We start from the raw sequence: 144,179 nt of genomic DNA on the forward strand, positions 1-144,179 counted from the left end.
GAACGAAGGGGAATATTTGCCTAGAGTATAAACAGTGGATCTCGCTGAGGCAAACTTTCATTCTTCGTGAGGAAATCGACTGAACAACATCGTTGCTGGGCGAGCTGGACGGCGAGGGATCGAATGCCTTTCTCAAGGCAATGGGGGTGGAGGAGCAATATTATGGACAAAGTAAAGTTTTCCAAGGGCCTTTTTGAAGGTTAGAGTTCATTCGTACTGAAGAAGTTTAAGGTCTCAAGCAAGGAAGGAAGGCAAACTTTCAGTATCGTTCTGTATTCAGAGCAATGAATATCGCTTGTTCTTCCTTGTTTTGCGACATCACATGTCTTCGTTTCGGATTGCGCTGTGGACGCGACCAAATTACTCACTCGCTGATGTCTCTGGCATTGCAGTTATTGCATTAACCTTCCGCTAGGGTATTGGTATCTCTGCTGAGACAAATATTCAGCCTTCTTCCAAGCAGTTAACATTGTTTGTTTTTGTCATCAATGCATTGAACTGACGCTATGGTGAAGCAGGTGTTAAGGTTGTGCACCAAAAAATTATTTGGCGAATACCAAGTTGTTCAATAAGTTATTAATGCTGCTTTCAACTAGGATTGCATTTGCGCGAATCTTGATCATAATGAAGCAGCGCTACTTTTTTCGAGGTTGTTGAGATTAACAGATAGAGTTTATTTCGTTTATTTAGTCACCAAGAAAGTAAATGACGTTCTGAAATGTTGTATGTGATTTGGTTTCGCTTGCCAGTAGCAAAACTTTCTCCACTAAGGATGACAGCTGCGCTTATCTCGAGCATGTATTTTTTTGCGAGCACAAGAATGAATCATCAAACAATTATCGTCAAATGATTGTACAATAAAAAACATATTTCAGGGCGACCAAACTGGTAGAATAGTTATTTCAAAATTTTCGTTGTATTACAAAATAATATCCGCAATTATAAACAAGCGACTTGAAATAAACTACAGCGTAGTTCTACGTCAACAATGCGGTCGTGCCTAGAACACAACTTCTTTTTTTGTCGTTTCCTCGAGACGTCGCATTTTGCGATGCCGCGCCGCGAAAATACATTTTCGCGTCGACTATTCGCAGTTCCCGAAGCTGCTTTCCCATGATGAAATCCATAATTTCGTGGGAAAAGAACTAGGTCTCACGCGAGAAAATGTTCCCCAGCTTCAGCCAAGCAGACGGCTTGGATGTACATTCGTGAAAGTCAACCTCCAACTAGCCGAGAAGATAGTGGAGTAACACGACAACAAGCACAAGTTCGTATTCGACGTAAAGTCATACAAGCTAAGAATTACGACGGAGGACGGTGCGGTAGAAGTCGAATTGCTTGATCTACCAGAAAGTGTCACCAATAAACAAGTGTTCCATGTGTGCAAAACAAAAAACTGTTGGTACAGAAGCTCGCTGCAGACCTGTCGTATGCAAGCGTGACGAAGAGTAAACCATCTCAACCACAACAGACAAAACCATCAAACCAACGTAAACTGTCATCAGTTTCCTCAACACGGATAACGAAGGACCCGCGTGTAGACGGATCAAGCGATATGTCGGGTCAAAAATAAAATCTCCTTTGAGTAAGTGAGACACAAGATACATGTTCACAACCACAACAGAATAACACGATACCACACCTCCTCCCCCCCCCCGCTGCCCCTGCGACAACGATCAATTCCACAACACACGCTGTAGTACAACTCTCGCCAATCACGATCTCGAACGCCATCACATCGCATCGCAGACCCGATGGCAACGAAACGGATTGCTTGCAAACATCTCAATCCTCGAACACTCCACGCCTGCGTAGACAACCGCCGGAGAAAACATCAGTATCAGCAATCACGAACACGTCAGAATCTCCGACGAAGAAATATTATAAAAATGGAGAACGTAAGCTATAATATTGCAACGATAAACATCAACACCATCACCAACCAAACCAAGTTAAACGCCCTTCGCACATTTGTTCGCTCAATGGAGTTGGATATTGTGTTTCTACAGGAGGCTGAAAACGAACAGCTCGTCTTGCCCGGCTATAACGTTGTCTGCAATGTCGACCATGCGAGCAGAGGAACGACAATTGCTCTGAAAGATCACATCAAATTCTCACACGTAGAGAAGAGCCTGGACGGCAGACTACTCGCACTCCGTGTGCACAACACTACATTTTGTAATGTGTATGCTCCATCTGGTTCTGTTCTTCGGGCAGAAAGAGAACGCTTTTTCAACAACAATACCATCGCTTATTACCTTCGTCACCATACCGACCATACTATCTTAGGTGGCGATTTCTACTGTGTTATCCGACAATGCGATGCGACTGGACAAAACTCGAGTCCAGCTCTCAAAGCCACCGTTCAACAGCTACATCTGCATGATGTGTGGCAGCAGCTTCGCCCATGAGAGATGGAGTACACATATATCACACACAACTCGTCGTCCAGGCTCGATAGGCTCTACGTAAGCGATGGTCTCCGAGAACAGCTGAGATCAAGAGCTGCTCATGTATGCTGTTTCTCGGATCACAAAGCAGTCACTGCGAGAATTTGCCTTCATCTCCTTGACAAAGCGCATGGTCGTGGCTTTTGGTCCCTCCGTCCCCATCTTTTGACTACAGAGAATATAAACGAGTTCCAAATTCGGTGGCAGTATTGGACTCGCCAACGGTGGAATTATGCATCATGGATGGAATGGTGGCTGTTGTGCGCTAAGCCTAAAATAAAGTCATTTTCCGATGGAAGTCCAAAATAGCCTTCGACCACTTTCATCGAGGACAACAACGTCTGTTGATCTTGTTTCGCCTTGATCGTTGGGTTGAAATAAATGGCTTACTCTCAGATACACAATATGGGTTCCGCAGGGGCAAGGGGACGAATGATTTCCTTGCGTTGCTTTCTTCCGAAATTCAAATGGCTTGCGCCGAAGAAAAAAACAAATGGCATCAGTTTTCTTAAACATAAAGGGGGCCTTTGATTCTGTTTCAATTTCCAAGATTCCAGAACATTTATTTTCTTGGTGAGCCGACGAGAGCCTAGCTTGATGATTCCCATGATTCTCCACACAATTGTGTAGCTCAAAACATTAAGGCAATGGCGTCAGTTTGATGCAATGATTGCAATGCCAGATACATCAGCGAGTGAGTAATTTGGTCGCGTTCACAGCTCAGCCCGAAACGAAGGTATGTGATGGCGCAACATAAGGAAGAACAAGCGATGTTCATTGCTTCGTATCTAGAACGATACTGAAAGTTTACCTTCTTCTTTTTTGTTGAATTGAAGAGACTTTAAACTTTTTCAGTTCTTTCGTCTCTAGTCTTCAAAAAGACCCTTGGAAAACTCTACTCCTTCCTCATATTACTCCTTCACCCCCATTGCCTTGAGAAAGGCACTCGATCCCTCGCCATTCAGCTCGCCCAGCAACGGTGTTGTTCAGTCGGTGTCTTCACGAAGAATGAAAGTTTGCCACAGCGATCCACTGCTTTTACTCTAGGCAAATATTCATCTTCGATCTTCTTCTTTTCCTTTGCTTACAGAGACTTTAAATCTTACGATTTCTCCTTCATTGCTCGTTATTGACGGCACGGATAGAAACGCTCACAAATCAGCAGTACAAATGTATGGGAAAATGGAAACGCTTATAGTTTTCACGAGTTTTAACCAATTATACACCAGAGGATTGTAATGTATAGCATATCAAACAAAGCTTAGGGAATTTCCGATTCGTTTGGTATGTAAATCGCCAAAATCCATTCGCGGCAAAAATATTTTTTTTTGTACTAAATTTATTTTCAAATGGCTCAGCAACATTAAGTAACAATGAGCCGTGTTTATGAATAGGGAAAAGCCTCTTTGAGTAGAACAATGCCAATGTTCTTTCTCAAAAAGGCATAAAAACCCTATTATCTTTTCGAAAAATGTTACAATATGGACAAACATCATGACAAAATTCACAATAAGATAATATTATAGGCTTCTTGTTTAAGCTTCTTGTTGCAGAGATGACCATCTCCTAGGAACTAGTTATCTCCTTGGGACTAGGGAAGGGATGAAAATCTGCTCACTTTTCGAATTCTGAAGAAAAAAGTTGAAATAGAGAAAAGGAAACGCTAATAAAAAAAACAAAACAATGAAGGAAAACTAAACATATATATTCATATTCGAAAGTGTATGGATTTGAGAAAATCATAAATTAAAGAGATAGCATCGATATTACGAGTAGCCAGAACGTCGCGAATCGGAAAATTAGGTGGCATTCCCTTATTGCGAAAATTTTCTATTAAAGATAACCTGTCATTTTGATACTGAGAACAAAACCACACAATATGATCAATATCCTGATATCCTATACCACACACGCATAGGTTACTATCACTGATGTTAATTCGAAAAAGATGTGCATTCGAAGAATAATGGTTAGACATGAGTCTGCACACTACCCGTATAAAATCACGAGAAAAATTATATCCTTTAAACCAAGGTTTGAGAGAAACCCTAGGAATGATAGAATATAGCCATCGGCCTTTATCACTACTATTCCAACTTGACTGCCAAGATACAAGTGCCCGTTCACGAGGAAAATGAAGATATTCATCGAAAGTAATAGGCCAATAGAATAAGTCTCCTTCCATAGTGCCCTTCTTAGCAAGAAAATCTGCTTTCTCATTTCCAGGTATCGAACAATGAGACGGAATCCATACGAAAGTGATATTAAATGAACTAGTAATCAGAGCACTTAAAAGTTGATGGATTTCAGATAAGAAATACGACGTATATCTAGTTCTCACTGAACGGAGTACCTCTAAAGAGCTGAGACTATCAGAAAAAATGAAAAAGTGATCTGGGGCCAAGGTCTGAATATGGGGTAAGGCCATGTATATTGCAGCCAATTCTGCAACAAACACCGAACAGGGTAAACTAAGCCTACGAAAAGTGAAGAAGTTGATATTGAATATACCAAAGCCTGTGGATCCATTAAGACTAGATCCATCAGTAAAAAAAGTTTTGGTTGGGTCAATATGTTTATACCTTGACAGGAATATCGCAGGTATAACTAAATGGCGGAGATCATCTGAAATATTATGCACATAATCCTTCATTGACAGGTCAATAGTAATAGAGGAATTGAACAAAATTGAAGGAATGATCTGGAAACCAGATAAAGCAGATGGACTTTCCAAAGTCATAAATTCATGATATAGAGACATTCGCCTAGATCGAAAGCCTGAGTTCAACATTTTTTCAAAGTTTGCTATCACCTTCGGATTAAGTGTTTCACACCGTATTAAAAAACGGAATGATAACTCGAAAAAACGTACGGAAAGAGGAAGTATGCCAGCTAGAATTTCTAGGCTCATTGTATGTGTTGACTGCATACAACCTAGAGCAATACGCAAACAGCGATATTGAATCCTTTCCAGATGCAAAATATGGGAACAGGCAGCGGACCTGAAGCAAAAACTACCATACTCCATAACAGATAAAATGGTTGTTTTATACAACCTAATCAAATCCTCAGGATGAGCTCCCCACCAAGTTCCTGTTATGGATCGAAGAAAATTTATTCTTTTCTGACATTTTTGTTTCAAGTAGCCTATGTGTTTACCCCATGTTCCTTTGGAGACAACACCTAAATACTTGAATGACATCGAGTGACGAATAGGTCTATCCAAAAGTTTAAGCTGTATTTGTGCAGGATGATGTTTTCATGAGAATACAACCATCTCTGTCTTCTCAGTAGAAAATTCAATACCCAATCTACAGGCCCAATCAACCAAATTGTCAAGAGAATCTTGCAAAGGATTATGAAGATCGGTGTTGTCTTTGCCTATTACCGATACAACACAATCATCTGCAAACTGTCTCAAAGTACAATTTCCCGATAAACAAACATCAATATCATTTACATAGAAGTTGTAAAGAATTGGACTAAGACATGAGCCTTGAGGAAGACCCATGTAGCTAATGCGTAAAACTGACGAAGAACCATGAGAAAAACTCATATGTTTTTCACGCATTAGGTTAAACAGAAAACTATTTAATTTCTGGGAAAACCCATTCAGACGAAGTTTTTGAAAAAGGACTTCAATGGAAACAGAATCGAACGCACCTTTGATATCTAGGAACACTGATGCCATTTGTTGCTTACTACACAAGGCAAAGTCAACCTCTGATGAAAGAAGCGCAAGACAATCATTGGTTCCATTGCCTCTACGAAACCCGAACTGCGATGGCGAGAGAAGATTATTAGATTCAACCCAGCTGTCTAAACGATGGAGAATCATTTTTTCTAGTAATTTGCGAATGCAAGATAGCATTGCAATTGGTCTATAAGAATTATAATCAGACGCAGGTTTACCAGGTTTCAGAATAGCTATAACTTTAATTTGTCGCCACTCATGCGGAACAATATTCTGCTCAAGGAAAGCATTGAACAGTTTCAACAAACGTCTCTTCGCATTATCAGGTAGATTTTTCAACAAATTAAATTTGATCCTATCTGACCCTGGAGCCGTGTTATTGCAAGAAAGAAGGGCAAGAGAAAATTCAGTCATACTGAACGGAGGCTCAACATCATCAGATGTCTCTAAGAAGGGAGAAGGTGCGGGGGCAGAGTCTGGACATATCTTCTTGGCAAAGTCAAAAATCCACCTTTCTGAATATTCAACTTCTTCATTTGAATGAGATGAATTTCTCATTTGTCTGGCAACTCTCCAAAGAGTGCTCAAGGAAGTCTCTCGTGAAAGCCCATTTACAAAATGACGCCAATAGCCTCTCTTTTTAGCTTTAATGAAGCTTTTGAATTTACGCTCCAGATAAATGTAGTTATCATAACGTTCACGGGTGCCCAATTTTCGCCAATCCTTAAACGCATTCGATTTATCTTTATAGAGATTCGTACATTCTTGGTCCCACCATAGATTAGGAGGACGTCTACGAAACGAATTACCAGGAAAGCGCTTCGTCTGAGCATCAATAGCACTGTCAAGAATTAAACCAGTTAGAAAATTATATTCTTCCAGCGGGGGTAACTCATGAACTAATGCCACCGATTCTGAAATAATTGAAGATCATAAATCAAATTGGCCCTTCGATCATCAAAAGACTCACCCCATCCAATTCCATGAGAGTTGAAATCTCCCAAAATAAGATTAGGTTGCGGTAAAAGTTCAACTATATTCACAAGATTTCTATAATTAAGCATAGTTCTTGGAGGAATATAAATAGAAGCAATGCATAAATCTTTACCCTTGATACGTACCTGACACGGTAGAATTTCAATTCCTGAGACTAAAGGCAGGGGAATCCTGTAAAATGGGTAGCATTTTCTAATACCTATGAGAACTCCTCCATAGCAATCATCGCGGTCTAAACGGATAATATTAAAATCATGGATGTTTAACACATTGTCCGAACGAAGCCATGTTTCAGAAAGAGTAAACGCATCACAATTCAAAAAATGGAGCATTTGCTTGAAAGAATCAGGTTTAGGAAGAATACTTCTACAATTCCACTGCAAAATAGAGGATTTACCTGAATCATCCAATAAATTAGACATCGAAATTAATGAACGAGAGGAGGGGCCACTTTGAAGTCATTTGTTTAGCTATCTGGCTGATAGAAGGAAGCCAAGCAAAAATGATACCTTTCATTGAATCTGATATTCCGAAAAAATCAAGAATCCATTGAACAATTGATGAAAAGGAAATACCTACTGAAAAAGATGAGGGATCAGGAACCGATTGAGAAGTAAATTGAGAATGGCTTGACAATTCAGGGAAATGAACGTCATAATTTGAAGATCTCCAACCAGGAGGGTTATTCTTGGGTAGAGCAGAATAATTTGAAGATTCTGGCTTGTTAGAGATCAATCCTCTTTTTTTAGATGGCTTAGAGGAAGAAGCAATTTTCCTCTTCCTGACTCTTCCTGTGATTACTGGATCAAATTGAGAATCCGAATCATCATCCTCTGATAAAACAGAGAAAGGATTTTTTGAAGCCTCGGGTACCTGAGGTGAAGCTGCCTTGAGCATATCAGCGAAGGATCGATTAGAACGATCCTTAAGTGATTGCTTGAGTTTCATCGAACGTAATTTGTATTTCGGACAATCCTTAATTGTATGAGGAACATCTCCACAAAAGATACATTTATCAGCATCTTTGTTACAAGTGACTTCGTCATGGTCGTCACCACATTTTGAGCATTTCGTTTTATTACAACAGTAGGTTTTAGTGTGACCTAACTGATTGCAATTTAGGCAAGTCATTATTTTAGGGGTATATAACCGAACTGGAAGACGAAGTTTGTCGATAAGCACATAATTTGGAAGTGCTGTGCCTTCGAAGGAAATTCTAAAAGAGCCAGATGGATAATACTTTTTTTCTGTACCCTCAGATATCAAAGAGTTCAGAGATCTCACCTCCAAAACTTTAATATGTGGAATATTTGCATTGTGAAAGATACTCTTAGCTTTTACAAAATCTTGAAGTTGAAGAGATTTTTCCGTAACTACACCATCGATTTCAACAATGTGAGCCGGAATATAAACTCTATATTCATTAGTGAACAAAGAGTTTTTCACTATCGCGTTAGCATCTTTGTAATTTGAGAGCACAACACGAAGTTTATCTTTATTGACTTTCGTCATTTCTAAGACACCTGAGTAGTTAGACGTCAGGTCTTTGCAAATTTGAGATACTCTTAGAGGTTTCCCTTTGGGACGGAAGAATACCACCCAACGGTTTTTCGATGATGCCGGTGCGTTCTGGTATTGTCTAATACGTGGAAGTTGAGCCGAATTAGGCAGAGATTGTGTCGAAGAGCGGAGAACAGAGTCACTATTTGGTACAGACGAAGAGTTTGACTGCGATTGTTTTTGTTTTTTTCCTGGAGAAACCGTAAAACCATCTGGAGGAGGGTCTGAGACCCTCATTTCAGCATCGGAGGGTTCATTACCCTCCATTTTTCAAAAAAAAAAGTCGTAAAAATGAGAGAGAAGATTTTTTAGAACACGCAAATATGAAATGATAAAATTAAAAAAAAAAAAAAATAAATAAATAAATAAAATGAAATATGTGTATGTATATGTATATGTATACGTATGCGTGAAAGAAAAATAAAACGAAAACTTTTTTTTTTATTAATTCGTTTATTTTTACAGGCTCAGTTACTTAAGTTTAAAGGAGCCGAATTCTTAAATATAATTTTAAAACTATATATATATAAACAATTTTCTTACATCTATGGTTAGTAAGGTGGAAAACCGATTACTCGCGGTGTACTCGAGTTTAGAAGGGTGACATATTTTTAGGAGAAGGGATATAAGGAAATTGTAACAATGTTGATGAACACTCAATTCTTAAATCTATTCGTATATCTATAGTTTTTTTACATTTCAACTTATTCTACTATTCATAGCAAGGGGACGAATTACCCACAAAGGAAGGAAAGGATGTAGGGACAATCACACACGAAGATCTATAGCTTTAAGAAAAACATATATATGGGACATGTAATCAAGGTCTAACCGAGCCAACACATCTCTCACCGGCACATTGGGCTGTCTTCCTCGGGCCCGAAGGGAGTTTTCTAAATTCGATCTGGCGACCAGATACACCTCGCACGACCAAACAACGTGCTCGATGTCGTGATAACCTTGGCCACAAACGCAGAGATTGCTGCTGGCAAGATTGAAACGGAAGAGTAGTGCATCTAACGAACAGTGATTGGACATGAGTCGGGAGAAGGTGCGAATAAAGTCCCGACTCAAGTCCAGACTTTTGAACCACGGTTTGAGGCTAACCTTAGGGATAATCGAGTGAAACCACCGGCCCAATTCATCTTCATTCCACTTGCGTTGCCAGTTAGCGATGGTATTTTTGCGAACTAAAGAATAAAATTCATTGAAGGCGATTTGACGCTGATATATATCGCCTTCAATTGCACCTACCTTTGCCAATGAGTCAGCCCTCTCATTACCCGGAATTGAGCAATGTGAAGGGACCCAGACAAAGGTAATGACATAACAGCGTCTGGATAAACGTCATCAAAATTTGTCGTATTCTCTCAAGGAAGTACGGCGAGTGCTTTTCCGGCCTCACTGAACGGATAGCTTCGACAGAGCTAAGACTATCCGTTACAATGTAATAGTGTTCAACAGGTCGTGAGGCGACGCTGTCCAGTGCCCAGTATATCGCTGCCAATTCAGCAATATATACCGAGCAAGGATTCTGAAGACTGTGTGAGGTGCTAAAAAATACACTCCAAATCCTGTGGACTCATTCATAGAGGACCCATCAGTAAAGTACATATTATCACAATTGATACGCCCATACTTTGCATTGAAGATCGTAGGAACGAACCCCAATCTAAGATAATCTGGATTTTCTCCTTCATGAACAGATCGAAATGTACAGAGGAATTGATGTAGTCAGGAAAACAAACACGGTTGGGAATATACGAAGAAGGAACAACCTGCATAGAGGTGAATTCATGATATGAACTCATGAATCCAGAGTGAAAATTTAGCTCGATAAGCTGCTCAAAATTTCCGATCACCAATGGGTTCATAACCTTACACCGGATGAGGAACCGAAGAGATAATAAATTGAAGCGATCTTTTAGTGGGAGTAGGCCTGCCAAAACCTCGAGACTCATGGTATGCGTTGAGGGCATACATCCCAACGCGATACGGAGACAAAGATACTGAATTCGCTCGAGTTTAATGAGGTGTGTTTTGGCAGCTGATTGAAAACAGAAACTGCCATACTCCATCACTGAGAGAATAGTTGTTCGATACAACATTATAAGATCTTCTGGGTGGGCTCCCCACCAGGTGCCGGTAATTGTACGGAGAAAGTTTATTCTTTGTTGGCATTTTTTACTCAGATACCTAATATGGGCCCCCCAAGTACATTTGGAGTCGAACCAGACCCCAAGATACTTGAATGACATAGCATGAGTGATCGGTTTACCCAAAAGTTGAAGCTTTGGTTTTGCTGGTCTATGCTTCCTAGAAAAAACCACCATCTCTGTATTCTCCGTGGAGAATTCGATCCCTAGCCCAATGGCCCAGGTTGAAAAATTGTTCAAAGTATCTTGTAAGGGTCCTTGCAGGTCGGATTCGTTTGATCCTACGACAGACACCACTCCATCATCTGCAAGTTGTCTTAGGCTGCAATTTTGTGTAAGGCAATTGTCGATGTCGCTTACATAGAAGTTGTACAAAAGGGGGCTTAAACATGAGCCCTGGGGGAGGCCCATGTAAGAGACCCGACTTACTGCCGAATCTCCGTGAGAAAAGTTCAAATGTTTCTCACAAAGCAAGTTATATAACATATTATTCAATAGAGGCGGCAGACCCCGAGAGTGTAATTTGTCTGACAAAACCTCTATTGAAACAGAATGAAAGGCCCCCTTTATGTCCAAGAATACTGAAGCCATTTGTTTTTTTTCGGCGTAAGCCATTTGAATTTCTGAAGAAAGCAACGCAAGACAATCATTCGTTCCCTTGCCCCTGCGGAACCCATATTGTGTATCTGAGAGTAGGCCATTCGTTTCAACCCATCGATCAAGGCGAAATAAGATCATTTTCTCCAACAATTTCCGTATACAAGACAGCATTGCTATTGGGCGGTACGAATTGAAGTCGGACGCGGGTTTTCCGGGTTTTTGAATAGCTCGTCTGGAACAATATTATGTTCCAGAAACCGATTGAATAAATTCAACAAGCGATGTTTCGCTACATCAGGGAGGTTTTTCAACAAGTTGAACTTAATTCGATCCGATCCCGGAGCAGAATTGTTACATGAAAGGAGAGGAAAGGAGAGCAAGAGAGAATTCTACCATCGAAAACTCAGAATCAAGATCGCACCTATCTTGTGGTATATCTCGAACAATTTTTTGCACGGGAGCGGAATCGGGACAAACCTTTCGTGCAAAATTAAAAATCCATCGATGTGAATAATTCTTTCATTCGTTGAAGAGTAATTTCTCATGTTTCGAGCCACTTTCCATAATTTTTTCATTGACGTTTCTCGTGACAAACCTCCCACGAAATTTCGCCAATAAGCACGTTTTTTCCCTTTGATCAAGTTTATAAATTGATTTTCAAGGTCTACGTCTGAAAATTTTCAGGGGTTCCACGTTTTCGAAAAGCTTTAAATGCATTCGATTTTTCTACATAAAGCTTGGAACATATGCTATCCCACCATAGATTGGGAGGCCTTCGACGAATAGTGGAACCTGGGATGGGTTTCGTTTGAGCGCGAACCGCGCTGTCATAGATCAAACGAGAAAGGAAGTTATACTCCTCCAATGGAGGTAAACCATCTCTGGAATTGATGGCTAGAGCAATCGCGTCCGCATATTTTTTCCAGTCAATGTGTCTTGTGAGGTCATATGCCATGTTTATAGATTCAGAAGAATTCGACCCAATGGTGATGGAAATTTTGATTGGCAAGTGATCACTACCGTTGGGGTCCTGGATTACATTCCACTTGCAATCTAACGATAGTGAATTCGTGCAAAGCGAGAGGTCAAGAGCACTTGGGTTAGCAGGAGGTTTAGGTACACGTGTTGTTTCCCCAGTGTTCAAAACGGTCATATTGAAGTTGTTACAAAGGTCATATATCAACAATGAACGATTGTCGTCGTACTGTTCCCCCCAGGCAGTTCCGTGAGAGTTGAAGTCTCCCAAGATCAATCGTGGCTCAGGAAGAAGTGAGCACATGTCATCAAGTTGTTTGCGGCTAACCGCAGCTCTCGGAGGCCAATACAAGCTGACAATACAGAGGTCTTTGCCTCTGATGTTTGCATGACAAGCAACAGCTTCGATCCCTCCAATAGGTGGAAGGTCAATTCGAAAAAATGAGTGGCACTTATTGATCCCCAATAGCACCCCTCCGTATCTGTCATCACGGTCCAAGCGTATAATATTAAAATCGTGGAAAGAGATATCATCTCGCGAAGAAAGCCAAGTTTCGGACAGAGCAAAAACATCACAATTGAAGTTATGAATTAAAAATTTGAATGTATCCAATTTAGGGATAAGACCACGACAATTCCACTGAAAAACAGTGATATCTCCGACCTCTCTATCTAAATTAGACATCAAGAGAGATAATCATTGCAAGGAGGGGCCATGTTTGCATCAATTGCTGTAAAATTGTCTTTAATACTGGAAGCATTGAGATGACAAGGGTTCTGATGGAGTCGGAAACATTGAAACACTTGAAGATTTGATCCAAAAGGTCAGACAACTTTATAAATCCCGATTGGGAAGTTGAGCTGGACGGAAAAACAGGGACAGTTGGGGTTTTTGATGTCCCCTCGAGTGCTGGGTCGTTCGAAGGTGAACTATTCCCACGGAAGCCAGGAGGAACCTGATTTTGCTTGTCCGCTGCACTCGATTTTTTAGGCAAGCTAGCTGGGGGTATCACCGGGGGGACTTGTTCTTGAACTTTGGGAGTGGTCACATTTTTGCGCCGGGGATTCCCTTTGAAAATGAACGGTGTGCCCCCGCTAGCTGTGTCCGCTTCCATTTCATCAACTGGCAACGTGGAAAAGGTATTGTGTGTTGAGATTGGTTGTTGTTGTTGTTGGGCCAGTGGAGAAGAGCCCTTTAAAATTTCCGCAAAAGTGCGTTTCGAGTGTTCCTTTAAAGAGCGCTTCTGTTTCTCCCAGCGACTCTTGTAAGTTTCACAAGCTGAGAGCGCGTGTGGGGATCCTCCGCAATATGGACACTTATGCTCAGTCGCACTGCAGGATTTCCCCTCATGTTGCTCCCCGCAAGTGGCACAGCGCTCCTTGTTGGCACAATAATCTGAAGTGTGACCAACTGACTTGCATTTGTTGCAAGTCATGGGCTTTGGCACGAAGAGTCGCACAGGTAGTCTCAATTTGTCCACCATGACGTAGTCAGGGAGGGCGGCACCAGCAAAGGTGACTCGAAACGAGTCTGACGGCGTAAATTTAGTTTGGTCCCCATCATGGGAGAGTTTCCCGAGTTGGCGACAGTCCAAGATCTTTACTTCCATTGAGGGAAGCTTCTTGAACTTGCCTTTTCCTTCTTTTTTTATTTGTTCGCTCGTCAGACCCGTTTCAGTTATCACCCCCTCAATTTCTACGTTATGGGAGGGTATAAATGTTCTATATTCGAGAGTGAAGTGTTGGTCAGCAACAATCTCGTTTGCGTGTTTCCGTTCATTCACGACAACCCGCAATTTGTTCGGTCTAACCCTGCGAATTTCAGATACAGAAGAGTATCTGGCCAGATCTTTCATGATCTGAATCACGTTAAGGCTTTTTCCTTTTGGTTTTGGCCGGAGGAAAACAACCCAAGGGCCAGTTCCAGGTGCATCTTCTGGATAAACTCTGACACGTGGAGCGGAGACAACAGAGGGAGAAGACGAGGACGAGGACGAGGATTGGGTTGGATCGGAAACATCAGAAGGGGAAAGCGAAATCGATGATGGGAGAGGGGGAGTGGAAGTAACAGTGGGTTCAGAAGGGAGGCTTGCTATTTTCTTAGAGGGGGGTTTGGAAGGATGAGCAGATTCGTCCCCAGAAGAATTATCTTCTTTTTGAGGGACTCGTTTATGTTTTTTCCCAGATCTTGTATGGGATTCATTATCGGAGATCTCCATCTCTGGAGATTCTCCACTATTCTCCATTTTACAAAAATTTGTGTCTTATTTTTAATCTATTATTGATTTTAACAATAATCTCAAAAAAAAATAACAAAACAAACAAAAAAAATTATGATGATAATGTTAAGCAATGAACATATGAGTTGAATAATAATATTAATATTAAATATGTGTACCTTAATATAAAAGTTGTTCCGATACTGCGCTCTACTGTCCTAACCAGGGAGAGACAGAGGCTACGCGCTATGGATCAACACAATAGCGCAAGAATAGCTCACACGGTCACGCGATGATAATTCCCGTTAACGACAGCCACACGATGGCGATCCCGTTATGCCGATGTTCGACAGCCGCCAAGGGCTGCAAGCTGCAAGAGCGCTGCTTCCTTTGTTCCACTTCACAAAAGGTCAATTCGAAAGCGGACAGCAATGACCTTCACTCGTACACTATACCAATAGCACAATAGTAAAAGTGGCAACGCACAATACCGACACTGAACTTTCATCGTCAAGAGTTGGATAGCGAATGGAAACGAAAACTTATTTTAAATGTATCTAGATGAATGTCAGAAAACTTCTAAAATCCTTGAAGCGGGTCCAATGGAAGCTTCACACTCCAAAAAACACTTGAAAAATAATTCCGACTTCAAGAAAAATCCTTTCTTTTCAGTATATCGTCCCGGCTTCTTTCGAAATTCCGTCAAAAAAAGTTTTGAATATTGATTTTCCAGAGACAGGGGATCTTCAGAAATTCTGCTCCGAGGGTCAATACAGCGGAAAGTTCACAACTTCTTCCGGAAATAGTCTTTCAAACACTGAAATGGCTTACAAGAAAAAGTCACAAAGAAAATCTGCAATATTCGTTATGATGAAAATTATACGTCACCTTTATTCCACGGCTTGCTGATGTATGCAAAAATAGTTATTAACATTAACTTTATTTCATAAAAAACAATAAGTGGGCTATATCTGTGATATAACCGCAAGGTAGACGTAGGACTACCGTTGACTCGGTAATCATTTATTTGAAATTGCATCTGAATCAATTCTCAATGAATGAATGAAAGAATATTTTGAAAGATTATTAAAATAAAATTCAACTCTTTCGAACTTGTTGGTGGTCCCGAAACGAACCGATGGAATTTGAGTGGCCTTGTAAAAGTAACTGAAGATGCTTGATACATGATTCATTTCGGTTTTCGTGAGAATAACACGAGATCTTTCATTAAAAGTACTCACGCCTTGTAAGTGTCCGCTATGGTATTCCAAACACTAATGCAAGCGAGCAAAGGAAATCACAGCTTGCATGTATTCGCTATGACAGTTTCTCCAGGTGCCTAGATTTTGCGTCCGTGTTCGAGAATACATTGCGATAACCAATCATCATCAATGAGCTCGATTGTTATGATTTCAATAGCTTGCTTTCAAAGCAATTTTTAAGCTATTGGAACAATTTTTGGACCAATAAGTGACAATCATATAACTCGTTGACATTTTATCTTTCGAATGAAGTGATTATTATACCACTCCATTCAGCCGGTAAAGAGGTATTAATTGCAGTCCAGCGTCACTCTCGCTTGCGAAACATTGAATTTACACCCCGGTACAGAAATGAAAGACGTAGTCCTACGTCCAAATTGTCTTAACAGGCCTTGAGAAAGCTTTGGATCTGAAGTTGAGACTATGATTATATCAATGTCGATACGGATAGAAACATTGTTTTTTTTTACAGTTTCCGCCAATTTGTAATGTTCGATTAACCCTCCTGTACTCGCGTACAAAATCATAACACGTATACACGGTGTCACGGTGCACGGTGTCACAGACCGAAAATTGAACTTCTCTGTAATATTTCCATTGTCTATTTTCCAGGCTTTATTGGCATTTATTTGAAGTAGAGGGTATATTTGATTAAAAAAAACTCCAAAAAATATGTTTTCTTCGTCTTTATTCAGTTTTAATAGTATCTAATTCAGCCTCCTCAAAACAGAGTAATTTTTGATACTCCAACACAAATAAGGAAATTCGAATTTTTCACTGTTATTAATTAAAAGTAAGCAACTGAATATATTTCATGGAAGTATAAAGAGCTATAAAATAACATAAAAACGTATTAATCGATTGTGGTTTCATTGGAGTAAGAATCAGAACATAGCATAAATGCATGTTCGAAACAAACATATTTCTTACATTCCATGCAGTTGTTGCGTGTTTTTCTAGATAGCTATCAGATGATAAAGGTTCTGGAATATAAAGTTATCATATTTCTAATATTCTTTGTCTCTGTATTCTTTTAAACTAATGGCGGGTTTACATTAAGGAGATCTATAGCTATAGATGAATTTATTCACGTGAAAATAGGTGTAAACGGGTGAGAATAAATATGATACACTTATTCGAGGTATATATAACATGAATAAATTCAGCAAATGTAAACGCTTGTGAATTTCTCACTGGTGAGAAATCACTAAAGTTGGATGCAGTTCTACTTCAGGTGAATAAATTCACCGAAAATATGAATATATTCATTATAGAAGTTCACGCTAGTGTAAACGGTTCATGCGATTTCTATAAATCTCATCATATTTCTTCACATGAATATATCACTAGTCTAAACCCACCCTAAGATCAATGTCTTTTTTAGATGGAGCATAAAAAGTTGATATAAATGGGTTTCTAGGAACTCTCTTTTCTTTTATTGTTTTTTTGTCGTTATTGTCCATTATAAAAAAATATCTCCGAAACTATAACTGTTAAAAATTACCATAATCCACCGATTAGTTTATAGTTTACTGTTTACAATTCTTCCACAAGTGAAATTCTTTCACAAGTGTGTATATGTATGACCATTATATTTAGCGAATAACTATACGAAAGCCAAACATTTATATTTTGCTTTTGAACGTATGAATCTAACGACGAATATATCGACGACTAGTTAATATATGGATCCGTTCAATCCAGTTACAAAAGGGACTGAAATGAAATAAGAACAGTCCGGTAATGAGCTTATGCATTATATTCAATAAATATTCCACGCCACTAACATTAATTTATACATCATTCAACAATATTCTAGAATATGAAAAAAGGCACTTGTCCAAAAAAGATACTCCTATACTCGCGTCGGTGTGTCAGACCAAAAGTGTTAAAAAAGTGGCACACGTCTCCTTCGTACCAACACATGCGATACGCTAAACGATGACGAACGACGAATAACGAAGCTAGAGAGAATCGCAAAGTCGTAGTGTTGATATTATCCGAGAAATGAACGAATTATTGATTTCTCGGTCTGACAGACCAATGCGCGAGTATAGGAGTGTTAATAGAAACTCATGCCTGCAACAGAGCCAGTTCGTTTTTGTTTTTGCTCTATAATACTGGCCTCTTAACTTTAATGCAAACATAAACACTATCTATAAGATAAATCGACCTGTTCAAACCTTTGTAGGGGTTATGAGGTGGGTGATCATCATCATCAATAAGGTGTTCCAGTATTCATCGAAAGGGTAGCATCCTGTTCGTCTGCGATTCGATTTATTTCTTCTTCTTCTTTCTTCATTCGAGTTTTGGCAAGAATCTGTTTTTTCTGTATATTTGTTTTTTTTCTTTTGTTTTTCCATTTCTATTTTTTTTGGCTTCGTCGAGGTTTTCTATATATTTTCAATATGATTGGTAGCTAAGGTAGGTAAAGCTAACTTTACAAGGTGGCGTTTAGTCGGAGGTTTCGTAAATACAGATGACATACTAAATGAAGCATCAAATGCATCCCGTGAAGCGTGATATTATTTTCCCGGGTTACTCCTCATCGAAGATTCCATCTTTGTGGACATTTTAAGTTTCTGAAAGTTTTCAAATTTCAGAATTCAAAACCAAATTTACATAAATGTTACAATTACCTCCTGAACTCAACTGAAGTGACTCAACTGAATCATATATATTCCTGTCCAGTTTCTGACTCATAGTTCAAAAACATTCCCATTTTTGAACGAACTGGAATGAGCTGATATTCGCACATAATGCGCTACGTTTGACACTAATCTCTTTGTGTTCGCGGGAAATCCCGCTTTTGTTTTGCTTAGGAGCCATTTAACTATTCGTCATTTTCCAGTTACTCCGATAACTTTCCCAAGGCTTTCCACGCAATGTTGAATCAGTACTGGCATGCAATTTGGCTGCATAAAAATGCTAGATGCCGAATGGAACATCCAAATCCCACCATTTCCATAGCGTCTGCTATTTTCGACCTATTAAATTGCATGTTGGAAACACACAGCGTTTTTTTAACCCGTTTTATGCCAAGCGTTCGAAAAATCGAACAGCAACTTCGATAATTTTTCATGGCTTTGGAAGGCAACCATTTTATAAGGTTTTGGCATCAAATGATAGTTTAGTCTGTTAGTTACCACCTACTATCAATTTCATTCAAATTTGTATCACTTTATTGGGCATAAAAATTGGGTTAAAGCAACTATGTGCGAAAAGTACATAGGGCCCTATTCCAGAAAACGAGACGAGCAGACGAGCGCTCGTCTCGTTTGTTTTTATATTCCAGAAGCCGAGCTCGACTAGAAACAGACGAGTAGCTCGCCTTGCTCGACGACCGTTTGGCCGCGCTCGTCGATGAATCAGTCGAATCGTCTAGTTTATTTGATGTATTTGTTCACCTTGTTGATTGAAAGCATCGGTATTCTTCTGCTCCGCCTTTATCTTCAAAAATTGTTTCACGGCTAAACTAGTATTGCAATGTATGTTTTCAACTACAACCATCAAATTAAATTCAGTAATTACAAGATTTTACAGATTTTCAAATGGGCCTCTTCCAAACAACACAACCAAATGTAAACATTGAACACATATCCAGGGATGCTAGATGACTGTTTTGAATGTATTAACACGGCACGAAAAGGGTCTTCACATATTGAACGAAAATGTGTAATTCAAAACAACTTTATCTACTACTTTATTGGAAATACATATATATATAGATTTAAAACTTTTCTTGATAAATCATTGATTAAGTGAACAAACATTGCTCCCAATAAATCCATAATACCAAAACGGCTGAGTGATAAAATCATATGCTCGAGGAAAAATATCAATTGAACCGAAAGATATATGAAACTTATTCCTTTTTGTTATGTTTTTTTTTAATACTTTGGCACTGAGAAAAAAGTATCGATTGATCAATTTTAAAACTGTTTGTTGTTTTTTCTCAAAACAAAAACATGTCTTCTAATCTGACATCACTGATCATACCGAGAAAAACTGACTGAAGTCTTTCCAGTCTACCAAATAAAACATTTCAATGAAACTCGTGTACTGGAATAGGATATTTTGCTCGTCTCGACAGTGACTGAAGCTGAGACGAGACGAGACGAATTGCTCGTCTCGTTTTCTGGAATAGGGCCCATAACCTTGCATAACCTAATGAAAAATAAAACCTTTCAAAATTTTACAATATGTAAACTTTTCTACAAGTAATAACTTTGATAAAAGATCACACATTGTGATGTAGGAAAAAAAACCATTGGATTGAACTTCCTACAGGAACAAAAATGTAGGTTTTGGCCAATGTTTTGTTTGGCGCTTTTTTCGATTTTTAGTCATTTTTCGGAAAACGGAAAACAAAAATTCATGAAGATTGGGGTTTCTGTTACGCCTGTTAGCGTTGAACTCGTGGTGCTAACCACACGTACGTATAAACACGCTTCCACTTTGTTGAAGCGTGTTTATGATTCTGCGAATATTAGTCGAGCACAAGTTAGTACCATAAAAGGCCTATGCTTATTGCTGGACTGAAAATATACACAGAAGAAGTGCACTCTAAGAATTTCCGAAAGTAACTGATACACTTTTAGACTTTCCGAGAGTAACTGATTAACTCGTATTTATTTCAAATTCATCGAGTATTTATACGCACGTGAGTATACATTTTTTTGCTATCTTCCTTCTCTTTCTCTCCTAACGATGCATATAAGTCTATTACGCGCGATGCAATATGTTTTCTATTTACATTATATACACATTATACACATATACTTTTGCTTTCTATTGAAGCCTGATTCTAGCAATTTCCTTCGCGCAGTGTGCTGAAGAATTGCATCACGTTCTATTGAGATTGCATCATGCATTATGTTTTATTACATATATATATATATATATATATATATATATATATATATATATATATATATATATATATATATATATATATATATATATATATATATATATATATATATATATATATATCTTCTGTATGACTCATCGCGAACCAAAGAATCACTCGAAAGAAAAGGAAAACTCTCGACAGTAAAATATGTGTTCTCTAGAATTTTCTGGAATTGTGATGTTCTCAAATTTTCTTCTGTAACCGTAACAACGCCAATAATAAAAATTACACCAATAGCTTTTGTTGAAAAAATATTTTTTACAACTTGGTCATTAATGGGTTAGTCATCGTAATATAACAAGTGAAATCTATTGTGTAATATAAGAAACAAGTACAAATAAGGGTATCCTTATTCCGGTCATCTTCATACCGATCGAATTTGGAATTACCTGATATGAAAAATACTGAATAAGACTCTTATTAGGTCTTAGGTCAAAACAGCAAATATGGTTAATGACCGATTTATATGTTTGAGGTGGGATTAGAATGTAGCGACAATTGGACATCTTATTTTATTTGTTTTTATGCTTTTATTTTGTAGTAAATGAAAGTGATGAAAGGATGGTGAGAAAAGCTCTGCGAGAAAACAAGCTTCAATTCCAAGATCAGCACCGACTGCAGTTCCATCATATTGAAGCTTTAAAGATTTTTAAAACACATCCGCAAATGGAGATAAATTATAACTCTAGCTACAATGATACTCAACATCTCAAATAATATTTTTTTTTATATTGTAGGACTGCCAGTAACTACGACCCCGAACAACTGGCTCTCGTGTAGAAAATTTCTACGAAACAACTTGCACAAACTTGTCGAAAATTTATTCGACATCTTGATTTCACAACAGATTCAGTAAAGTCAGTAAAGATGCCGCTATCGCATGAACCAAGTCAAGACAAGTCAAAAACATATTTTTTTTGACAAAATGGCAGCCACTCGAAGAGAAAAATGCTGTCTTTATAGTGTTTTTCTTACATTTCCTGATTTTTTTAAAATATTTAAATTTAAAAAATATAATTTTCATAGGTTCATGCGATAGAGAGTTGCACACAGATTGTATTCATATAAATCTGAATCGGTTCAGTAGAACTTGAGATATCGGGTACTCCAGTTTGAAAAAAACTAGTTTCGAGACAAACGCGTTTGAAGTTCATTGTTATGGCCGTACCAGGTTAGATACCGCATCACTAGAATGGCTCTAACTCGGTAAATAATAGGATTTTCGATAAGTTTTGAAATAATTTTTTTTTCAACTTTCTAGAATACTGCCGTGTCAAAGCACAATTGTCGCGACGCATAGCGTGGCATTCTGGTCCTACCTTTAGGCACTGATTGAAGTAAAAGAGTATTATGGAATAACGGTTATATCGGCGTTATTCTCATCCGTTGCTAATTCGAGTCGTCTCATCGTTTCCCAGATCAACAATGCCAGAAGTCGTGTATAAATGCTTCCTGTATTTTTTGGCATTTTTTAGCAACTTCCATCCAAATTGGTTGCGGCGATGGTCCAATTCGGTGTAAATAATAACAGGGTGGTGTTCCACAATCTTCGAACATATACGTTTTTCTTTGTTTTTATTTATATTTTTCCCGCTTTCATACATAAATCCATATATGTATCATACAACGATGCTGAGTTATACTTTTCTTTTCATTTTCGTATATTATCTCTTCAACAATATTACTCTTCCTTTTCGCTCACAGCTTTCATATTTTTCTTCTATCTCTTTTTCTCACAATATTCTCTTTTTTTCGCGTTTTTCGCTCCCTTGCTTCGGCTTGGCTAACAACATTTCTTCTCGAACTTTTTTTTTCTGATATATTTACAAATTACATTCACAATTTTTGTTTAATTTTTTTGCAGTAATAATAATATATATTTTCCTCTGATTTTCTTCTACGTTCGCTTTCCGTGTTATACTTTCTCTTTTTTAAATTAATCACATTTCTTGTATTTATATATTTTTAATAATCTGGTTCTTCTCTCTCATCATTTTTATCCGCGTTGTTGTATTATATACTTACAGTAACATTTATTGTTTATGCTCATTTGTTGCATATTGTATGCACATTCGATTCAAAACACATTGACATAAAGTTGCTTCCGCATATCCTTCTATTCTCACTGCTTTTCCATCGAACCATAACATTCGTTTGAAAAAATATATATCACATACCCCTCGCGCGAAACTTACCAAAACCCTCACAGTCCTTATTGTTGCACATACTTACCCCGATCAGTTCAACTTCCATCATATACAACAAATAGTGTATTGTTATTTTTGTTTATCGAAAACACAGCGTTAAGTGCTTTGTACAACATCTTCCGTAGTTTGTTGTTCTATTCACAAGTTGTGTAGGTCCACAATGTTTGCGGGTTTTTTTTTCAACAAACTTCGCCCCGTTTGCCTTCGAATCTTTGTTTCGTTTCGTCAATACATTCTCAGTGTACATCGCCCTCCTCGAATAGCAGTGTTTAAGCAAATATAGGAACACGACAGTATTTTTGTTTGTTTTGTTACAAGAGATGGCCTCATCATCATCTATGCGAGAAAATGGAATCCTGCATTCGTACAAAATTTGCTTTACACAAGTTTTGGTTTTGAAAGAAATAAATTTTCGCATTCTATTTTCTAGCTATGGCACTTTTTTGTTTTGTATACTTCCCGCTCTACAAACATGTCCTAACGTAACTCGTGATAAAATTTATTAGGATCAAAGCTTAAACCGGTCAAGAACATAAACACAAAAATGGTCATACATAGTGTTATACCAACGCGCTCTACAATCCCGCGCGTTTGTTGACAAGTGCAAACGTAAAACGAAAAAGAAAACACATTAAACAAGGTTTTCATGATGTCCAGCAGTTCTTGCAGAAAGCCACTTAGGATTTGGCCTATTTCATAAGCTATGTTTGCTAATCGGTACGTTGTCAATACGGACAGTACTGGTTACTGTCATACAGCGTATAACGAATGTTTGTCACATCCGTCTTTAAAGGTGTTCCTGTCGCCACTATTTTTCCTGCTTCCATAAGAAATGCCGCCCGCAACCATTTCCTTTAGGTCAGTTTGTGCTGGGATAAGGAAACATTGTTCGATCTGGATGGTAGAGATAACGATAAAATTATGTATAGATATGTGCTCATACCCAATGTTTGATTTTCTATTAAGAGCAATTTCAAATGAAATCGACAAATGACAAAACATGAGTATTTTTGATTCGAATGAAAGTTTGTATTGGAAGAAATATGAGTTTTCCACAGCATTTGGGAATTTTTCGACTCAAGTGTAACTTTTGAAAAGGGCGTATCGATTTTAGTAAGAGAAATCTTTGATAATTTATATCTTAAAAACTATGAGTCCTACCGAAATTGTGTCTTAGAAAGAGAGTATTGATGTCCAAACGTGAAAAAATATACATCGAGAAAAAAAAATAGTATCTTTTTTTTATTTACAAAAAATTATATCTAAAATGCAATATCTAAAATACATATATATTTTTTTTTTATTTTTTCGTATAAAATAGAAGTCATGTAGAAAATTTAAAAAACGGGTACAAGACGGTAAAACTATTTTTGACGAACTTTGTGGGACATCGATTTTTTATGAATTTTCGAAATTTCGTATTTGTATGTTAACAATTATTTTTAGCCACAAATTATGAATTCTGATGTGATTTAAAACAAAAAAAAGCTCTTTGTAAATCTCCTTCTAAATGTAGCCATTCTCGAGATATTTGAAAAAATATTTCTAATTCATTGTCTTTTTTATAGTAAATAGGCTCTTTTAATATGTTTGTCGTGTTATACCGCCATGTTCATGAAATTTTCTGAATATACTTATAATTTCCAACAACTTTTCCAAATACATCATCATGGTAAAAATATGTTTAGGAGTTACGTTTAAAAACATCATCGCTACGTTTTGTGTTAACTCACATGTCTTCAAATGTCTCGAAAATTCATAAAAATTCGATGTTCCTAACTATGTGGAATATCGAATTTACTGTTAAAAATAATTTTAACATCTTGTACTTTTTTTTAAATTTTTTTACATGACTTCTATTTTATATGAATATTAAAAAAACCTAAACTACATATATAAATTGAAAAACAATTAAATTGAAAAAGACGATAAATTAGAAATGTTTTTTTTATATATCGGGAATGGCTGCATTTAGAAGGAGATTGATAGAGAGCTTTTTTATTTTAAACTAGCTGACCCGGCAAACTTCATCCCGCCCAAAATTTATTTTTCGTTATCACATCCGCGTTTTCCTACTAAACGCATGTTCATGGGTCCAATAGCCGAACTGTTCATTGATTGATCTTCTAATCTACCCTTTAAAATTATGTTTTACTATAAAATTTCAGTACTTCTACCAAAACTCGACATTATAATATCAGATTATTTTCAGACACAATTCGCGTGCAAGATTTTTCATCCACTTGCAAATAACATGTTTCTCCGTTACATGGAATAAATGTTTGATACAGACAATATGATAGAATGAAGACAGCTCTAAATTGAACAATTCCTTTCTCGGGTTTCGCTCTTATCAAAACATTCGGCGATCCATTTTTATTTATATATGTTAGATAGAAGACGATATAGGAGGGCGTTTTATCACATTAAAATTCATTTCCACTAATGAAGATCAATTTCGCTACCGCAAACATCATATGGACTAGCAACGCTTGTCAATAAGCAATCATTGAACACATGCAAATTGAATTTTTCGAATTTTCTCATTTTCCGCTCTCCGGAAATTTTCAATTGTCATGTTTGATCGAAATATGTGTATTATTTTTATGGAACCCCCTCTCCATTTCAGAGGAGGGAGGGTTTTCATCGCTACTAGGTAACTCCGATCCTCGGGAACGTTTTGTTGGCACGGGTCGCGTCAGACCTTGGCATCCCCCCCCCCTCCTTTGTAAATAAAAAAAAAGGTACTACAGTCAACTCTCCCTAACTCGATATTCAAGAGACCATCGAATTATGGAGAGAAGAATGCTTATAAAATCAATCAAAGGTTCCATGAAACCCATCGAGTTAGGGAACATATCGAGATACAGAACATCGAGTTAGGGAGAGTTGACTGTATTTTTTTTCTCAGTGTATATTTTTTCACGTTTGGACATCATTACTCTATAACTCTTTCTAATGGCGGGTTTACATTAGGGAGATCTATAGTTATAGATGGATTTATTCACGAGAAAATAGGTGTAAACGGGTGAGAATAAATATGATACACTTATTCGAGGTATATATAACTTGAATAAATTCAGCATATGTAAACGCTTATGAATTTCTCACTGGTGAGAAATCACTAAAGTTGGATGCAGTTCTTAGGGTGGGTTTAGACTAGTGATATATTCATGTGAAGAAATATGATGATATTTATAGATATCGCATCAACCGTTTACACTAGCGTGAACTTATATAATGAATATATTCATATTTTCGGTGAATTTATTCACCTGAAGTAGAACTGCATCCAACTTTTGTGATTTCTCACCAGTGAGAAATTCACAAGCGTTTACATATGCTGAATTTATTCAAGTTATATATACCTCGAATAAGTGTATCATATTTATTGTCACCCGTTTACATCTATTTTCAGGTGAATAAATCTATCTATAGCTATAGACCTCCCTAATGTAAACCCGCCATAAGACACAGTTTTGGTAGGACTCATAGTTTTTGTTTGTTTTTGATCTGCATTTTTAGTTCAATTGCATTTGGAATTGCACTTAACGGTAATTATATCAAATATACACATCGGAGAAGGAATGGACTAGAACTACAACGGAACACGCGACAATTGAATCCACCACAACTAACCTGAATGTGATGACAGATTTGTTTGCTTTGGCTTTGGAGGTAATTTAGGCGTAGTCTCTCCGGGCGAAAAACGTGGTGAGATATTGGTACTGCAATTCAACAAGAAGTTATTGGCATACACCGCAGGATAATAACAATTCACTCAATCATTTTACCTAGGCCGGCGTCCACAAATAACGGGTTGTTGTGAAACAGGAGAATTCTGAATGGATTTATTCTTGACACCACAGGGTGGTGCCGTTCCAGGTGGATGATTGACACCACCAGCAGAACTATTGCCACCTGAATTGGCTAACCCAGACAACGACGGTGATGCCGTAATGTTCGGAACGTTCTCTTTCGATCCTCGATCCATAGCGGAATTTCGACGCATCATAATCGTGCTGGTGTGAGGAAGCATCAGTAGCCTTTGTTCGCTCATATTCTGTTGGTTGTGTTGATTTAAGTTGTCGCGGGTTAACGTAGACGATGAAGAGGATGATGATGGAGATTCTTCCTTCTAAAAAATAAACCAAAGATTATTTTTTGTGATGAGGATTCGCTCGTAGTTGTTTACCGAAAGCTGATTAACATGATTCCAGCTATCATGGCCCGCACAACCGGAATTGTATAAGTGATGCTGCTGCTGGATGTTGCCGAACGTATAGTGCGATTGGATGTGAGTTCGTGGCGGCAACGGAGGTGGACTAATATCTCTCGGAGGAAGCTGATCGCGGAAAGAAACATGCGTAAAATTAAGCTCCAGTGTGGGGCATGGCATACATACCCTGGGCGCGTCCGGCGCTTGTCGTACCTGCGAAGACTGTGAGGATTCCCCGGAGGATTCTTTTCGCTTAACTCTAGGAGGTAGAGGAGGTGGCATGGGGGGAGGAATATTATGTGCATTTGGTACGTTCACGTGGGGTGAGATTGGAATCGGACCGAAATCGTTGCTCGCCGTCGTTGTGTTGAGGATCATCGAGTCCGCTGTGGTTGAAGAATTGTTCAACGATGTATGGTATGCCGATGACGAAGAGAACGACGTGGAGTATGTGGGCGAGATGGCACTGTTATTGAACTCTGTCACTGTCGCACCAACCCCACCGCTTACTCCTCCTCCTATCGGGTAGATCTTTGGGCTCGCCGGGTAGATGGGCGAGTTATCACTGGACGAGCGGTTGAAAGTACTCGCGGAAGTGAAATCACAGTTTTGATTTCTGAAAGCAATGAAATAATACATGTTAGACATGCAATTTTTTTCAGACATGCTTTAATTTTTGACATCTAATAGTGGAAATATTCATTAAATTCGATTCACTAAACAGACGCAATATGGTAAACATGTTTTGGCATGTTCGAAAATAGAAATATGTTTCCTACAATAAATTCCAATTAAATTTGAAACACACGATCAGTTGCTACATTAAGTTAAACCTTACATCAATGTGAGATAGTTCGATAGCTTTGAGCTATTGTAAAAGGTATTCGCGTGTCTCAAAATTTATCGAGTATTCCCCACATCAATGTCTTGTGAGTGTAAGACGTGGTTCGACTCCAGGGTTCCACCCGTTGAAGAATGATCTCAAATTAGTGAACGTTTGCTGAATAAGGGAGAGTGATAGTCATATGAAAACTCAACAAGCTGGCTTGTGTACATAGGACCCTATTCCAGAAAACGAGATGAACAAATCGTCTCATTTCGTCTAGGCTTCAGTCACTGTCGAGACGAGCAAAATATCCTATTCCAGTACACGAGTTTCATTGAAATGTTTTATTTGGTAGACTGGAAAGAGTTCTGTCACCTTTTCTCGGTATGATCAGTGATGTCAGATGTGAGGAAATGTTTTTATTTTGAGAAGAACAAAAAAAAATTTCAAATTGATCAATCGATACTCTTTTCTCAGTGCCAAAATACTAAAACCATAACAAAAAGGAATGTACTTTCGGGGAAAAGTGTCTCCTGGAAGATTAATAGTATGAGGAAGTGGAGCTGCTTTATCGTTCTCGAAAATCGTGGAAGTTCTTCAAGAAACTAAACGCCTCGCACAAAGGCTTTGTGTTGTGGGCTGAAATGTGCAGGAACAAGGAAGAAAATGATCGAAAAGTGGAGGCAGCACTACGATAAACACCTGAACAGCGCGCAGACAGAAGACCAAGACATCGTTGATGAGGACTACTCCGGTGGAATGAACAACGAATGACGATGAGTGAAGTTAAGAAAACCATTAATCAGCTTATGAACCACAACGCAGCTGGCAAGGATGGCCTCACAGAGGAGCTCTTAAAGGGTGGTTCGGGATAACATGTAGAGCAGCGGTTGATAGCCAGGATCGGGGACACAGAACAGCTACGAGGTAATCTGCCCATCTATAAAAAAGGTGACAAGCTGAATTGAGGGAATTACCGTGCAATCACGATCCTGAATGGTGCCTACAAAATTCTGTCTTAGATCCTCTTCCGCCGTCTTTCGCCAATAGTAAGTAGATTTGTGGGAAGTTATCAGGCCAGATTCATGCCCGGTTGCTCGACGACGGGCCAAATTTTTACATTACGGCAGATCCTCCAAAAGTGCCGCGAGTATCAGGCTTCATCATGCGGGGCACGATTTTCAGCAGGTCTAGTTAATGCGTTTAAGACTAAATACAACAGTCAGTTATCAGGCCAGATTCATGCCCGGTTGCTCGACGACGGGCCAAATTTTTACACTACGGCAGATCCTCCAAAAGTGCCGCGAGTATCAGGCTTCATCATGCGGGGCACGATTTTCAGCAGGTCTAGTTAATGCGTTTAAGACTAAATACAACAGTCAGTTATCAGGCCAGATTCATGCCCGGTTGCTCGACGACGGGCCAAATTTTTACACTACGACAGATCCTCCAAAAGTGCCGCGAGTATCAGGCTTCATCATGCGGGGCACGATTTTCAGCAGGTCTAGTTAATGCGTTTAAGACTAAAGAGTGTGTCACATCAAATTGCATCACGGAAAAAACGCTGTAGAAATTTAATTTTTAGGAATAATATCTTCAGCTTTCGCTTATAATCAGATAAGAGTGTATAGATCACGTTGGCCATGCTTCACTGTCAATTTTTCGTAAATTTGGAAAAATGTCGTCGAACGAAAAAGAGCGTCGTGAATTAATCCTGCGCACTCATTTCGAGAATCCGGAGTTGTCACATCGGGACATCGGTAAGATGCTGGGAATCGTCCAATCCACGGTCAGCAGAGTACTAAAACGATACTTCGAGAACCTAACCATCGACCGGAAGGTGAAGAACGGCAAAAATGGATGCTCCGTCAGTGAAAAAGATCACAAGCGCGTAGTTAAGCAGTTTAGACGTGATCCGAGAAGTTCGGTCCGGGATGTCGCCAATAAGCTGAATTTGTCAAGTTCACTCGTCCAGCGGACCAAGCAGCGGGAGGGCCTGCGTACATACAAGGTTCAGAAGGCTCCTAACCGCGACGAAAGGCAAAACATGGTGGGGAAGACGCGAGCCTGGAAGCTGTACATCGAAATGCTGACGAAGCCGCATTGCCTGGTAATGGACGACGAAACCTACGTCAAAGCGGACTTTCGTCAGCTGCCGGGGCTGTTGTTCTTCTCCGCAGAGGACAAATTCAGCGTTCCGGAGGAGATTCGCAAGCAGAAACTATCCAAGTTTGCCAAAAAGTACATGGTGTGGCAAGCGATCTGCTCTTGCGGAAAGCGGAGCGCTCCCTTCATGATGACCGGCACGGTAAACGGGCAGGTTTACCTTAAGGAGTGCCTACAGAAGCGCTTACTACCACTATTGAAGCAGCACGAGGGCCCGACCATCTTCTGGCCGGATCACGCTTCGTGCCACTATTCAAAGGACGTGTTGGAGTGGTTCGAAGCCAACGGGGTCACCTTCGTGCCAAAGGAAATGAACCCGCCCAACGCGCCGGAGCTTCGCCCAATAGAGAAATATTGGGCGATTATGAAGCGGGCCCTCCGGAAGAACCCAAAAGTTGTCAAATCGGAGGCGGACTTCAAGAGAAAATGGATTTCTGTTCAAAAAAAAACTACAACCTGACGTTGTACAGAACCTTATGGACGGGAATGAGGAAAGAGGAATGTTCGAGCATACCGGTTTGGGCTCGAAGTATGAATAAAAAGAAAATGCCAAAAGTTGTTTAATAGTTTTTATTTTATTGTCTAAAATTTTCAAAAGGATCGGTCTACTGGGCGAATTTCTACAGCGTTTTTTCCGTGATGCTATTTGATGTGACACACCCTTTAAATACCTGACAACAACAAAAGTCGTGAAATTCGAAGACGCATAGTCAACGGAAGTCGCGAGACCGGGTTCACTGGCGGAACAATGTTGTGAATAAGTTCACTTCGTTAACTTCGAACGGTTGGTCGTTAATGTTTTAATCCTTCAAACGCAATAATAACGTTTGCTTGAAAAAATGGAAAAAAATTGCCGATTTTTCATGGGTTTACCTTCACACGCACTGACGAAACTATCCATGCAGCATTAATCATAGTAACCCATGAGTCAGCAAAAAAAATTGACAGCTCTATCAGTCGAACTCTAACCGTGAAGCTACTCCGTTCAGAAGTGACATTCTGCGGCACTTTGTGGACGCCAGATACGCCCATTCAGGCATCTACAACATCTTGGGACTATTGGACAACAATCAGAGCCGGGAGGTCGGTGCAACCGGCCAAACAGTGAAAAAGTACCTGGCGAACATGGACATACATGTCAGGAAGCGGAAGTCCCGTCCACTGGTCTCGGAGCTGCAGGCAATGACGCAGCGGCAGCGGCTTAATAATACAGTCAAGTCTATTTTCCCGGCGAATCGCGGCGTGGCAGTGATGACGGACGTCGAGACCTATCTCACCCTGGATGGCAACGAATGGCAGGGCACTTTGTATTTTACTTCCTCCACGAACGAAGTGAGCTCCGAAGTGGAGTTTATTACATATACCAAGTTCCCCAAGAAGGTGCTGCTGTGGCTGACAATTAGCGAGAAGGGGATGTCAAAGCCGCTCAAAATCAAAACAAACTGTTTGCTATATTTGGCAGCAGAGGCAGCCATGGCATTGTTCTGAGCTCTGCAATACAATTTTCTTTATCAATGTTAAAGTTGCTAAAACTGACCCATATTATAGTTGCATTATAGACCCAATAAATGCAACAATAATAATTGTATTGATATCAACACAATTTTATTTTATTTATTCTCATGACATGAAACGCTATGACTCAGGAATAACGAACGAACGTGATGAATTATAGAGGTTGCGGAAAATTGAAAAATGAAACTTCAACTTTCAGAACATTAGCTCGAATTTTCCGACGTTTATCATTATACATTGCGACGGCAGATGAAAATTTAATATCTTGTGAGTAATCGATTAGAGTTTGGTTGATATTAATTGATGGGAAGTGACGAAAACGATCAAAACACACTGTTTCGCAAAATTATTGATTTTTTTTGCATATCGGGTGAGGTGTTAGGGAGGGAGATGAAAGAAATGAGGGTTATTGTGGCAGCCATTTGTGGCTTCCTTCCACCTTCACCTTAATCTTTTGGAGTGCGCCAATTTGACTGCGAAACTGAAACGTGCATCTTCTGCACGTGCGAAGCCATCCGCGTTGACGGAATTGAGCTTCGTATTACGAAATGGGGGAGTAGGCATGACAATATGGGTTTGCAGAAGAAATGTACACACTTAAAAAAATATGAATGAAAATTATTTGTCCCAAATCAAATTGGTACTCTATGTAAATGAAAATTACTTTTGCTTGCAAGTAGTGAAAAAATATCATACAAAAAACGTTTCTAAAGATAATTTTATATTATAATGGTAAGTTTTGGTGAGATTATCTGAAAGTTCATAGAAAATAGTTTAAATTAGGGTCAGAACAACGTACTTCTGGTAGGTAAATAACGCCAAGAATAAATTTTCATACAAATTTTAGCAATTTAAAATTGCCTTAGTGCCGACTAATCTGATAGAGAATAGTTGGCCTCATACAAACTAATGTCGTATCCAGATGTCGACACCATTCCGCCGTCAACGCGAATATTTTGCAAAATACACAGACACAGAAACAGACACTATACATTGGCAATTTACTTGAGTGTGTGAGCGCCGCATCTGTATTTTAATATACGATATGGTGCACAGAAAAAGTGCACGGACTGATGTCGATGACATGATAAATCATCGTCGCCAATCAAGCTTTCAGAGAGCTGCTATATTTAATCCAAACCCAAAGGTCATTCGTCCTTGATTATATAAAAGCACCTTACGCGAAGCACACCGATTCGAATGCGAATCTGAATCGTGTATTGCGGGAATTCAGAGAAACTCATGATGAGGAGATATGATTGAACTCACAACTGTTCTCTTCTCTTGTGAAAGAGTGCACAACCTCCTATGCATGACACATAACACATAATGAATTCACACCGTATGCTTCTACGAAGCATGGAGCCACACCGGAAATGTGTGCAACATAAAGATTGCGAATCAAGGTGACTTTCCGGACGAAAGGGTTGTCATAATTTTGGGTAAGATAGAATCAAACTGTTCACTCTAATGCATATTTTCAGCTAAGATATTACAATAATAATTCACAATACGGATATCACAGTATACATATGTTGGAATCATATCATATCATATCGGTATACTTACTTCAAAGTGTTGGATGAACTTATCCTAAAGCTACTACTACTACTACTGCTAGTTGCATGCGGTGATGTACAATTCGGGAGCCCGGAAGTATTGTAGCAAACTTCAGACCCTCCGCCACCATGGTTCCGTAAAGGTGGAGGGGCCGGCGGATGCGCTGGCTTATCAGTACGAGGGCTAATCGCAGGTGGAATGTCGGAAACCGACGGCGTGTGTCCACCGGAAGCGGTCACTGCAGCAGCCACCGTGGAGAGTGAACTCGGGGATGATGACACCGACGAAAACGACGAGATACTGGCAGCTGTGGGCGGATGTAGTGGTGGTGGAGGTCCCGCTGGGCAATCGCTAAGCGATACAATGCTTGCAGCGTTCGTTGCAGCTGAGCTGCTCAGACTGTTACCTCCACCTCCCAAACCGGATGCTGAAAAAATTGAATTGGGAGTTTGTTCAGCATGCGTATTGGCTACTGCTTTGTTGTGACTAAGCATTGACGTGTGTTTAAAGCTAGCAGTAGAAGGATCATTATTAGTGTTACCATCACTGCTCGATGCACTCAGGATGCCGAAGAACGAAGATGCACTCACGGCCGACGAGGACGAAGAAAGGGCGCTCATAGAGGACGACGGATAGCGAGGACTCGGCACGAGCTTGCCACTGCCACTGGGGTTGCTGCTAGACTCTGACAGACTGCTGTTGTTAAGGTTATACTGCGCCTGGGACGAAAGCGATGAGGTGAGAATAATACTATCGGATCGTCTTGGTATCTCCGGAGCCATTTGTTGATCAGCCGTGAATGTAAGATTAACTACCGATTGCGAGAAGCTGTGTTGAGGACCGTGATGATAGTGGTGGTGATGATGCTGTTGGTTCGGTTGATGATGTCCCTGGTAATTGTACATCGAACCTTGCGAATGATGCTGATAATGCTGCTGGTGGTGGTGATGATGGTGTTGGTGTGATGCACTAGAGGACGAAGAATGAATATTGACGGGAGCAAATATTGAATAATCAAGCACGGAAGACGACGATGAGTTCGCTGGAGGTGACTGTTCTCCACTGTTGTCATTATTGTTCAAAAGCGAAGTTTTACTGAATGGCAACGTCCCGGGCAGAGAACTGTTGTTACGCCGGGAGGATGGTTTGATGCCAGGTGATTTAAGCGAAATCTCAGGCCACTTCCGAGGCTGGAAATGAGAAAAATCAATAGGAGTTTAGGTCTGCGAGAAACTCATTCGAGAACGTACGAATTTGAGCGGCTGACGACAGTTTTTTGGTTCTATCCGTTTGCTCTCCTCATAGAGATAGTTTTGAATTTCGGTTACGCTCATTCCTTTAAAAGGATCTAAATTTTCTAGAAAATGCTGCAAATTGATGGTGAATAAGTTAACGTGTTAAATGCTTTTTCAAAACAATATGTCTTACCCTAATGCTAGGATCAACTTTTAAGCAGTATGGTTGATTTTGATATTGCTGTATTTCACCAGTAATTTCAGCTACACGCCTTCTCTTAGAGAAGTTTATTAGTTCTGTATTTGGTAAAAAATCTGGATTCCCCTCTTCTATATGTAAAATATTGGTTAAATACATTCCAAAAAATGGCACACAAGGTGGATTTATTGAACGCAGCTTTTCCTGATACTTTTTAAAGTGCGAATTATTCAGCTCTCGGCACTCTGCCAATACTCGCTGGTAGCTCTTGGGAATCTCATCCAATGTCAACTTGAGTCGATGCACGGCGGCACCCTGGAAGGCGGAAACTATGGACAGTACGCCGTTGAAGTTGTTCAAATCCTGCAGCACAATCATCACTTCTATTGCACGCGACGCCATCGCCACCCGTTCCTCGAAGTTCTCCGCCTCGATAATCGACTTCTCGATCCATCGGGTAAACTAGACACACATACGAGTAACTTTGATATTGATCATAATGCAAATCAACTTAAAACAACTTACATTTGTGGTGTGATGCATAATTTTTAATAAGTTAGGACTAGTACTCTCTTTATCTTTTCCGGTCCACACAGACCCGACAAGTTCTGATGGTTTAACCTGTGAGACAGAATTTGTTTTAAGAAACGGACTTCTACTAAAATTGGTTAATTTTTCTTAGTTACAGTTTTGTACATCTCGAACTCTAGCAACGTCAGCTGACGAGCCAGTTCCAGTGGGTGCAGCATCAGCAAATTGAACTCATTCTCACTGTTCAACGGCAAATGATGTTCGATTGCAGGTGGGCTGTGGCCAAAAGCAAACGTAATTTGCCGATGATTATCCTCACTTTCGTTCTGTAAGAAAGCAATAGATTTCATCTATACTTCAGTAGGCTATAATATTACTAATATTTTACCTTCCGCTGGACAATTTTCAACACTGAATCGACCCATTTCCTCATCGATTTGCCACGTACCGTTTCCAAGAATCTGAGCAACTCCTCCAAAAGCTCCGAATCCCGCTCGAAGTCATAAAAATGGTGATCCACCCAGTGTCGGAGGACGTTCAACACCCGGAATTGAACCGGTTGCACGTATTCTTTTTTGTAGCGTTTCCAATCTTCCCGCTGGGAATTTTTATGAAATTTCTCCGTGTCTGTGCTCAGGTCCTTCTCGCTAGCGCTGTCGTACACCAGGCTCGGGTCTGGGATGTCAAAACGCTCAACCAATAACCTGTGTAGCTCCTTGGGGGAGCAGAACGATCGATAGGTGGTTAAAAATGTTCGCACGAACATTGGATCCGCGTAAATGTGGTAGGTTAGCCGCTCGATGAGTTTTGTCAGCGTTGCGCCTTTAATCAGTGGAACTCCCGTTCCCTCTCGCTCCTCCAGGACAATATTGGCGGGCGAATCGGGAACAGCAAATGCATAAATATCCGGACTAGGTAGTTTCAGCGGGTGTTTTTTCTCGATATCTAGTAGAATACTGTCAAGGATACGCTCCAGCATTGACTTTGTGTTCAACATCACCAAATCAGCCATCCAATCATTCTTGTGTTGCGCATTTTTAGCAATAAGTACAACGCTTGTCGGCTCTCTCGGCGATATTTCGAACGCATACTTCAACTCCTCGGTGTCGGCTCGGTCGATGATCTCCACTTTGCGCATGAAGAAACGCTCCTTCAGCCTATAGTCGTAATTATTTCCGGGCACTATTTGCCGACGAGTCTTGCATAACACTAGCAAGCCATCGAACAGAAATACTTTCCGTTCCGTTTGACGTTTACCGGAACTGAGCTTCGCCAGCGTGTCCTCGCGAATGAATTCATTACAACACTGACCCACATCTTTATCCCAATGTTCAACACAGTTCTGTAGGTCACGTGTTTTTTCGATCGCCGATTGGCGTCGCGCTCGACTGTTCACTCTGGCGAAATATTCCCTAAAATTAAGATGTGGTTGAATGATGTTTGTAACATTGATTTCTTCTTATGTAGCCATTCCGTGCCAAACCGGTTTAGTGGTTCTCAGATTTTCGTGAAAATTGGTAGTTTTGTTCCTCGTCGCTAAATATTAGACATTTTTTTTCGCTAGGGTTCCCATTTCTATTCTAGGGTGGTTAAAATAATCAATTTTATCTTTCCATAAATTGAAATATTACACTTTGAAAAAAATCGGATTTTGTTTTCGTAATTATTGAAAGAGCGCCATAGTATTTCATATTTTTTTGAAAGCTGGGTTATTTTTACATCACATATCAAAAAAATCATAGAGGCTTTCCGAAATATAACAAATGATTAATTTTATTCCGAACCTGCCATGTGCATAGTTTTATTTTATTCATTGTGGCTTAATGTTTTTACAACATGACCTGATTTTAATTTTTTCTGTAATTAACTCGGATCACGGCTATTTCTCTCTAATTCCGCGGGCACTCTGCACTCACCATGTCCTGTACCTCTTAGTCTAACCACCATGCTCGTTGCGCTCCTCGTCGTCTCGGTATCAACCGGATTCCCGATGAACACGATTTTTGCAGGATAGTTGTCCGACATTCTTCCAACATATCCTACCCATCGCTTCCTTCCAGCTTTGATCACATTCTGGAAACTGGTTTCTCCGGTGAGTTGTTCATCCTTCGCCTCCACATGCCGTTTCCCTGTACACCGCCGTAGATGGTTCGGTCGTTTGAAGACTCTGAGTGCTCGCAGGTCCTCTTCGAGTTTCGTTTCGCCACTACGTGCGTTTCGTGCCCGTAGAGGACGATCGGTCATATGAGCGTTTTGCACAGGGAACAAGAGGAACATAATCCACCCTATATTCGCACACAGCCTTAATCAGTCTTGTCAGCTTCCCGGGGAAGCCGTTCCATAGTTCTTTTCGTGTTATTGAATCACACGCGGCTTTAAAGTCGATGAATAGATCATGCATTGGAACACTGTACCCACGGCATTTCTGAAGGATTGAAGTCGGCCTGATGATATCCCACGAATCTGTTTCTAAGTGGCGATAGACGACGGAAGCTGATTAGGGAAAGCATTTTGTAGGCGGCATTCAGGACGGTGATTGCACAAAAATTTTCAGTCTATTTTGTCGCCTTTCTTGAAGATAGAGAAAATAAGCCCATCTTTTCACTCCACCTGGAGCTGTTGTTTCCTAAATTCTGACAATTAATCGATGCAGACAATTGACTAACTTTTCCGGGCCTAGTTGATATGTTGTTCTTAAGCTGTTTGATGGCACTCCTAACTTCACCTATCGTTGGAGGTGGTAGATCTTCATTATTTACTGCACGGCATTCAGGGGTTCATCGAAGTGCTGCCTCTAGCTTTCGGTCACGTCACATTCGTTCGTCAGGATACTCCCATCCTTATTCCGACACATTTCTGCTCGTGGCGCGAAGCCTTTTCGGGATGTATTGAGTTTCCATTAGAACTTTCGCGTCTTATAAGAGCTGTGCAGCTGTTCGAGTTCTTCATGCTTCATGCTTTACTGCCTCCGCTTCCGTCTATATCGTTTCGCGTTCTGAGGGGTAGCTTCCTCTCGTGTAACACTTGCTGACACTCATCATCGAACCACTCGTACTGTCGTCCTCTGCTACGCTGTCTATCGCTGTTTTAATCATGCTCCATCAACTTTCAAGAGGAGTTTTGTTAATTTGGTCCTCTTCCGGCAGCGCAGCATCAAGCGAGTAGTTTTCGGCGACATATGCTTGTTTTAGTAAGATTGTACCGTCGCGGGGATCGGCATCGAATGTTGTTCACAACGGAGAGTTTTAGGCGCATCTAACCATCACTAGGTAGTGGGTCCGGATCGATGTTAGCGCTACGAAAGGTTTCGATGTCAGTTATGTCCGAGGAATGCAAACCGTCTATCAGAACATGGTCGATCAGAGATTCAGAGATTCAATACACCTCTAGGTGTATTGGTGAAGAAGGTGCTGTGTACGGCCATATTTGTAGAGGCCACGTCCCGAGTTTCCAATCGTTAGTCCGTTTTCGTCGTCTGGGTCTGTGTCGATTAGTCCGGTTCAGATCTTCTTGTGTATTGTCCGTTGCTTGGTGTTCTAGTGGTGCGGCTTGCAAGACCTGCGACCAACCCTACTATCTCGCATCGTGATACTGCTGTTTTACGTCCAGAGTGCTGGATAAAGACGCTTATAGCGTCAAATATTCGCTCAGAGGAACAATTCCGGATATTTGTTCCTTTTCTTCAAGACTGGCAATGCCCACTGGTCATCTCACCGCACCCTAGACGATATAATTTCCTACCGGAAAGGGAATCGAACCCGAAGCCCCCATCTTGACAAGCGCAACCACTTGACCATGGGGACCACCCATGTGCATAGTTAGAAACCATAAGATTGTCTTATAAACATATTGAATCTAATCAAAATGGATATCGATATGGAGTTTCCCATAGCCCGAGAAAGATGTATTACCTAAATTCAATCTAATTAATTTACGAAATACAAAAGCAATCATGGAAATTGATTCAATTCTCTACTTACGATAGTATAGAATTAAAAATTATGATGAGTGTTGATCTCCAATTTTAACTTTAATCTGAGAACCACTATATCGGTTTGGCATGGAATGACTGTATGTTGACATACTTAGGCAATAGCGAGGAAATACTGTGCAATTCGCACTGCAGCGGTTTCAGCAGACCTTGGACCTGCTCAAAACTTTCCTTGTCCTCCTGCGATGGACTGAGCTGAAGTAAAATTTTAATATAATCTAAATACAACTGTGCATGCCCAATAGGCCCTAAAAGTAGTTTTGGTAGATAGAACTTAACCGCTTCCCTGAAACCGTGACCGGCCGACATCAGCGAGTTTGCCTGAAAAAAAACTCGTATGAACTTTAATCAAAACTTCACCTTTTTCTTTCGTCTATGTATACCTCCGGCCTTGACAACAAGTTTGCTAATGCGTCCTTCGCTTGAACCGAAGTGATATCCTTCGCGTACTTGGCATACACGTCAAACTCTGCCGCCTCTGCTAGTTCTGCATAGAATTATACACATCAGTTAGCAGAATAATTTCTCACCTTGAACTACGATAGATTGTACCTTCAAAACAACTACCGATACATGGCGGAGTTTGCTCCTGTGACATCTCAATCACATCTTCCAACGATCCGAGCAACGTAACTGACACCTCATAGATGTCCATTATGTTCGAAAAGATTGGATCAAGTTCCTAGAATAGTTACAATGAGTCAAATTCACTTAAACCGTTTTGTGTAACCAGTTGAACCTTGCAATCCTTGACAATCTTGATCAGCTCCTCGCGAAATACTCGAATGATCATATGAAGATCACGCTGGTACTGCTTTTCGTCGTGTATGAGTTCCTTTACGACCTCCTCGTAGCTTAGACTGGTTCGCGGAGTCGGCGGCAACGGACTCGGTGCCATTGAGTTCGAATTATCGCCTTGATAGAACATATCCATGAGCACCTGAATGGAGGACGAGATGATCCAATTACATTAGATGAAATTACACACGCATATGTGTGTGTGCTGCTACACGTTTGTTTACTCATCAACCATCGCTCCATAAGTGTAGCACCAAGCATTTCTGTACCACTACGGGTATACACACTTCTGTGCGCGGTTCTGAGGGACAGGGACATACACTGCTGAGCAGATCAATCTCAATTCAGTGATTATCATTTTGAATTTCAAAATTAGTATCAACGACTTTCTAGTAGATTTAAGTGAGAATTGACTATTTAAGATGGAAATGCTCATGTGGATAGTGGTGTAGTAAATAGAAGGGTAACGACTAGATGCACAAATACTCTAATCTGGAATAGATACGGATGAACAGTGCACTCTCTTGCATCTCTTCAATGAGCTTCAATCTTCAGTGAAGTGGACTTATTACCGAGAGCCTTCGAGAATTGAGAAAAGTAACAAGGAGCACTTATCAGTCCGCAGTTAATTCCAGTCTGAGCAATAGAGAACATGCAATGGAGTGAACCATGCGGGCTGAAGAACTCCTGCGTAACAATCATGCGCACATACATAATCAATACAATCAATTCGCCGTAACGCTGAAGAATAGAATAGGATATTTTTTAGTCATACGAGAAGGATATAAAAACGAAGCAAAACCAACCAATAACTGAGGCCAAAGAAGAGGCGAACAAAAACCGTACGGATTTCGCGAGGAAACTGTTGGATCGCAATTTCATCAAGAGCAACTGAAGCTTTTGCATGTTGCAAATAGATCGACCAAAACGATTCGTTTCTACGAAAGACTCACAAGATAAAACTTAGGATAACATATATAATGACGGGATAAAACCAGAAGTACAACGTTAGGTGTCACAAAAACCATAGAAAAACAAAAGAACATCGGAATCTATGTAGTGGTATAGTGAACAGAACACAAAACTTAGGCAAGTTAATTTTATATTTGGTTAAGAGTGAGACAGATCGGAAGAGATGTATAGCGGGACCAAAACCAATTTGGAAGATAACAGTTGAAATGATTGAATCGCCCCGTAAATATGAGCTTTCTTAAATTGATATAGGAAATTAATTTTGAGAAAATCAACTTTACATACCACCTGCGGTTGTTTGATTATTTTGGTTTGATACAAAATAAATTTATTTGTTTGTTTTGTATTTGTTTGTTTATGGGACAGCATGAAAGAACATAAATTACATTTTGCAACGCATGTCAATTTGAAAACAAAATTTATTGATAGTGTCATATATGATTCCAACCAAATGTATGCTAGTGGGTAAGCAAAAAAACGAAAAAATACGGATAACAAAAAGCTCATAGACACACTGGTTTAAGTAGAGGTTCGTATAACGTTAAATGAAAAATTCGGATTGTTGCTTCATTTATATTTCCACGTCAAAATTGAGTCTGCTAAATTCGAGCGGTTTGTAGTTTCAATACTCAGCAAATTCAACAATACTTCCGTATGTGGAAAGAATGAAAAAAATTAGCACTGAATTTTAATAACAGTTGTTTTTTTTCTATATCGATGCAGTACAAAACAGCGGCAATGACAATAAAACACTAGCGCTTATTTCTACCAGACTGTCACTGTCGACAATCCAAGCAAATAAAACAATCTATAGGTTGATATTAATAGTTCTAATCTATCTTGTTTCGTTTTTCCAATGATCGAATTTGACGTGTTTATTTACAATGTCTCGTATTTCCAATGAGAAGGCGTTCTATATGAAGAAGTAAACGAAATAGAAATCGAGGGTATTTCAGTAACATTTCATTGTTAAATTGAAAAAAATGGCTGAAATTGGGATGTAAAAATTAATTATCTAAATTGTTACGGGGAATCCGAAGATACAATTTTCGTTTCCTTTCCTTCATGGGAGACTGTACCAAGTTGGTGACAGTCTAGGATTTTGACAATCCTCGAACGGAGTTCTATGAACTTCCCAGTTCCTTCACTCATTGTAGTTTTGCACATCAGACCCACTTCGAATATTACCGCCGCAATTTTTAGGTGATGGGAAGGTATGTATATACGATATTCCAACGTAATGTGTTTATCGATAACGATCTGGTTTACGTGCTTCCATTTAGCTACAACTCGCAGATTTATGTAAATATATTTCATGATCTGAATCACATGACAACATTTGGCAACCGACGGGTAACTTCCAGGAGGATCTTCCGGATAGACCTTAACACGTGAAACAGGGATAACAGAGGGTGAACGCGGGGACGGTAGTTGAATTAGAACAGAACCATCAGAGGAAGTGAAATCGAGGGTTGAGTGAAAGTATTAGAGGGTGGGAAGAGAATTTTGCGTTTTTTTAAGGTGGCTTGGTAGGGCGAGCTAACACGTCCCCGGAGGAAATGTCTTCCTATGTGGGACGCATTTAAGTGTTTCTGATCTCTTTTTTAAACACAAGGAGGAGTTACTTTTTTCAGTATCAGAGATCTCCATATCAGGAAGTCTTCAACCCTCTGTCATTTTTTATGTGAGACAGTTAAGAATATTTTTATTTTACCTATAGAATTTATATCTACTTAGATAATATTTTATCTATACGTACTGTATCTTCAAAGGCGCACACAGTGCTTATGATATAAGCCATTAACTATTGTTCTCACACTGTGTCAGTGTAGATGTATGGACAACGAAACGAACGTTAAGGTTGATTTAGTTCACTCTAGCTCAAATTCTATTTACCTTATGGATATGCAACTATGTAACGTACTATGTAAATAGATGTCGCCATAGCTCGAAAAAAATTACCCAGTGAGTTAGTTTATGCTCATTCTTGCTGACAAATTTGCTGATTTGGCAATAGATTTGCACTGACTCTCCTATTTACATCATTTTCAAACACCGCAAGTAACTAACAAACCCATGAGAACCTTCTCATTGGAAATAGTTATCAATTAATTCATTGCCACTCTTCATTTTTTTTCTTCAAAAACAATACTCAAACGCGGAAAAGCCAAAAAGGAGGGAAGAAACAATACTTCGAAAAAGGAAACGGAAATCATAATGCACTTAACACATAGGCAAGTATATCTTATTCAATTACAAGGGCGACAAGTTCGCCAATATAACGGGAGCAAATAGGTGAAGGAAAAATGGATATCAAACCTTGTCAGCGCACATGGCGATCTCGATATCCTCTCGGGATATCTCGATGTGGCGGATGTTTTTGACATAGTTGCCAGCTAGTTTAAGTATATCAGCAGAAATATACTCCAACACCGCGACCAGGAACAGCGAGACCGCACTGTCGATTTTATACTGTAGCACCTCCTGTGAACAAAAAGATAAGTGTTTACTGTTAATGTCATGATACGAGTAAAAACGTACTTTTTGCAGTAGGGTATGCACGCGATCCACCGGCATAACCGTTTTCTTTTTCTTGGATTTGTCTATTGTCTCACGGGCCTCGCTTAGGGCCCATTTGTCGATAGGTGTGGGAAAGGTCCGCCATATTCTTTCTTCGACGTCCTGAAAAGCGCGAATGAGGAAAACAATTATTGTTTTCATTTGACGTTATCAGTTAGGGTCACCGATCTTACCAACACTGTGTGCGGAGGCGGTTTTGCACACAGCATAGCTAACAAACGCAGGCATAGGCTCTCCACGTAGAGCAATGCATCCTCGCGGGCTTGCAACGACGGATGCACTTGCTCCAAAACCTGTTGATAAGAAGAGAGAAAAAAACATATAAGATAAAAAATCTAATAACAATATCTGCATATATTGAACATCAACTGACAGTTACTGACTCCTCCTAAAAAATTCAATGCGAGCAGCCACTGCACTATGGTAAGGGTCACATATTATTGAAGCAATTTCTAAAAACGGACGGAATAGGATCACAAACAAAAGTTTCAGCGTGTACCAATTTCTGAATTCCTTACTCAGTTCGCTCACAAATCTCAACTGACGTCGGATTTTGACAATGTTATTCTCGTAGTAGTAGTTGAACGCGAGAACTGTAACAAGACTAAAATCTCGAATTGTTGAACTAGGTTCATCGTTATACTCGAACGATAAAAAGATTATCTTAAGGTGAAAGCTTCAATGAAGTCCATGGTCCATGTTTATACGAAGAGATGTACTATTTCGTTTGACGGAATGTGTTCCGTTATAATCGAATAGCTTTGAATATGCACTCAGCAGCATCAACAACCTAAGACCTTTGGTCGAACGTCGTACGGAAGAAGCCAAGATCTCACATTTATTTGACGAACTGCAAACATTTCGAAAACATCGCTGATGGTAGTCAAGACTCATTGCGCTTAGATTTCACAAGACTGCAAAATCTCTTGGATTGTGTTCGTTAATACGCATTGTGTTGTCAGTGAAGTTGTTGAAACAATTACTCGTTTCTGTACAATTTCTCTGGTAAGCGTTATGAACAGCGTGGCTCAGCGTTTGGCCAAGGTGGCTTCTTCGGAAGACGTATAAGTAGAACGAATGAAACGAAATTATATTGGGGAATGTTAGTAAATTTGTGGGTCATTGCAGACTCATCCATTAACGACAAATATTAGTCTGATCCACAACAACAAATAATAATAACAACAAATATAAAATGATAAACAACAAATCAAGCGTATTACCAAACCGTTTCAAAGCTATTCATCTACATCATATTATTTTAGCTCATTCCGTCAGGCTAATTAAAGTTGGGTTGTGAGTCCAATCGCAGAACTGTTCATTGATTGATCTTCTAATCGACCCCGTTTCATGGGATCCCCCCCCCCTTAGAAAGCATTTGTATGGGAGCTTTTTTTGGGCTTTTTATTGAACCAATAATACTTATTTTTCAACAATTGTGTTAGAGATAATCTCATTAGGTACGTCGGTGAAAGCCGTATTAAAATTCAATTGTTTTATAAAGATGTTGAAAAAATCTCACACTGACTGAATATCACGAAAAACATATAAGAAAAGCAGTCAACAAAATAACCTCTGTACGCTTCATACTGAAATTTATGACTCTGCTCTTCTATCAATTCGTGCTAGTTTTTTTTCTGAACATTTCCACTGATTTATTTCGCTGCTTTGCCATTTCATGTAAAAGATCAGTTCATTTTTAATGAGCGTAAATGTATGGGGCGGATTGGGCATTACCAGCTTGGGGCAGTATGACCAAGTATTTTTTCAACATAACCTGTAAAAACAGCTGCCAAAACTTGTAAACATAGTTGGAAATAGCTAGATGTGAAATCATGGTGCGGAATTATACCATAAAATCCGATCGTGAAAAGTGGTTACAGATCAGCTTGAACGCGGCCATCGAAACAGTGAAGAGTGGTAAGTCAGTGCGACATGCAGCCATAGTGCATTGTGTTCCGCGAGAAACACTTAAACGTTATTTGCATTGTGCAGATCCTTGCAGTTCCAGCTACTCGGATCATCAGGTAATGTTTTTACGACGGAGCAAGAGAACGAGTTTATTGATTATATTCTCGCTATGAACCAACGGTTCTACGGAGTTACGACGAAAGAAATCCGGAAGTTGGCGTATGATTGGGCCGAAAGAAATTATATGTCTCACCCTACCAATAGCCAAAAGCATTTAACTGGAATAGATTAGTTGGCTGGTTTTCGAAAGCGCCACACACAACTCTCACTCCGGACACCAGAAGCAACCTTCGCCGCGAAGGCACAACGATTCAATCGCGTTGCAGTCGGGAAATTCTACGATTTACTGGAGCACGTACAGTAAGGCAATTCAACGTCGATGCGGTGATTCAAGTAACTATCTTTCATCAATAGGAGAAGCAAGTAAACTAAAAATTATTATCTTTATTCAACAGGTGCAGACCAAAAATTTCAAAATCCTAACAACGCGTGGAAAAAGACAGATGGCCACAAATGAACCACAAATTTCTACATAACTCGAAAACTAATCAAGCAAATGGAGTGAAATTTGGCTATATAAATAAAAAGGATCACCGAATGTGTTGATAAGAGCAAAACTCGAGAGAGGAATTGTCTGATTTAGGGCAGTCTTTATTCTATCATATTTTCGGTTTCAAACATTTATTCCATGTAACGGAGAAACATGTTATTTGCAAGTGGTTGGAAAATCTTTGGTAGAAATACTAGAAATTTTATAGTAAAAGGTAATTTTAAAGGGTAGTATAAGCGCTTAGTAAGAAAACGTGGACGGATAACGAAAAATAAATTTCGGGCGGAACGAAGTTTGCCGGGTCAGCTAGTGATCTTACAAAAGTCAACCGTATCATACGTCTGACATTGAATCGAAACCGATTGGCGCTATTCATTTCTTGAAAAAAAACTTTTTTTGGCTAGTTTCAGTTCCAGTTCCAGGTCACTATCCAGCTGAGGTACTCTCGAACTATTGAATATACTGTAGGATAATCGTTTTTTGACGAATCCAAAATAGCAAATGAACTTGAGTCTATGGTTACAATCTTATAATAAAGGAGATTCCGAATTTCTCTAGAAATACCTCCATAGGCATCAAAAATGTTTCCACACATTCAATATCTTTGATTTCCCATTCATGTTTGCCTGGAACAGAGCCTCCAGTCAGTCATAATTCTTCGTAAAATATACCTGTTTAGAAGGAGCAGAATTTGACAGGGAAATTCATCAAAATACTAACAAAAATAGGAGTTCTGAATAAGTGCAGCTACAGTGCAGTGCAGCGCGTTGTACAGTTCTACGAACAGTACAGAATTCTCCGAAAAAAGTATACGCTACAACATTTCAAAAGCGGAAATGCTCCGGTTTCAACTGTTTGCCATATCCTAAGATCCCCAACATCGCCAAAAAAACGCTACCGTTCCTGAACACCCATTCAATTCCATTTATATCCAAAAACCTCAACCCGACAAATATGCATCAGTGTCGCCCAATCGAAGATTTCTTCGGGATTTTGGGCTCCTTGGTATAGAAAAATAACTGGAGAGTCACGAATTACAAACAGTTGATTGGTAGACTCTGGAGATGCATTTGCAAAATTGACATGAAGGCCGTACGACGCCTCTGTTCCGACATCAAACGGAAGCTTCGCCGAACAGCAGATTACGGCCCGTTTGCAAATGTTCACCATTGTTTTCAACAATGGACAATGTATATTAAATTCAATGAATCAGATCGTCAAGTATGTTTGTCTTTTTTAACAACTTGAGAAAGATGTTCCAAAATTTAAGTTGCCACCTGTTATGTGTTTGTGTTTTCAATAGTGTATGAAGTGTTTTGTGTTTCTTGTTACTGTTCTTGGATGGTACTAACGTTCCCAGTGGAACTTTTGCCTTCTCAATGTAGATATTACTTGCGTAATTTTTATTAGTAGTACTTAGTTGAGATTTCTATGCCGGATGACACGCCTTGAATGTATTCTGGAGTGGCAAGCTCTAGAATACGCGTGACCACAGTGCAAGTCGAAGGAAATTTCTTTGACGAAAAATTCCCCCAACCCGAACGGGAATCGATCCAGAACCCCCGGCATGATAATGTGGGACACTAACCAGTCGGCCACGGGAGCACTTGTTCTTGTTATTGTTTTATTCACTAAAGGTGTAGGCGCTCCCGTGGCCGAGTGGTTAGCGTCACACCTAACATGCCGGGGGTTCGGGTTCGATTCTCGTTCTGGTCGGGGGAATTTTTCGCCGAAGGAATTTACACCAGCTTGCACTGTGGTCACGCGTATTCTAGAGCTTGCTACTCAGAATGCATTCAAGGTGTGTTATTTGGCATAGAAATCTCAACTAAGTACTAATAAAAACAACGCAAGTAATATTCTACGTTGAGACGGCGAAGTTCTTCTAGGAACGTTAGTGCCATTTAAGAAGAAGAAGGTCCAGCTAAAGCATTTTTCTCGCTGAATCGTAGACTAATGGCACGGTTGGATTTTATGGGATTATTGTCAGCGGAGTTCTGGATATTCAATTCTTGGATTTCTAATTGTAATTTTCAATTAATTTATTTAGTATCACATAATTTTAATAACCCATCCCCTCAACAGGAACCACTTGCGCTAAGTTATAGTTTCTACCTGCGTCAGTAATATCAGCTGAGTGTATTCTATGGTATATCTTCCCTACGAACACTTTTCCTAAACTCCCGAGGAATTTACGAGGTCGTAGAGTTCCCCGCATCTCTCTCAAGTAAACGTCGTAGTAACTTTCCTTCCCTTCCTTCGCAGTTACAAGGACTTCAATCTAGTATCTGCTTAGTAACGGATGAAGGAAAGTTTTTTTACTAAACAGTTCTGAATTCGTACCGCTCACGATATTGTGCAACTTATACGAAGCCAATGCTAATCCCATCCAAATTTCAATCTTCATTATGGATGCAGCAATCCTTGCTACGTTAGACTATATAGGGGTAGTGGGGGCAAATTGGTCATGGGGGGCAAAGTGGGAACCTGCTTGTTTGGTAGTAGAACTATTGACTATATTTGGTAGTAGAACTATTGACTTCGAGTTCGAGTTTGTAGTTTTGATTTGTGCGGCTTAATAAAAACGAAGTATAAAGCAGGTGAGATTTCTTAAAACATGTCCGGAAGATTTGTACTCTCAATAATATAATTGTTATAAATTGTTGAATGCAGATAACCTTCCGCTAGAGGAATCCGGCTGTTCTAAATTACAGATTGCCGGCTATCATACTATCGGACATGCAATCAGTGTGTCCGCTCTATTCGCTATGGACCAGTCAGCTGTTGGCATTGAGAAAATTCCTGCTCTGCAACAGCCGTCCTGTAGCAGCAGATGACCCTATTGTGTCAAATTTTGCAGCAAGGTTTTGTCGCAATTACGAGTTCAGCAACCGGAACCAACATGTTACTGTGAAAATCTACATAAGTGCAGATGAACAATGACAACAAGATACAGCAAACGAGGAAGAGCCAGAATGGGTTTCGGCAGGACCTACCTCTCGCCTGGACACAATCAAACTTTGTGGATTCGATGAAGATAAGGCGTTGATTGAGGTATCTTTCGATTAGTCGACATGCTAGCACACAATCAAGTCAACAGTAATATGATTGCTCAGCAACAATTTTTAATGCAAATTTGCAGCACAAAAACTAACAGACCGATATTTTGCGCCGATTGCTCATGAAAAACAACGTTGAGAATGCAACTGATCCACCACAAATGCAACAACAGCAACAATCAACCCAACAGCCGCACTCTCCATCCCAACGTGAGCTTCAGTTCCATACCCAATCCATAATGCAGAACGCTTTGCTCCGTAGAAAAACTGCAGGAGCAACGCAAGGTGCTTTGTGATCAGAACAGTCGAATTGCTGCCGCTGTGATTAACAACGGTGAACCAAATGCAGCCGTGCAGCAATTCGTACAATCGATTTGTCTAAACATTCAGCGAAGTCTTTTGGTTCTTAGTCAAACTGCTAACCGGCCGGTGACAAATATCCTAATGGTACATATTTCTCTGCAAAGCCGTCTGCAGGAGCAACTATTCTCTGTCACGCAAAAATTGTGTCAACAGAAACGTGGTGGTCCCATGAGTACTAGAAGTTCTTAGAAAGCATCGAATTCTACAGATCACTTCTTACATGTTACGATAGAACTGGATTCTTACAATGCATTTACCAGTGCAGAAATTGTTATCTCTTGCAACATTCAAATTTAATGTTGTTTTGTACTATATATTACCTTTCCTCATGATCATATTTCATATGTTGTGGTTGTTCTTTTTCTTTTATTACTATTTATAATAACGTGCTTCGTTTCATCATTGTAATATTTTTTTGGGCAAGCGAAATCTTGATACAAATTCTAACTGCCTGATTTATGTTTTGCAAAATTGCATCAATTGATTCGTCGTTAGGTTCTTCCATCAAGTTTATTAGTATAAGACGATTGTAAATTATAGGAACGAATGTTCGTTCTTTTCTCTTTATTATTTTTTTTAGACTGCAATCGCTAAATATTTTCTGGAAAAGCCGTTGTTTAACCTCACCAGCAAGCGTCAGCATCTCATATATTGCCTAAAAACTGTTTCAATTATTCTCATGTGAAACTTTTACCCCTAGCTTTGCTCGAGTCTCGTGTTCAAGTATCTAGAAACAGCGGCAGCCAAAAAGGAGAAATCGACTACTACTACTACTACGGAGGTCGGCGCTCTCGTCGAAAAATTCCTCCGGAAGGCTGTTGGATGGTACCCAGAGCCAACGAGGTCACTTCGATTCTGGATACAGCACAAGCGATGGAAGTTTCGATTGTAAGCGTTGGTCCCAGGAGGATCCGCACGATAGTATTGGTCCCTATTCGCCCAAATGGTCGCCCATTCCAATGCATACAGGCTTCAGTGGGAAACCACCACCAACTTCAGTTGCACCAACAGCAGCAAGAGCTACAGCTGGTCGTTCTAATGTAGGTTCGCTTGGGGAGCACGCACCCCGCTGCAGGATCAGCACGAACGAAAGAAGCAGTCGAATAAGTAATATGATCGCATTCGGAAGAGTTCGAAGTCAACTAACCTATTCGTTCATTCATAGGGCCGACATTTCTCCAGAAGGTGATTTGACACTTGGTAGTGTCCGATGGAAAGATGTGAACGTTAGGAAATATCCAACCTTATAGGTATACCACTACATTTCATTCAAATTGTATAAAAAACTGTTACTCTGAGGAATCCAAGTGATTGCATTAATCTAGTTTATCCTTGGTTTTACAATATAATCCAACAAGTTATTGAAATGGTTACATTCAAGTCGCAAATCCTTATCATCAGTCCACTCATACAATCGTTCGGTTGAATTGATGCTAGCCAATACACGGCCATTGAACTTAATGAAAGAATAGCACGCGCTCTTGATTCCCTTCTCGCTAACTTGAGTGAGCGCTCTATCCGCGTAGTGATAGATGATAATCCTTCCTACTTTGTGTTCCGGTTCCGCTTGATACACCAGTGCTGTGACGACGATGCATTCGAGTCGTTACCCAACTTCTCCGAAATCAATGACATAGTATACTCCGTTTGCATGAATTGATGTGCAATTTGAACTTCTTGACCAAACTCGGCACTGCTGGCTCCTGGCTTGAGCAGTACCATGTTGCTCGAGTAAGTTACATTTGTCGTCTGAGCTGACGCGCTCTGTCTCGAAGGATTCAGACCACTCGAGTCCTGAAGTTGCATTCGCACCGTTATAACATCGAATGCTTGAGAAACTTCCTGATATGCGGTATGACGTGGCGACTCACCCTGTTACCGTTCGAATGCGCAACTTTAAATCTCATCAATTGTACCAAGAATAACCGAATTTTTGATTGCAAGAGCCAAACTGTCCTGATACGCTTCGGCATTAAGTGAGCACGTACGATTTATTTCCTTCAGGTTGACATTCGAGAAAACTAGCTTGTGGTTAGAGCTGTAAATAACATTTGGGCGATCCGAACATGTAAATACCGGTACGTTTTCAGAATTGTCGGCTGGGTTCCAATCGTTACTTTTTTGGTGTGTTGGTCTGTATTTTTCTTCATGACGAAGTAAAACATATAACCGTCTCCGAGGACACACAATAATTAAGGGCAACCAGTTCCGAACGGCTGGAGCTTTCGTCCAAGGGAGAGATGTTCAGACATGTTACATCATAATCTAGTGTGGCAGTGTTAAGGGAAAATAATGTTATTATTGTGAACACGGGCAATTGGTCGTTCCATACCTTTTGTGCACCAACTTGCCTGCTTCAATCGTCATCGTGGTATACTACCGATTCTTATCCAATAACAATTAGTCCCCCAAGTGGAGTTGACATCGGGATCAACATCGTTGCTTCTGTCTCAACGTTATACTGTTTCCAGGCGATTTTAAGAAAGTTCTATCCTTCAAATTTATTTCGTGAGTTTTGATGTGTCGTCCCTTCAGATCTTGGTGAATAGCACAATAAGTCGCGACACATTTGCGTGCATTTGCGTTAATTTAAAAAACACCTTATGTTTCACTTGAAAACTTGAAGACTGCGAATTTCAAATCAAAACAGAACAGAAGTGTAAACAAGAAAAATATCTGCCGTCGATAAAACAGTTTACCAAAATAAAATCTAGTACACAGAAATACGGCCGTAAATGAGGATAGCTTTTTCTTTGACGACGTATCGTATCCGACGAATCAATATACGGATACGGCCGTAAATGAGAATAAGGGTGAATATTACAGGTCGGACTCGATTATATATAGTCGACCATTTTTTTCAACAATTATTTTAAAATCTATACATAATTGAATCTCAAGAAAACAATTTTTTCTTTAATGTATGAATGTCGAACATTAATAGAAAAATAGCTTTTTGTGATTCGATTATATATTGGATTCGAAAAATCAAGTTGAAAGTGAAATTGCGATTATATATAATCGAGTCCGACCTGTACATATACGAATGTTTTTGTTTTGTTTTTCATCCATGCAAATTCAAACATCTATTTTGATAGTTTCTAATTTACATGTATTAAATTTAGTAAACTGTTACACTTCGGGTATCAACAATCCAGCTTGCACCGAAGCCGGTGAGCATGAACCCTCCCAATATATTGAATCCTTGTTGTTTATCAGAGGAGCGGGTTTGGTTTCGAAAATAAGATACACCAAAACTCGTATGCATAATAGAAAATAATAAGCCAATTTGAATTGTGTTCGAAGCGATGAATCATAAGAATGCTCTTGTTCTTGTAGCTCATTAGTCTGTCGGCTTCCAGTTGTCTGTGTCATTAGCGATGGGATGATACGGCGAAGGAGACAACGAAATGAAGGCAAGGGTGAGTCTGTTTTCGCACAAATCAATACGGAAAGAAGTTCTAAGCACTTATGTGATCGGTTGCTTGCATTGACGTTGGGATGTATAACGCAATAAGCAATACTTCAGGAGTCCCGCAATCTTACCTTTCTCAGGGATGTTATGAATACACCTTTCCATTTGGCTGCATTCTCCACTTTTTCAAAGTCGTAATCTGTCGCATCCGTGATCGATACGTGCTGACCGCCAGTGAACATATTACAGATAGCAGATTCTGCTCCTGTTTGCAGCTTTTTTCTTCCTTTAGGCGGACGAGGAGCTGCTCTTTAAAACAAAACAGTCGTCTTAGTCGTCGTCGCTAGCGCTGATGGTGATGGGCAGCAAGAGCGAAAATAAGCAAAAAACACAAACACATCCGACGACGACCAGCAGAAGAAAGGGACAATGGAGGGTGCCTCCAATTTTCCATCACTTCACAGCTAGGAAAAAAACACTATCCTCTAGCTAGTGGGAATCAGGATCTTCATTTTTCACAAGCACTGCATTCCCTTATGCTGCTACTTTCAGAACAAAAGTGTTCGATCGCTTCGGGTCTTAAGTAAAATAATAATCACACTCTTAGTATGCAATGGATGCCTTTTTCTTAATTCCTCCTAAAACATAAATTTTTCGCCTTCTTCTTCTGCGCACTCTGTTCTGCCTAGCTCTGCTGCGATACAAGATTCGAGATGGATGACGGATTTTCGACCAACAAAAGGAACACTCGTTTCTCACTTTTCATGTGAATTCCGGCACTGAATTTGCGTTCCCGAAATGCACTGGCACTATTTCGTCCGAAATGGCAGCCGTTATTCGCGAAAATTACACAAACATTTCACTTCTAAACTATACAGCATTCATTGTACACCGAACGAAATTCTCTTCCATCTTTTATTTTTTTCTGCTACTGCCTATGCTCCCTTCTGATGTCTACTACCACTACTGTTTGGAGAAACAATTTCTCACTCTCCTTCTCTCTTGCTCTCGCGTTCAGCTGTGTATATTTGATATATGGATCGAAGGTGGCAAATGTTTCTGGTTTTGTTTGTGTGTATGCAAAATTATATTTTTATTATGTTGGAATTCAGATAGAATAACTTTCAATCTCTTTTGCAACCAGAACATTCATATGTATTTTCAATCGAAACACCTGGGATTTTTTTTCTAGATCTACGCAATATATTCTGAATATATATTATTGAGCACACAATTTTATTTTTTACGTCTGAGTGTTAGAAATTGTGGCAAATATTTCTACAGGTGCTCATACCGTTTTGTCTCAAATTCCGAACACTTAAGCTTTTTCGGCCATTAAACAGTGTCTCATTACTAAAAATGATTCTTTTTTGCAAAATTAATGTGGTTTTTGGATACAATACAGTTTTTTCATTCATTTGGCTAACGATCATCTGATTCGTCCGTAACGTAAAATTTATTTACAAATTCGTATTCATGGTGAAAAACTACAAATATGTTTGATTACTTTTTTCTCAAATTCCGAACACCCAAAATGCTATTTGAAAAAAAAAACATTACTTTTGAGCTACTAGGCCGATTCAGATGAACGATATTTATTATTAGCTTTTCTTCTTTGGGAAAATATAACACTCTCGAAAATTTAAATATTGTGCTTCGAAACTTGATTCAAATTCCGAATTTGCTAACGCAAACATTTTATCGCTGGTTTTGACAATCGCTTTTTTGCAAATGCTTAGTATTTTAAGTTATGTACAGTATCGACACCTGTGAATGATGTTAAAATGAAGCCACAAAGAATGTCAGGGTATTTATTATTCAATTATTGAAAATATTAAAGTTCATAGTTCATACATGTGTTAAGTAATCAAACACCATGAAGTATAAATTTTCGTTCAAGCTTTTGTAATTTTACACTGCACTTGGTCCTTCTGATCTGATAGAGTAATTTACCTCTCAAGTACTAATATCGCCGCCAACCATCATCACTGTACATTTGTCATCGCAAATATAAAAAATCAGACTACATAATGCATACCAACAAACCGTCTCATTCGTGAACCCGAAAACGTTTTTCTATTACAAAGTCAGTTTGGAACTAACCCAGTTCAAAAACGAATTCGCTATTAAGGGGGTATTCTAGTGTAGAGACACGAATTTCGGACGTTTTTTCGAGCTCCGTAAAAATAAAACAAAGAATATTTTTACTATCTATTATATTGGGTTGGGAAAAAAGAAATGTCGTATATTGTCAATATATGACAACACCTAAACATATCTTTTGTTGTACTTATCGCATCGAGTCATACTTCACGGATATTTGAAGACGACAATCTGTACTACAAGTGCCGTTTTGACAGTGTTGTGATTGTCCTTTTCAGTCTCAAGTTATAGCGCGTCTAAGATGGAGTCCACTAAGCAAGAAATTCACCATATTTTACGTTTTTACTACCTGCGAGGTAAAACTGCAACGAAGGCGGCCGAAAAAAATCGTGTAGTTTATGGACCCGATACTGTAACGATTCGCACAGCACAGCGTTGGTTTGATCGATTTCATTCTGGTGTAGTAGCTGTCGAAGATACACCCTGTACTGGTAGGCCAATCGTCTTGGAAACCGATAAAATCGTTGAAATCATCCAAGTAGAACGGCATGTGAGCACTCGCTCGATTGGCCAGGAACTGGGTATAGACCATAAAACCGTTTGGAATCATTTGCAGAAGATTGGATTCCAAAAAAAGCTGGATGTATGGGTGCCACACGAGTTGACGCAAAAAAAATCTTTTAGACCGAATCAACGCCTGCGATGCAATGCTGAAACGGAACGAACTCGACCCTTTTTTGAAGAAGATGGTGACTGGTGATGAAAAGTGAATCACGTACGACAACCTAAAGCGAAAAAAGTAGTAGTCAAAGCGCGGTGAGCTGGCCCAAACCATCGCCAAGCCCGGATTGACGGCCAAGAAGGTTTTGCTGTGTGTTTGGTGGAATTGGAAGGGAATCATCCACTATGAGCTGCTCAACTATGGCCAGACCCTCAACTCGGTTCTCTACTGTGAGCAGCTTGACCGTTTGAAACAGGCGATTGACCAGAAGTGGCCAGAAATGATCAATAGGAATGGTGTTGTTTTCCACCAGGACAACGCTCGGCCTCACACATCTTTGATGACCCGCCAGAAGCTACGGGAGCTCTTGGTGATACTAAGTTGGCCCCAAAAGAGGCTTGCGAAAACTGGCTGTCTTAGTTTTTGGCAAATAAGGAGGGGAGGGGGGTGTTATAAGGGGGGGATAATGAAGTTGCCTTCTAAATGACAACAAGTTTGCGAACAAAACGGCGCATATTTAACTCGAATTGGATAATTTTAAGTATATTGAATAAAGCGTCAAATTTCGATCAGAAATACGACATTTCTTTTTCCCCAACCCAATATCATTATTTGTTCATCTATCTTTTAATAATGAAACAAAAATTGAACGGAGAAAAAACATTCATAACTAGAATAGTTAAGAGCTGATGAAGTGATAGGTTTAAAAAAAAAAATTGTGCCATGGCGTACACGATTCCAGCCCTGGTTTTCTGAAACAAAGAAATCGAACAGATTCTGAATCAGTAAAGATGCCGCTATCGCATGAACCTCGGACAAGTCAAAAACATCTTTTTTGACGAAATGGTGGCCGTTTGAAAAACAAAATGCAGTTTAAAACGTTTTTTCTTAGGTTTCTCGATTTTTTAAAAATTGTAAAATTTAGAAAATATTATTTTTCATGCGATAGAGAGATGTCTGCAGATTGTACCCATATAAATTTGACATGAATCGTTTCAGTAGAACTTGAGTTACTAGGTTGAATACCGCATCACTAAAATGGCTCTAACTCGATATATAATAGGATTTTCGATAAGTCCTTTCTAGGGCATATTCTTGTACGCCCAAACTACAGAAATATGAAGGATTTTTTTTTATTATTTTTTTCAAATTTCTAGACTAGAATACTCCTTTAATCGAAAAAATCGGATTTCAACTCGCACCTAGTACACTGATCTTTGATATTGCGAATTTTCGTGAAAATGTAATTTACAGACATTTATAATTTACAGACATTACAAATTCTGGCATTTCTATTGACGAGGAATCCCCAAAACGTCAACAACTGTTGATGATGTAAACAATCAGGCTGTCACTTTTACTTTCCTTTATCGGCGGTGCGGGAAATAAAATTCCGAAGATGTTCTCGAACAGTTTTCTCCGTTTAGTTTCGCAACAAATTCCAGGGATCCGTCTGTTGTCAACAGTATCGGCGGAAGCACCAGCAAGCAACAGATATGCTCGACCGTTGAACAAAATGTGTGGATGGCAAATCCAGTCCTATGGCAGCCTGGACGAAGTAGAGCACAGCGATGGCCTGAAGATGCCGGTTCTTACATCTCCACATCAACTGCTGGTCAAAGTGACGGCTACCTCGGTTAATCCGATTGATGTAGCCATGATAAGTAAGTAATAAATTTCATTATTTTCAGGATTCATCGAAGTGATCGGTGCATAGCAACACATTTCGTTGTAATTTTGTTGTGCTGCATTTCAACAAAAATGGCGTTGGGATGCTCAAAATATTTTCAATAGCATCTTCTATACCTGAAATTAGGGTAGGGGGAAATCAGGGTAAAACCGACACTCTAAGAATATCTACATATTTCCATGATCTATCATGTGTCTTCGACCACAAATCGTTACAGAACCTCTCATCAACTGTTCATGAACCATTCCCCAGTATATCTTGATCATTTTTTGATTCGTACTAGAATTTTGATAGAATACAAAAATTGATGTTTCCAGGTGAAATAAATGGGAGTGAGGGTGAAATCGACACCCTGTCGGGTAAAACCGACACATTTGAAAAATGAAAACTTGTTACAATAGTTTCAAAGTATTAAGAGATTATCTATATACTATGTGACCACTTCAAGATCCCAGCTTAGGTGAGCATCTACGTGAAATGTGCCGATGGGCGTTGAACAAAGGGATACCATGAGCTCTGCCAGGCTTTTTTGTTGACATGTCCGATTCACCGTTGGTTTTGGCTCTTTTATTATTGCAGCTCTACTGTTTTGTCTTTCGAATATAAACACGAGGCATCTACAAAAAGGAAGAACGCATTTCCTGTCTATGAAACACAAACCATATATCGGTCTTACCCTGACTGAAGGTGTCGGTGTTACAGCGAATGCACTCAAAATTTCAAAACAATGTTTCCAAGAATTGATAAGCAACAAGAGCACATGCCGTCTCATAAACTACATTGAACAATGATCTACGATGAATTCAGCTCATAAAAGTATCGAATTTTCCACAATTTTTCGACTTAAACACTTAAAAGCCACTAGCGAAAGGTACCTCGAAACGTAAGAAATTTCAAGTGTGTACAGGGGACATCGGAAATGTTTCAAAAAATTGCTTCTAACTGAAAAAATCAGGGGGTGTCGATTTTACCCACAGTGTCGGTTTTCCCTGATTTCCCTAAGGTAAATGATGTTGGTTTGTCTTCAGGGTGTTTTCACGCAACTAGTAAATACAACTCGATTTTTCTTCATGAAAGTAACATATGTATAATCAAGACGAGTTTGAGTCTCTAGTTGCTAATAATACCATAAAGGGTTCAAATTATCCAAATTTTTATGTTTTTTGACGATTTTCTTCAAAAAGAAATTATAATCATGGTTTTTTTATCTCTGATTATGGTTTGTCCGAAAAATGTCTGAATACGTACCAAATAATCATCTGGTGGTTGATCAAAAGTTAGCTCAAATGAGAGGTGCATGTGAATCCGTAAAAGTCTCCTATAAAACAACTGTAAATAATGAAGACAATTTTATTTATATGTTTTGAAACATTTGAATACCTGATTTGTCACTGGTGTGCTGAACTAGAGCATTCAAAAAAGTGGACAAACCAAGATCATATTTTCGACTGGACAAACCAACATCATTATCTCATGCAATTTTTTTTAGATAACAGTTTTCCTCAAATGGTACATAATTCCTTTTGTGAAAAAGATTTATAACTTCATTTTGGTTCCCAGAATATATCGCCGCAGAAAACGACTGCAACAGAAACAACCACTCAGAAAAAGTGTAGTAGGCTAAAAATATTGCTGCGCGGTATTGTATATGGGTCACTAGCCCTTTCATACCGTTCGCAAACGATTTGCATATCTCTATCATAGAGGCTAACGTCCGAATTGTATGCAAACATGTGTTTGTTGCTCTTTCTCCACAATGCGAGCAGCGAGGATAAACTGAAAAAAAGCCTACATTATTCTTCAAATTGTTTACTTATTTTAATACCCTCTCTGTTCGGGATCATTTTTGCTGAATTGTTGAACAAATTTGCTATCTAATGGTATATAGTATATCATATATCGTAATAACAATTTTGCGTAATGTGAATTTTTTTTTTATTAATTCGTTTATTTTTACAGGCTCAGTTACTTAAGTTTAAAGGAGCCGAATTCTTAAATATAATTTTAAAACTATATATATATATAAACAATTTTCTTACATCTATGGTTAGTAAGGTGGAAAACCGTTGTGCTCCCTTGGCCGAGTGGTTAGCGTCATAACTAACATGCCGGGTGTTCGGGTTCGATTCCCGTTCTGGTCGGGGGAATTTTTCGTCAAAGAAATTTCCTCCGACTTGCACTGTGATCACGCGTATTCTAGAACTTGCCACTCAGAATGCATTCAAGGCGTGTTATTTGGCATAGAAATCTCAACTAAGTACTAATAAAAATGACGCAAGTAATACTACGTTGAGATGGCGAAGTTCCTCTAGGAACGTTAGTGCCATTGAAGAAGAAGAAGAAGGTGGAAAACCGATTACTCGCGGTGTACTCGAGTTTAGAAGGGTGACATATTTTTAGGAGAAGGATGGGATATAAGGAAATTATAACAATGTTGATGAGCAATCAATTCTTAAATCTATTCGTATATCTATAGTTTATTTACATTTCAACTTATTCTACTATTTATAGCAAGGGGACGAATTACCCGCAAAGGAAGGAAAGGAGGGTATAAGGATGTAGGGACAATCACACACGAAGATCTATAGCTTTAAGGAAAACATATATATGGGACATGTAATCAAGGTCTAACCGAGCCAACACATCTCTCACCGGCACATTGGGCTGTCTTCCTCGGGCCCGAAGGGAGTTTTCTAAACTCGATCTGGCGACCAGATACACCTCGCACGACCAAACAACGTGCTCGATGTCGTGATAATCTTGGCCACAAACGCAGAGATTGCTGCTGGCAAGATTGAAACGGAAGAGTAGTGCATCTAACGAACAGTGATTGGACATGAGTCGGAAGAAGGTACGAATAAAGTCCCGACTCAAGTCCAGACTTTTGAACCACGGTTTGAGGCTAACCTTAGGGATAATCGAGTGAAACCACCGGCCCAATTCAGCTTCATTCCATGGTATTTTTGCGAACTAAAGAATGAAATTCATTGAAGGCGATTTGACGCTGATATATATCGCCTTCAATTGCACCTACCTTTGCCAATGAGTCAGCCCTCTCATTACCCGGAATTGAGCAATGTGAAGGGACCCAGAAAAAAGTAATGACATAACAGCGTCTGAACGGATAGCTTCGACAGAGCTAAGACTATCCGTTACAATGTAATAGTGTTCAACAGGTAGTGAGGCGACGCTGTCCAGCGCCCAGTATATCGCTGCCAATTCAGCAATATATACCGAGCAAGGATTCTGAAGACTGTGTGAGGTGCTAAAAAATACGTTGAACACTCCAAATCCCGTGGACTCATTCATAGAGGACCCATCAGTAAAGTATATATTATCACAATTGATACGCCCATACTTTGCATTGAAGATTGTAGGAACGAACCCCAATCTAAGATAATCTGGATTTTCATGGATTTTCTCCTTCATGAACAGATCGAAATGTACAGAGGAATTGATGTAGTCAGGAAAACAAACACGGTTGGGAATATACGAAGAAGGAACAACCTGCATAGAGGCAGAGCTGCATTTTTTCATCAATGTCACTGACAACTGACGAGCCACGTTAGTCGCATCCTACTGACAAAAATGTTGGTCAAATGGTGACTGACGGAGTACGATGCAACAATTTGCTTGTTACTGAGCTTCGTCAATACGTTTTGACCGACCAAGTAGGCGGTAAAATTGTCAGCATCGAATTGATGATTGTCGGAGACTGTATTTTATTCTCATCGAGCAAAGGTTCGATTTTCGTTCCGGTTGTTGTTGCCGGTATTTACTGAAGTAAATACTATGTCGAACACGCGATAACGTGTAAGAATGGTATTCAGGTAGCCCAACGTAAACAAATGTACCCTGGTAAACGTGTAAACTTCCATTACATCAAGTGGCATAGTATTTCCCGTCTTGACGATCATATGGCACTGACTTGCAACATGCATTGGTCGTCAACACACTCTGACAAACTATTTAGTATCGAAGAGTGAGGAATTTGTTTTGTCGGTTTATATTTTGTTGCACGTCGTTTGGTGGTAATGTTGCAATGGTCGTCATAGTAGCCCAAATACATGCAGTGACAATGACAAATTGCAGCTCTGCATAGAGGTGAATTCATGATATGAACTCATGAATCCAGAATGAAAATTTAGCTCGATCAATTGCTCAAAATTTCCGATCACCAATGGATTCATAACCTTACACCGGATGAGGAACCGAAGAGATAATAAATTGAAGCGATCTTTTAGTGGGAGTACGCCTGCCAAAACCTCGAGACTCATGGTATGCGTTGAGGGCATACATCCCAACGCAATACGGAGACAAAGATACTGAATTCGCTCGAGTTTAATGAGGTGTGTTTTGGCAGCTGATTGAAAACAGAAACTGCCATACTCCATCACTGAGAAAATAGTTGTTCGATACAACATTATAAGATCTTCTGGGTGGGCTCGCCACCAGGTGCCGGTAATTGTACGGAGAAAGTTTATTCTTTGTTGGCATTTTTTACTCAGATACCTAATATGGGCCCCCCAAGTACATTTGGAGTCGAACCAGACCCCAAGATACTTGAATGACATAGCATGAGTGATCGGTTTACCCAAAAGTTGAAGCTTTGGTGTTGCTGGTCTATGCTTCCTAGAAAAAACCACCATCTCTGTTTTCTCCGTGGAGAATTCGATCCCTAGCCCAATGGCCCAGGTTGAAAAATTGTTCAAAGTATCTTGTAAGGGTCCTTGCAGGTCGGATTCGTTTGATCCTACGACAGACACCACTCCATCATCTGCAAGTTGTCTTAGGCTGCAATTTTGTGTAAGGCAATTGTCGATGTCGCTTACATAGAAGTTGTACAAAAGGGGGCTTAAACATGAGCCCTGGGGGAGGCCCATGTAAGAGACCCGACTTACTGCCGAATCTCCGTGAGAAAAGTTCAAATGTTTCTCACAAAGCAAGTTATATAACATATTATTCAATAGAGGCGGCAGACCCCGAGAGTGTAATTTGTCTGACAAAACCTCTATTGAAACAGAATCAAAGGCCCCCTTTATGTCCAAGAATACTGAAGCCATTTGTTTTTTTTCCGCGTAAGCCATTTGAATTTCTGAAGAAAGCAACGCAAGACATTCATTCGTCCCCTTGCCCCTGCGGAACCCATATTGTGTATCTGAGAGTAGGCCATTCGTTTCAACCCATCGATCAAGGCGAAACAAGATCATTTTCTCCAACAATTTCCGTATACAAGACAGCATTGCTATTGGGCGGTACGAATTGAAGTCGGACGCGGGTTTTCCGGGCTTTTGAATAGCTATAACTCGTACTTGCCCCAATCATCTGGAACAATATTATGCTCCAGAAACCGATTGAATAAATTCAACAAGCGATGTTTCGCCACATCAGGGAGATTTTTCAGCAAGTTGAACTTAATTCTATCCGATCCCGGAGCAGAATTATTACATGAAAGGAGAGCAAGAGAGAATTCTACCATCGAAAACTCAGAATCAAGATCGCACCTATCTTGTGGTATATCTCGAACAACTTTTGCACGGGAGCGGAATCGGGACAAACCTTTCGTGCAAAATTAAAAATCCAACGATGTGAATAATTCTTTCATTCGTTGAAGAGTGATTTCTCATGTTTCGAGCCACTTTCCATAATTTTTTCATTGACGTTTCTCGTGACAAACCTCCCACGAAATTTCGCCAATAAGCACGTTTTTTCCCTTTGATCAAATTTTTGAACTGATTCTCAAGGGCTAAATACGTTTGAAAATTTTCAGGGGTTCCACGTTTCCGAAAAGCTTTAAATGCATTCGATTTTTCTACATAGAGCTTGGAACATATGCTATCCCACCATAGATTGGGAGGCCTTCGACGAATAGTGGAACCTGGGATGGGTTTCGTTTGAGCGCGAACCGCGCTGTCATAGATCAAACGAGAAAGGAAGTTATACTCCTCCAATGGAGGTGAACCATCTCTGGAATTGATGGCTAGAGCAATCGCGTCCGCATATTTTTTCCAGTCAATGTGTCTTGTGAGGTCATATGCCATGTTTATAGATTCAGAAGAATTCGACCCAATGGTGATGGAAATTTTGATTGGCAAGTGATCACTACCGTTGGGGTCCTGGATTACATTCCACTTGCAATCTAACGATAGTGAATTCGAGCAAAGCGAGAGGTCAAGAGCACTTGGGTTAGCAGGAGGTTTAGGTACACGTGTTGTTTCCCCAGTGTTCAAAACGGTCATATTGAAGTTGTTACAAAGGTCATATATCAACAATGAACGATTGTCGTCGTACTGTTCCCCCCAGGCAGTTCCGTGAGAGTTGAAGTCTCCCAAGATCAATCGTGGCTCAGGAAGGAGTGAGCACATGTCATCAAGTTGTTTGCGGCTAACCGCAGCTCTCGGAGGCCAATACAAGCTGACAATACAGAGGTCTTTGCATCTGATGTTTGCATGACAAGCAACAGCTTCGATCCTTCCAATAGGTGGAAGGTCAATTCGAAAAAATGAGTGGTACTTATTGATCCCCAATAGTACCCCTCCGTATCTGTCATCGCGGTCCAAGCGTATAATATTAAAATCGTGGAAAGAGATATCATCTCGCGAAGAAAGCCAAGTTTCGGACAGAGCAAAAACATCACAATTGAAGTTATGAATTTAAAATTTGAATGTATCCAATTTAGGGATAAGACTACGACAATTCCACTGAAAAACAGTGATATCTCCGACCTCTCTATCTAAATTAGACATCAAGAGAGATAATCATTGCAAGGAGGGGCCATGTTTGCATCAATTGCTGTAAAATTGTCTTTAATACTGGAAGCATCGAGATGACAAGGGTTCTGATGGAGTCGGAAACATTAAAACACTTGAAGATTTGATCCAAAAGGTCAGAAAACTTTATAAATCCCGATTGGGAAGTTGAGCTGGGCGGAAAAACAGGGACAGTTGGGGTTTTTGATGTCCCCTCGAGTGCTGGGTCGTTCGAAGGTGAACTATTCCCACGGAAGCCAGGAGGAACCTGATTTTGCTTGTCCGCTGCACTCGATTTTTTAGGCAAGCTAACTGGGGGTATCACCGGAGGGGCTTGTTCTTGCACTTTGGGAGTGGTCACATTTTTGCGACGGGGATTCCCTTTGAAAATAAACGGTGTGCCCTCGCTAGCTGTGTCCGCTTCCATTTCATCAACTGGCAACGTGGAAAAGGTATTGTGTGTTGAGATTGGTTGTTGTTGTTGTTGGGCCAGTGGAGAAGCGCCCTTTAAAATTTCCGCAAAAGTGCGCTTCGAGCGTTCCTTTAAAGAGCGCTTCTGTTTCTCCCAGCGACTCTTGTAAGTTTCACAAGCTGAGAGCGCGTGTGGGGATCCTCCGCAATATGGACACTTATGCTCAGTCGCACTGCAGGATTTCCCCTCATGTTGCTCTCCGCAAGTGGCGCAGCGCTTCTTGTTGGCACAATAATCTGAAGTGTGACCAACTGACTTGCATTTGTTGCAAGTCATGGGCTTTAGCACGAAGAGTCGCACAGGTAGTCTCAATTTGTCCACCATAACGTAGTCAGGGAGGGCGGCACCAGCAAAGGTGACTCGAAACGAGTCTGACGGCGTAAATTTAGTTTGGTCCCCATCATGGGAGAGTTTCCCGAGTTGGCGACAGTCCAAGATCTTTACTTCCATTGAGGGAAGCTTCTTGAACTTGCCTTTTCCTTCTTTTTTTATTTGTTCGCTCGTCAGACCCGTTTCAGTTATCACCCCCTCAATTTCTACGTTATAGGAGGGTATAAATGTTCTATATTCGAGAGTGAAGTGTTGGTCAGCAACAATCTCGTTTGTGTGTTTCCGTTCATTCACGACAACCCGCAATTTGTTCGGTCTAACCCTGCGAATTTCAGATACAGAAGAATATCTGGCCAGATCTTTCATGATCTGAATCACGTTAAGGCTATTTCCTTTTGGTTTTGGCCGGAGGAAAACAACCCACGGGCCAGTTCCAGGTGCATCTTCTGGATAAACTCTGACACGTGGAGCGGAGACAACAGAGGGAGAAGACGAGGACGAGGACGAGTACGAGGATTGGGTTGGATCGGAAACATCAGAAGGGGGAAGCGAAATCGATGATGGGAGAGGGGGAGTGGAAGTAACAGTGGGTTCAGAAGGGAGGCTTGGAAGGATGAGCAGATTCGTCCCCAGAAGAATTATTACATAAACGAGGGACTCGTTTATGTTTTTTCCCAGATCTTGAATGGGATTCATTATCGGAGATCTCCATCTCTGGAGATCCTCCACTATTCTCCATTTTACAAAAAATTGTGTCTTATTTCTAATCTATTATTGATTTTAACAATAATCTCAAAAAAATAACAAAACAAACAAACAAAAAATTATGATGATAATATTAAGCAATGAACATATGAGTTGAATAATAATATTAATATTAAATATGTGTACCTTAATATAAAAGTTGTTCCGATTCTGCGCTCTACTGCCCTAACCAGGGAGAGACAGAGGCTACGCGCTATGGATCAACACAATAGTGCAAGAATAGCTCACACGGTCACGTGATGATAATTCCCGTTAACGACAGCCACACGATGGCGATCCCGTTATGCCGATGTTCAACAGCCGCCAAGGGCTGCAAGCTGCAAGAGCGCTGCTTCCTTTGTTCCACTTCACAAAAGGTCAATTCGAAAGCGGACAGCAATGACCTTCACTCGTACACTATACCAATCGCACAATGAATAATGTGAATTTGAAATCGCTTAATTTTTCGTTGCATTTTTCGTAGAGTGACCCTCCTATATAGAAATCAAAGATGTAGTCCTTCGTCAAAAAATGTGACACTTCAGTGATGCAACCATATTTTTAATTATGATAGAAAAAAGACGGGTGGGTAATGTCGGGGACATAACCGGAGTGACGTAGGACTATACAAAGGAGACAGCTTTTGTTAAATATATATTTTAAATATATTGTTCTATTTTCTTCTCCTACGTGAATACCTACCTATCTACCTGAAAAATGGATTAGTTTACTGTTTACTCTTTATGAAAATGTTGGGGGTTCTGAAAAGAACCTTTGGTGTTGTGTTTTTGTTATCACTCGATATTCCCATCTTGTTCGGCTAAACCTTCCTGTTTAGCTATTGCGTTTGCCACTCGCCACAGCTTTCACAGTTGGAAAATTTCTTCCCATTCAGCTTGTGACATGTTGTTCAGTAAATTACATTTAATGCGACGTGCCGGAGAAACACTTTGCCACTCACTGAAACTAATTGTTGCCTTGATGAGCGCCGAACCGAAGCTGCTCTGTTCTTGATGCGGGTTTTCTGATTGTCGTGAGCAGCTTTGAAAGCCAACTCGAGCACTCCGACGGCCGAAACTCTATAATCGCTGTTAGGTATACTGGTGCTCCGGCACCAATCCGTTCGGCCTAGTTACCCTTGCGGAGCAATCAGTGAATGCGACCAACAGGGAACTGGAGACTTGCACGGTTCGAGTGAGACTTTGCCTTTCCCTTAACTTGTCCTCCTTTGTTACGTCCACGATGCCGATGCCGTACAACCACACGGGTTTACGGTTTGAAAGAAAATAAGATATTTATTTGGGGTCCGCGTGTTTTATACTCTAGCGGTACACACTCACAGGATAGAGACAAATCGGCAGACTCAGCCAGAGGGGCGAGTCCAACGAGACGAACGAATGAGCGTTAAAAGGGAGCGATGGCAAAAAAATACATTCATTACGATTTGTTCGCTCGTTGGATTCACATGCAGGCTAAAAAGGGTCCTTTTCAGGATCACAAAATTATCTTCAATCTAAAGAGTTTATTGTTTTGTTATCACTCGATATCCCCATTTTGTTCGGCTAAACCTTCCTGTTTAGCGATTTGTTGCCACTCGCCACAGCTTTCACAGTTGGAAAATTTCTTCCTATCCAGCTTTGTGACATGTTGTACAGTAAATTACATTCAATGCGACGTGCCGAAGCGCCACTCAGTGTCGCATTGGAGGCGATTTTAACCTGTAATTGAACATTTGCGATGACAGTGGTACAGTGTCGACTTTCAATGTGGGGTCATAATTTGGATCTCTATGTTTACAAAAATGTCCAACTAAATAAGTCGCATTACATGTCCGTCCAATTAGCTAAATGTCGAACTAATTGTAAATTACTTTACTTTCAATCTGGAAACAATTTAAGAATTGATGAAAATTGTATAATCAGGAAAGTCCCCAACTATCAATAAGCTCAGAACAACTGCCAAATTCACATACTCATCATATCCTGGCAAACAAATTATGGAAAAATCAATTTGTGTTTTATTATTATTTTGGATAATGTTTTAGAAAGCATTGAACTGTATTTCCTAAACTCTTTCTTGGAAGGTTTAATGGCCCTGAAAAGCTCCTTGCTTTATGGAATGGTTCCAATTTAGAAAACTTAGTACTCGTGGTTTTGAAAAAAGCCATTTCGAACGCCCTCGATGCCGCCTTGTTCTGGATTTGCCACCAAAGCAGTTTGTATAAAGATCAAACTTTTTTCTTCTGCTACCAGCTGCCGTTTTGCGATTGCGTTTGCCACTCGCCACTCGTTGCAACTGCCTGTTGTTGTCATGATGTCCACCGAACCGAATGTGTTCTGTTCCGAATGCGGGTTTTCTTATCGTCGCGAGCAGCTTTGCCAGCTAACTCGATCACTTCGGCGGCCGAAACTATATAACGCCGGCTAGGTGGACTGGTGCACTGGTACTAACGCGCTCGTCCTAGCTACCCTTGCGGGGAACTCCAGATCAACACGGTTCGAGCGGGATTTTGCCTTTCCCTTTACTTTTCCTCCTTTACCATGTCCAGACATGGCTGCTTGGGTTGGTTTGTTGATGTGTTGTGATGCGAACCGATGTGGTGTACGGTTTGAATGAGAATGATCGTTACGGCAGCGGAGCGGGGATTTTTAAGCTGACTGGCTAGCTCGAGAATTACGCATGTGTGAGACTGCGACCAATGTTTCGTTCATTTTTTTCTTTTTCCTTTCCAATCGTGCTTCATTCTATTTCGCTGCTGCTCTGGTTGCCCGTTTTGGTCGGTACGATTTGAGGAGCACAAAATGGACCAATCAAAAATGGGCACATAGTGCATTTTGACAATGCTTGATATTTCACAATTATTCAATTATTTATCTCATGAAAAATTAAATGTTATTCGTTATGATAGATGCGTAGATATATTTCCTATCAATTGATGCAAAAACCTTTGCGATCTATCGAGAAATGCTAGAGTTATAAGCGTTCCAAATCTTGCATTTTTTCCTACTTGTTCAGTGCCTAGATTTCCATTTCACCCCCTATATCTTCCGGTTAGACGTAGTCCTACGTCAATAATGTTAATGAGCTATTTTTTTATGATCTATCTTGTGTTAACTCTTCTTTGCACGATGAGGTCAGTTTGCTTCTGGACATTATTTTGTTGGAAGCTGTAGGGGAGCCGCGGGTAAGACGGACAGTGGAGGTATAATGGACAGGTGGATGATTTGTATAGTTGCATTATGAATTTCAAATTTCTGTTGATGGGAAATCCTCCTACATTCTATTCTATAATAATTAAACCATCCTATGACAATGAATACTGATCAGAAATGGAATAGAGAAACAAAAACCGAAAATTGAACATGATTCCGCGATTCCGCGTGTGGATGTAACTTTTGCGGCTTCGATATTAAGCATTTTGAGTGGTTTACTTGCAAAATTGAATTCGCTGATGATTATATTTCGGTTTGTGCGTTGACAGAGAAGCGATATTTAATTTCAGTAAAAAAACATGGAAAAACTCATTTTTATAAAACATTTGGCCAGTTATTTCGAAAACCAGTATATTGAATTGTAAGAAACTGCTTTGAAATTTTTGAAAACATGAGTTTCCAAACATACAATTGAAATTTCCCTTAACATGTACGTCTTACCCCCATCTCCCCTAATCACGAGAGACTCAATTTCTGATAGGGAGATTGCATGTTACGTTTCAAGAAGATCAATTAAGCCATTTTGTCCATCGCCGTATCGATAAACTCCATGGTTCTAGTTCCAGAAGCCGCCAATGTACCATACATCATCTGACTACCGCCGCCGTGTTTTACTGTGGTAACCAAAAATGTTCTTATTCCCCTTCATCGTTGAGGATAAAGAAACAAGTATCTTCTTGACTGATCCATTGTTCAGACGCTAGATCTTGAAAAATAGTTCGGCATCTTTTAGGTAGGTTTAGGAAAGTTCTGCTACTCTTGCTGAATCGTCCCTCAACATGTCTCTTACACTCCCGCTGATTCCGTGAAGGTTTCGCAGATTATCAAATTTCGGTCAACCACACAAGACTCCGTCTGTGGATTTGGTAGTGGTCGCAGAGTAGATGGAAAAGTCCTCTATTGAATCCGTGTAAGACCGAGTAGTGACCGGTCCTCAGTCTGGACAGGAATCGTTGTTCTCTCATTCCTTCTACATCATCAAACCTGACAATCGAGCCCTTGACTTTTCTGAGGAACTGCCCTTTCTCTGCGAACCACCTTTCGGTGTGGAAAGAGTCGGTGATCCACAACTTCACGTCGTCAAGGTTGGAATGCACACCCGCTGTAAAATCGTGTTCTAAGGACGGTTGATCGGTCTCCCCTCTAGCGCTGGTTTTCGACAAGAAAATGGCAGTCCTGGGTACGATCGTCGAGTCTATGATTAGATTGAAAGGAGGTTCTCCAATTTCAGCGCAGACAGTGGCAGCTAGTGTTGATGGCAAGAGACCGGAGACAGTCAACAGTGCTTTGTTGTAGATCGGTGCCAGAGTTTTTGGGAGCTTGTCTCCAGCCAAACATGTCAGTTGGAGGCCATAGGTGAGGCGGCTGCTGATTATAGCGGTTTGGAAATGGTTTGCAACGGATTCAACCGGGTAGCATAGCTCTTCTTAATTTCCTCGAAATGGCGGAGGAAGCTAAGTTTGTGGTCAACCAACACTCCAAGGATCTTTAGCGTTTTTTGTTGTTTTTGTATAGCTGGACCCTGGAGTTGGGACCCTGATGTCTGTCGCTGCATATCACCATATGACCGCTCTTCTGCGCTGAAAGTCTGGATCCTCTCTCTGTCGCCCACCAGTCGATGGCATTGATAGCTGCCTGTATCCTGATGCGTGGAATCCTATGGGTGTCACCCATTGCCATCAGAAGAATGTCGTCCGCGTAGGCAAACACGAAGACTCCCCCAGGCAGGACCTGGAACATGCTATTCATGGCTACGAGAAAGATTGTGACGGCAAGAACAGAACCTTGAGGTACTCCTGTTTCTTCGTGGAAAACTCGGGAGCTGATGTTACCAATTTTGACCTCAAAGGTTCGGCGTGTGGCGAAGTTCTTGATGAAGTGCAGTAATTTACTGTCAACGCCCCAATCTGTCAGAGTTTTCAGCACTAACGGGATCCATGTTCTGTTGTATGCCTCTTCCAGTTCCAGTGCTACCAGCACCATGTACTGACGGTTCTTGTTGGATTCGGCTATCACGTCTTCGAGGGTGGCGAAGTAGTTGTTGGTGCCCGTACCCGGTCGGAAGGAGCACCGATCCTGGTTTCCTCCACACCATCTGTGTTCCATCCGATTCAAAGAGGTTGCTACTTCCTGCAATGTCTTCCCACGAAAAGTCTTAGTTATTATCGTTGTACGTGTAACAATATCTATTTTTTTCTCTAACTTGCCATTTTGATAAAAACTTTTTTTTAAACGTCAATAGAGAGGCTCAAAATGGAAGGGGTGTTAGTGACATCATCGATTTCTCTACATCGACTATCTCTTTTGGTAATAACATAGCTGCAAATACATTCCCAACTGTATTTGACAATATGGAAGATAGGTTAGAACCTCTATCGGATTCTACAGCAATCTAAAATTTGAAGGTTTTTGCAGTTGAGTTATTAACTAAAGAAAAAGTTGGTGATGAGAAATTGACCAACTCATTTACTCCCCTTTCCTTCTAAGCCCCTCAATAAAAAAACAAAAACCAACACTGCCCAAGCAATGGTTTAGTGTTGACCCCAATCACTGACGAAAAAGGTACGCTAATTTGCAATTTAAGGTGTACACTCAATTTTGCGATGCCTAGAATAGAGATTCTTTTATTTTTTTTGGAATAAACAATTAGCAAAAAACTTTTCGCTGAATTTTATTGCACGTAGAGCTAAATCTATGTGTGAGTAATTAATATGCATCAAAAGAATCAATGCATTCAAATTATTTAATACCAAATAAATGGATAGTATCGTCAAGTAGCATGTGTACACCCCAATATTGGGATTGACTGTATACAAGAATGGTATTCACGTAGCGCAACGTAAACAAATGCACCCTGGTAAACGTGTAAATTTCCATTACATCAAGGGACATGGTATTTCTCGATCATAGTGCGCTGACTTACAACATGCTTCTATTTTACGGTTTGTTTTGTTGCACGTCCTTTGATGGTAATGTTGCAATGGTCGTCATAGTAGCCCAAATATATGCAGTGACAGCTCTGTCATGAACAAACGCTTGACCCAGTCCTCCATGCATCCCTGGTAGGCCGACGAAGGGACCTTTAGTTCCCTCGTCCCATTCTCTTTGATCTCCTCGATCGACTGAAATCTCTTTCCATGAAATGGCAACTTCAACTTGGGGAACAAAAAAAAGATCACACGCAGGGTACGTTTATGACAAGTTAGTCTGGACCGACTAGTGCATCAGTAACAGTGACGTGTTAGCTTTGCAAGTATCATGAAGCGGTATAGTAAATTTGTCTAAATAAGTTTATTTCTATTGTATTCCAGCTTAATGTATATATTTATTCATTGAAACGTAAAGATAATCTATTTAGATTCAAAACCTAATCAAAACGTAGGGGAAATTGTAGTTAGAAAGTTCGGATTTTAGCTTCCTGAAGCCTTCTGTAGCTCTCTGATACATCCTGCCTCAGTGCATGAATTAAGCTATCAGAACCGGCCGAATAACTAGTATTTCATTAAAGATATTGATGGTGCTGCTCCCGATTTAACGGAATATCCCTCTCGGGATAGTCTTGTTTTATCCCATCAGAAAACTAGACCGATTCCGTGGATGCTACGGATGTTTTTACTGGATTCAACTCTTGCTTGATGTCAATCGAGACCTTTCGGCGAGCCGTCCGGTTTTGATTTCCCGAGGCATGCGAATCGTTAGCCTTTCTGATAGTAGGAACAACTAAAAGTAAACTATTTTGTGTACTAATTGTATAAACTGGATTTGTATAAATTCACCTGTTGGTATCACTTTTCATCACCAGTCATCATCTTCTTCAAAAATGGGTCGAGTTCGTTCCTTTTCAGCAGTGCATCGCAGGCGTTGATTCGGTCTAAAAGATTTTTTTGCGTCAACTCGTGTGACACCCATACATCCAGCTTTTTTGGAATCCAATCTTCTGCAAATGGCTCCAAACGGTTTTATGGTCTATACCCAGTTCCTGGTCAATCGAGCGAGTGCTCACATGCCGGTCTACTTGGATGATTTCAACGATTTTATCGGTTTCCACGACGGTTGGCCTATCAGTACGGGGTGTATCTTCGACAGCCACTACACCAGAACAAAATCGTTCAAACCAACGCTGTGCTGTGCGAATCGTTACAGTATCGGGTCCATAAACTACACGAATTTTTTCGGCCGCCTTCGTTGCAGTTTTACCTCGCAGGTAGTAAAAACGTAAAATATGGCGAATTTCTTGCTTGGTGGACTCCATCTTTGACACGCTATAACTTGAGACTGAAAAGGACAATCACAACACTGTCAAACACTTGTAGCACAGATTGTCGTCTTTTAATAGCCGTATAGTATGACCCGATGCGATAAGTACAACCCAAGATATATTTAAGTGTTGCCATATATTGACAATATACGACATTTATTTTTCCCCAACACAATATATAACGCATTGCACTGAGTATTTAATCAGAGGCATCTTCCGTTCATCGCCATTCAACAAGCATCAAACACGCGTCTAACAGCTGCACACAGTTGCAGCGATAAAAATGAAACATCGCGAGAATGACCGTTTATGAAAAATCGTCAACAAAGCTAGGAGCTTGTTGCATCAGAACAGAGCCGATGCGCACCAGAGCAAATACAAATGTCAACTAAAAGTATCGAAGGTCTGCTATTTACATGGACAGGAAATGAACAAGTTCTAAGTTTCGCGCGACGAAAACAAACAACACACTCAAAGCCAGACACTGATGGCTAGAAGCGACCTATAATCATTTGCACTCTTCTCTTTTTTCGCCTGCTTTGCCATGGCTCGGATGGTTTTGTTAACCCCTTCCCGTATTATTTAATGCGTCACACACCAAGTGATTTCACTACTCTACTGAGTGTTCTAGCGCCCTATGTTATGCAAACATAACACGAGTAAGACTCGATGTTAATTGCAATGCCAAATGCACTTCAAGCGAAATATAAGCCAGCGTTCACAGATCGGAGCGAAACACAAAACCAAAACGAGCAGAATAAGCGACCGTTATTGTTTCGAGCACAGAAAGATTCTGAGAATTTTCCTCAGAGGAGATGCACGAGTCGTGCAGCACGACTTATACGCTAGCCTTCGTTGTTAATATTCTTCTTGTTCTTCTTTTCCTTTGTTTACGGAGACTTTAAATCTAGTGATTCATTCGTCTCCGCTTCTATTCTAGCGGCTGTATAATTTGCCCGCTATTGACAGCTCTGTTCGGGAAAGCACACAAACGGACAGAACAAATGTATGGGGTAATGGGAATGCTTCCAATTTCTCATTAATTCAAACCATATACAGAATATGGGATTGTAATGTATAGCATATCAAACAAATTTCCGATTCGATTGGTATGCAAATCGTTTAACACCGTTCGCAGCAATAATAGTTATTAACGTTAACTTTATTTCCAAAAACGTGACCTGTTGATTTGACACCCTTAATGTAAGACGTAGTCCTAATAAACTAATTACTAATAAAAGACCGCAGATTCCTTTGTATCGAGCCGAAAATTCGAACCTCCCGCAAATGACTAATATTTGGCCTATAAACTGATATTTTCAGCTGCGTAGAGGCGAATGAACTGGAAAGCTTAAAGCCTCTTTAAAACAAAGAAGAAGAAGAAGAAGATATTTTCATTCGGAAATAACGAGGTGCAGACAAAGAAAACAGTTTATATAAAACGGGGGTGTACACCTAATATTTTAGCTAGTATAAACCCAATTTAAACGTTATGTATTACCTTACGTTTGCTCATATTATTGATTCGAATTTATATGTATATGTATTTGATAATATGAAAATATAACCAAAATGTATCATTATTGAAAGTTCAAGTTCAAAAGTAAGTGCAGAGTTTCATAAACAGTACGAATTTAAAAAAGTTAGAAATGGAGTCAAACTTTTAATTCGAAGTCAATTGTTCACTAATCGGACTAGTCTTTTGAATAGTATCCAACATTTGAATAGTTTTCATAATCAAATCCATGTGTTTTTCATATAAGAGGGCTACGGAGCATCTGTGTTGAACACGATTAGGTGTAAGAATGGGATAGAATTCCCGCTGACACTTGGCCGAGATTTCTGCGGAGAAATCGTACAAAAAGGATTGGCCGTATCAAGCCGAGATCTGGATGTTGGCGATGAGGTCTGGGGTGTAGTTCCAGTTCATCAACAAGGCTGCCATGCAGAATACGTTGTGGTAGATCGGTATTGCGTAAGGAAGAATGCGTTTGCCTGGTTAACTTTAACTCGATTAGTTTTATTTCAACAGCTTTCCAGAAAACCAGAGAATCTCAACAGAGTCGACGCCAGTGCGGTGCTCTACGCAGGACTAACAGCTTGGTCGGGCCTTTATTTGACTGGTCTATTTGGAAATCTACTAGGTGCTATCTCACCTGTAGGTGGTGGTCGTGGTAAAAAAGTACTTGTGCTAGGCGCTTCCGGGGGTGTTGGGTCGCTGGCAGTACAGATGCTGTTGGCTGAGGGTGCTGAAGTTTATGCGACATGCTCAACAGATGCTACCGAAATGATCCAAAACCTGGGGGTTACCTACGTGTTCGATTACAATGACCCAACACATGTACAAAATCTTTCGAGGGCAGGGAGGTAATATCTTGAATGAATGATAACTGTAGATATAGATTTATTATTTGATATCCATTGTTGTTTTCTAGATTCGATATCATTCTGGACTGTGCTGGGAAGGGAACAGAATATGCTACCGCCGTTCCTTGGAGGTTCGAACAATACATCACGTTCAATTCACCTGTACTGAAGAATATCGACGAAAATGGCTTCGCGACAGGACTGTATCAAAACGCATTGAGCATCGTCCGCAATAATGTTGCTTCTGTCAGTAAACAGAACGGACTCGTGAAATGGGGTTATTTTGTTCCGGCCCCACAAGGCATTGCCTTCCTCCAGAATTTGGTGGAAAAGGGAAAACTATTGCCCATAATTGAGAAAACATACACATTTGACCAAATAAGTGATGCTTACCAACGTGTAGATGCAAAACATCTGAGAGGGAAAATTGTGATAAATTATAATTGAGACAGAATAAATAAAAAATACGTAACTGTGTAATGACTTTTCAATAAATCCCAGGTTCAATACAAAAAACAATTAGGCGAGTGTTTGCACATAATACGATCTTGCGTTCAGAGTGGAATAGATGCAAAAGATCACTGACCAAAGTACAACAAATATTCACTTTCAGAATAACATTGATTACGATCGGCACCACTGAAACGTGATATTGCTTCGTTGCTTTTTACGTCAGAAATCTGGTGAGAGATTACCGCAGGCTGCGCGTTATCACAAGTTATATTTTTCCTGTGCCTGCCTGATTGGAGATGGACATTTAGAAGTCACATTGAACGAATACGCTAAGGATTGTGTAATCATTCGTCTTACTATCTTGCTAGTTGAATTTTATTTAATTCATTTAAACAACTATGAGCTGAACGTCAGTATTGATTTTATGCAATTTTCTATTTATAGGGTATATGAATACGGCTCGTTCCAATTCATTTAAAAACGGGATACCGGCTCGTAAATGGATCAATGGGTTCATACAACATCTAGTACATCCAGGAATATTAAAACGGGTGCCAAGCGTATTGTCAAAGCATCGTACAGCCTTTTCCAAGCAATAATTCAGAAGCTAGTTTCACGAAATCCATGAGTATTTCGAAGGAGAAGCGCTGTCCAATGTATTAGAATTTTCGTAACAGATGTTCAATTTGGATGAAACAGCAGTACGTACAATACCTACAAAGAAACTGGTTTTAGCTGGGTCCGGCCAAAAGACCGTTCAGGCAAAGGTAGTTAACATCGATCGAGAATCTTACATTGCACTGTGTTGTGGAAACGCAGCCGTGCAGTTAACGGTAACGTTGATGCTATACCCGTACAAATCCAGGATGCTAAAAGAGATCTGGTAGAGATTGGCCGAAAACTGGGCCGCAGAAAGAACGGAATCGGGTTGGATGTCTCGGATTGTTCTTGTTTCTCAAGGATGTTTTTACCCTTGGCTTGTTCAGCAGAGAATATCGTTCCCTATTACTCTCTTTCAAAATTGACATAAGTCACATGTCTCTTATGAAATGATGCTGCTATGCACGAAAAAAAAACATAATCCTGGTTAGTCTTCCACAAAATTTCACTCAAACCACTCAAATTTAGCTGCTGGACGTCAGCTCTTTCAGACAACTAAGAAGCTGTGGATAGAATGACGAACCTACAATCGACATTGATCAACGGTTTCCGGCTATGTGGATTGTATCCGTTAGATCCTGATGCTGTTAATTACTCAGGTTTTATTGGAAAATCCAGTAAAGCATCTGCATCACAAGTTATGTTGCCAATAAATAAACGACATATTACTATTGTAATTCATTCGATTATTGATTTCGACTCATTTAACTGGTTTCCAACATATAACATTATCAAATCTACTATCTAAAATGATTCATTATTATAACAATTTAATTATTGGAATTAGGAACATCAATTAACGGAATTAGGGAAATGACAATTTTGTCGGTTGGAATTAGGACCAAAAGGTGCAAAATATTTTCCATTTTTGTTTCACCTATAATGGTTTGCTTCCATTCGAATGTTCATCAGTAGTGAAACAAATACCAAGCAAGTTGCACATTTAAGAACATTAACGGGTGTTAAATAAAAAATGAGAATTTTTTCAATACCTTTAAGTAACTTAAATAAAGAGCGTAAAATTTTCATTCTCCAAGAAAATTGCTCTTTGGGCTCCCTAGAAACAGTAGGCGTGTTTGGTTTTGCTAGTTTGAATTTAGTCAACGCAAAGATGGCGTCGAAACAGCACGTGCTCCGCGAACGCATTGTACAATTCTACGAAACGCATTTCCAGCAAGGAAAAAAGTTCACGGTGCCACTTTTTAAGGAAGAAAATGTACCTGTCAGTACGGTATATCGTATCCTGAGTTCCCTGAACGTAGAGCGGAAGGTCGGAAGTGATCATCCGGTGACGATAATGACGAAGCAGAGGTAGACGTCGTTAAAAAAGCTGTTTGACAACAAAGACGCAACCAGCCTGCGTGACGCCGGTCGGAAATATATATGGCTGCTCCCATGTATTGATCCATCGGATCCTCAAGATGGAAGGAATCGTCTGCAGGAAGAAGACGAGGTCGCCGGAGTACACGGAGGAGCAGATTGAGACGGTTAAATCACAGTGTCGGTGGATGACCAAAAAATACCGCGGGACGTCTTTCGTTCTGGACGACGAAAGCTATTTTCCGCTGTCCAAAACGCATATTCCAGGAAATGATAATTACTACTCCAGCGACAAGTCATCCACACCGCCTGAAGTGAAATACAAGTTCAAGCACAAGTTTGAAAAAAAGGTTATGTTGTACATCGCCATTTCGACCCGGGCATTTCAAAGCCTTGGTTTAAGCCGAGCGGTCTGGCAATCAACCAACAAATCTATCGAGAAGAGTGCCTCGATAAAATCCTGCTGCCGTTCCTGAACGAGCATCACGCGGATGGGAAGTACGTCTTCTGGCCGGACAAGGCGTCTTCCCATTACGCCAAGAAGACGCTGGCGTATCTTGAGGAGAAAAAGATACCGTTCGTGCCGAAAGATCGTAACCCAATAAACTTGCCCCAGTGCCGTCCAATAGAGGATTTCTTTGGCTCACTCAGTGCCCTAGTGTATAAAAACAATTGGAGGGCCAAGGACACGAAGCAACCGACTACAAGAATCCGGAAAATGGACGTAAGTGCCGTACAACGTTCTTGTGAGAGCATCGCGACAAAGTTGCGTCGAACAGCAGACCACGGCCCTTACTCAAACATTCACTGACATTTTTTTGAAGAAAATACATTATGTTATTAATAAAAAAAACTGAAATCGATGAAAAAAAATTTTTTTTATATGTGATTGAAAAAATTCTCATTTTTTATTTAACACCCGTTATATACGCGTTAGCAGTAATTTTTAGAGTACACAAATGTTAAATATTGCCTTAGCTGAGCGGTATATGGGTACTTCACGGTAGTTTAAATCCAAATAGACTTGTGCTACAACATTTATTGATAGGCGATAGCTCCTTATCCTATTGAGCCTAATCAAATAAAGGAAATAAACAAAAAAAAATTAAAATTAGATCAATATTCCAAAAATATATAATGGAGATGAGTGTGGATATATTTTTTGCACGATACGTTCAATCGGTTGCGAAAAGTGTAAAGTAAGCTAATGTCAGAATAATGAATCCAATCAGAATAACGACTTCGTCATTTTGAATTTTATAGCTTATCTTAAACTAACACATTTGTGATCCAACAATGTTTGCAAATTCACACTGTCTGAATGTGTTCCTTCCATGATCAGCTAATAGTACCCCAATCGCCTCTATCAACGTGTTACAGTCAGCTGATGCCGTATCAGCCATAACATGCACCAATACTATGCTTCGAATATGCAGCTTATCAGCGCAATTCGACTGACAATTAACGTGCTATAGCTGCACAACACGCGATACTTCCTTTCTCATGGTGGCGCAAGTCCTCCCCTAAACCATATAGGTTCACCTGTAACATGCGTGGTCAATTCGTGAGCAACGTATGTTTGTTTCGCCGAGAATTGGCAGAACTAGTTTGTGTGTGGTTGTTGTAGTATTGTTAGGATGCATCTCGCCTGTGTGAGAACTAGATGTGACGACTTCCATTTTCTTTGTGGCTTAGTAATCGCTATGGACTTGACCGCATTTATTGATTCGAGAATGAGCCTCTCCGAACATCCTTTTTTTTTTGCCAACCTGAGCATTGAGATTACCGATGACGATATCATTCACCTGAATTCACGTGCGAGCTGCGTGAAGGTGTGTATTCTACGATGATAATGAAGTTGTTACCTTTCCCTAAATACATGAAATACAAAAACATTGTACATTCCCATGGTCATGCTACCAGAGAATGTGAAAGAATTTTTGTTAAAACTCCTATCCAATTATGAAACGTATTTTCAAAAAAGTATGAATGATTGTGTGATCGAGCTATTCTATCAAGTCACAATTATATTCAAAACTATAAGAAAATAGAAAAAAATAGTGTTTGTACCAAATTTAAACCCAACTTGATCTGTCAAAAAGTGTGAATATTTCACCCCAGACAAACACTGCACGACCACCTTAAGCAACAGTGAGATATTCAGTTGTTCAAAAAGTGAAATACCATCTTCAGTGGTTGTAAATGCTCGATATCTGTTTAGGCAGTGATACTCTGAAGAAAACAGTCATTCAACAGTAATACAAACGTTTTAGAAGTGGCGGTTATCATGATCGCTATATTCGGCATAACACAAACATGACCTAACCACATCGAAGTTCAGATCAAAAACAACCCAGCGAACGATTTTTCATATTCTGTCACATGATAGGAAAATTTGTTCACAATATTGAGTATTCACATCTTATCCATCACATCTGTGAATACGTCGAAGACCACAAATGCAGGTCTTCGACTTCGAAATCCAATAGGAACATGGGTCAGGGATCACGATGGTACTTTCATCTTCTTAAAAAAACAGGAAGTGGGTTATATCTATGGTATAACCGCAAGGGTGACGTAGGACTATCGTTGACTTAGAGATCATTTGTTTGAAGTTGAATCTGAATTCATTCTGAATGAATGAATATTTGGGGAACTTCGAAAACGTGAGCGTTACGTTAGAGGTACAAGGTTTTATGCATCCAATATTGGATACGTAAATATCCTACTGATGGGGAAGAATAATCTTCAGAAGCTATTCTGTTAATTGCGATTGATTGAAAATCACAAAACCAAATGTATTTGGTCACAGTGTTACATGGATAGAAAACATTAAAATAAACTCTTTCACATGAATGTAATTTCAAATTCCCAGAGGAACTGGCAGATTATTTTCAGTAACGATTAGATATTTCCACGTTTTCCTCGATACTGGAAGCCCACCAGTGGTTAATACTAACTCGATAACTCTCTGTTAATAGCACTTGATTGAAACAAATTTGGTCACAGTGTTACATGGATAGAAAACATTCAAATGAACTCTTTCACATGAATGTATTTTTAAATTCCCAGAGGAACTGGCAGATTATTTTCCGGATCTTTCTCGATGCTGAATGGCATCCAAACGGAAAAAATTCCGTGCGTGTATGTGTGTGTGTAGCGGCTGCTTCGATGGTCACCTTCTCTTCTCCTGAAGGATCGGCTTCTCTTTGCTCCCTCACAGGTTCAAACAAACTGCCTGCGTTTCAGGGCAGATCTCGATCCTTCGCCGTCCAGCACCCTCAGCAACGATGTTGTTTTGTCGATGTCCTCACGAAAAATGAATGCGTCTCACCACCAGAATATCGCTTAAGTATGCTTTTTGTGCGTGATTGAATCGAGAAAAGGTGTGGTTTACGATGGCAATTTGGAAGGCAAACTAGAGGGGAATGAACTCTCTGAGCTCGGAACTTTCGGCGACTGAGCAATAATCGATTGCGGGCGCATACAATATTGGATACGGAAATATCCTACTGATTGGGAAGAATAATCTTCAGAAGCTATCCTGTTAATTGCGATTGATTGAAAAATCACAAAACCAAATGTATTTGGTCACAGTGTTACATGGATAGAAAACATTAAAATAAACTCTTTCACATGAATGTAATTTCAAATTCCCAGAGGAACTGGCAGATTATTTTCAGTAACGATTAGATATTTCCACATTTTCCTCGATACTGGAAGCCCACCAGTGGTTAATGCTAACTCGATAACCATCTGTTAATAGCACTTGATTGAAACATATTTGGTCACAGTGTTACATGGATAGAAAACATTCAAATAAACTCTTTCACATGAATATTTTTTTAAATTCCCAGAGGAATTGGCAGATTATTTTCAGTAACGATTAGATATTTCCACATTTTCCTCGATACTGGAAGTATGTGTGTGTGTAGCGGCTGCTTCGAGATCTTCCCGGGGAACCGTTTGTGGCATCACTCTCCTCCTGATGGATTCCCTTCTGGCCTAAGGTGCACAAACATGCTCTTGGTGACACCCTTCATTCGCGCTTTCATAATAAACGAAGAGCTTCACCACAACAGCGACAACATGCTCCAATCGCTGTTCAATTAGAACTGAGTGGATTTCCGAGCGGCGCTCGCTTATATACCGATTGGTGATATCAATAGCCTGTTTTGAAAGCAATTTTAAGACTATTGAAACAAGTTTTTGGATCAAAAAGTAACAAGTATAGAACGCGTAGACATTTTATCTTTCGAATGAAGTGTTTATCATACCATTTCGTTCAGTTGTTTAGGAGCTATTAACGCTCAAAATCTCGGTCTCCGGCGTAACGCTTTCGTTTTCGAAACTTTGGTTTTACACTCCGGTATAGAAATGAAAGACGTAGTCCTACGTCAAAACAGCTCAAAAGCCAAATGTCTGATTGATACATGTATGATATTCGACAAAGTTGTTGAAAAGTTAATGGACTTTCGTGGAAAAATAAGAAACTATGTTACACTGTTAAAAACATACTTAAAATTGAATTTGAGTTTCAAAACTCTTTGTTCACAAAACACCGACATATTTTTATTGAAATACTTACTTGATTTCTTATTGTTTGAGGTGCTTACCTGGTGGTGCCGTGTCGAATTCACAAGAATATAGGAATTATTTCATAGGAAAAAATCATGAAATTTAAAATCCTTGCACTATTGCAATTTTTGAGAAAATTAGTACAAAAAATTTAGAAGCCATTTTGTATGAAGAATAAAAACAAGAACTAAATCAATAAATGTAACGACTAGTTATTCTCCGTATATAACATAGGAGAGGGTGAACCGGCGTCGACCCTCCGAATTGTGAAGGCCATAAGTTGCCTAAAATATTAATTTTTTTTTTGTATTTTTCGAAATGTCGAAGAAAAAATATTTCTGATCTGGTCTCTGTATTTCTCTTTATTACCCTTATGAACCATACTAACTGGTAGAAAACACAGTTAAGGAGGTTTCGCGTTCCGTCTGTTACGGATGGATCACGAAATAACTCGTATTTTCTACACTTGATGGTTAAATCCTTGGTCTGCTAAGAATCTAACAAGGCCTACCGATGGCTCACCTTCGTCTCATCCACACCGAAGGAAACGATCTCATTCGTGTAATCCGAACAAATGAAGCGTACAAGTTTGCAGCAAAACGTGCGGTCCCAGGCGTATGTCTTATGGCGGGTCTACATTAGGGAGATCTATAGCTATAGATGGATTTATTCACGTGAAAATAGGTCTAAACGGGTGAGAATAAATACGATATACTTATTCGAGGTATATATAACTTGAATAAATTCAGCATATGTAAACGCTTGTGAATTTCTCACTGGTGAGAAATCACTAAAGTTGGATGCAGTTCTACTTCAGGTGAATAAATTCACCGAAAATATGAATATATTCATTATAGAAGTTAACGTTCGTGTAAACGGTTGATGCGATTTCTATAAATCTCATCTTATTTCTTCACATGAATATATTACTAGTCTAAACCCACCCTTACAGATTTCTTTGCGGCTCTTAATTTGTTAATATATAATATAATGCTGAAGGCACCACAAAATCAATCACCCCGATTCTGCATTCCGTCGGATTTGCGTTTCGTTCGAGTTATAATTTTGCATTCCCAATTTGAACGTTTTGTCCATTTAATGTTCGAAGAGAAGCAAATCGAACGAAATACAAGAATAACTCGAACGGAATGCAGAATGGATTTCTATCAAGTTGATCGAAATACAGAATAGAGTTGAATATCCCTCGTACTTTTAGGTCGTTACCATTTAGAGGGTTGATTCTAGAGATGGGCAAACCGTTCACGAACGGTACGAAAGAACTAGTTCGCCGAAAAGAGTGAACGAGCGGTCGTTCTTTTTCAAAGAACGATAGTTCTCCCCACGAACTGATTGCGAGCGAACGGTTTGTGAACGAACTGATTCCGTAAGAACGGTTTGCGAGTGAACTGTTTGGGAGTGAACTGTTGGAGAGTGAACTGTTTGTGAACGAACTGTTTGCGAGTGAACTGTATGGGAAAGAACTGATTGAGAGTGAACTGTTTGGGAACGAACTGTTTGAGAACGAATTGTTTGCGGACAAATTGTTTGCGAACGAACGAGTGCAGCTGAACTGATTTGCGCTGGGCGGAATGGATAAATATAACGAGAACGCTTGTAAGGAAAATAAAACGATTTGTCATTTATGAGCAAAATGCGTGTAACGCAGGGTTTATTTTGTTAATGTATTCTCAATTTTGGGTTAAAAATTAAATTAGATTCTCGTAGTTTTAAAAGCAAAACTTCATATACATATCATATACTTTCTATTTATCAGAAAAAATCTGGGGGAAGCTGGGGCGATTCATGGATTAAGTAAAATACAATTTTATAGTGAGGGTATGTTGAGAAAAAAGTTTTTTCGTTGCTTTCAATTCATTGTTTGGCCAATTGCGTGAACCTGTGTGTTGTCCAAAAAGAGAATATGAAAAATTGCACATATTTTGTGAGCATCAAATTATTACATAAACTTTTGTCGACCGATAAACATATTTTCACATACAGTTTGCAACTTTTAATGAAGCAGCTTATCTTTCCCCACTAAATTTCAAAAATATAAATCCCATACATACACTATCCAATCCAACGATATCAATATTGATGCTGCTGTCTATTGATGTTGGGTTCCAGCTAACATTCTATGTTGTTCTTAATATCGCTGAACGAAAGAGCGAAAGAACGGTTCAAAAGAACTGATTCACTTAGATGAACGGTTAGTGAGTGAACCGTTCATCAAAGTGAACTGTTTTGCCCATCTCTAGTTGATTCAGAAGCACCCTTCCCAAAAAAATCCAACTCTGTTACTGCAGTCTAATGTGAGCCTGAATCGCTTAAACTCATGAGATGAAAAAACAACGGGACGTAACAGTAACCGCAAACTCGTATAGTAACTCGCACTGTGTAACCATGTTCAAGGGCTCAATGTCAGATACTCTCTGAGAATAATTTATGCGTTCTGCAGATCCCAGTCCATCTGCAGATTTTCTTTCTTGTCGCCACTTGTATGTGTGAGTAAGATTGTTTCATATTGTTTCTACTGTTTTTTGGGGTCTTAGTAATCATTCAAGAGCGAAAACAGATTACATTCAGTACACATTTTTTCATAACTTGTTTTTCTTTGATTCTATACTGCCGGTCACGATCAAAACAATACACACCAGAGAGCCGATACGGGTCTCTCAAGAGATGACGCAATGAAATCCCATGTTTTGTGTATTTACTTTCCCAATCATCTCGCGAGAGCGTGCAATTTCTACGCGCGCATTTGTATGAAATTCAAACATCCCATTGGATATCAGGTTGGTGGTCCGACATCGAACCACCCATATGGCCGTGTACCACTACCAACACACTTTCTTTTGAGAGTTAGTTTCTACGGATGAGTTCACTGAGAGTTTTTCAGACTGGTTCACTCAAATCTGTTATTGTCTGCTATAAATCCGCCGGCTTCAGCTCTTTCTCTATTTCTGAATGGCCCTTAAATTATCCTTACGTCGCGCCATTGAGCTCCAAATTGTGCGTCAGAAACACGTAGAACACCATAAACTTCTCAGTGCTATCGTTGGCAAGAGAGTGATGATTTAATGTATTTGAAGGAAAGAAACATCTGATATCGGTTTAACATACATTTATCATCATGAAATACTTTGTAACGGAGCTGGAGCTCACATCGTATGATCGTTATATACTGAGAGCTCTCTTTCTCACGTTTGCTCTCCTTTGTGAGAGTGTGCTAAAATGTAGCCCCGTCAATATTACGGTATATGTTGGCATTTCCCCGCTTTTCCGAAGCACTCTCTGTTTATAAATGGATAAATGGTCCAAATTTCTAACTGTTCAAATATTTTACTTTTGTTATCCTGAGACATATTTGATTGAGTCTTCACCATCAGGATTTTTCGATTATAGATAAACTTTGCATTTACTTGAAATACTTCAAATGTTCGGTTGAATACTATACACGGTGTTAAGCGGCCCTTACAGGATCATCCGTATTGACATTACCAGTAATGACATTCATTCAAGATTCACTTCAATCCATATTATCATTATTGCTCAACCCTACACAATTATTTTCATTGTCATTACTTACTACAGTATTGTTATTGTCTTTAGTTCAATAAGTATGCTTGAATTTTTATATATTACACCAAAATTACGCCAAAAATTGTGACAAAAAAAAAATTGATATAAGAGTAAATCTCGACGTTTCGTGCAATCATAAGACATCTGTCATCAAACAAAATTTTTTGAAAACCCCGTTTTCCTTTGCTCCTCCTTTGGTTAATTTTCGGTTCTCAAAAAAACTCAAATTTAAATGTCTGCGACACTAGTCCGATTGAGCTAGTATTTTGCATTGGGTATTTTATGATGTAAATCAACATTTCTCACGATGTTCAAAATGAAAAATCATGATGAAGATTTTCGTTGGCACCCTAAGTCATACTTTTTGCCTAGTGTTCCGAAAAAAATTAGTCCCAGAGTGTATATTTTTGACAAAAAATTGTAAGGGGTTGTATCTAGCACACGACCGCATATTTTCGACGTAAAACTACGCAATTATATTATGCAATCCACTTGTTTACCACTTCGAATATTATTTTAGAATGCATCCAAATTTTTGTAATAGATTATTTTCTTGGTTACAAATAAATTTACCTCCTTTTACGTTTGATATGATGCCTAGGACTACCAAAATATGCGAACGGAAGAATTGTCAAACGATCATTGCATTTTACATTTCCCTCTGAAATTATTGCACATCTCATGTTTACGTAGTTCTCGAATCGCTAAAGTTCATTCACCTCTAGTATACAATTTTCCCAGGCTTCTCAGTTTAAAAATACGTTTTAGAGAAACATATTCCGGTCTGCACAACGACAAGCGAGTACAAAAGTACTAAACACCAAAAAATACCCCCGACTTGCATGTATTTGCAAAGCGGATTCCCCCAGGCACATTAATTTTGAAGTCCGTGTTAGGGAAACACAGCTCAATGGGAAAAAATACCTCCGACTTGCATGTCGGATTCCCCCAGGCACATTAAATTTGAAGTCCGGGTTAGAGAAACACAGCTCAGTGGGAAAAAATACCCCCGACTTGCATGTATATTTGCAAAGCGGATTTCCACAGGTACATCGATTTTGAAGTCTGTGTTGGGGAAACCGTAAATCGGGCCAATCAAAACTTGGCAGTTAGGGTGCTTGACATTTTACAGTTATTCAATTGTTCATCTCATGAAAAATAACATTTTATTAATTGTGATGGACGCGTAGAAATATTTCTTATCAATTGATGTAAACATCTTTCCGATATGTTAAGAAATGTTCGAGTTATAAGCATTCGAAATACGGGTAGGGTTAGCACGCAAATCGGCAGAACCAATGTAAGAAAAAGAAAGAAGTTCTTCAAGTTTTCATGAATTTAAACCGTTTAGATATTAACGAATTGCTATGTGTAGCATATCAAACAATCTTAGAGAATTTCCGATTCGATAGGTACGCAAATCATGAGAATTCGTTCACAGTGAAAATAGTTATTAACGCTAACCTTATTTCATAAAAACGTGACCTGTTTTCTGATTTAGCACCCTTCCTGAAAGACGTAGTTCTACGTCAAAAAAATCGAGATGACAATAGATCAGGACGTTTCATGTAATATTAATACTTTTTTTTTCGAGAACACCATTGAGCGTGTGTTTCTGATATTGAAATGCTGTACAATATATTGTACGATATAAAAAAATAGATATTTATTGTGCAACGCCTCAAATATTGCCTGATCTATGGGTGACCTTGTGCAATATGGTGTGAGCTAATGTCAGAGTTCATGTTAACATTTACATCGTCTCGGGAGTAAAGTGAGTATTCTCCTAAAAAAACCCGAAGACTGTTTTTCCAGGACGTGTGTGTCGCGATGGTCACGCGTATTCTAGAACTTGGCACTCCAGAATACATTCAAGGCGTGTTATTCGGCATAGAAATGTCAACTAAGTATTAATAAATGACGTTAGTATTAATAAATAGACGCTAGTATGCATTCGTTGAGGCGGCAAAAGTTCCGCAGGGAACGTTAACGCCATTCAAGAAGAAGAGGAAGTGTGTCGCGATGGTCATCTAAAACGCCGAAAGGTAATTTATTTTCGAGTTTAGGTGACCTAAGGTGGCCTAGATGTCGTTTCGCAAAACGACACACAGAATTAAAGAGACACTCTGGATTTCCTTAAAAAGACTAACCTGATTCAGTACATTTGATACTGCAATCGAATTTGAACGTTTACACCCTGGTATTACGTAACAGGATAATTTGAAAGAGGCTACAAGTATTGCGAAATAAAGAGACGAAACACTGTCATACAGCTCAAAGTCTCTATAATTCAAAACAACAACAACCACAGAAAAAATAATGTGTTTTGTGCTGGTTTCAGGGATACTCTCGGGTCCCTTCGAATCGCGCTATCACAGCTTCGGAACAGTGGCGAAAACGTACAACGAACTAAATCCTGAGGCGAAACTGATCAGCCTGAAGATGAACGCGGCAAAAACGAAGCACAAAGGAAGAGGATACAGAGACGAAAACCTACACCTCGTTTTTTCTGTTATTGTAGACGTCAACGAACTGATGATGGCGAACGAGAAGTAATAACGAGATCGCAGATAACCACAGACAACGATACCTGTAAAGAGATCCAGAAACGCATCTTGGCAGAAAAACGTGCTTTCTTTGGACTCTGTAGAATCCTGCGATTAAATCGATTGAGTCAACATACGAAGCCAATCCTGTACAAGGCGCTGATGCCCTCTACAGGTATGAAACGAGGACAATGCTGGAAAGTGCTGCGGACAATCCTCGACGGGCTTCAGGAAACAGACGGAATATGTTGCAGGCGCTGAAATATTCAGTTATAATATTTTCACGAAGAGCGTTCTATGATTTCAATGAGCAGGCGGGACATGTAATCAAGGTACCATATATTAGCCCCGCAATAACCCACATAGCACCCGACGAACAAGAGGACACGGAATGAGATGGCTTGATCAGATTGAGGAAAATTTGCGAATACTACGCAGCCTGAGTGATTGGTGGAATATAGTCCACGACCGAGTAGAATAAATGGATACAACACGAGCTACTAGAGTAAGTAAGTCTGCTGAAAGTAAGGAAGTGAAGTAAGGTTGGAACTACCGTTGAAAACTACTTGTTACAATCGATGCAAAGCGCTCTCACTGACATATTTTTAAATCAAGAACAGGATATCAAAAATGGGCTTCATTTATTCCTGGCCTCAAAGGACTAGCAGTTTTTTGAACAGGGAATACATAAACAGCCGAAAAGACACATTTTTCAAAAATTCACGTTTTAGAGTTTGGTAAATATCAGGACGGCAATTCAGACTATGCCCCTTGATTTAAGTTCCGGAATACGATTTCTTTTTCAAATTATAATACAGCCGTCTGGAAGATAGGCTTAACAAACTAACCAGATAGGGCGATGGGGTCTCGGTCTATGGTTTACATCGAACCATCACGATTTTTTTTTTATCTGTATTATAGTGATTTTCAACTCATTTGGCTGGTTCGTCACTTGTACTTCCACATTTTTGGAAGAATGTCAGGAGTGAAAATTGAACTCGTAACCTTCAGCGTGAGAGGCATGGATGTTACCACTACGCCAGATCGCCTCCTCTGAACCATCACGGTCACATCACATGAGACAGGAAGTCTTTTTTTTTAGCAATTTTCCAAATTAATTGGCAAGCTGAACTTTCCGAAAAAAAAAATCATGGTAAAAAGTCTGTTTCTATTGTGTCTTTAGAGGAATTACTCAAAAAATCTCCCCCAATGCCGCTTATTTAGGGTCACGCACTTGTATTCGCAGCTGTATATAAACAGCGTCATACGCTCTCACATCTCGTATCGTATGATTTCCACTCATGGATATAAATTCTCTTCCTGCGAAAATCTCCCTTCCACACAACAACTCTCGCTCTCTTTCTCTTTTTTTCCGCACTGTGGGGGCGCCTTGGAGTGGCTGCCCACGACAGTTATTCCATACCACTATTCAGATATCAGTATCCGAGTGCGGTAGCGTGTCGTCTTCACGGTGGATTATCAAGTGCATTGAATAATTTTCTTCATCTGAACAAACTAAGCAATATTTTGGCGTGCTGTGTCATCAAGTCAAACAGATTCCTGCTAAAAGCGTTGCTTTGCAAAAAAAAAGCATCGATATCTGGAGAAAGAATCTTGGAAGGTATTTTGCGATTACAAACTCAATGAGGTGTGATTTAGTTGCAAATTTCAGCTTTGTTTAGTATGTGAAAAGTTTGTAAGGATAGATCGATATGGTAGATGGCACATCGAACCAGGACTTGCTGTTGACTAGACTCCCAGAATGAGCAAAACAGAACAAGCTTTTTTTTTCTTCCTACTACTCTGTTTGTAGTAGGAGAGAGGCTTGTGTCCTTAATTAAGCTTTGATAGTCAAGTATTTTTCTGTGTCGTGTGGAAAATATTTTTATTGAATTGTGGAATTGATTTTCCTGAACACATGTACACCTAAAGACTAAAGCCATCTAGTATATACACGGCAAATGTGATTTTCGGGTTTGTTTTGAATAATTTAGAATAGACAAGTAGATTTAGGATGTGTTCGATAGGTTTTTGTTCTCTCAATTGCTCAATTTTTTATTTGTAATTTCTATTTTCCTGTTTGTCTACCATTGCAATGTTAACAACTAGTTTACAAATGATTGCTGGTTGTGAAAACGGACCACGGTTCAGAATGAGTCAAAAACTAAGAACTAATTTCTGGCAGGGACAAAAGCTAAATTGTGTGATATAGTGTTTTTATTGTGCTCTTTCTTTGAAAGGATCGAGTAGGATTTTATTTAGAATGGGTTTGTTTGCTTGGGCCTATCGAATGTCTAGAGAAGTTGTAGTTTTGTTGTTTTTATGTTATTCCTAACTTCTTCGGGTAACATGTTGGCTTCTGGTGTGAACTTCTTTGCTAATCAGCTTTTGTGTAGTATTGTGAATAAGTTAGTGGTATTACTCTCGGTATAAAATAGAAAGATTTTTTTAAAATTATCACTTCTTTATAGCCCATTGTCTATTTTTTAATATTCGGCAATTGTAAAGCGGACATTGAAGATGGGTGTCAAAGTGAATCGGAATGCAACAGGCATAAAAAAGATCGTGGAATAAAATGGCAGCTGTGGTTGGTCAACAGAGAGTCCAAACTTTGAGGGTATCCGAAGAAAAAGTACTATAATAACAGGAAGGAGACGTTTCTGCAGGCACGACTATTGACGGAAGAGAATTCTTGAGGTCGAGCAGCGTTTCGTCTCAAACACTGTTGGGACCGAAAGGACACTTACTAAGTAGGAACACACAATAATACAACACGTGTCCACTAATCGTCAACAGCACACATTCCACTCAACTCGAATCTCACTAACTTAGGCTCAAAGGCTTCTAAGCTAGTTCATCTGATCACTGTCTGCGAGCGAGACTTTGTGGTTCCGTTCGAACCCGAATAACGAGTACCAGAAAAAACAGAGGAAAACAATCAAGGGCTGTTTGTTGTGATAGATAATTGCGAAAACGAAACGTAGTACTTTTATCAAAACTCGCCATCAATGACTTGCAAATAACATGCTTCTCTGTTTCATGAAATACATGTTTGATATAAAATCCAACATCCAACATCAAATGGACTAACAACGCTTATCACGATGTAATTATAGAACATATGGGAATTAAATTTTTCGCATTTTCCCATTTTCCTTTAGTGTTTTCCGAAAAAATTTCATTTGCCATGTTTGGTTGGTTGAAATATATATGTATTATATTTTTATGGGACCCCCATCCCCTTCCAGAGAAGGGAAGAGTGTCATACCATCATAGGAATATTAATTGTACTGTAAAATCCTCACATTCCAATTTTGGTTCCATTTGTTTGATCAGTTCTCGTGTTATGCAAAAATTTGAGTTTCATTTGTATGGCAACATGCAACAATAATTTAAGGTACAACGGGGCAAGTTGAAACGATTTTTTCGAAGTTCAACTTGAATGTTATCTTAAAAAATCACTAAAACACTAAATTGAAATCTGTTTGCAGAATATACAAGGTATAACAGGTGACTTTCGATAGAAAAAAAAATGAGTGGGTTATATCTATGATATAACCGCAAGGTTCACGAGGAACTACCTTAGCTTAGCAATCATTCGTTTGTATTGATTAAATTCTTGATTGAATGAAACAGTTTCCAAATTCAATTGAGTTCAATATATTTGCTCTGTGAGTGAAAAAAATGAACAAATGCCGTGTAAAGTCAATTCATTTATTGTGATTGATTGTTCTTCATTACAAGTAAATTTAATGACGGACCTTTTACGTTTGGTATGATGACTAGAACAAAATATATGTACGGAAGAATTATCAAACGTTTGATGAACCAGCCTAAGGCTGAAAATCTTTCCAATAAAGACAAAAAAAAATTATCAAACGATTATTTTATTTTACATTTCCCTCTGAAGTTTACATCCCAAAAGTGTACATACTTCTCGAATCTCGAATTTGCTTGAAACTGGGAAGTTCATTCGCTTCTAGTGGCTGCACGATTTTCCCAGGTTCCTAAGTTTAGAAGATCATGTTAGGACAGACATATTCCACTCTGCACAAAGGCAAGCGAGGACAAAAGTACTCGCAGTTTGCATTTATTTGCAGAGCCGATTTCCCCAGAAACCTCGGTTTTGAAGTCTGTGTTAGGGAAACACATTTCAATCGGAACAAAAATACCCCCGATTTGTATGAATTCGCAATGCCGATTTCCCCACGCTTCATGGATTTGAAGTCTGTGTTAGGGAAACACATTCCAGTCGGAACAAAAATACCCCCGACTTGCATGAATTTGAAATACCGATTTCTCCAGGCACCTTGGTTTAGAAATCTCTATTAGGGAACACATTTCGGTGGGAACAAAAGCTCCCCCTACTTTCGTGTGTTCTTTTTCTTCTTTTTGGCTTTAAGAGGGTTTAAACTTTTCAGTTCACTCGCCTCTAGGCTCTTTCGTGTGTTTGCAATGCCGATTTCGCTGCTTGGTTTTAAAGTCTGTGTTAGGGAACATTTTTCGATGAGCACAAAAGTCCCCCTACTTTCATGTATTTGCAATGCCGATTTCCCCAAGGCTGCTTGGTTTTGATGGCTGTGTTAGGGAAACCGTAAATCGGTCCAATCAAAACGATGCAGTTAGGGCGTTTAGATAACGCCTAATATTTTACAGTTATTCAATTGTTTATCTAATGAAAAACAACATTTTGTTAGTTGCGATAGATGCGTAGAAATATTCCCTATCAAGTGATGCAAACATCTCTCCTATCCAGTACGAAATGTTCGAGCTATAAGCATTCGAAATCTTTCATTTTTTCCTGCATGTTCTGTGTTTAGGTTTTCATTTTACCCTCCATATATTCCGGTTAGACGTAGTCCCACGTCAAAAAAGGGTTTCACACTGGATGTTTTGAAAAATACCCATTTTGAAAATGTTTAGTTCTCTAATGCATTGTTTCAACTTGTCCGTAGAGCGGGATAAGTTGGAATGCGGAACTATCATGAGTTTAATGTGCGGTTATGCTTCTCGAACTATCTTCAACTGATTTATGAAACACTTAATTGAATGAATGACATATGAACATTTGGAGAAAAGGGTTTTGGTACACTTGAGATGTGGGGGAGTAGTCTGATACACGCAAAATGGGCACTACAAACTAGGAATTAATATACGAAACAATAACATCAATAATACTATTTTGGACGCTTTAATGTCAGAGTAGAGAAAAAGGAGAAAGGAAGGAGGGTATGCCTTGTGGAAACTTGTTTAGAAATAAATCCAACTAAATTTTAACATTTTTATTAGGTGTTAGGTGTACCGGTAAGTTTCTTCTGTTTTACATCAGCTGGCGTAACTTGATTATTATTCCAGTGAATCCAATTTCCAGACATTCGTTGGAAAGCTACTGTCATTTCGCGCCTTTTTCAGTATATATATGTCAAAAAGTTGAAGGGTAAACAACATAGTTTTTTGCCACTTCGAATATGTCGAATTTCGTACCAACGATAGTGTTTTTGCGGGGAGTGTTACTTCATTACTTCAATATGAAGAAAAAAGCTGCGGAAAGTCATCGCATTTTGGTGACCATGCTCCAACTGAGCGAACGTGTCAGACGTGGTTTACACAGTTTGAAGTTTGCACAATGCTCGGCCGCATGTCGCGAAACCGGTCAAAACATACTTGGAAACGCTGAAAAGGGAGGTCCTATCTCTCCCGCCGTATTCTTCAGACATTGCTCCGTCCGATTACTACCTTTTTCGATCGATGCAACATGTCCTGGTTGACCAGCACTTCTCCAATTTTGATGAAGTCAAAAATTGGCCGACAAACACGAGAACCTCGGTTTTCTATCCATAGCTGCTGATAGACTCACCTCAATGAATCCACTGACTTCGGTGTTTTCTATGAAAATTCTTACGCCTCCCATAAACTGCAGGAACCTTGTTCCGTTTATGTGGCTGAGCTGTCAGCAGTCGACTTCGGATTGGGTATTATCTCCAACAAGCCTGCAGACCATTACTTTATTTTCTCGGATAGTCTCAGTTCGCTTTAGGCTTTAGGTTTAGTCGATGAAAACTAACATGCACCCATATTATTTCCTAATAAAATGGAGACAGCAAATGAATGTTCTGATTGAAAGATCTTATAAGATAACCTTTGTATGGGTCCCCTCTCATTGCTCAATTCCTGGTAATGAGAAGCTGGACACTCGCAAAGATGGGTGCCCAGGAAGGCAAATTGTTTGATAGAAAGATTCAATACGATGGGGTTTTTCAATTATTGCGTCAGAGTTCCGTTTTGAGTTGGTAAACCAATTGGGACAATTTTTTAAAAGCGTCATAACCTTGATGTGTCTCAACGATGAAAAATCCTCCAAAATGCATTAATCAAAGGCATCGAACATTTAATCTAAGCAGCGACTAAACAAAAGTTTATCTATCAGATAGAAGGGATGAATAAACGTTGACATCGGTGTTTCTGAGGAAGTATAGATGAAACAGAAAATGAGGATCGCGGCTATCTAAGATATCCCGGGGGTTGGGAGACGGGGGTGTCCGGTTGTTTACCTTGTGCCCTCATTGCTCTGGAAAGCTGAGAGTGAGCTGCATGGAACATAGAATTTTGTTCAATCGAGCATAAGTTGCTCCCAATGTGCGACTCAGCTGATGAAATGCAATGAATCACGTGTTCATCGTCGAATATGTATTATACACGAGTCCTGATTGTTCCACCGTACTGAAAAATTGCGTGAATTGGTAGCTCAGCTGAAATAATCGATTGGGATGAGAGATCTCCTGAACCTAAAGACCCTGCACATGCGCTTACGTCGATCGTCGTCATTGACATCACTCGGATGTTTGTCCTTGAAAAAAAAGTCTCAGTATTGCCAGCGGTCAGGCACTGTCATGTGGAGGAAGTGTTTGTGTTATTCCACTCCGCTGCAAGGCTTTATCAGCGAAATGCAATCACACTTATGCAATAGAAAGCTGAATCGAACGCTGAGATCTGTTATAATTCCGTTAGCGCTTCTATACTATTTTATATGAGACAGAAACAAGAACATGCAATTAAAATGCTTTTTTTCATTTCATTCCATTTCAGTAAATTTCGCAAATTTTCAAAGAAAGCATACAGAAACGCCGGCATCGTCTGGGACGGAAACCGCGTCAACAATAATTGAGAGCAGAGAACTGTAGAATTTGCACTAACGGAGATTGGTGTGAGTGCGGTGCGGAAAAGAGCATCAAAGCGGAAGAATCCCCTTGTCTCCTTCTCGGTTGGAAGTAAATAAGTACAACTCGGCTCCGTTGCGCAGATTTAGTTGGAAGCCGGGCTTCAACGCGTTCAGTTCTTATAGCGAATCCCCTAAAGCGCCGTGTTTTCCCTGTGAGCGATAGAAGGATATTTGTAAGGCGACTCAGCTTCCTTAGCTGGTCCTAGTGAGCGGGAGTGATCTGCAGATTTTAGTGAGAAGACGGACGGGTGATCCCCAAACACGAGTGATCAAGAAAAAGTGTCTCGGATAGAGTTTCGTGAATAATTGAACAACGATAGGAAGAACTCTGCCATTGGAAAACTACCAATTTTTATGAGAAGATATTCCATCAAGTGAACTTGAATACGAAATAACGTGAAAGTTTAGTTATTGGAATACGAAAACATCGTTAAAGAGCGTCTGTTAATTCAAAGGTAAGTTTCCTCCGTAAAACAATTCACGTTGCGCTCCAGATAAAACCAAAAATATTTTGCCAAATATGTTAGATCAAACTGTGATTATCCTGGACGGTGGAAAAAAATGAATATTCCTATATTGTGTAAAGCAGGAAAACGCTTCTCATTTGAGAGACTGGTCACGGTGGAGCGGAAACTTGATGTTGGTTTATTGACAAACTGGAAAAAAGTCTATGTAGTCACACACGTTACCTGAAGCGCATCCAATGTGTTTTGTAATTAACTCCCCAAAACAGAAAATACAACGAGAGCCATTTCCGAAATGTGCATTAATTGTTGAAAAAGTGAGATGAGAAAGTGATGAAAGCTAGCGGCCACACATTGAGCCACTATATGTAGTTTTTTTTGTTGGTCGTGCGGAAAATTTTACGCAATTATTCGTGTCTGCAGAAGTGGCCAGCTGGTCAAAAACATTCGTTACGATTCCTATTTGTCGCAAACCTCGGTGTGATTAAAGTATTATGTCTGCGCCCATCGCAATATTTTGTAACGATTCGATTTTGATACCGTCAGCTCAAAGCTTGTTCCAACGAACGCAGCTCATTCGGTTGACATGCATTTCCCCGCGATGTTTCATGGACAATGCGGACAATACACGTGAACTTGAGTCATTCTCGAGTTGTCATACGAGTGAAAAAGAATCAAGTGTAAACACACTCCAATCAGCAAATAGCATACACATGTAGGAATAACCGTGCGATTCGCAATTTGTTGATGTTTTGTACGCAAATCGATAAAACTACCGTGTGCATATTAGCCCCGATGCCTATCTATCTAAACGGTGACTCTGATAAGTGGCTTCGATGGACTAAGTGTGCTTTTTTTATCACGGAATTAATTGCTACTGCATTTATTTAAACAGGGATCGTAGTTCCGTGCCCTTCCTGCTAACAACGGGCCTCCTAACGACAGGCGCAGAAAACTCATGAACGGGTTATAATCGAGTTTGAGTTTTGTGCTAGGCAAACTTTACTCATCTTTTCACTTGATTATTTCATTGCTCCAAAAAAGGAATCTTATGTTGAACGCCGAATTCGTGCTAACATACAGTTTATAACATACCAACAGGAAGTTTATTCAGAAGAAGAGAAAGAAATGGTCATTTCGATAGCGAAATTTGTAGGTGCTGAAAAACGAACATTCGATGATTTGAATCTTATCTTGTTGTTCGTTAGTTTCATGTTGCAACAAGCAATGAATCATTTGCGTTCCCTAAGCATTCCTGGAGGTAGTCGGATAGGCCTATCTCGAACGACATCAACTCTGACAATCGTATACATTTCATTCGCTCCAGCAGTCTTAACAATGCCTTTTTCACCCAACTACGAGTGAATGTTCTCGTTGATTGATACGATCTAAAAAAGCAGACAATAATATGATACTCTTAGCTTCTATGTGATTAAGAAGATTATACTGTTGAACTGTTAACTTTTAGTGCAATTATTTAACGATATATGTAATGTACAATAAAATGGGAGCAATTTGTGATGTAGAATTAGGTCATTCAGCAAATCTCGCCAATTCGCCATGCGATTTTGCGTTGCCCTCCTGGAGGAACACAACATAATTGGCTGATTCTGGAACATGTAATCGAAGTATCGAAAAAAAAATTGATGCCAAGTGCCTTTAAATTGCATGAAACGTCTAGATCTACTAACTTCTTGATTTTTAATACGGGACTTCCTGAAATATTGATTTGCACGAGAAAATACAGGGTCTTTCAGATGCAACGCTCACGCAAAAAACAACGAACAGCTCCTTATAATTTTTTTTTCGCTCCGTCGATGGTAACACTGCTTTCCCTACTTCGGGACGATCATATTCGGCTGGTTTTTAGTGTCAAGATGTACAATTAACAAGAACGTGTATTTTTAGTGAAATCGTATTACTCGAGCAACCGAAGCCTTAATGAAACTTTGTCTTCTTATGGAAAGAATTTCAGCATTTCTCGTCGTCGATTACTTCCTCTGGGGGTGCGTGAAGGACCGTTGCTATGTTAATAGGCCACAAAATTCAGAGGAACTTAAAGAAGAAATAATGTGGAGGCGATCTGGCGTAGTGGTAACATCCATGCCTCTCACGCTAAAGATCACGAGTTCAATCCTCACTCCCGACATTCTTCCAAAAATGGAAGTAAAAGTGACGAACCAGCCAAATGAGTTGAAAGTCACTATAATACAGATAAAAAAAAGAAGAAGAAATAACTCGGATTTTCAACAGCATCGAAGTAGTAATGTTAAAGTTGTGTATGAAGAATTTTGTTCACCGTTTAAAACGCGTTATCGAAAAAGGGGTAATCACCTCGAAAATGTCCTAAAATAAGCTTTATTTTCGTTTTTAAAAATAAAGATCGGTTCACTTTTGTAGAAGTTACTAAAGTGTGTTGCGTGAGCGTTTAATCTGAAAGACCCCGTACCTTATGCAAAATTTTAGCTCAATCGGACATCATCTATAAAATTTGATTTTCTTGAAAACCGAAAAATCACCCAAGGGGGAGTACACAGCGGGCTCGAATACAAGCAAACCTGTTTTTGTGCGGTACCTTTTGGCGTGATTCCTCGTTTGTGCGACTTTCTTGGTTCACGCAAACTCATTGCACAAATAACAAATTCGCACCTAAACAGTCACACAAATGAGAAATCGCAGAAAAAGCAACCGCACAAAAACATGTTTGCCTGTATATACAGTCTCCGATTTATCGTGGAAATCTAATAAATTCTTAACTTTATTCTTAAAATATAATGAAATATCGCCATTCAAAATAAGTGTGAATGAATGTTCTCAACAACCTTCATTTAACCCGAAGCCGAGTAGGACACATTCTTTTCTTTCTGAGTGCCAATCTCAATGTTACGCAACCATGGCTAATCATTACGATCGGTGGAAGGATTTTCTATTAAAGTTTATCAGCTGTAATAATCATACTACAGGGAAACTTCGATATAACGTACCCTCGTTATAACGTACCCTCGATATAACGTACACCTTTTCAAAGTGTAAAGGAACATTTTTTTCAATATTTTTTTTCTGATAGAACAATTAATTATCTGTATTGTGATGCTAAAACAAGTTTTGTACCTTCAATCAATCTCGAAATACAGCTGGTTTTGTGATTCCAGATTCTAAATGAATCAAGCTCTAATCAACAGTACGAAGGGAAACATCATGAGAAAGGCTGGCTTCGTCTTCTGATTGAAGTTATTCATTAACTTGACTAAAACAGCAACACAATAATGTATTATAGACTACGTTTGTGAGTACTTTAATATGCTTCGATATAACGTACAATTCGATACAACGTACAATTTTGAAAGTGAAATGTACGTTATATCGAAGTTTACCTGTATTTGGAAAACGATTACCGAACGATTAAGGCAGTATTCTAGCCTAGAAATATGAATAAAAAATATGTTTTCTTCATATTTCTATAGTTTAGGCATTCAAGAATATACCCTGGAAAGGACTTATCTAAAATCCTATTATTTACCGAGTTAGAGCGATTTTAGTAATGTGGTATCTAACCTGGAACGGCTATAACTATGAACTTCAAACGTGTTTTTCTCGAAACTATTTTTTTTTCAAACTGGCGTACACGATATCTCAAGTTCTACTGAAGCGATGCATGTCGAAATACGAACCTCTAAAAATGTTTTTTTTTAATTTTACTATTTCTAAAAAATCGGGAAACGTAAGAAAAAACGTTTTAAACCGTATTTTGTTTTTCAAACGGCCGCCATTTTGTCAAAAAAATGTTTTTGACTTGTCCGAGGCTCATGCGATGGCGGCATCTTTACTGATTCAGAATCTGTTCGATTTTTTTGTTTCAGATAACCAGGAGGGCTGGAATCGTGTACGCCATGTCACAGCTTTTTAAGTACATCATTCATAGTTCAAAGCAAAAATTAACCGGCCAAATGCAATGCACCTGGTACACAACATTGATAAATTTTCGCACTGACCACAGCTCGAGTTTGGTGAGAGCTTGACTTAGTATCGTTCAGTCTGCGTCGGAGATGGATTCTCCAGCAGAAAGAAAATATGTGATATTTTACAATTTTCCATTCGTTCATGGGAAAGAAGCAAGTCAGGTAGCTGAAAATATGAATAATATTTGTGGTCCTGATACTGTAACAGCCAATCGCGTCCCATTTGGGGTTCGTTGGTTCCATTTCGTTAGTTTTGATTTTAAGATGCATCATGCTTTGATCGGCCAATGATCGAAAATATTGATAAAACAATGAAAATCGCCAAGTACGTAAAACACAAAACGTAAAAACAATAAAAAAATATACCTGATTGGATACTAAAACAAACTCGATATATAAATGCTACACGAGATAATGAAGGAAAACAGTGGGTCTTTTACAACAAACGGTTATCAAGCCAAAACGGAATTGACAGGGATTGACAGAAAATCATCTACTATGAGTTGCTTCCCTAATGCCAAATTCTTGATACAGAACTATATTGTCAATAAGTATAATAATTATAATATAATATAAATATAATAATATAATACAGTGGAATCCCGATTAACCACAAGCGGATTATTCGCGACAGCGAGTTCCATAGTAAAGTAAATTGTTTTGGTCATGGCTTTCACACTGGTGTACACTACCTTGTAGATGGATAGTTTAATGATTTTTGTGTTGATAAAACATAGTTTTCATGCTGAAATATCTTTTTTGAAATTTGGAACTCATTTCTAGTTCTTTATTGTGTTATCCGCGATTTCCGTTATTCGCGGTGAGCTAGTCCGATTATTCCGCGGATAATCGGGGTTCTACTGTAATTATATAATTATTGGTTGAAAAAATAGTTTCATAAGCTCAAAAACTACTTCGAAAGCAGACTACTGAAATCACTATAAATATAGCTACCTTCTTGAAATTTCATTGATGCGTCGGCTGGCCAACCTCTCTCAGTTTCTCTTCTTCTACCGTGTGGAACGGACATGTAAAATTGTTCGTTTGCCAATGCGGAGCGCAGGGATATGATATCGCACACATTTGCGCAGTCGACTAGGTGTGCCTGTGATGCAATCGTATACAAGTGCATGAAAAGTTTTTCGGTTCAGAGAAATCAAAACAGTTACCGATGCCAATTAAAGACAGAGGCATTAAGCGTTTAAAAATCACACGCAAATGGTCGTGGAGAAACTCGCCCACCAAATCCATTCGCACGAGTTTGTCAGCATCCAAAAAGGTGTAAAAGTTTCACCGTTACCCACGGCTTCCGCCACCAGAGGAGTGAAAAAGCTTCACTGCTACCGTTAGTAGCATTTCCAGTGTGTGTTTCCCGAGATTGCCTGGCTTTAGAAGATCTACGCTTCCAAAGTTACGCCTCGATGGTCTTACAGGAAGCCACTTACGCGACGGGTATATTTAAGAGGTTTTACACTTTGCGATTCATTCGCTTATATCTCCAAGTTTGAAGACACTAATCTATGCACCATCCACACCAAACGCGTTACAATCATGTTAGAGGACACCCAACAAGGTTGTAGAACCTAGGGGGAACGTAATTAAATTTCGATTTTCATTTAACTTTCTTATACTCGCGTATAAGTCTGTAAGACCTAGCATCAATGAGGTGGCTGAATTAAATGACTATTAAAACTGAATGAAGTTAAAGAAAAAATATTTTCTGGAGTTTCTTTCACTCAATTATATAGCGTTAACCCAAAAATGAACCAGAGTCACTATGCTACTTTTTTTTATTAGTTCTAAGAATCTTCGTCACGATTTCTTCGTCCCATGTTTTGTTTGGCAGGCCACAAACGTTTTTCTCTCAAAAACTTCTATGAAAGGATCATTTTGTGTGTTTCTCAATAAAACATTCGTTGCGAATCTCCTTACCCTCATTTTTGCCAGCTAAGTTAAGTTCGTTGCACATCTCTTAAGATGGCCGTATACCGTTTGTCCGGAGGTCAAATATTTGACACTTTTTGACAGATAAAGCTCGGTTTGAAAATTATACAAACATTATTATGTTTGTCACTCTTCAATTATCAAACAATATCAAACATCGGACAAAAAATACGACTTAAATATTTAAGGTAACCTAACTATGTAACAACAGGTTCGAAGAAGAAACCGAAAAAATATTTTAGGCATCCAATAACTGAATACAGTAATCATTCGAGAACTGAACCTGGTTTAATTGGTTATATACCATACCTATTGTCTGACAAAGATATAACTTGCGGGGGATGTACTTAACCAGTGACTGATAGGGTCACTGAACTAGATGTTGACATTAATTCTAGGCAAACGGTTGTTTTTAGAACTGGCGCCAAAATCAAGAATCGGCTTCAATGGGATCGTTGTCAGCTGAGTTCTGGGCAGATACTTCTAATGATGTTTTTTCAATTAATTTATTTATGGAAAATTTTCTAATGGTCTCCATGCTGAGGAACAAAATGTTTTTAATGTTTGAATAGAAATAGAAATTTTTGTATTCACTGTTTAAAGCAAAGACGACATTCCTATAAGCAGATAAATTGTAAAAAACCGATTGGTACCGATTGAATCAGTGGGCCGACCCCTACACCATTTGGAAAATCGATATTTTTATAAAGATCGCCCAATTCTAGTATGAGCACCCTTACAAGTCTAACTAATGGATAATTCTATTCTCCCCGCTCTCACATATTTGTCCTATACTAAATTATATACATTGTTTAACACTAATTCACAAGCCCCTTCCCCTTTTACTTGGGATATAATCTGTATGCAATCCTCAATAGTTTTTAATCATATTGCATGGTTAAATTTACAAATTGCGAAGCGACCTGCACGATCAATTTCGGAACAGACTCTTGAATTATTGTAAAATGTCATGCATTATATAAATGCGCTAAATCCCAAGTTCTTCTTCTTCTTGGCACTAACGTTTCTAGTGGATCTTGTGCCTTCTCAACGTAGGTATTACTGCATCATTTTTATTAATAGTACTTAGATGATATTGCCATGCCGATAATGTATTCTGGAATGGCAAGCTCTAGGATACGCGTGACCTCAGTCGGAAAAAATTTCTTCGTCGAAAAATCCTCCGGCCAGAACGGGAATCGAACGAACCATGATAATGTGTGACGGTAACCACTCGGCTACGGGTGCACCAATCTAATCCCAATCCCACGTTCTGGTTAGACTAATTTGTGCACCTCAAATTGTAAATTCTAAAACGAGCAATTAACCCTTTCGCTACGAGCGTCGTCTATAGACGACATCAGGGTGATACAGCACATCGATCACACCAGCGCGATATGCATACTTTTCGACGCAGTGCTCCGTTCAGCAGTAGCACTCCGACGGAGCACACTTCCGTAGTGAAAGGGTTAAAGTAGTAGTTATATACTGTTTGAGGATATACATACCATAATAGCAATAGTCCTACGTTAATCATGCGATCATATCACATATATCACCACTTCCTAGTTTTTGAAAATAGACTTTGACAGTGAAAATTGAATTTGACGGATTGTGTCACGAGCGCATTGTTGACGTAGGGCTACGAAATTATTTGATTCAATTCGCGATTTTATTTTGGGGATTCATAGATATTTTAGTAAAACGTAATTCTTAACTGTTGGAAAAAACATGCCTTCATCTAAGAGATATTACCAATCATCCAACTTAACAATTCTGAATTCGTAACACCTACGATATTGTGCAACTTGCTCAATGCTAATGCTAATGCTAATGCTAGATATTTTATAGAGGTAGCTGAGAATGGTTGATTCATGATTCATTCCTTCTCTCGTGAAAACAGTATACAATTTGTCCAAATGTGGAAAATGGTGTTCTTATACGCATTGCACTGAGTATGCCTCTTGATCGTTCTTCTACTTCTTAGTATCACTAGCTGATCCAGCGAACTTGGTCTCGCCTTAAACCGATTTTCGGATCGGTTTTCCATGTACGAAGAATTACTCCATGCGCTGCATCGGAATGGGTTTTGTTTCGAGTCGTCAGAGGGAGCGGATGCACCATAACTATCCAAAGAACAAATCGTAAGGTAAGCCTAAACTTCAATAGTTGAATCGATACTCATTGCACGGCAGAGGGGTGCATCCGGTGGAATCAGCTCGGAGTGATTTATTATCAGCCTGACGAACTCATCTGACAAAGTATCTTTCTATACGACAACGCTCGGCTAAATGATGCAAAAAGTGATTCCATTCACGTGCTTATCACTCTGGATATAATTTCAGAATGAAACGGAATTCGATGATGAACTTTTAAGAAGGAATTTATGATGACTTAGAAAAGGACTGATAATTGCGTGGTTTTGTAAGAAGTAGCTGCAGATGGTTAACCTTATAGTCTACAATTAAATTTTCAAAAAGAGCGAACCAAATGAAAACGTTTCGATGGGTCATTGAGTAATTTCACTACTCTGCTGAGCGTCCTATCGATATGTTGTAGTTTCTAACATAGTCATTTCACCACGAGTGAGACTCGATGTTGTAGGTGAAAGTGCTAATTCAACAGTCTTATCTTCGACGAGAATAACACTTAAACTATTCGTACGTCGCATCCCTTCTTTGTCACTGTAAAGTGACTAATCTGAACTGGAACTCATCACAAGCTGAACATGCGATTGCACCAAGGCGGGACCTCGGAACCCTCGGAACTTATTTGTACCCCCAATAGATGGTCAATAATCTTTCATTGTGATTTCAAATTTGGACTAGATGTTCATGATTATATGTTTCCGTTGGAATTCCAGCTTTCGTCACGAGAAAAGGGTCAATTTTCTTGAATCAAAATTCTGTTCAATATATAGAATTATCGAGATAGGAGAGCCATTGATGAGCTAGAGAATGCGAAGACAGTTGCTAATTATTTGGTACAATTCTCGGTGAAACACGCTATGCACGAACACCAACACGTTGTATTTTCACCATCATTCCGCTGGTGGCGTGATGTTACGCCGCTCAGAGAGGAATGAGTAACACAACAAACGAAACACACCTTTCACTACCCATCTCTCTTCTCGCGAAATCGAAATAGGATTGTCTCCGCTGGATCAAGCAAGTTTCAACCAAAAATCAAATGCACACTTGCTGCAGATTGACTGAGATGAGAACTCTGACATATGCTTTTAGCTTTATTTGAATATTATAAGCAAAATATCTTTATAAAAGCTGCGCATAAGGAAATGGTTTAGCGCGAATCTGTAAAGCCGGGTTCAGACGGTGCGAGTAAGCATACGAGTCGGTCTAGTCAGTTACTGCAGTGCAGCTACTCACACCGTGTGAACACATCATGCCAGTTATTGTCATGTGTGATCCGGCGTGCGAGCTACTTCAAAGTTTTTTGAATTTACTCGCACTTGCATGCTTCACAACGTCAAAAACAGAATTTAGCGTTCGAATCAGTGATGCCAAATGTAATGAAATGTCTCTATTTTTAAGATATTTGAAAATATGTGAAGATATTTATAGACTTCAAAATTATTGGAAAAACAAATAAAACCCTCATAGTTTCTAAACGAAATAATTGTTATTTCGTTTTGCACGCTGGCGGGGCACGCTTTCTTTTTGAGATAGTTTTCTTGAGAATCTCTAATATAGAATCATTATCAGATCACAACTTACAAAAAAAAGTATTGTTCTAAGAAACAGAATACATATTCGATTTAAAAAAGTACATTTTCATTCATTATTAAAATTTTTGAAGCGTATTTATTGCACCTGCAAATCGACTATCATTTTCATTTCACAAAATAAATAAAATTAAAAAAAAATCTTTTAGACTACCATTTATAACATCACATCCTTTCGGAATTATCTGAGCTATGGATGTTTTCGAGATTCTAAAAAATATCGACATCCCAACGATATTCCAAAACAAAGGCACATCAATGTCATTTCTAATTTAACTCTTGCAGGTACAGCATCCCTCATGACTGTATCTTGGCGTTGTATTCGTGGAGCAATTAAATCCAACAGTTTTTTCACTTGTTCAGGTGTTATTATCAACACTGCTCTGTAATCTCGGGGATCCTCATCGTAGAGTTCCTTCAATATTGTATTTGTTGCTCCTTTTCTTTGCATCTAATTCCTGGCCCGAATCCTTTTCTCTTTCTGCTTTTTCGGATAGTACCTTCAGTTCAAAGAAATTCAGCACAAAGTATGTATTTTTAAACACGATCAGCGTTTGTTTTGCTATAAAATTGTGTGATGATACATTCAACTGAAAACCTAAGATGAAAACTGCCAATAAAGAAGTCGATTTTGGACCAATCATTTGACAAATTCGGACCTGATTGCTGTTTCTGACTATTTGATGGACATTTGAAAAGTCGCCTGGCATCCCTGGTAAACCCGTGCCGTAGTATCTAGTTTCTCGCCAGCAGCTCACACTGTGTGAACGGACAAGGCAAGTCAACCAATTGTCAAGCGAGTCCACCGGGTCAGTAGCTGCTCATTGTCAAGTCAGCTACTAGCAACGTATAAATGGGCCTTAAGAGAACGAAAAGGATGTGAACATAAAAACGTAATAAAGCCAGTCCATCGCTGTATGAGAGAGCTCGGGATCACAGCAACCATCTGCTAGTTTGCAATTCTTGCACTTGGTTTTTATTTATTCATCATTCATTCACTCATTCGTTTCGTTGGTGTTCCTCTTTTGAAAGCTATGCCGCAGCTGGAACTGTGTACCGTTTGAATTTGTAGTGGTTGTGTGTTCGGCAGACATCACCTGATTTTCTGACTCTTTTGTATTAGTTATTGTTGCTGTTGCTGTTTTCCGTTTTGGCGAATATCGCGTGAATTGATTCGACAGGGGACAAAAAAATCTTGAGAGGCATGTGTATGATGTAAGTTTGGTTGAAGTAACATAAATCATGGTGAGTTTATTCCACTTAAGTAATTCCGAAAAGCTGATCGTATGAAGTAAATTATTCCAAGTCCTTATCTTGATTAGTTAATCCAAGGGCGCTTAGTGGGACAATCAATGATATTATCCGTTGGTTTCGAACATTTTGTCATTCCGTTGGATTATATGGTATTATTTTGATAAACATGGACGACACTGGAATTAACAGTGTGATATTTCTGAGTTTCTGAAAAATAGTTTGCACCGTAACGTTAGCCATGAAGAAACAAGTAACGATTAATAAAACCCAACACATGGTTATTTGCGGAACAAGAGCATTGTTAAGCCTCTAAGCCCACTTCATGAAAAAATAATATAACGTATAACAATACCTAAAATCTCACATTCATAGTGTATTTATTGGGTGGAAAATCAAAGATAAGCTACAGTTGCCAACAGGTCGATGAACCTCAGTATATAACAGAGCAAAGGAAGCAAATAGGCGAAAATGGCATGAATGACTTAGCTTTAGTATTATGCAACTCACCGTTTACAAACAATTGTGTTTGTATTTCAGATATTTTTCAACAGTTCAAATATATATCCGCAACCAAGCGATAACTATTTGAATACTACATATTTGGGTCCAGTTGTTTTAAATGGAAAATCCGACAAATTTTCTACATTACGATTCAATATATGCTCACTCCAAGACCAAGAATGTTAATTAGCAAAAAATGGTCCTGAGGAGGATTCCTTGTCATCGTGCATAATTCAATCGTCCCGGCTGTATTGTATCTCTTATGAACCGGTTTATAGTTTCACCTTGAAGATTCGTTTCGCGATCTCATCTTCCGAAATCGGTGTTGTTAAACTGTACGTAACACTTTCGCGTGTCGCGCTATATTAGCAAACAATCGCGCGGTTTATTTTGACAATTTGTATGCCGTTATTATTGATGATCATATTTGTTTGGTCACGTAAATTGGTATGATTTATTGTATAGTATGAATAACTACAACAAACGCTGAGAAAAAAAATCGTACATGGGCAGACTTTTGAAAATTATATGGGGGATTTCCGAGGCTGAACGATCGTGAGTTTAAATCTCAGGGTCATTAATTCGCCATCTTTGTGTGTTATTACAGAACAACAAAATAACGTGCTCACTGTCACATTTTTCCAATACTTTCATTCAAATATTCCATGAACACACAAATATTGAAATCCTTGTTTTAAATCAAATTCCTTATGAGTTCCATTTGTAAAACAATAAAAAACAAAAGTGGCCTCCCCTCCCATTCCCAATGATAATTCAACTATCTTGGAGTCGGGAAACCTAGTTTACTCATTAAAACCTACCCCGAGGATTCCAATGGCCCTTACTGTGTTTTTTCCCCGCCAGAAAGCTCTCCAAATATTAACGATAGCCAGAGAACCGAAAAAAATAATTCAGTCGAATCTATAAAACTAATCAGGCAGAACAAGCTTCGCATGATTGCTAAAGACCGCAAGCAAACCACTGAAACTACTCAATGTAAACTTTTTACGGAGAAGTATTTTGTTTATATTCCGTCAAGAGACATTGAAATTGATGGCGTCATCACTGACGAAGAATCATTCACCTCATATTTCTCATAAGAAGCAAAAAAATGTAAAACCAATTGAAGGGCCCCTGGGAATGACGAATCTTCAAATTTTGCTTCCCCAAGAACACAGAAAGATGTGGGGTCCGGGTCTTCCAATGCTGGGTTAATTTCCTCACCTAGTATTGCGAGTCACATTCTAGATACTCTAAGCATTCACGAACACTTCCTTGGTGGAACAAAGAGTGCTCGGATGCTTGTTTCGATAAATCCTCTACTTAAAAATTTTTATAGTTCAAAAATCTCATTGAAGCTGAAACGACGATATGTTAAAGGATTGTCAGAATAAACATCTATGAGCACTCTTTGGAACACGGCTAGTTGTATGATAAACAAAATCATACAAACGAAAATAGAGCATTCCAACCGATGGATTCTAGATTTTACCAAAAATGTATGCCCGGTTTTCGTTCCTGTAGAAGACATATCTCGCAATACATCGTCACTCAATAGTAATAGCGACCCATGACTGAATTCTTACTTGCATTTTTTTCGTGCAATAATCCAGCTTTTGGTTCCGATGGAATCAAATTTAATCTTTTGAAGAACCTGTCAAACGTTGCTAAGAAACGTTTATAAAGGTATTCAATAAGTTTATTGAACAAAATATTATATAGAGACAAGTTTCTTGCATCCGTAATTTATTGGAAAAAATAATTCTCCGACGTTTAGACGAATTCGTTGAAACGGATAACTTTTTATCAGACACGTAGTTCGGTTTGCGCAAGGTTTGCGCGTTTCTAGAATAAGGTACATGGGCCTTCCTTGAGGCTCTTGTTTAAGTCCTCTTCTGTATAACTTCTATATTAAATTTACAGACAATCATATTGCAGGTGGATCTACATAGAGGCAACTGGCAGATGAAAGAATTGTATCTTAATTTGAAGACCCTTGTTCAGTGAATGTTACAAAATTGGCAATATATTAAGACCATTGAGTCCTTACCCCCTGATTTTCTGGTATAGTCTTAGCAGTATACAAGCCATTCCCTTCTTGAATCAACAGACGGAAGCATCTTATTTTCATGCCAAAAAAAGATCCTTTCTCGAGTTTTCCTCTTATCAACAAGTTCGGCGATCCATTCTTATTTATATAGATACAAGAAGATATAGGAGTGCGTTTAATCACATTAAAATCCATTTCCACTTTCGAACAAATATCAATTTCGTTAGCGCAAACATCAAATGGACTAACAACGCTTATCACTATGTAATTTTAGAACATATGGGAATTGAATTTTCAGAATTTTCCTTTGTATTGTAAGTGTGTTTGAATATTTTAACGATCTTTAAAATAAATCGAATGTGACCGATAAAAAAACGAATTAAATGATTTGAACGAAAGGTTATCTGATGTTTCTTGGTGTATTTCATTAACGTAACTGACATGTTTGATCTCTTAAAAGTTAAACGTCAACTGAAAAAATTAATATAAGTTTGTCGAAAAGTAGAAAAAATTGAATATAGAAAATCTATATTTTTTGCTGTCTCCTTGTTAGAAAATACGTGCATGTGATTTTCAACATGGCTTAGTTTATAACAGCTTGGTCTTGTTCATAAATTGGAAAACAGCGAAGCGAAGCGAAACCAGCTAACTTCAATGGAGCTGATTAATCGGCCTGTTTGAAATCGCGTTATTTTATCGTTGTCATTCAATAAGTCATTCGTATTTGTGGTTCAATTTACTCTCTATCTGATCGGCATAATTACGGAAATAATTCTAAATTGTTGAAATTTGAATGAAAATTATTATTCAATTTCGTTTGGATGCTAAATTTGTTTTGAATGTGTTTGAATGCTAAATTTTGCGTGTTTATTCCACCCGAAAAACCATTACTATTTTTGCTTCATAGAAATGGAACATGGAGACCAATGTTGTTTACGTCGAATTGCGTGGCAAGGTTTTCACATTTGCTCAACTCGATTGGACTTTAGCTTGAACAGAATGCAAAATTGCGCTTTTTCCATTCAACAGAATACAACCAACAATATGTGGGGACGAATACGATCGAACTTCATTTTGTGTTTGAACACACGCGCAATGTCATGACAATGCATTGCGCTTTGGCCTGGCTATAACTAAAGCTGTGTCGGCGTTGCTCATGATAGTGTCTCGCAAGTGAATGTATTATTCCTCGCACCGCTTTTGTTGATTGTGTAGTAAGAATTGCAGTCGTTCAATCTCTACCTTCACGTATATGTCGACCATAAATTGTTGGCACAGCTTACGATATCTTGAATTGGAATTTCTTGACCATGTCAAATCACCATATGATAAACATAAAAATCCTTCGAGCGCGCCCTCTGTTTGTTTCGTCGCATGTTCATAAATATTAAATCAAAGTGAGAAATGATGTTCATAATGAATTAAGTATCTGTGACGGGGTCTCGTTGGTCTAATGTTTATGCAAGAGATTTTTCGTTAAAGAAACCCTTCTGACTTGCACTGTAGTCACGCGTATTCTTGAGCTTGCCACTCCAGAATACATTCAAGGCGTATTGTTCGTCATCGAAATCTCAACTATTTACTAATAAAAATGACGCAAGTAGTACTACGTTGAGAAGGCAAACCTTGGGAACGTTAGTGCCATTGAAGAAGAACATAGCGAGGGTCGTATGAACGGTGTGTGTCAACGATGAATTCCAGATTATTGTTTTTTCTTCGCATTAAATTTCTCGTGTCACCGTGCTATCATGATTCCAGCAACGCTTGTACTTTGGATCTACACACGTGCTCTCCAGCTGATGTTTCATCAGGGTTGATGGCAATAGCGTGATTGTCATTTTGTAATCCGAGCAAATGTGATTTGAAGATTTTCGATAACTCATTGTGCTCATTCAAAATGGCTTCCAGCTTGTCGGAGATGCTCCCTGCTTTAGATGAATTGATGTGACATGTGTATTTGTAGATGGATGTTCAATGAAGCGGGCGTTACGCCATCAGTCATTGAACAACTTAAATGAATTCGTTCTGTTGAAAAAAACGAACAACGGTTAAATTATTAGAATATTTTTGACACAAAAATAATAAAATCGCAATTACAAATAGGGAATTGGGGTCAAAATTTAAGGTTATATGTATGGTATGAAGTCAAATTTTTGAAAAAAAATACAGATCTTTTTTTCTGCATAGAGTCACCCTATTCGGTATTAAATGTATGGTTATCGGTATCCTATCGGTATCATATATAGTTTACAACCTATTCTCATACCTACCAAGTATTTTGAGTATAATTTCATCAAAATCGGTCGATCCGTTTCGGAGGAGTTCGGTAACAAACACCGTGACACGAGATTTTTATATATATAGATAATCTGTTTAGACTTAAGTTTAAAAATGTACTGCTAGATGATGGCTGTTTATCCTCTTGAGCCGAATTAAATAAATAAAGGGGAAGTCTAGAAGATCTTCCAAGGCTCTCTGAAAAATTTTCAAGTAGTTCTGCTTATTTGGGACTCCGGATTTATCGATCTACCCATCAATAATGGCACCTAAATTCTTGGCGCATTAAATTCTGAACGGAAGAATGAACGGAAGAACGACTTGGTTTTCTTTGCTGTGTGTTTTAGAGTGCTGTCCTACTGGAATACAAATAGTATTATCTTGGTACGAATCACAAGTCATAATCCCTTGACTTTCCACGAAAATTTTCACTCCGGCCCTGAAAAACATCCAATCAAATTTGACCCTCTATTACACCTTAAAATATTTGCAAAGAGTAACCTTACATTCTGTATATTTATGTACAATGGTGGAGAAAATGCTTTTCTTTTATTTTGCAAAAATATCGATTAAATAAGTACGCAAAGTAAGTGTTCTATGGTTTCCTTTTACTAAATAGTTATAGTAAAAATAGTTCATTCCTTAAAATCTATTCTTGAAGATAGTTCGAGCAGATATTACTGGAACACTATAAGCTCGAATAAATCAATGTACAAGTTCAAATGCATTTGCAACTTGATTTCAACGAGAACGTTTAATCTTTGTAAAAAAAAACTATAGGTTAAGTATAGGTTTGACGTCAGTGAATGCTCATTGAAAGCAACGTATAAGAGTCCGACGATATACACAAGCGTAACTTTTTTTTGTGAGAATAAAATGTTTTTTTCAATTATTCATCACACACCTGTCATTTATATAGCATCGTGGAGTTGAAAAAAGTCAACAGGTTTGATTGAAGAGCAGTACACTAAAATTCATATAAATTTATATTAACGAAAATCTCACTTGAAGACCAGCGGTGCTTCCATGCGTAGTTATGTTAGAGATTTTTTCAGCAGCAAACATTCATATGATATGATACTGCTTGGTTGCGCAATCAGTGTTGTTAAATATTTAGAACTATTTCTGAAGCTATCACAGATATGCCTATTCCGAAATATTTGATATCTACACCGTCATCGGGATAGCTCGATTCGTAAAGTGTCATCCAGCTGAAAAAAAAAGATCTTTGGGATCATACAACAACCAGATATAATTTCTTTCCAACGATTCTGCAATAGCTATCCTTCACCAAGTGGCAATCAGCTTATCTAATTTGCATCATGTCATATCGCTTGTTACAATAGAATTAGTTTGTGAGGCGCTAGTTTCATTTCCCCAAGTTGGAGGTTGGAAGATCACAGTCATTTTTCAATTGAGTAAATCAAATCAAGCTGTCAAAATTGGTTGGAGCGCGTGCACAACAATGAGGGATCAAACAGACGCCGTATAAGGTCGCTCTTTCCGCTCAATTATAATTGATCAAAAACCCTATGATACTGCCACTGTTGATACTGTTTTAACGTCGATGCAAACAAGCTGCACTTGTATGCTTTCGGTTTCTAATTATTTCCCCTTTTTTTTGCATTGATTCAGCAGACAATTGACGTTGGCTACTATTTACAGACACTGAAGGAACCAGTGTCAGGTCAGCTAGAGCGCAATCGCCTGTACAGCGGAGAGCGCCGCCATTCCTTCCCGTGGAAAACGATCCCACAAAAAGAAAACACGACGCAACAAAAACGAAACCATGCCAGCTCGGTTCGAGGACGCCGCTACTGACACCCGGCGTGGTGTCCCCAGACATCTAGGGGAACACAACGAATGTTGTCACATACCGGATGACATTTGCATCACAGGCTTCTCCGGGCGTCTCCCGGAAAGCTCCAACATCGAAGAGTTCAAACGCAATCTGATGGAGGGCATTGATATGGTGAACGACGATGACCGCCGGTGGCCACGAGGACTGTACGAATTGCCCACCAGAATAGGCAAAATAAAGGACGATGATCTGCAGAATTTAGACGCTGAATTTTTCAAGATCCACCAGAAGCAGGCGGAATGTATGGACCCACAGATGCGAATGCTGCTGGAGTGCACTTACGAGGCAATCATCGATGCGGGTGAGTGCTTTTTGAACGACCGGTCATGTATTTATCCTTTGTAGGTTATTTGTTTGATATTATCGGGTTTATGGGATTTTATAGCGTACTGCTTGGATGCGTTAATTGAAATATACCATCGGAATATTGGACTGTATATCAGTTTTAAGCCTTTTTCGTGCATAACTCTATGTTGAGTATTGCTGAAAATCATTAGAACGCAATTGCGATAATTCTAGTTATTCGTATCAAAGAAATGAACCTCATTTTTTTCTCGGGCTGGGTATAACAACTCTACTCGACGTTCTCCAATTTGGATAGAACATGGATTTTTTTAATGAAATTATGTTTCCTTCAAGGATCAGTCGGGGCGGTTGGGTTGCTGCCATACAAATGAAACACAAATTTTTGAATTACTCGAGAATTAATCAAGCAAACGAAACCATATTTAGCACGTGGAGGTTTTAGGGTGCAATAAATGTTTCTATGGTGGTTAGACACTCCTCCCTTTTCCCTAAGGGGGCTGCTATACAAATAAAACACAAATTTTCGAATTACTCGATAATTAATCATGCAAACGAAACCAAATTTGGCATGTGGAGGTTTTAGGGGGTAATAAATGTTTCTATGGTGGTTCAATACTCCTTCCACCTCTCTAAAGGGGGAGGGAGGGGGGATTCTGTCATACGAATAAAACACAAATTTCTGAATAATTCGAGAACCAATCAAGCAAATGGAAATATGGAAAATATGGCATATAAAGTTTTTAGGGATAGATAAACGTTTTAGAGGCGAATGAACTGTAAAGTTTAAAGCCTCTCAAAAACAAAGAATGAAATGAAAGTTTCTATGGTGGTTCGACACTCCTCTACCTTCTCTAAAGGAGAGGGGTTGCATAACTCGAGAACTAATCAAGCAAATTGAATAATGACGAGTTTTGATAGAAGTACTAGGAATTTTATAGTAAAAGGTATTTTTAAAGGGTCGATTAGAAGATCAATTAATTAACAGCTTAATAAGAAAACGCGAATATTTGAAGGTATTGATAACAAAACATTAGTTTTGAGCGGGACGAAGTTTGGCGGGTCCGCATAGTAAGAAAATAAAAAAATATTGTTTTTTTTTAGATGTTTTATAAAATGTGACTACTTTCTAGTCGAATTTTTGACTGTTTTCTGTTTATACAATAAGTATTTTCGCGAGCCGAGTCCGACATTGATATTGGGCAAATGCTCTTGATGCGGACTGATTGGAAAGCGTAGCAAGAACAGTTCGGGGCTTAACGTGTTAAACGATTGAACTATTCATCGAATACAATAGGTTTTTTTTTTAATTTTACTCGTCACTTGCCTTTTCCAACCGTGCCATAAGCAGTATTTTTGCATACAATCTCAGTTTCACCGTCTAAATTGCGCAAGTGTCGATTAACCGTTTCGTCGCCCCGTCACCCAGATATGGGTGACACTTTCCTCGTTCAAATTGAATAGGATTTTCAGGAGAAATTCTATAGAATAGGCACCTAAATGTAACTATAGGATATGAAGAAAAATAATAAAATCATAACCATAATATTATACTGTTTATACTATACTTTTTATTAATTTATAGTACAGATGGTTTGTATTGCAGTTTTTTGCAAAACCCATAGAATATGACTTTGGCATGTGTTATTGTTATCAATTCGTCTTCAATTGAAAACAAACATTGCTAGATTATGTAAAAGTTATCTACAAGCTAAGTTTGATCTTCATTTTATAATTTATTCGCAAGTTGGGCCCTGCAAGAATCTCAAAAACGTTAATTGTGCCCGTGTAGCAACTATAAAAGCGGTGTTAGTGTTACTCTAGACAGCGGGCAGTGCATGGCAAGGCTGAGAATTGATTTGACAACGCTCCCTCAAGTGGAATATATGGGAACGAATTTTGAAATTATTCTCTCGAAATGCAGTGGAGAACCGAGTGTTCATAATATGACATATTGGCGACATATTGGTTGCTTCGCGAAATAATAAAATAATTGGGGAAATGAGGTTAAAATTAACAGGGTTGGTAAAATGAACCGGTGCTTAAGTTTCGAAAATTTAACTAAAAGTCAATCGATACTTTTTGATTATCATATTTTTCATGAAGCTTTTTAGGACACCCTGTGATGCATGAAACTGTCAAATGTAGAAAACAATAAACAGAAACTGATATTTTGTTTTTTTCAGCGATAAATTCGCTTCTAAAATTACTTGTTGTTTGGGGCAAAATGAACCAGCACCGGAAAATGATTTACAATGTTATGTTCTCTAAAGCTGATATAACTTAACACATGTTGCTCTTCAAGGGGCCTCTATTGTAGCTTTTAATCTGGAAAAACCTCAAAATGTGAAGCGTTGTGTTTCTTACTATGTTTTTGTACGCATGAGAAAATTTTAATTACTACTCTAGGTGAATAGGCCCAGATTATTTCATATACATACCCACTTTCTCAATAAAGATTGAAACAAATTTGAACCAGGGGTATGACTAAAACGTCAAATCCCTCATATTGCCAGTGTACCCAATATTGCTGCGGTTCACTGACATTTTGGTTCTGTCAATTACTGTTTACAACTCGGTCCGGATATATAGTCGAATAGTGGCTAACTTTAAACTCCATGTTAAATGTGAACACCTCCGTGAGAAAACGGAATATGAAAATCACTCATGCAGTTAGAAATAAAGCATACTATCTCCGTGATTTCAACGATTTCAATCCTCGCAAATGATACGTTGGTAAACAAATGACGCCATATTGATTTTGATTTTGGGTAGCCCATATTATATTGATGTCTAACCCCTCATTTGAACATGAATCAACGTATAAATCTAACTCATTTAGCATGATATGTACAGGTGTTCATTTCGCCACCACCAGGTGATTATTCCAACCGCACACTAAAAAAACACAAAGCACACTGCAAGAAACATCGGGCTGTTGTGCTATCCATAACAACAATGATCATATCAACTGAAAAATAGAAAAACAGAAGAAATAGAGCAATTTCAAATGAAATCGACAAATGACAAAACATGAGTATTTTTGATTCGAATGAAAGTTTGTATTCCGTTTAGGTTGGAGGAAATATGAGTTTTTCACAGCATTTGGGAATTTTTTGACTCAAGCGTAACTTTGAAGAGAGCGTATGGAATTTATTACTCCCCCTTGAGTGATTTTTCGATTTTCAAAAAACTCAAACTTTGACCGCTTTGCGTCACTCTCCCTTAAGTCCGAATAAGATGAAATTTTGCATAGGGTGTTTTTTCGAGGTGGTGAACATTTTGTATAGGGTAACTTTTTGAAATTGTAGGATCGATTTTTTCCCATACATTCATTGACACCCTAATGAACACGATTAAAATCCGGCTCTATGACAGCTAAAATGCTTATGACAGTAGCATAGTTTGTTTACAAACAACAGCAATATGATATATACAATAAGTATGATATGTGAAGCATTTATTGCATTAATTGATGCATATCATAAAGCAGGGATTCCCTAGTGATGTATGCAGGATAGCCTTATATTACAACCGGTGTGTTTCATCGAGCCGGAGGAATTACCATTTCTTCTCATAGCGAATTCGTTTTTAAAACTGAGTCAGTGCCAAACTGACTCTGTAATAAAAAAAACCTTTTCAGTTTCACGAATGCGGTGGTTTGTTGGTGTGCGTTATATAGTCTGATTTGTTTACATTTGCGACGACAAATGTACAGTGTCGACGTCTGGTGGTGATATTAGTGCTTGGGAGGTAAATTATTCTCCATCAGATCAGAAGGGCCAAGTGCAGTGTAAAAATATAAAAGTTTGAATGAAAATTTTTACTTCATATTGTTTGATTACCAAACACATGTAGTTTGACACTCACTTAACCATTTGTCGATGCATTTCCTGTTTGTTCCACAAATAATTACTATTATTACATCTCTGATTCTTGGATATGTTTTGTGAAAAAACCTCAGCTATCAAGAAAAAAACTTGAAAAATGTAGGGCTCTTGGTCCCGGAACTATGTAAACTATAAAAAACAAATACAATCAATTATAAAGGAAGTCAAATCAAATGTTTTCGGAAGTGTAATATTTTTTCGAAGAAGACTAGCTCATTTGATGGTTCCCGGAATAAATCGCCGCAGAAAACGACTGCAACAGAAACCATCACTCAGAAAAAGTGTAGTAGGCTAGAAATATTGTACACAGACAAGTGCAGAGCGAGAAATGTGATACAAGAAAAATTACGTCATCGTTCGGTCTCCATAGCGAATGGGAAAAGAGCTAAAGCGAGAGAGTTTTTGTTTCTCACTGGAGCAGTGTTGCTAGTAAAACTATGCAGTCTATATGAATATATATATATATATATATATATATATATATAATATATATATATATATATATATATATATATATATATATATATATATATATATATATATATATATATATATATATATATATATAATATATATATATATATATATATATATATATATATATATATATATATATATATATATATATATATATATATATATATATTCATATAGACTGCATAGTTTTATTTCAAGGGAAGGGACAGCATTGTTAAAAATGAAAAATATAATCTGATTCATTCATGATTCATTCGCTTTACGTAGTCCGTATGATCCTGCTGTTTCATGATGCATGGAGAGATTCAATATGTATATGTTAGTGGCAAAGAAGAACATAAACTCTCTGCACCGAAACCGTACATGACGGTTTTGGTTTTTTGGCTCGTATGTCATGAAATGCGAACCGAAGCAGAGTTTTCTCGTTCTCTTTTGTGTTGTGATTTGTAGCACGTGAAAGCAAAAGAATGTCACTGGTGGAAATGATTTATGTAAGATCATATTTGAACAAATGAAAGCGAATTATTCAGTGAAAGGACCAATCGGTAAACACTGCCCTCTTTGTTTGAACATTTAGTATAACAAAAGTGATTACTGTCATTCATACAAGTATTTGAATGATCCACTCATGTTTGGTTATATATTCGAGAGAGGTTACTTGTATGACACATTGTGTATCATTCGATATTGCCATATATTTCAAAAGCTACAAGTGATAGAATGCTGACGTCTTTGGCAAAAGACCATATTCTAAAGGCGCGTCCACATTATGCCGAATGATGCCGATCGGCCAGTACCAGGCGGCATATTCGGCTCGTTATGTAATGTGGACGCCCCATCGGGTGCACGAAGTCGAAGTCCCATCGAATGCACGAAGCCGTGACGAACACACGAAGCACAATGTCGTCAACGCTTATTTACTTCGTTTTGTTTTGGTTCGACTTTCTCGAACCGGACCCACTTGTTTCGGGTTGGGTTCGGTTTGATTCGAGTCGGTCTTGTCTGAAGTTTTGCCGAATACGCCACGTCCTTAAGACGCGTCCACATCACGCCAATCGGCCTTGACCGCCCGGTAAAGCCGACTAAATGTGGACGTACTACCCGGGCTTGCCGACATGCCGAAAACCGACTCGAATCAAACCGAACCCAAACCGAAACAAGTGGGTCCGGTTCGAGAAAGTCGAACCAAAACAAAACGAAGTATATTAGCGTTGACGACATAGTGCTTCGTGTGTTCGTGATGGCTTCGTGCATGCGATGGGACTTCGGCTTCGTGCACCCGATGGGGCGTCCACATTACATAACGAACCGAATATGCCGCCTGGTACAGGCCGATCGGCCTCATTCGGCATAATGTGGACGCGCCTTTACCTTGGCTTTAAACAAAATTGAGATTTGCGTAATTTTATCAATAAAAACAAGAAAAAGTTGTTTTTGCGTGAACCTAGTAGCTAGAATAACACACAAACAGAAACTTTCAAAAAGTTCGAGAATGCAAAGTGACTCGAATGTCCAATTACATCCACTCTCTCTACACCCACTACGTTTCACTGTAATGTGAGATGATGCTGCCAACGGTCAATCGAGTTGGAATGAAATGTTACCTCTCAAGAGCCGTAGAACACTTAATTAAACACCTTTTTAGTAACGGTGTTCGCAAATATCGGAATTTTTTGAATCGGTGATTTAAACACACCCGCCTTTTTGGAAATATTTTGGAAATATATAGTCCCATTAGTTTCACCCGCCTTATTCATTTCATGATCCTTTCTAATCTGCTGTAAATTTTTTCCAGGCATCAATCCACAGGAAATTCGTGGCAGCCGCACTGGTGTCTACATTGGTTGCTCCAACTCGGAAACGGAGCAGCACTGGTGTGCCGATCCAGACCTGGTCAATGGGTACGGTCTCACGGGATGTGCCCGGGCTATGTTTGCAAATCGGCTCTCGTATACATTCGACTTCAAGGGACCCAGTTTCGCGGTGGATACGGCCTGTTCGAGTTCCCTGATCGCAATGTCAACGGCGTTTGCCGATATGAAGGCAGGCCACTGCGACGCGGCCATCGTTGCCGGTTGTGGGCTGATTCTGAAACCTACGATGTCTTTGCAGTTCAAGAGATTAAACATGCTGGGAAAATCGGGCACCTGTAAGGTGTTCGACGAGTCCGGCGATGGATACGTGCGGTCTGATGGTTGCGTTGTCACATTCCTGCAGCGATCGTCTCATTCACGACGGGTTTATGCTAGTGTTTTGAATGTTCGCATCAATACGGACGGGTACAAGGAGCAGGGAATTACATTCCCTAATGGAGAAATGCAGAAGCGATTGATAAAAGAGACATACGAAGAGATCAATTTGAATCCGTCCGACGTAGTTTATGTTGAAGCGCACGGAACGGGAACGAAAGTCGGCGATCCACAGGAAATCAATGCTATCACTGATTTCTTCTGCAAAGACCGTAAAGCTCCTCTTCTGATAGGATCCGTCAAATCAAACATGGGACATTCGGAACCTGCTTCGGGGGTGTGTTCGATCGCTAAGATTCTCATTGCTATGGAGGAGGGAATCATTCCAGGGAATCTACATTACGCAAACCCGAATCCAGACTTGTACGGTTTGATAGACGGTCGTGTGAAGGTAGTGGATCGGAACATGCCCTGGAACGGTGGTATCATTGGGTTGAATTCATTCGGCTTCGGTGGTGCTAACGCCCATGTTATTCTGAAATCGCATCCAAAGCCGAAACCAATAAGTCCGAGAAATGGATTCCCGAAATTGGTTCTCGCTTCTGGCCGCACCGAAGAGGCTGTTGAGGAATTTTTGAAGGCAGCCGAGGCCAACCAAAATGACGAGGAGTTGATTGGAGTGATGAACGCGATTCACAGTAAAAATATTCCGCTGCATTTCAATCGTGGCTATGCTGTATTGGGAGACGAACAGAGTGTCCGCGAGATTCAAGAAGTGAGCGATGAAAAACGTCCCATTTGGTTTATTTATTCCGGCATGGGTTCACAGTGGGCAAGTATGGCAAAGGAAATGATGCAGGTGGAGATTTTCAGTAACAGCATCCATCGTTGCGCCGATGCACTCCGGGCAGAGGGAGTCGATCTGATCGATATCCTTACGAATAGTGATGAAGCCAAGTTCGATAATATAATAAATTCGTTCATATCAATCGCTGCCGTACAAGTTGCGTTAACTGATGTACTGAACCATGTTGGCATCACACCCGATGGTATGGTGGGACACTCCGTGGGCGAGTTAGGATGTGCTTATGGTGACGGATGTTTCACTGCGGAACAAACTGTATTGGCGGCTTACTGGAGAGGTCGTAGTATCATGGATACTAAACTAATGCCTGGTCAAATGGCAGCGGTGGGTCTTTCGTGGGAAGAATGTAAGAAAAGATTGCCAAAGGATATTACTCCAGCGTGTCATAATAGCAGCGACAGTGTGACGGTAAGTATTTTTGAAAATATAAAAACCATTGAATACTTGTATTGAAATGTATTAATTGTTTAAAAATGGATAAAGAAAGCAAAATGAACTTGGACGCTAACCATGCCGCTTTTAGCTCTGAATGCTCGGTTCATAGAAAAACTTTACAATAAAAAAAAAGCAGCTTGCATTTCAATAAATAGCAACCATGTTCCAGAAGAATTGTGAATCAATTTGTTGCACCGTATTTAAATATCGCGGGGTTGTCAACAAACTACGTAGCATTATGTCAGATTATTGAGGAAAAGCGTCCGCTTTTAGTTTTATTATCAGGAACCCACGTTGTTGAAATTGAATCATTTGATCAATATAGTATTCCGGGATATAATGTTGCTGCTTGTTTATCACATTCTAGACATACTGGCGGTGTTGCAATTTCTGACAGAGAATCAGTTCAATTCAATGATCGCCTAAACGAAATGATTGATGGAAACTGGTTCTTAGGCATAACAGTTTAACGTGGCATGAAGATGGGTAATTATGGTGTTTTATATCACTCTCCCAGCTCTAATGACCAACGTTTTGTTGAAAAGTTAGAAAACTGACTCGTTGTTCATTGATTCTAGTTAACTAAATATACTGGCTGTTGGCTTTGATATTATTTGCTGTGATAATCATAATTCGAATCATTTGAAGCGTTTAGCTGAAATTTTCAATTTAAAACAAACTGTGAATAAATTTAGGCGTATTTCCCGGCACAGTGAAACTTTCATTAATCATGTGTATTCTAATTTTGATAGTGTTTGTTGAAAAACAGATACTGATTTAAAAATAACCGATCAAGAGACCATAGTTATTAACGTTTTGGATAGTTTCATTATGTGAAATTAAGTGCTGGAGAAAATATTCTTAACAGGCTGTTTCGAACCTTGTGGAGAGTAGCCTGGATTTTCCATTCGAGGTTAATAACTTAGATGAGTCTACAGCTGTTCTAACTAACGTTCTGAAAACGTGTACAAATCAGTTGATCGAAAGTTTGTATCTATGAAAAACTCGAACAGTTGGTGCAATTTGGATCTTTTACGTCTTAAACATGAGAAGGACAGATGATACGAAAGGATTCGTAGAACGAATAGTTCTATCCGTTGGAACAGGTACACGATCGCGCGGAATAAACATTCACAATCAATAAAGAAAACTCGTTGTGAATATTTTAAGAGGAAAATTGATCAGCATCAAAACAACATCAAAGAGTTATTAATTTTTTTTATATCTTTATTGAAGCCAAGTAACTACTTAGAAGTTTAGTTTAGAAGTACGTTTTAGGAAGTTTAGAAGTACGTTTTAGTTCATCTCATGAAAAAATAATATTTTATTAATTGTGATAGACGCGTAGAAATATTTCCTATTGATTGATGCAAACATCTTTCCGATCCGTTAAGAAATGTTCGAGTTATAAGCATTCGAAATACTGGCAGGGTTAGCACACAAATCGGCAGAACAAATGTATGGGAAAAAAAGAAGTTCTTCCAGTTTTCATGAATTAAAACCGTTTAGAGATTAGCGAATTGTAATGTATAGCGTATCAAACAAATCTTAGAGAATTTCCGATTCGATTGGTATGCAAATCATGAGAATTCGTTCACAGTGAAAATAGTTATTAACGTTAACTTTATTTCATAAAAACGTGACCTGTTTTCTGATTTGGCACCCTTCCTGAAAGACGTAGTTCTACGTCAAAACGGCTGAAGTAGACAATGTTAATGCTAGAATTGTTCAAGATTGCTTTCATATCATTTCTCACATTTTGCTGGACCTTATAAATACATCATTGTAAACTGGGTATGTGCCTCAAGTGTGGAAAGAATCTTTAGTTGTTCCGATTCAAAAGGTTGCTGGAACGATTGAAGCCGAAGAGTTTCGTCCCATCAAAATGTTGCACACCTTAGAGAAAATATTGGAACTTGTTGTTAAAGTCCAGCTGTTGAAATATTTAGATTGTAACTCTTTGCTGTACCAGAACAATCGGTATATCGGGAAGGTTATTCTTGCGAAACCGCATTGAACTTGGTATTAGCAAAATGGAATGAGAAATTAGAAGATAAAGAAACCATTGTTGCTGTTTTCTTGGATCTAAAACGCGCTTTCAAAGCAATTTCTAGGCTCTTGTTGTTGAACAAGATTAAGCGCTTTAGAATTACGAGTACTGCATATAAATGGTTTGAAAGCTTTTTGTATGGTAGAACTCAACGGACTGCTTTTAACGATTTCATTTCTAGTTCTGTAGGGAATAATCTTGGAGTACCTCAGGGCAATGTATTAGCACCTCTTTTATTTATTATGTATATCAATGACATGTGGAGAGTTTTACGATTTTGCGATAATAATCTTTTCGCAGATGACACTGTGTTATTCATTGCAGCAAAATATGTTTTTGCGTTTTCTAAGTAGATGGTTGAAGTGGTTGAAGTATAAGCAAATGAAATTGAATATAAGTAAAACTAAATAGGGGAAATGAGGTTAAACTGAACAGGGTTGGTAAAATGAACCAGTGCTTCGATAATTTTATAGTTAAAATTAATACTTCTTCTTTATCCTACTCTTTGAACATTTGAAGCCGCTTAAGACATCTTGTTATGCAGGAAACTCAAATGTCAAATGTAAAAAATAATAAATAAAACAGAAATTTCTCTCACGGTAGCCATTTTGATGTAATTTTGTGCGCATCGTATTTAAGGAATTTCCCGTGAAATTTAAATTATTCTGATATCTTCGACAAACCATCAGTTTGGACAACTGTTCACATATTCAATGAGATGTAAATAGATATTTTGTTTGGTTTCAATGATTAATTCGCATTCGAAATTACTTTGTTGTTTGGGACAAAATGAGCCACCACTGGATAACGACTAACAATGTCATGTTTTCCGAAGCTGATCTACCTCATCAAATGTTGCTTTTCAAGGGGCTCCTTTTGTGGTTTTGACCCTGAAAAAATATGCCACCTCGACCAAAACCAAACCTCAATATGTGAAGCGTTATGTGTTTCTTACTATTTTTTCGCACGTATGAGTAAATTCTAATTACTACTCAAGGTGAATAAGCTCAGCTTGATTCATACACGTACCTACTATTTCAATAATGATTTAAACAAATTTAGATAAGGAACAACGCATAAATCTATCCTATTTAGCATGATATAAGTAATTGTTCATTTTACCACCACCGTGTGATCATTTTAACCGCACGATAAAAAAATGCTCGATATTACATCTTATTTTCTATTAATGAAAAAATTATTTTTATTTTTTATAAAAAAACCGTTTGATATCTTGAACAACAGTTAGTTAAGCTATAATATTCTCCGAAGAACGGAAATTGTAGCAGTATGTCATCAAGAAAATTGCCAAGAAGTATGGAATCTAATGCGGATCATTTTTCAGATTTAACTATTTGCATCAAAATACAGCTATACAAATCAATCATCTCTCCTCAATTAGACTTTTGTTCTTCCATTCTATTTCTAGTCAATGGAACACAAATATCGAGATAGAATAAAATAATGCGATTAATATTAAAATGTAATAGGTTCACTTCCTCATCTTTGAAAGCGTCCATGCAATGGTTATCCGTGAAGCAAAGAATTGTTTATTTAACTATGGTGTTCATTTTTAAAATAATTAACGGTTTGCTACCTCGATATTTGTGTGATCGAGTTGAAAGAGGAAGTGACTTTCATATTTTGTTTATTTTATATATAAATGATCTGCGACGGGTTTTACGATATTGTGACATTAATTTGTTCGCGGATAATACTGTTCTGTTCATCGCAGCTAAGACTATAAAAGAAACCGAGGGACACATAAACGAAGATTTGCATTCTCTGGCTCAGTGGCTTAAATTCAAACAATTGAAATTGAATGTTGACAAAATAAAATACATGCTAATTTCTTCAGCAAACTCCAGAATTGACGTAAATTTTGAAATAGATGGTGAGACATTAGAACGCGTGAATGAAATCAAATACCTAGGAGTTATCATTGATGACAATTTAACTTTCAAGTCTCACATTAATAATGTCATCAAGAAGATTGCTGTTCGCGCCACGCGCAGCGAGCGCAAAACGTGTTCTGACATGTCATGACGATATAAATTGAAACCTCCATTTGTCTACAATACACATTTTCCGATCATCACCCGAAGCAATTATTGTCTATTCCATTCCATCGCATCACCTAGTCACGTGCGAGAGCGAGATGAATGTAGCAGCAACATAACAACGAACAGCACCCGATCGAACCGAGCGAAGCCGACAGGACAAAAACCCCACCAACTTTCTGACAAATGCAAAGGGAACGCAGAACAGATCATCCATCTTTGCCAGGTTTTTCCTTACCATCAACGTGGAAGTGACTTACCAAGTGATGCGTAATTAGTGAAATAAAGAGAAAATTTGGACTATAACCTCTTGTGTTTTTAACTTCCACAGTGTGCTTAGCCAGAACCATTCCAACCGTAGTTAGCCCGGTTTATGCGCTAACATTTGGTCCTTCGAATCGGATTGGCTTCTGCTAACCTGTGGAATAAAATTCATTCACAAGTGTTTTACGCGAAGTGAATTAGTTGAAAAAACATTGCGTAGCAATTGATCAACATATGTGACATCCTCTTGTGGTAGTGTTTCTGCGTGAAACTACCCTTCATTCGAGAAAAAAGGTGTTTTGCGTGAAGTGAATAAGTTGGAAGAACATTGCTTAGCAGTTGATCAACTTATTTGAAAATGTCCTGTGGTAGTGCTTCTGCGTGAAGCTGCCAAACGACGTTTAGGAATAGAGGTGTCGAAAGAACATTGCGTTGCAATTGATCGATATCCTTTTGCAATTAGTTTTTGTGAATCTGTGAAAAATATTGTACCAGTAAGCGTCCCTCGTGGCTTAGACAACGTGAGTTTTTGTGAAAAAGAACATTTGTGGTTCTTTAACGTGAAGAACAGTGTTACACGATTACCAAACTATACGCAACCGTGAAAATGACGACGCAACATTCCCCAATCAAGACCACCAGTGCTGAAGGCTCTAAAGCAGTGCCGATAATTACAGAGAGTGCGGATGATTCTGCAAGTTTTAAAGGTTTTGCTGAATGGGAGGTTGCTATTGATTCTGGCAGCCAAAGGCTATTATCGTCTCTATTTCGTCAACGTGACCAAGTGAATCAAAAGATTGTCCGTGTTCAGAATGCGCTTATGGCTGCAGGGAACCAATTCAGTATGGCGCAGCTGAAAACGTTCACTAAAAATATCGATGCGGCATACTCGGAGTTCAGCGGTTTCCACAGCAAGGTAATGGCTATTATTCCCGATGAAGCGATTGATATTCAAGAAGAAATCTACAGTGATTTTGAGAACCGTTTCAATTTAGTGTCAACCACTATCGAGGAGCTTCTGCAAGCTCATGTCACAGATCCAGGTGGTCTGCAGAACCCCACAGGTAGGAATCAGTCTCCAGTGATAATTCATCAACAAGCACTCCGTGTTCCCTTGCCAACATTTGATGGCCAATACCGAAATTGGCCTAAATTCAAGGCTATGTTTCAGGATCTTATGAGTACCTCCACCGAATCAAATGCTATAAAGTTGTACCATTTGGAAAAGGCTCTGATTGGTGATGCCAGTGGTGTCATCGATGCGTCCACCATCAGAGATAATAATTACGAGCATGCGTGGCGCATTCTAGAAAATAGATTCGATAACAAACGCCCCATAGTAGATACACATATCCAGAGTATCAAGAATCTCAATCATATGACCAGGAAATCATCCAAAGAATTGCGAGATCTCATCGACGAATGTACGCGTCATGTCGAAGGTCTGCGCTTCATGGGTCAGGAACTTCTCGGTATCTCAGAACTTTTTGTTGTTAATATTTTGACTTCCGCACTAGATAGATACGCGTGAAAGCTGGGAGAAAACTTTAAGCAAAGAAGAACTGCCCAACTATAAAAATACAATTGGTTTCCTGCAAAATCATTATATAATTTTGGAAAGATGTGAAGCTACATCTTTCGTACCCATCGATAAGCCGATGCAGCAGAAATTTTCGATGCCGTTAAAGGACATAAGATCATCCAACGCAGCTACATCGCCATCTGGAGTCGCATATGATTTGTGCTCTGAAATACATCTCAATTATAAGTGTCCAGTACTTAGAAAAATGAGTATCCATGAGAGAATTGCAAAGGTAAAATCGATATATGCTTGCTATAATTGTCTGCGCAAAGGCCATCGAGTTCATGCATGTTCATCCGAACGAACGTGCAGCAAATGTTCCAAAAAACACCATACCTTACTTCACCTGGACCAATTCACTACTCCACCCCTTACTGTGCACCAACCGATCTCATATCCTGAAAATATCGATATATCACTAGAACCGAAATCACAGTTCAACCAAGTAAATACTTCTTGTTTCAGCATCTGGAAGGTGACAAAGCAAGCTTTACTTCTGACGGCTACTGTAAACATTCTCGACAGATATGGTAACCCCCATATGCATAGAGCATTACTGGATTCTGGTTCGCAGGTCAACTTCCTGACCGAATCTGTAGCGAGAACTCTTGATCTAACTATGCATCCTACCAATATTCCTGTTGTTGGTATCGGGGGCTCCAAAACTGTCATTAATAAAAGGACATGTGTAACAGTTAAATCTAACTACAGCAACTTCAAAAAAGAGATGGAATGTCTTATTGCAGATCGTGTGACTGGATCGGTGCCATCTGCAAGGATCGATGTTACCAACTGGGGTATTCCATCTGGATTGCAACTGGCTGATCCAAGCTTCGATACTCCCGATGGAATAGACTTATTAATCGGAGCTGAATTTTTCTTCGATGTAATAATGCAGGGAAAATTTCGCCTTCGTGATGATCTACCATTACTACAAGAGACTGTGTTTGGATGGGTGGTCACAGGTGCCTACAACAACAGCCAGCAACAACCTGAAATACATTCGAACGTGGTAACTGAAGATCTTGAAAATCAAGAAGTTGAAGAGCACTTCCAGCGAACACATCGTGAAAACGGGAAATTCGTTGTGCACCTTCCATTCAGAGAAACTGTAAGCGATCCAAGCAGCAACCGAGCTCTAACGGAAGTGAAAGATCGAGAACCCTACACTACATTCGATGAATCTTCTGTGTATCGATCAGTTCGAACGCTTGGAATATTGTGGGTTCCAATTCCTGATAGCTTCTGGTTTGAAGTTCCTAATTCCCGTGATGTCCGTTATGACAAGCTTGTCACTAACAGGTACATTTTGTCAAAAATCGCTAGATTGTTTGATCCGTTAGGACTTGTTTCTCCTATACTGGTCCTTGCTGAAACACTGATGCAGCACATATGGACCTCCAAAATTGATTGGGAAGACAAATTTGATACTAACTTGCTTCGAGAATGGATTATGTTTCGAGACTTATTTCCGGAGATTAATGAACTCCACATGCCTATGTGCATAGTTGAACGAAACTCCACTCGTATAGGGTTTGCCGATACTTCGAATGAGGTATATGAGTCAATAACTCCAGCCCATCTTCATCCTAAAAAACCGTTGGGACCAGTACCTAGACCTTCTTATTTAGACATCCAATCAAATCGGTTATCTCGTTGGCAATATCTCATCCTGTTACGGGACCATTCTTGGAAGCGATGGTCCACGGAATATTCCTCCAAACTACAAACTCGTGTAAAATGCTTGAAGAAACGTCCACACATACAGCCGAGCATGATAGTCATCATAGCTGAAGACAACACACGTGTCCAAACATAGATGTTGGGAAAAATCATAGCTGTATACCCAGATAATGAAACAGTAGTTGAAGTAGCAGATGTAAAAACTGCATCCGGAGTGTTTCGCCGTGTAACAAGCAAATTATTTCATCTTTCTATTCTGGACAACGAGTAATTACAAATAAATGAAGTGAAGGACTAGTCTCATTTCGCCCCGGGAGAATGTTCGCGCCACGCGCAGCGAGCGCAAAACGTGTTCTGACATGTCAGGACGATATAAATTGAAACCTCCATTTGTCTACAATACACATTTTCCGATCATCACCCGAAGCAATTATTGTCTATTCCATTCCATCGCATCACCTAGTCACGTGCGAGAGCGAGATGAATGTAGCAGCAACATAACAACGAACAGCACCCGATCGAACCGAGCGAAGCCGACAGGACAAAAACCCCACCAACTTTCTGACAAATGCAAAGGGAACGCAGAACAGATCATCCATCTTTGCCAGTTTTTTCCTTACCATCAACGTGGAAGTGACTTACCAAGTGATGCGTAATTAGTGAAATAAAGAGAAAATTTGGACTATAACCTCTTGTGTTTTTAACTTCCACAGTGTGCTTAGCCAGAACCATTCCAACCGCAGTTAGCCCGGTTTATGCGCTAACAATTGCCAAGAAGTACAGCGTTTTGTGTCGTTTGAAAAAAGAACTGACGGTGAACAATAAAATTAAATTGTATAAATCATTGATCTCACCGCACATAGACTTTTGCTCGTAGATCCTATTCCTAGTTATAACACTAGAAACGCGAATGAATTAAGAACACCCCATTTCTTGACATGTGCTTCACACAATTTTAACTGACGAAGTTTTATACAAACGGGTAATTCATTTGAACAGTTTTATGCAGTCTTTTTTTATTTTTCTTTTCGTAGAATATTGTACATGACGAAATTTTTATCGAACGGATTATATTGTGTAGAGAATTTAAATTTTTTTACGATATTTTTTTTTCTTTATTCCGTTTTTATCTCTATTATGTCTGTCATGATCTTGGTGATGATCGACTATTTTTATTTTTATTTTGTTCTTAGTAGTTGAAGTAGTTGAACAAAAAGTAGTCTACAAAAGTTTGAGCGTCGCGCGCGTGGTACGGATATAAAGGATATGAATTTAAAAGTTTTGTAAGGGCCGGTCTAGAATTTTTTGTAAAGAAAAATTACTCGATTTCTCTAGATGGAGATATTCAAAGTCAATCTAAAACAAGGCTGGCGGTTGGACTTGTGTCTTTGTGGACCATCTGGCTGCAAGGGCCTTGTCGGGACCGTATCGGCTCTGTGGCGGACAAGACTGAGTATTGGTTCATCTTTTGACATTGCAATATTTTGAACTTCTATCTGTAAATAAAATCAGCTCGTTTTTTTTTGTTCAACTGATTTCAACGCTGAGAAAAAATAAATATCTTTCAGATAAATCGTCTTGCTTAAACCTCTGTGGGGGAAGGAGGCGGGACCATCCATTCCATTAATCCAGTCCATTAATTATTTCAGATCTCCGGTCCAGTAGACTCGGTGACTAAATTTGTCGCTGAGCTGAACGCTGAAAATATCTTCGCTAAGGCTGTCAAATCGTCCGGTATTGCTTTCCACAGCCGATACATTGCCGAAGCCGCTCCAAAGCTGCGAAAGTCACTAGACAGAATAATTCCGAATCCAAAGAGTCGCTCTCCGCGCTGGATAAGCACCAGCATTCCGGAAGAGGGCTGGAATACGGCGCTGGCACAGCAATCTTCAGCTGCGTACCACGTGAACAATTTGCTCTCTTCGGTTCTGTTTGCTGAAGGTTTGCATCATGTACCAGCGAACGCGATCTGCATCGAAATCGCACCCCATGGTTTGCTTCAGGCTATCCTGAAGCGCGCTCTGGGAAAGGATGCAACGAATCTAAGCTTAATGAAGCGGGGTCACACCAACAACGCTATCTTCATGTTGACTAATCTTGGAAAGTAAGTGAAAATATTCGAAGAAAAGAGGTAACCATGAACATGTTTTTTTCTTCTTTATATTCAGACTATATGCCGCTGGTGCGCAGCCACAAGTGAAAAATTTGTACCGACCGATATCGTACCCGGTTGGTCGCGGAACGCCTATGTTGAATTCCCTAGTGAAATGGGATCACTCCACCAAGTGGTTCTTGACCAAATTTGGCGTTGAAAGTAATTTTTGTTTGGAATGATTATATTTTTCTCATTTTTCATATCAACATCAATCCGTTCCAGACAAATCCGGTGAGACTATTATTGACGTCAATCTGGACAAACCCGAAGATGCCTATTTGGCTGGTCATACTATCGACGGTCGTGTTTTATTCCCAGCCACGGGGTACATGACACTAGCTTGGCGTACTTTTGCTAAAATGCGTGGATCTGAGATGGAAAAAACTCCCATCGTTATTGAGAACGCTGTATTCCATCGTGCAACAATTCTGCCAAAGGGAGGATCCGTAAAGTTCGGAATCAATTTCTTCGATGGAACTGGTGCGTTCGAGATTTGTGAAGGAGGTTCCTTGACGATGTCCGGAAAAATATCAATTCCAGAGAATATCGAATTGGAACAATTGAATTTATATACGCTTGATCAGGACAAATCGGGCATCGCGCTTAGTACGAGCGATGTTTACAAAGAATTGCGACTAAGAGGATACGATTATGGCGGCTTGTTCCGTGGTGTGAGCAAGGCTGATGGCAGAGCCGTTACTGGTGAACTTCAATGGAAAGATAACTGGGTAAGCTTCATGGACACAATGCTGCAGTTTAGTATTCTTGGAAAAAATATGCGAGAGCTGTATCTGCCCACGAGAATCGAAAAAGTAGTCATCGATCCAGCACGCCACTTAGACATGATGAACAGTCTAAAATCGAAAAGCTTGGACGCACCGGTGACGGTCTACCGCAATATTGACGTTATCAAGAGCGGCGGTGTTGAGATGCGTGGACTCAAAGCAACGTTGGCTCCCAAACGTGCTGGATCGCAAGCTGCCCCAACCTTGGAAAAGTACGTTTTCGTTCCCAATTTCAACGAGAAGGAGCTAGCGGAAAACAGCGATAAAGCTAAACATCGCTCGATTTCAACAGCTGTTCATACCGTCATCGAAAATAGTGCTGGAGCACTGAAAATCAAAGTTGCCGAAGCTTGCTTCCAGCGAGCCCCGGAAAATACAATGGCTGGAACGGTACAGTCCATCATTGAGGGCGAACCGACTCTTGTTAGTGATGTTGCAGTAGCTACCATCTATCAGCCGGAAGCATTCGCTCAACACTACGGTGAATCCGGCGTTCGCATGGTTGCAAAAGATGCTGCGGCTACTCCGATCGAACAAGGTTGCCATTTGGTCATCTCCTATGATATCCTCGGTCGCCCAGATGGACAGGTAGTGCTTAGTAATCTTCGCCAATCAATACGCGAAGATGGTTTCATTCTGCTGGAAGACTCCCGCGCGGACTTCGAAGCTACCGGAAAAGGTAAAACATTATTTGATTCGCTGAAGTTAACTGTGGTGTGCTATCAAATTTGCGAAAAAAGGGTTTATCTCCTTTTACGTCCGACTGTTAGTTACGAGCAGCGCAAAAATACAGTCATTCAAATTACCGAAAAGAATTTCGCTTGGTTGGAGGCGCTGAAGTTATCCATTGCAAAGGCTGAGGAGACAAACACTTTTGTGTACATCGTTTGTCAAGGTGAAGAACTGTGCGGATCCCAGGGATTAATCAATTGTATTAAAAACGAAGCGGGAGGTAAATTTGCACGCATGATATTCATACAAGACAAACGGGCGGAGAAATTCTCGTTAACTGGGAAACTATTTGCCGAACAGCTGAGGAAAGATTTGATCTGCAATGTGTTGAATGCAAGCGGAGTTTGGGGTGCCTTCCGCCATCTGCGGTTGGACAGCCAAACAAATGCTCCCTCGTTGCCGGTCGAACACGCGTACATCAATGCATTAACGAAGGGTGATTTGGCCAGTTTGAAGTGGATCGAGGGACTCCTCTCTCGCGACAAACCAGATGTAAAGGATAAGAAAATCGAACTGTGCACCGTTTACTATGCCCCCATAAACTTCCGTGACGTTATGCTGAGTTCCGGAAAGCTTGGAGTTGATGCCTTGCCAGGAGACTTGCCGACTCAGGATTGCATTCTCGGACTCGAGGTAAACACTGATAGATCCACTCTAATCGAACACAGGAATTGATAGAATTTTTTCTTCATACTTCACAGTTTGCTGGTCGTGATTCGAAGGGTCGCCGCATCATGGCCATGGTTCCGGCTAAGTCACTAGCTACCACGTGCATCGCACATCGCAATATGATGTGGGATGTCCCCGACAACTGGACGATGGAGCAAGCTTCCACCGTTCCGTGTGTATATTCGACTGTCTACTACGCGTTGGTCATTCGAGGCCGTATGAAGCGGGGTGAATCGATTCTCATTCATGCGGGCTCGGGCGGTGTTGGTCAAGCGGCTATATCCGTGGCCCTAGCAGCTGGGTTGACCGTATTTACGACGGTTGGAAGCCAAGCGAAGCGCGATTTCCTCAAACGTACCTTCCCCCAATTGCAAGACCATAATATTGGCAATTCACGCGACTGTTCGTTTGAGCAAATGGTTATGCAACAGACCCAAGGCCGTGGGGTAGATCTGGTGCTGAACTCACTAGCCGACGAGAAACTGCAGGCATCTGTGCGTTGTCTGGGTTTAAATGGACGCTTCCTAGAAATTGGCAAATTTGATTTGAGCAACAATAGTCCACTGGGAATGTCCGTATTTTTGAAGAACACCTCGTTCCATGGAATCTTAGTTGACAGCATTATGGAAGGTGACGAAGAAACACTTGCACAGGTAGTCAGCCTGGTGGCTGAGGGCATCAAAACAGGCGCAGTGCGACCTCTCCCAACTAGTGTATTCGGTGATCATGAAGCTGAGCAGGCATTCAGGTAGGTTGACAATCACTGAGTTATTAGTTCTTTGACGTAGGACTACGTCTAACAGGTATATATGGGAGGTAAACTAAAAATCTGAACACTGAACATGCAGGAAAAATGGAAGAATTCGAATGCATATAACTCGAGCATTTCTTAATAGATCACAAAGATGTTTGCATCGATCGATAGAAAAAAATTCTATTTGCATCCATCACAATGAAATTTCAATGAAATGTGAACGCTCTAAATCTCACGTTTTGATTGGGCCGAATTGTGCTCCTCAAAATGTACCGACCAAATGGAGTAACCAGAGTATCAGCGGAATACGGTTTCCCTAACACAGACCTCAAAACCATGAACTTTCAAGTTTAAAACCTCTATAATATAGGAAGTTGAAGTTGAAATAATTGATTCATGCAAGCCTTTTGTACCCGCATGTATTTTTCCACTCAGGAATGTATTTTCTCAACACGGACTACAAAAGTGGGTACGAACACAACGATTTGGCTCGGTTGTTCAAGACGATGCGTCTCAGTTTATTGAACTTCTACGCATACCGTTTCATGGTTAGGCAAAATGTCAGCAACCGTTTACTGCAATAAGTCGATTGACCCAACAATATTCGTTCAACGTGCAATCGAAACTGAGTGTCTGAAGTTCATCAAATTAAGCAAATTTGCGATTCGAGAAGTACGCACACTCGAGAGATGCAATAACTTCTCATATTTCACATGAAATCGTGGTTTTCAGAAAAACAAATTTGATGAAAAATGTCTTTAAATAGCATGAAAGGTCGAGAAATCCTGACTTCATGTACACACTCCTCAAAAAACTATTTTTTTTACGACTACGACACTGTAAATGAAGTTCGCTTGAGCTAATATTTTGCATAGAGTCTGTTATCGTGCGAATCAACATTTCGCAACATTTTGTTTAATCTGTAAATTATTTTGTAAATATGGTAACTGTCATCCTTGTCACTCATTGATCCAAAAATAGCATTGTTTCAATAGCTCAAAAATTGCTTTGAAAGTAAACTATTGCAATCACAAAAATCTGTATATAACCGGGAGGCAGCTCGGAAATCCACTGTTGCGGAAATGAAATGGGGGGGGGGACTTAAAAAAGTGGATTTCCAGTTCAGTTTTTATTTTTAAGGGACTTTAACTCGATGGTCGTTCATTCCTGCAAAAGTGGATTTTCGAATTGGTTCCCCCCACTTATAAACAAATTTTTGTGATTTGAATTGCTCGCTTTCACAGCAATTTTTATTTTTTTTTTATTTTTTTATCTGTATTATAGTGATTTTCAACTCATTTGGCTGGTTCGTCACTTTTACTTCCATTTTTGGAAGAATGTCGGGAGTGAGAATTGAACTCGTGACCTTCAGCGTGAGAGGCATGGATGTTACCACTACGCCAGATCGCCTCCACGCACACACAGCAATTTTTGAGCTATTGAAACAAATTTTTGGATCAATGAGTGACAAGCATCACAGTTACTTCATCTACAAAATAATCTGTATTTCTACAGCAGCTATCTCGAGCAAGTCGTCGCTCGCATAAAGCTTTTCAAGTCAACGATCTAGGTATGCGGAATTTACCTCCGTGCTTTCACTAAGTGGGTTGACGCGAACGTTTCGCAAAGCAATAGAACACAAATTTTAAACTTAACTGTCAAAATTGACATATACTCTGCTCGCGACACTGAAATACTGAACTTACTGAATTTCCTAGTAGTTTTTCAGTATCTCTTAGCCAAATTTACATGTCCAACGCGCGTGTGGGCTAAGGTGGCGGCGTCGACAGCAATCACTGCGGAAGAAAAATCACCTTCAATTTTACACCGAAGAATGCAGCTCTCACCGCTGAAAAATACCTTCGTCGCATCCGGCTTGAAATGTGCTGCACTTTGATGCAACTTTACCAATAAATCCAAACACGCTGCTAAATTCACAGAAAATCCTCTCATGCAAATCATGCGTTTCGTGCAATTTTAAGCCATTTGAAATATATATTTTTCAAAATCCCGATTTCATGTACTCTTACTTTGGGCGCTTTTTCGATTTTCAAGAAACTTTCTAGTGAATGAAGTCCGATTGAGCTAATATTTTGCATAATTTATTTGGATATCAACATTTCGCAAAAAGTTCCGTATGAAAAATCGAGATGACCATTTTCATTGGCACCATACGGTTTGCCTCGTATTCTGAAAAAACAACTTCCAGAGTTTCTCGACTCGAGAGTCTCCTAAGAGAGTCGATTTTTGAAAAAAAAATTCGGGTTGACAGTAGAACTCGATGTTGATGTGGTGTAAAAATATGTGATAATCAATAATAATATAGAAGAGCTAAAATACAGAAGCACTCGCCGTCAGACGGCATGAAAATCGATGCGGTGACTACACCGAACGAATTTGCACGACTGGGTGCGATATCTATCTTCCATTTTTCCTTTGCATCGAGCAAAACAGCTGTGTCTGACATTCTTTATCCACATTATTCGCAGAACGAATGCTGCATTTGCTATATCCATTTCATAAAAACGTGCCCTGTTCACCCTGTAAAACCAGATGGGCCAACCAGAAGAGTTCACCGGGCCACAGGTCGAATATGGCTGACATAGAACGTTTGCGACAGATTGTTACTTTATCGGTGTATGTGAATTAGGATTGGGCGATCTTTGATCGATATTTAGAAGATCGATCTTTTCCTTCTCGATTTCTGATTTTTTTGTATTGATTCCTTGTTCTTCGATATATCGCAAAAATCGATCTTTTCTTTTTGATCTCCGATTTTTCCGTTGAAAACTTTTAGTAAATTTGTTTTTCAGTGAACATTGATTTTAATCTCACTAAAAACCACCTGACAAATTTAACAAACATTGGGTCCATTGGGAGGTCGCGTTACTTAATTTGACATAGGGGGGAGGGGAGATAGCCGTGATCGTTACGTAACAACATTCCATTTTTATTCCTAAACAAATTCAAGGGTCTCTATATGCTTGAGCAGCTAGCTTCGATTCCGGGACCGAATAAGGTGTGTTTCCTGAGCCAAGATGATAAAGCACGTGTTTTAATGTGTTTGACAGCAGCTAGTAAGCAAGCACCGATAGATGCATTTCGAACAGGGTTACCATATCTACATTATAATCTGTATTTCTACAGATGTTTTAGACTTTTTAAACCAAGAATTTGTAGATTACAATTTTTTTGGGTTTCATGCAGAATTCCCATTTTTTTTCAATTAACGTTGCAATATTAGCTTGAGGTTAAAAATATTTTTTCCAATCTCACCTATTTTATTCATATAGCGTTATAATCAATAAATAACACCGTTCATCTTTTTCTTACTAAGCACAGAGAATGTAAATTTCAAAAGTGCACTCATACTGTCATGAAAATTTCATTTGTCATTTCCTTTGAAAGTTCATTTTTCAAATGAATTGAAAATGCACAACTCAAAGCGAAAAGAGGGGATTAAATCAGTTCAGGGAATACTTCCGTGATCAACTTCGACCGAAATCCTATTTTACTGTTTTTCAAACTACGTTTTGCTAATTGTTGTTGAATTGAACAAAGCAAACTGAAACACCTGAATAAATCAGATTAATTCGGACACCAGCACACTTTATCTTACTTTCTTGAGTAATAAATGCCAAGAATAATACATTAAATTTAAAAAAGCATATGAAGATATCTATGTAGGTTAGGGTGCCAATGAAAATGGTCATCTCGAGTTTCAAAAAGTTACCCCATAAAAATGTTCACCGCCTCGAAAAAAAACACCCTATGCCAAATATCAGCTCAATCTGACTTAAGGGAGTGTGGCGCAAAGCGGTCAAGGTCAAATTTTTTGAAAATCGGGGTTTTCGAAAAAAAATTTTTGATGCCAAATGTCTTAAAATTGTATGAAACGTCGAGATCTAGTGTCATCTCGATAATTTTTTTTTGTCAAAAATCTACACTCTGAGACTTAGTTTTTTTTTCGGCATGCGAAACGAAAAGTATGGTTTAGGGTCATAATAAAAATAGTTATCTCGATTTTTATTCGGAACTTGATACGAAATGTTAATTTGCACAATAATATACCCTATGCAAAATATTAGCTCATTCGAACTTTTTTTACTGGTGTCACAAACGTTAAAATTTGAGTTTTTTTGAAAAACAAAAAACCACCGAAAATCGAGGTTTTAAAATTTTTTTTGACGCCAAATGCCTTAAAATTGCATTACTCGTCGAGATTTACAGTTATCTCGAAATTTTTTTTTCGAAATGACACTAGCTCTCGACGTTTCATGCCATTTTAAGACATTTTTTAGAGGCGAATGAACTGCAAAGTTTAAAGCCTCTTAAAAACAAAGAAAGAAGAAGAAAGACATTTGGCATCAAATTTTTTTTTCGAAAACCCCAATTTCCTTTCCACCCCCTTGGGTAATTTTTCGATTTTCCAAAAAATCAAACTTTGGCCGCTTTGCGCCACTCTCCCTTAAGTCCGATTGAGCTGAAATTTGGCATAGGGTGTTTTTTCGAGGTGGTGAACATTTTGTATAGGATAACTTTTTGAAATTTTAGGGTCGATTTTTTCCCATACATTCATTAGCACCCTAATGTAAGTGTTGAAGATTCAGAAATTGGAAGCTGGGCTGAACTGGGCAAGAACAAAACAATGGTTTTTAGGACCATCTGCTGAACCATCAAATGGCTGGACGATTGAAGTTTGAATATAAATTTAAATAAAAACATACCCGATTAATTTGTTTAGAATGAAAAATTCTTGTCCTGTCCATTTCCTAAGCATAAGCTATTTAGTAACTTTATGCGCCCTTCTCAAGCGTTGACAGTTCTCCAGTTTGCCCTTATTATGCTATTTATGCTATTTTATGCTCTTTAAATTCATTACTACCATTACATTTTTGTGTGTACCTAAAATATATTATAATGAAGGTAATTACGTTGTCCAATGTGAACTAGCATCCCCTGGTAACTGAATAAATTTCCATTGCATCTCAATAAAGCAATGTATTTCACTACAGTGTATATGTTTCCTGGATACGCAATTTCTCTCCCGATCAATGATACTGAAGCTAAAAATTATGCTTTAAAATTGGACTCATAAACATAATACAGATTTCAATACAGATTTTTTTTTTTTAAAAGCTATGATAAAAAGGTGATTTCATACCAAAAACACAAATTTAATTTGCTGAAGCAATCTGCGTGCGCGCTCTATTCCAAAACAACGGTTCCAGATGCTGCAAGAAAATATCGTGTTCAAGCCCGAGACACATAATAGGGATGAAGATACAAATAGGAGATAATAGGTTCCTCATCCTTGAAAAGAAAATTGAACTGAAAGGGTAAAAGAAAAATTGAATCGCTTTACGCTATACGCTTTTAAAAATTGTAAAAAGATCAATTGAAATCAATCTAATTTGAATTTATGTAATTGACAAATTAGTTGAAGGTGAGATGGATGCACAGATTTATGTATTGGAATAGAATTTAAATTTAAATTTATTCTTTGTAACAGAAGGTTTAATATTAGAGGCAGTAGGTGAAGATTAGACTGTGGAGGAGACTCAAAGTAAATATATTTTTTATAAAAATGATATATGAAACTAAATAAAATATTTGTAGGATTTTTTTAACCATAACACTAACGGAATAGAGTTGGTTTATTTAAATTGAACATCTTCCCGTGTTCAACAAGTTTAATAGAGTGTATGTTGCACTTCGTTCAGGAAGGCACTATTCTTTGAACGAATTTTCTCATGGGCTCGATTTTAAAAGGGTGAGCGAGTTGCCTGAATTCGAGATTATTCAGCTTCAAGGAATAACCAAGCCAGTAATCATAAATAATGTGAATGGAGGACCAGACCCGTTTTAAAAAGGTCATAGATATTATAGATTTATCATTTTACAACCATTCCATGCCAAAGCGATATAGTGGTTCTCAGATTTTCGTGAAAAGTGGTAGTTTTGTTTCTTTTCGCAAAATTTTAGGTTTTGATTTTGTTATTATTGATTGTATTTGTTTTTTATAGTTTTCATGGTCTCGGGACCAAGGGTGCAATATTTTTATATTTTTTCTTGAAAGCTGAGAATTTTTTACATAACATATCCAAAAATCAGAGAGGCGTTATTTTTTGCTCTTAAGTTATGATTTTTCAAAGTTAACCGATAGCACTAAAAATCATTTTTCCCTTTTTTCACCTTTTTTCAAAAATTCATGACATTTGAAATAATGGACCGATTAAGATGACCAATATATCAATTTGAAGCCGATGAGTTGGTTTTCTTTGAAAAAGTGCCACAATTGCGTAAAAGTTGGAATCTGGTTGCATAGATGTAGTATAGTCACATAGGAATATTGAAAGAAAACTGAAAACATGTTAACTTTGAAAAATCATAACTCATACACGAAAAAAGGCACCTGTCTGAAACTCGGACATGTTATGTGAAAAAAAACCTCAGTTTTCAAGAAAAAATATAAAAAATATGGTGCTTTTGTCCTGAAACCATGTAAACTATAAAAAAAAATTACAACCAATAATTACGAAAACTAAATTCTATTTTTTTCAAATATTTTTCTAAACAAGAATAGCTCATTGGCATTAATTTGATATATCGATCATTTGAATCGGTCCAGTAGATCAAAAGTTACAAATTGTTGTGGTGGAAAAAAGGGTAATTTTGTAAAAAAAATATTTTTCGGACCGTCGGTTAATTTTGAAAAATCAAAACTCAAGAGCAAAATATAACGCCTCTCTGATTTTGGATATGTTATGTAAAATAACCTCAGCTTTCAACGAAAAATATTAAAAAAATAGCGCCCGTAGTCCTGAGACCATGAAAACAATAAAAAGAAACACAATCAATAATGACAAAATCGAACATTTGTAACATCTTTCCAAGAAAGACTAGCTGATTTACTTTAATTTGATATGTCGACCATCTAAATAGGTCCAGTAGTTCACAAGTTATGAAATTTGAAAAAAGTCATTTTTGGAAAGAAGGGGAAAGAGTTGATTTTTCGGACCACTTTAAAATGGAAATGGTCCCCCTAATGTAAAAATAGAAAAATACGGGTTTAATGTTTTGCGGTAAAGAACAAAATTACCACTTTTCACGAAAATCTGAGAACCAGTATATCGGTTTGGCATGGAATAGCTGTTTAATTAATTGAAACTTGATCCAATACGCGTTACTACTAATGCTCCGGGACGCAGTACTTTCAATCGTTGAACATCGGATAGGTTCAATACTCATGATCATTAGGGATCTTAACACTTTATCGACCGGTAGCCTATTTATCGGCTTTTCGATTCCTTACGCTCATCGACCGGTAGCCTATTTATCGGCTTTTCGATTGCCAGCGCTTATTAACCGGTAGCCTATTAATCGGCTTTTGGTTATCGACGGTTTTTGTCAGTGGGTTGCTCTGTTTATAACAAATATCAATAAAATTCCATCACTTTAAAACAAAAGGAATAAGCACAACACAATGCATAGTGAAAATTTAGCCGGTACTGGGAGTAAATTCGGGCGCGATTTAGCCGGTACTTACTAAGTGGCAGCCTCAACCACAACCAGTCGATAAAGTGTTAACTCATAACGAAATATTTTAAATATGCAATAATTAGCGTGACGTAATTTGTGCACGATGCCCAACCCACCCTTTTAACGATTTATGTTTGTTTGCATTTTTTCAGGTTCATGGCCTCCGGCAAGCACATTGGTAAAGTAGTACTTAAAATAAGGGATGAAGAAAAGGCCAAGATTGTTATCCCAACACCGAAATTGATCACCGCCATTCCACGCACTTATATGCACAAAGAGAAAAGCTACATCCTGATCGGGGGTTTGGGTGGGTTCGGCCTAGAGCTCGCCAACTGGTTGGTATCGCGGGGAGCGACAAAAATGGTGCTGACATCTCGTAGTGGAGTTCGAACGGGCTACCAGTCGCTGATGATCCGTCGCTGGACAGAGCGTGGAGTTTCCGTGTCGATAGATACGAACGATGTGACCACGTTGAAAGGGGCACAAAAAATGCTGACAGAAGCCAAGCAACTTGGGCCGGTTGGGGGTATCTTCAATTTGGCAGCTGTGTTACGCGATGGACTGTTGGAAAACGCAACCGAAGCCGACTTCAAAACGGTTTGCACGCCCAAGGTTGATGGTACGAAGAATTTGGATCAGGCTTCACGCGAACTGTGTCCAGATTTGGATTACTTCGTGTGCTTTTCGAGCGTGTCTTGTGGTAGGGGTAATATTGGCCAGGTAAATTACGGTCTAGCAAATTCGGCTATGGAGCGAATTTGTGAGGCACGGCACAACGCTGGTTTGCCCGGAACTGCCATTCAATGGGGGGCCATTGGTGATACCGGACTGGTTTTGGAAACTTTGGGTGATAACGAAACTGTAATTGGTGGTACTCTACCCCAGAGGATGCCTTCGTGTTTGCAGACTATCGATTTCTTTATGCAACAGCCATGTCCAGTGTTGGCCTCGATGGTGGTAGCAGAGAAGCGAAAGGCCGAAACGGCAGGAGTTGGATTGGTGAGTTCGATTGCCAACATTCTGGGCTTGAAGGATACCAAGAATGTCACGGATTCGGCAACACTAGCCGATCTCGGAATGGATTCACTGATGGGGGCGGAAATTAAGCAGACGCTAGAACGCAACTTTGACACAGTTTTGAGTGCAGCCGAAATTAGGATGTTAACCTTTGGTAAGCTCAAAGCCTTGGAGAGTGGCGGAGGGGAAGTTACCAATGGACCTGCCAGCGCACCTTCTGACATACCCGAACCAAAGCAGCAGGACCAGCAAAGTGTCGGAGATGGTACCCAAGTGCAGTTCAGTGCCGAGTTGATGCCAACCAAATGTTTAGTTCGATTGGATTCACAAGCACCACCGACGAGCAAGCAGAATGCGGTGTTTATGGTTCACGCCATTGAAGGCGTCATAACATCTCTGATTCCGCTAGCACAAACACTCCCAGTTCCGGTTTATGGACTGCAATGTGTAGCTGATGCTCCTCTCGAATCGCTGGAAGCACTGGCGGGATACTACATCAAACAAATTCGAACCGTACAGCCCAAAGGACCGTACACAATAGTTGGCTACTCGTTCGGAGCATCGGTGGCATATGAAATGGTCGCACAGCTAGAAAAAGCCAAAGAAACCTGTCGACTGCTCATGCTAGACGGTTCTCCCCGCTACGTGAGCTGGTATACGGAGGCGCACAGACAGCGCAAAGCTAGT

General features: G+C 39.2%; 4 protein-coding genes across 6 annotated transcripts in view; 3 read left to right on the forward strand and 1 right to left on the reverse strand.

The window, feature by feature from the left end:
- Positions 1-23,517: 23,517 nt before the first annotated feature.
- Positions 23,518-53,941, reverse strand: LOC129780270 (protein son of sevenless). 3 transcript variants are annotated; one of them, XM_055788340.1, is made up of 20 exons: positions 53,116-53,941; positions 43,800-43,919; positions 43,588-43,728; positions 43,366-43,530; positions 40,016-40,216; positions 39,829-39,958; positions 39,660-39,763; positions 39,371-39,597; positions 35,674-36,697; positions 35,441-35,611; positions 35,280-35,375; positions 34,749-35,216; positions 34,571-34,687; positions 33,862-34,510; positions 33,330-33,747; positions 27,440-27,869; positions 27,230-27,379; positions 26,829-27,172; positions 26,674-26,762; positions 23,518-23,928 (listed from the first exon to the last, which is right to left on the reverse strand). In XM_055788340.1, the coding sequence occupies exons 1-20, from the start codon at positions 53,224-53,226 to the stop codon at positions 23,894-23,896; spliced, it is 5,190 nt and encodes a 1,729-aa protein (XP_055644315.1). In that variant the 5' UTR covers positions 53,227-53,941; the 3' UTR covers positions 23,518-23,893. The 3 variants fall into 3 exon arrangements, with proteins under 3 accessions (XP_055644315.1, XP_055644314.1, XP_055644313.1); XM_055788339.1 differs by having other exon boundaries at positions 27,467-27,869; positions 33,330-34,510; XM_055788338.1 differs by having other exon boundaries at positions 33,330-34,510.
- LOC129780273 (uncharacterized) lies at positions 49,313-50,800 on the forward strand. The gene is made up of 3 exons (XM_055788342.1): positions 49,313-49,416; positions 50,270-50,676; positions 50,735-50,800. The coding sequence occupies exons 1-2, from the start codon at positions 49,329-49,331 to the stop codon at positions 50,611-50,613; spliced, it is 432 nt and encodes a 143-aa protein (XP_055644317.1). The 5' UTR covers positions 49,313-49,328; the 3' UTR covers positions 50,614-50,676; positions 50,735-50,800.
- A 3,192-nt stretch (positions 53,942-57,133) lies between the features above and the next one.
- LOC129780272 (reticulon-4-interacting protein 1, mitochondrial) lies at positions 57,134-76,106 on the forward strand. The gene is made up of 4 exons (XM_055788341.1): positions 57,134-57,472; positions 75,027-75,238; positions 75,296-75,630; positions 75,699-76,106. Exons 1-4 carry the CDS (start codon positions 57,208-57,210, stop codon positions 76,075-76,077), a joined length of 1,191 nt encoding a protein of 396 aa, XP_055644316.1. The 5' UTR covers positions 57,134-57,207; the 3' UTR covers positions 76,078-76,106.
- A 14,111-nt stretch (positions 76,107-90,217) lies between these two features.
- Positions 90,218-144,179, forward strand: part of LOC129775457 (fatty acid synthase) — a 55,534-nt gene continuing 1,572 nt past the window's right edge. The window contains exons 1-9 of the mRNA XM_055780230.1: positions 90,218-90,390; positions 95,856-96,443; positions 113,818-114,341; positions 120,506-122,172; positions 131,488-131,942; positions 132,007-132,152; positions 132,216-134,143; positions 134,212-134,927; positions 142,628-144,179. The exon at positions 142,628-144,179 is cut by the window's right edge and continues 180 nt beyond it. Coding sequence (XP_055636205.1) covers positions 113,969-114,341; positions 120,506-122,172; positions 131,488-131,942; positions 132,007-132,152; positions 132,216-134,143; positions 134,212-134,927; positions 142,628-144,179 — 6,837 coding nt within the window. The 5' untranslated portion in view covers positions 90,218-90,390; positions 95,856-96,443; positions 113,818-113,968. The remainder of the gene's footprint in view (positions 90,391-95,855; positions 96,444-113,817; positions 114,342-120,505; positions 122,173-131,487; positions 131,943-132,006; positions 132,153-132,215; positions 134,144-134,211; positions 134,928-142,627) is intronic.

The sequence above is a fragment of the Toxorhynchites rutilus genome, chromosome 3 (genome assembly GCF_029784135.1).
Source record: "Toxorhynchites rutilus septentrionalis strain SRP chromosome 3, ASM2978413v1, whole genome shotgun sequence".
Taxonomy (NCBI): domain Eukaryota; kingdom Metazoa; phylum Arthropoda; class Insecta; order Diptera; family Culicidae; genus Toxorhynchites; species Toxorhynchites rutilus.

Bases quoted from the DNA above. Each gene is read 5' to 3' on its own strand.
- LOC129780273 (XM_055788342.1), top strand. From the start codon at position 49,329: ATGAAAAACAACGTTGAGAATGCAACTGATCCACCACAAATGCAACAA. The intron at 49,417-50,269 runs GTGAGCTTCAGT...TTTTACCCCTAG, and splicing joins GCCGCACTCTCCATCCCAAC to CTTTGCTCGAGTCTCGTGTT.
- LOC129780270 (XM_055788338.1), bottom strand. From the start codon at position 53,226: ATGTTCACTGGCGGTCAGCACGTATCGATCACGGATGCGACAGATTAC. The intron at 35,217-35,279 runs GTAAGTTGTTTT...ATGTGTGTCTAG, and splicing joins TTATGCATCACACCACAAAT to TTTACCCGATGGATCGAGAA. The intron at 27,173-27,229 runs GTAAACAACTAC...TTTATTTTTTAG, and splicing joins ATCATGTTAATCAGCTTTCG to AAGGAAGAATCTCCATCATC.
- LOC129780272 (XM_055788341.1), top strand. From the start codon at position 57,208: ATGTTCTCGAACAGTTTTCTCCGTTTAGTTTCGCAACAAATTCCAGGG. The intron at 57,473-75,026 runs GTAAGTAATAAA...TTTTCATATAAG, and splicing joins GATTGATGTAGCCATGATAA to AGGGCTACGGAGCATCTGTG. The intron at 75,239-75,295 runs GTAAGGAAGAAT...TTATTTCAACAG, and splicing joins TTGTGGTAGATCGGTATTGC to CTTTCCAGAAAACCAGAGAA.